A 144,179-nucleotide genomic window follows, 5' to 3' on the forward strand; every position below is an offset into this window, starting at 1 on the left:
ATGCATGTAAAGGTTCAATGTATCTGGTAACACGTTTCACTCGGTGTATATCAACTCGGTGTGTCATCTTTGCTGCTTGGTAGTCATAAAAGGATACTCGGTAGACAACTCGGTGTATACTGCATTCTATGACTGCTTTCCTCTGTAACCGACTGCATGATTCGATAGTGTTAACTAACTAGAGTATATAGTATGACTTTGACTATAAAAACTAATGGAAATTTGATAGGTACTAACAATCTCCCCTTTTGACATTAGTTGAGATGTTTGACAAAAACAACTTTTAAAGTCATAACTCAAAAATCTATATACTTTGCAAAATGACTATACTTGACAGTATATACAATAGTCAATGAAATAGTATATTCAGATATACTCCCCTTATCATTATATTGTACATAACTCTGATTTTGCATGCTCAGTTCTGTGCTTGTGTGCTCTGCTTACTATCCTTGGATACTTTGCATGCTCTACTAGGTATACTCCCCCTGTATACAATACTTCGAATACTGTATCAAAACTGTATCACCAAAACTGTATCACTCCCCAAATATATAGTATCAATCAATATACTATATTACTCCCCCTTTTTGATAAACATCAAAAACTTAATTCCCATCCGGGGGTGGTAACAGATCAAAAATAGATTTATACTTCTTCCGGGCGTCGGTGAGTGCGACAGAGAGTGCATCTTTAACACTTCCCATTAAAGAAGTTTGTGCTTGAATATCAGCCAATAGTGATATTAAGCCATCAAGAGTGCTTCCCTCTTGTGTAGTAGATAGGCGTGTAGCTCGGTTAATCTATTCTTGAACTGATGAAAGATGAGGAAGGAATAATGTCTGGAGTGTCATTATATCCATCCTGATCTTATGTTCTTCATTTCTAAGTTCCAATTGTTGAGCCATTAGCTTTTGAAGCTTGGTATAAAATTTTTGAACTGAATTGGGCTCAAGGGTCTACTTATTTGAGAGATCGGTGATCTCTTTCTCAATTGCATCAGTTCTATTCTTGATATCTTTAATGAATATAGAAAATGTACAAATTTTCTGAAATAAATAAAGAATATGCTTGAGCTGAGGGGACAACTCAGCAATGAATTTGACAAGTTTGACTTTGCCAATAGCTAGAGCTTTTTGTACCTCTTCTATCTTTTTTGCAGTAAGCTCCTTGTCTTTGAGCTTGCTCAAGTACTCAGATGCATCAACTCCAGATGTTTCTATTTGATAAAGGATTTCATCCAGTTCAATATGGATGGTTGCATCGGTTGACACTGTAGTTGTAGGTAGCATATTAGATAGTAGTGTCTTCACCTTCTAAAGTACTTTATTCTTCTTTTGTATGGCCATCTGTTTTTCAAGTTCGGCCTTTTCTTTGCATAGTTCACCAAAATCAATGAGTGCTTGCCTAAATCAACTTTGAAACTATGCTTTTTCACCTTCTTCTCTTTACCTTTGGTTGGTTGGACCAAGACAATAGCTTGATAGATTTGCTGACCCTCGGTAGGTTACTCAGTATAGGGAACACTTTGGTCGGTTCCTGTAGCTGATGTGGTGTCTTTTGGTGTCTCGGTACTCGGTGTCTCAGCTGCTACATTTTCAGTGCTCGAGGGTGCTTGAGAGGTCTGGTCTTGAGTAGTCTCTTCTCCTATTGCAGACTTGTGACCTTCGGTGCCTTGTGTTGTATCCTGAGGAGCTTCGCTAGAGACAGGTTGATTGATCAGTGGATAAGGCTGAACTTGTTCTAAAATGGATTCACTAGATACAAGTTTTCCATATGTACTGCCTTCTATCATCTCCTGCTCCTGTTCCTCTGTATCCATGACATCTTCATCAATTTGAATAGTGTCAGCCGGGTCTTGCTCGGTAGCATCAGGACCATGCTCGGTGACATCAGGATCATGCTCGGTGACATCAATGATTTCAACTTTGGATTGTTCACCGACATCTTTGATTTTGAAGATTTCCTACCATTTTGCTTTTGTCTCATTCTCTACATCAATATATAGCCCATTCATTAGTTTTAAAGCTCTTTGTTTGACAAGAAATTTTGAATTTTAGGTTGTGAAATATTCCTTTATTTCTGCTACAGACATATCAAGAAATAGATGGACTAGACTTCTTTCTCTGATTTGTTTCTCTGAGTCCATTGCATATTTCCACCTATTATCAATATGCAAGTAAAGTTCATTTGGAAGTGACTTTACTAGTTCCAATGGAGCTAGCCGAAACTTTAGAAGTGTGCAAATAATAGCTTCTTCAATTTGTCTCTTCTCATCATTATTTCTTGTTTCATACTTGACATATCTAAAAGAACCAAATCTACCATATTCTTTTAGATTGGCACAAAAGTTTTCAACACTATGTATATTTACCTTCTTGCTCTTGACAATCTGGAATTTGTTTGCATCTTCAGATTCTGTATCACTAGACTCTTTTGCCAAAATGATTCTTCGAGTAGATTTCTTGTAGGTCTTGGTTACCTTGGGAGTAGTAAAACTCTTTTGTTTCTTACTCGGTGATGCAGCTGATGCTCTTGTATTAGGTCTCTTTGTTGGAGGAGTTGGTAGGGCCTTTGAAATATCCTGTTTCTTTCTTTTCAACACTTTACCCTTAGGCAGTTCAGTGCTCAATGTTATTGCTACCTCTTGAGCTTCTGATTCCTCTTCGGTGATGGCAAGAGTGCCTTTGACAGGTGTGGAGGAAGATTCTTCTCTGAATTTCTCTGTTAAAACCTTTATCATCTTTGTTGCTTTTCTTGTAACTTTGGGTATTACAATGCTCATTTTTACTTTTCCCTTCACCTCTTCATAGGTTCTATACCTCAGTTCGGTGGCATGCCTTGATAATGAAAGATACGCATCAATTTGCTATTGTGTGATATCAAAGTCAATCTCGTAACCCATAGGTGGCAAAGATTGAGTTCTTGGTTCCACAACATTCACATAACAATAATCAGTATCTACCTCAAAGCATATATCATCTTTATATTTCTCCACTAGCTGGGGTGGAAGCCGGTACCTATTGTGCATCTTCTATTGAAATTTGCTGAAATAATCATCCATTATATCATTGAAATTATCACCTAGCATCTTGATAAAGTCATTAATCTTATGGGTTATTGGTCGGTGTAGCTCCCAAACTACTTCACCGACTGATGGAAAGAATTTTTCAAAGTAGACCGAGAAGTGAACCAAAATCTAGTGTATTTGCCGAGATGTTCTTCTTCGGCTTCCTTATTGTGTTCAGGTTCTCAAATAGGTTCTTTAGTAACACTTCACATAAATCAATTTTCATTCCCTTTTTCACAATTTTATAAGCTATGTCAACTGCGGCATAGGGTACACTATTTTCCCTTGCAGATTGGGAGAAACAGTAACCGATTACTCTAATGGCAAACTTAAGTTCTACATCAGTGACATTGTTTAGTTTTAATCCTCTGTAATCAGATTCAACTCCAGTTAAACTGATTAATTCCTTTTGTGATATCATCTTTTGAGCTCGTGCATGATCATAGATAGGATAACCGGTGATCACATGAAGGATTTCCTTGGTGATTTTGAATGGTTGCTCTTCTAGCCATATGAAATCATCATGAACTCTGCTCAAAACAAACTTGAGCCATTGGGGCTTGAACACACGAGGGTAGGTTAGGGCTTCAGTCAATCCTTTGATTTTGATGTGTTCATACTTGCTATTCAATTTACCATCTGTGCACAATTCATCATAGGTGTATCTTATCTCAACATAACCGAGTTCTTCAACACGACATTTGGTGAAGAATCTAACATCTTCGACTAACAAGACTCGATCCGGGATGAGTGAAAAGGCGGTTTTGTCATCCGATTTAGAGGCAACTTTAGGAGTCAAAGTGTATTTCAGTGAGGGCTTCTCTACATTCTTGACAACTATGGGATCTTGGATCTTGGGTGCCATTGTAGATTTCAGGTAAAGACTTAGCAAACTATCCTTAGGGTTTGATGGTTTACAAACAACAAACACTTCACACTCAACAGATAATAACAATTTGATAAGATCGGTAAACCAGCTTAACAATGCGATGAGATTTGATGTAAATACCTTGGATTCGTTCTGAATGAGGTTTGATCACCTTGATTCACTCTGCTCTGCTCTTTCAAAAACTTCGTGAATGTAAATGACCACGAAAATGCTTTTAAGTACACAAAATACCTTATCGGGCTCCGTGCAGGTTAGGTCAAAACATTAAATGCACTCGGTTCACCTTTAACCGATTTACTCTCTTTTTTTTCGTTTTAACCGAGTAACCAAATTTCCTTCATTTATTGACTTGACAGGCTTCTTGTATTCACCGACCTGACAGGTTTCTTGTAAAGTACTTTTAATAGAATTTCAAACTTACTGAAGCATCTTAACTATGCAGATTTTGATTTTAGTACATAATAGAATAGGAACTGTTATGATTTTAACCTTTAGAGAATGTAGTCCCTTCATACCTTTACTGATTAATTTGGAATAGGTGCACCTAACTTGGTAGGTAAGGTGCTTTCTTCATTTGACACAATTTAGCTTCTTTTTCCAAATCATCTTTAATTTTTCTTTTATTTCTTTATTGTCTCCTCTAGGTTGATCTCTGCAATCTCCAACCAAGTGTCCAACTTTGTGACAATGAAAACATGCCATACCATGATTTCTCCATGATCTTCGGTTGTTCATTCCAAACCTTACAAAACAATTGTCACTAATATGTCCATATCTTCCACAACATTCACACCATACCCTTGTATTGTAATCCCATGGTACTGCATAATATTGTCGGTAAGGATCTGTGTGAGTTTAGTAACCTCTAGTGTTTGCTCGGTGTGCAAACCACATGTAGTTCTTTTGCTTAAGCCAACACTTCTCAGTACTATGTCCATATCTATTGTAGTTTCTACAAAACCCTTTGAATTTTGCCTTCTGATAGTTGTTAATAGACTTTGTCCTACATTGATTAGATATGTGATCATATTTATTGCAATTGTAACAATAATCATTGGACTTAGTGATATTCAGTTGCTTACCTTTTTTGATTTGGCATATGTTGGTAGTGTGACCTTGATTTCCATAGTAGTAGCAAATAGGCTTCTTTCTTTCGATGTTATTCCTTTTTCCAGCTTGCTTTGATGATTCTCCTCTCTTGGTAGTATGAATTCCTTTCTCGGTAGAGTCTTTTCCTTTGTAACCAAGTCCTGCATCTTTGTTGGGTCTTCTTGTATTCAGTTGCTCATCCACATCTTTGATGCTTCATAACTCTTTTTCAGTGTTTCTTTGGATTTCTTCTCTATTTCAAGTTCATTGGTCAATCTTGATACTTCAAGTTTCAATGCTTGATTTTCATCATTCTTCAGAATTGCTTCATGATGTGCATAACCTAGTTGATCTGTCATATTTTGTTGAATCCCGGTCAACCTTATGATTTTGTCATTTTTATCAGATACTAAGACTTCAAGTTGTTGTTTCTCTCTTTCTAGATCTCTTGCTTTATCCTTAGCTGTCCTTAATGCATCTAGATTTTCAGTCATTTGTGTGCTGAAATGTTCATGTTCTCTTTTCATTGCTTTTTGTTGATCAACCAGTGCTTTGTTCTTTTCTTTCAATACTCCAATCATTTCTTCAGTCTCTTCAAATATACTGTTCTCAGATGATGTCTCAATTTGTTCCACTAACTCTTGAGAATCCTGCAAGTCATTAGATAATCTTCTTCTTACTTTCAGAGATTTTTGCATTTGCCTTTGCATGTTTGCAATCACTTGATTAGCATGATCCAGCTCTTCTTGCAAATATACAATTCTCCAAGATTGTTTGTAGCCTTCCATTGATAAGATCTTTCTCTTAAGGTAGTTAAAACCTTTTCCAAGATTCAAACTCTAATACCAATTGTTAGGCCCAATATGGAAAGCTAATGTACTGAGAGGGGAGGGGTGAATTAGTACTTCAAAACTTTTCTTGAATAATAACTTTACCGTTATGCATAAACAAAATAGTGCAGTAACATAAAATAAAGTTAAAATAAATAGATAACAATCATACATGATTCACTCCATAACACATATATTTTGGTTACGCAGAAACTCTTGGTTAGAGAGAAAAATTGCGGTGGGGATGGCACCCACAACTTCACTACTACAATAATAAAGAGTGCTCGGTTAGAGCTACATTTTAGCTATTTCTAATAGCTTACCCTATTAGGAGTAACAAGATCTGTTAGATCTACCTTGCTAAAGGATTTCACAACATTTAATCTGAATACTGCACCTGGTTAGAGGCTTTACAATTTATAGACTTGATTAGAGTCTTTTACCCTATTAAAGGTTTCTCTTTCAACCTCACAATATTACAATAAAATCATTACAAATATCTACAACTTTACATCTGAAATGTTATAGCAGATTCTATGTGCTCAGAATAGATTACCTTTCTTATAGCATACCTCGGTAACCCATATAGTAACTCGGTAAACCCTTCTGTTTACTCTGTTCTTTGACTGTTGTCTGAAAACCTTCTCGGTGACCTTTGTGTCTCTGTAACAGTCTTCTTACACACATGTACACACCCTTAACTCATGATGTATAAATAGATCTCTTAAGATGGTGATCCAATTCATTGCTTCGATCTTACAAACAAGATTCCTCGAATGAATAACTATACAAAATATTTCATTGGTTAAATTTATCTCAAAATCATACACAATCTTCTCGTGCAATTTCCAATGTAATAATGGTTAGATGTGACTCGATCTTGTAACATGTTTTCATATGCATGTCCAGGTTCAATGTATCTGGTAACACTTTTCACTTGGTGTATATCAACTTGGTGTGTCATCTTTGCTGCTTAGTAGTCATAAAAGGATACTCGGTAGACAACTCGATGTATACTACATTCTGTGACTGCTTTCTTCTGTAACCGACTAGACTATGCATACCGACTGCATGATTCGATAGTGTTAATCGACTAGAGTATATAGTATGAGTTTGAATATAAAAACTAATGGTAATTCGATAAGTAGTAACAATCTCCCCTTTTGACATTAGTTGAGATGTTTGACAAAAACTACTTTTAAAGTCATAACTCAAAAATCTATATACTTTGCAAAATGACTATACTTGACAGTATATAAAATAGTCAATGAAATTGTATATTCATATATACTCCCCTTATCATTACATAACTCTGATTTTGCATGTTGGGTTTTGTGCTTGTGTGCTCTGCTTACTGTCCTTGGATACTCTGCATACTCTACTCGGTATACTCCCCCTGTATACAATACTCTGAATATTGTATCAAAACTGTATCACCAAAACTGTATCACTCCCCGAATATATAGTATTAATCAATATATTGTATTACTCCACCTTTTTGACAAACATCAAAAACTTAATTCCCATCCGGGGGTGGTAATAGATCAAAAATAGATTTATACTTCTTCCGAGCATCGGTGAGTGCGATAGAGAGTGCATCTTTGACACTTTCCATTAAAGAAGTTTATGCTTGAATATCAACCAATAGTGATATTAAGCCATCAAGAGTGCTTCCCTCTTGTGTAGTAGATAGGTGTGTAGCTCGGTTAATCTGTTCTTGAACTAATGAAAGATGAGGAAGGAATAATGTCTGGAGTGTCATTATATCCATCCTAATCTTATGTTCTTCATTTCTGAGTTCCAATTGTTGAGCCATGAGTTGTTGAAGCTTGGTATAAAAATTTTGAACTGAATTGGGCTTAGGAGTCAACTTATTTGAGAGATCGGTGATCTCTTTCTCAATTGCATCAGTTTTATTCTTGATATCTTTAATGAATATAGAAAATGTACAAAGTTTTTGAAATAAATAAAGAATATGCTTGAGTTGAGGGGACAACTTAGCAATGAATTTGACAAGTTTTACTTTTCCAATAGCTAGAGCTTTTTGTACCTCTTCTATCATTTTTGCAGTAAGCTCCTTATCTTTGAGCTTGCTCAAATACTCAGATGCATCAACTCTGGATGTTTCTATTTAATTAAGGAGTTCATCCAGTTGAATATGGATGGCTGCATCGGTTGACACTGTAGTTGTAGGTAGCATATCAGATAGCAGTGTCTTCACCTTCTGAAGTACTTTATTCTTCTTTTGTATGGCCATCTGTTTTTCTTGTTCGGCCTTTGCTTTGCATAGTTCACCAAAATAAATGAGTGCTTGCCCCTTTAATTTTGATATATCCACATTGGGCAACACTATTGGTTTAGATAAATCAACTTTGAAACTATGCTTTTTTGCCTTCTTCTCTTTACCTTTGGTTGGTTTGACCAAGACAATAGATTGAGAGGTTTGCTGACCCTCGGTAGGTTGCTCGGTAGAGGCAACACTTTGGTTGGTTCTTGTAGCTGCTATGGTGTCTTTTGGTGTCTTGGTATTGGGTGTCTCAGCTGCTACATTTTTGGTGCTCGAGCATGCTTGAGAGGTCTGGTCTTGAGTAGTCTCTTCTCCTATTGCAGACTTGTGACCTTCCGTGCCTTATGCTGTATCCTGAGGAGCTTCGGTAGAGACAAGTTGATTGATCGGTGGATAAGGATGAACTTGTTCTAAAATGGATTCACTAGATACAAGTTCTGCATATGTAGTGCTTTCTATCGTCTCCTGCTCCTGTTCCTCTGTATCCATGACATCTTCATCAATTTGAATAGTGTTAGCTGGATCTTGCTTGGTAGCATCAGGACCGTGCTCAGTGACATCAGGATCATGCTTGGTGATATCAATGATTTCAACTTTTGATTGTTCACCGGCATCTTTGATTTTGAAGATTTCCTATCATTTTGCTTTTGTCTCATTCTCTACATCAATATAAAGCCCATTCATGAGTTTTAAAGCTCTTTGTTTGACAAGAAATTTTGAATTGTAGGTTGTCAAATGTTCCTTTATTTCTGCTATAGACATATTAGGAAATAGATGGACTAGACTTCTTTCTCTAATTTGTTTCTCTGAGTCCATTGCATATTTCTACCTGTTATTAATATGCAAGTAAAGTTCATTTGGATGTGACTTTACTAGTTCCAATGGAGCTAGCCGAAACTTTAGAAGTGTGCAATTGATAGCTTCTTCAATTTGTCTCTTTTCATTAATATTTCTTATTTCATACTTGACATATCTAAAAGAACCAAATCCGCCATATTCTTTTAGATTGGCATAGAAGTTTTCAACACTATGTATATTTACCTTCTTTCTCTTGACAATCTGGAATTTGTTTACATCTTCAGATTCTATATCACTAGACTCTTTTGCCAAAATGAATCTGTGAGTAGATTTCTTGTAGGTCTTGGTTACCTTGGGAGTAGTAAAACTCTTTTGTTTCTTACTTGGTGATGCAACTGATGCTCTTGTATTAGGTCTCTTTGTTGGAGGAGTCGGTAGGGCCTTTGAAATGTCTTGTTTCTTTCTTTTAAACACTTTACCCTTAGGCAGTTCGGTGCTCAATGTTATTGCTGCCTCTTCAGCTTTTGATTCCTCTTCGGTGATGACAAGAGTGCCTTTGATAGGTGTGGAGGAAGATTCTTCTCCGAATTTCTCTGTGACCTCCATGTCTTTGTAACAGTATTCTTACACACATGTACACACCCTTAACTCATGCTATATAAATAGATCTCTTAAGATGGTGATCCAATTCATTGCTTCGATCTTACAAACAAGATTCCTCGAATAAATAACTATACAAAATATTTCATTGGTTAGATTGATCTCAAAATCATACACAATCTTCTGGTGCAATTTCCAATGTAATAATGGTTAAATGTGCCTCGATCTTGTAACACGTTTTCATATGCATGTCCAGGTTCAATGTATCTGGTAACACATTTCACTAAGTGTATATCAATTCGGTGTGTCATCTTTGTTGCTCAGTAGTCATAAAAGGATACTCAGTAGACAACTCAGTGTATACTGCATTCTATGACTGCTTTCCTTTGTAACCGACTAGACTGTGCATACCAACTGCATGACTCGGTAGTGTTAACCGACTAGAGTATATAGTATGACTTTGAATATAAAAACTAATGGCAATTTGATAAGTAGTAACTGATGCCCTCCTAAATGGCACAAGATTAGTCCAAGATCAATCAACACAAAACACACAAGATGTTAGAGTTAATCAATCAAAAACCAAAGCATGAAGGCATTCCAAAAGAGACACTAAAAGAGACATGCTAAATATATCTAATAAATAGAACAAATGATCATGAGACATCTCCAACTGCCTCTTAGCATGGCCTTAGCTTCTTCTCCCTTGTTCCTCTCCTCTCCAAGTTCCAAAATAGTGTAGCTCTCAGCAGCTTTTTGCACTATGGATGCTTATGGAGGATTGAGATTGTAGTATAGCTCCTAAACATGAAATGAAAAGCTAATAGTAATGCTAAAATGATGTATTTTAACCAAAAGACAAAAGATTAGATTGTTTATGCTAAAATGCTCTCTAAAATGTCTATAGTCTAAATGCATACAAGTTTTCAGGATCTGGATTATGAAGGAATGGGCTCTATTTATAGGAAAAATGGAGCAATGGATGGCCAGGATTGAATGGTTTAATCAAGGGTCAAGCTTGAAAGTTGGGGATCCATGTGCACAATTGGCACCAATAAAATAATGACAAGTGTCAACACAGGATTGGGTTGAGAGAAGAGGTTGGAGGCATTAAAGGCCTGAGAAGACCTCATGGTTATCTAAAGGCTAAGGGTCAAGCCTAAATTAGGATTACCCACTGGATTAGGAGTTAATCCAAGGATAAACCTTTGTGCAAATGATTAAGAGATAATCATGGTCAAAGTATTAAATGCTTGATGAGACCTTTGTGGTTGGATAGAGGTTGAGTCAAACAAATGTTTTAACCATGTGGGAGGGTTGAATTAACCATTAATGGTTATTGGAGACTTTGGGGAATTAAGTGGTTGAAAGTTGGAAGCCTTTAATGGTTTTCAAAGACTTTGGGGTTTTTGGTGGTTGAAGGTTGAAAACCTTCAATGGTTATCCAAGACTTTGGGCCATTTGAGAAGTGACTCCATTTTGCTTAGGAATGTGACAATATTTAGGAAATGGTTTAGGCTAATTAGGAAGGGTTTAGAAGAATCTAGAAGGTGATTAGATTTTGCAAGTGGATTTGGTGGGTGAGGGAAAATAGGATTTTATTGAAATAAAAATTCATTTATTTCAATAATGTGTGCAAGTTGCATTTGTAGGAAAATGCAAGTGGGGTGGGGATAATGATTTAAATAAATGTTTTATTTAATTTATTTAAAAGAGGAAAAGGGGGATTTAATTAAATAAATTGATTTATTTATTTAATTGATTGGAATTGGATTTAATGAATTAATTAAAATAAATTGAATAATTTATTTAATTAATAGAAGAATGTTTGGAGATGAATTAATTAAATATTTATTTAATTAACTGATGGCTAGTGGATTTTTAATCAAATAAATACGGAATATTCATTTAATTAAAATGGACAGATTTATGTGACTACATTTGCCCCTCTTTGAGACGGTGCAGTTTATCGCATCGTTTCAAAGAAAGAAAAAACTGGTGTGAAGAAATGCCCCATTAAAATGTTAATTTAATGGGTGGTATGCCCCCTCGAGAGATGGGCCGAAATTTTTCGAAAAACCGGGCGATCTCTCGAAAAAGAATGAAAATTGGCGAGGTGATAGAAAAGAATAAGTTAGCAATGTGGGTGAAAAATAGAAGAAAACGAGGATAAAATGGAGAAACATCAAGCCCATGAGTACCCTTAGGTCATGCAGGAGATACAGTGAAAATGTGGTGGTTGTTCTTTCGAGTGATGCTATACAAGTGATCAAAATTGGTTGAACAATCTGGTGCAATCGGTTTAATTGCCCCGGTCAAGTCAAAGCATGACAGTTGATGCCAGTTGTTTGCTTGGACAAGATAAAGTCTGAGTAAGTGAAGCAAAGTGACCTGATGAGACTTAGGCAATTGATGCAATTGCCCGATGAAGTCAAGGTATATGAAACAAAAATACTCGTTGAGACTTAGACAATTGATGTAATTGTCCGATGTGATTGTGTTTGATTGGTTGATCAATTGATGGTGTGTGCATGTGATGGATGGTTGTGGGGAATCATGGCAACCCCGTTGAGACTAGGTCATTATGATAAATGCCTGATGTAGTCTAGGATTACCATAATCGATTACCTGTTGAGACCCGAAGATACTTGATCAGAGTATCTGTTGATAGTCTAGGTGTGTGTGAGTCAATGTACCTGTGCAGACAGAGTAACTTGCTTGGCTTATTGGATGACTTAGGATAGGAAACACAATCCCTCCTATTTAGAGATGGATGGTGATGAACGTGGCTTGATTGGGTTGATTGAGAAACGATGTAGGGTATGTGATGCTGATTATCGAGATGGGGAGGGTGAGGGGGGGGTGGGTTCAATTTTAGATAGAAGAAATGGAGAACCTATGACTCATTCCTATGGAAGAAGAGGAAAATAGAGTATGCATTATTATGACTATGTATGCATGATATGTAGCTATTATGAGTGTATGGATGGGTGGAATGCAACGAAATGCAATATATACAGATGAGATGAGATGACGATCCATAGTGCTCTATTTTCATCATTGAGCTTTAAAATGTTGGAAGAGAATACAAGCATCTTGACATAATGATTCAAGATGACCTGAGTATTCCTTTCATGGATTTTAATATAGCAAGTTAATACAAACGACTTGATATAAGGGTCAAGTCGACCAGAGTATTGCTTGCGGAACAGACAAGGATTATCTCCTTTCGTGCATGACTTGGATCGTCCTCCTTGATCTTAAGCTGATCATATCCTGAGACAAGTGCATACCGTACTAAGAAATAAAACCTTTATCCAATTTGGAGGAAGAGGAACCAAAGGATGAGCATTGTACCTGCAACCAAACAGCATATTTACATAAAGAATAAAGAATAAGGATCCTTGGTAATGGCTCATGCCCATATGGTCGAGGTATACGCTGTAGTCAGCAAGCCGTAGTGATCTATGACTGCATTTTGCCTATGATCACATAGCTTAGTGAACTTCCCACGTAGACACCATTAGTACATGCCCCAGAACTTCATCGGAAGTAATGCGCAAATGATACAAAACAATGCTGAAAGATCCCGATATAGATAAACGAACGATTGTACTCACAAATCAACCAAGTATTTGATAGCCTAACAGAATTTTCTTGTCAAAGAAAATGTCATCTTGTCTTTGTTTTGGTAAGGAAGGATGCATCCTTGTTTAAAGACAAGTTTGGTTTGTTGAAGTCGATTGTGTTGGTTTGATTGGTAAATGGTCAGTGTGTGAGTAGTTGTCAATGTTTATTGTGTATCTGATCGAATGAATATGTACAAAGTGTTGTCATGTTTTTGTGTGATTTTTGATGGGTTTTGTCGATGTTTTTGGATTTTGTGAATCATTTTTGAATGTTTTTGGTGTTTTGAGAGTCATTTTTTTGAATGTTTTTGGATTTTGCGAGACATTTTTGAATGTTTTTGATATTCTTCTGATGATTGTCTGAAGGAAGAGCGTAGTGATATATAAGACAATGTAGAATCCACTTCCATCACGAGGGTAAGGGTATTGCCCCCAGTTTGTAGACCTGACTATGAAAAGGTGGGATGCTAGACGCATGGAGTACTTTCTTAATTGCAGATCAAATAACAAGCCATGGTTTGGATGGATGGATGTGTGTATGCATGAATGTGATCGCAACAAGTCTGAAAGATACTGGAGCCATTGCCTATACGAGTGGCGCCTGTTTGCCAGGTTTTCGCCATCGCACTTACCCAAGGTGCCACCGGAGTGGTTGTTCACCGTTTGGATGCATGATTTTTTTTTTTGTTACTTTTGTGAATGTTTTTGTATTTTCTTCAGGACATTTTCTGAATGTTTTTGGTATTTTCTGATGTGCAGTGGAGCCTGATGCTCTGTACAGCTTAGGTATAAAACCGTTTGAGGTGCATGCTATTGATTGGATCTGCAAGTGGTTCTCCTTCTGGTGTAGCCAACTGATATGCCTCGGACCCGAACACAGCAGTGACAACATATGGGCCCAGCCAGTTTGATTCAAACTTGCCTTGATGTTCTCTGTTTGGTTGGTTGCGAGGATTCTCTCGTAGAACAAGATCACCTACCTCAAATGTACGAGGTCTAACTCGGTGATTGTAGCTTCTGCTCATGCGTTGCTGATAGGCTTTGAGGTGATTGTATGCAGCTTGTCGCTTCTCATCTAGTAACTCTAAGTCCTGAAGACGAGATACTCTGTATGCTTCATCATCGATGAGATTGTGCAATGAAACTCGTAAGGATGGTATCTCAACCTCAATAGGTAAGATAGCTTCTGCACCATAGACTAATGAATAAGGAGTTGCACCTGTAGGGGTTCGAATGCTAGTTCGATATGCCCATAATGCTGGATTCAATTAAACATGCCAATCACGACCGGCATCATTGACTGTCTTCTTTAGGATTCTCAATATGTTTTTATTGGATGCTTCGGCCTGACCATTGCCTTGTGGGTAATAGGGAGTGGAAAAGCGGTGTTGGATATGAAATTTCTCACAAAGCTCACGGACATCCTGATTTTTGAAAGGAAGACCGTTATCTGTGATGATGGACATGGGCACACCATACCGGCAGATGATGTAATTGAGGATGAATGAGGCGATCTGCTTGCCGGTGACTTGGGTAAGTGGAACAGCTTCGATCCACTTGGTGAAATATTCGGTGGCGGTAATAATGAATTTATGGCCATTGGATGAAGATGGATGGATTTTACCCACAAGGTCAAGGCTCCATTGACAAAAAGGCCATGGTGTTGTGATTGGTTGCAGTTCTTGAGCTGGTGCATGTATTAGGTCGCCATGAACTTGACATTTTTTGCACTTCCTGACAAAGTAGTAGGAATCCTTTTCCATAGATGGCCAATAGTATCCAGCTCGCATGATCTTCTTGGCTAGTGATGGACCACTTGAGTGAGTCCCACAAATTCCTTCATGTACCTCTTCCAAAGCCTTTGTTATCTCATCTTGTTCCAGACATCGAAGGAGAGTACCATCAAGACTACGTCGGTATAGGGTTTCGGCAATAATGGTATATCGAGCAGTTTGGCGAATGAAGGTTTTTCGTTGGTTATTCGATTGGTTGGGAGGAAGGGTGTGATCGCGAAGATAGGTGTAGAACTCACCGTACCATGGGGATTCGGAACCGACAAGGCGACATATTATTTCGGATTCGGGGATATCATAAGCGGGAATCCAAAGCTGTTCTACCAAGAACTCGTAGCGTGTTGAATTCTGTGGAAGATCTAGGAGAGATGCGATAGTAGCCATAGCGTCAGCAGCTCGATTCTGATCTCTTGGTATCTGCTCAAAAGTGATAGTAGTAAATGATGTCTTTAGAGTGTCCACCATTTGCTTGTATGGCATGAGTTTATCATCTTTGGTCTGATATTCATCAGTTGCTTGTCGAATGACCAGTTGTGAATCGCCATATACTTGTAGTTCTTTTAGTTTCCATTGTATGGCTAGCCTGAGTCCCGTGATCAAGGCCTCATACTCTGCTATGTTGTTTGTGCATGGAAATGTGAGCCTGTAAGACTTCGGGATGCTATCACCTTGAGGTGTGATAAATAGAATACCTGCCCCCGAGCCGTGCCTAGTGTATGAACCATCAAAATATAGTTTCCATGACTGTGCTTCTGTAATCACGAATATCTCTTCATCTGGAAAATTGGAAATGAGAGGATGATCGCCTATGAGGGGCGCATCGGCCAACTGATCTGCAATAACTTGTCCTTTGATAGCCTTACGGTCCACATACTCAATGTCAAATTCACTTAGAATCATTACCCATTTGGCCAAACGACCTGTCAATGCTGCTTTGCTAAGTAAGTACTTGAGTGGATCAATCTTTGCAATGAGTTGTACCTTGTGTGTCAATAGATAGTGCCTCAGTTTAGTGGCTGCTAAGATTACTGCTAGGCAAGCTCGCTCAATAGGTGTGTAATTGAGTTCATAGCCAACCAGTGTGCGAGAGATGTAGTAAATAGCACACTCTTTTCCTTCTGCATTATGTTGTGCCAGTAGTACACCCAATGCTGTACTTGTTGCTGAGATATAGAGCAATAATGGTCTACTTGGATCTGGTGGTATCAGCAATGGTGGATTCATGAGATAGTCTTTAAGTGCCTGAAATGCTTGCTGGCATCTGTCATCCCATTGAAAGCGGATGTTCTTGTGTAGCAGGTGTGTGAATGGGTGACACTTATCGGCTAATTGTGCAATGAATCTGCGGATGGATTGAAGCCGTCCTTGTAGTGTCCTTAGCTGACTAATATTCTTTGGAGGTGGCATGTCTATGATTGCCTTAACCTTTGCTGGATCGACCTCAATACCTTTGCTTGAGACAATGTATCCTAGAAGCTTCCCGGAGGTCACTCCGAAGACACATTTCTTTGGGTTGAGTCGAACATGGTATTGTTCCAGTCTATCGAAGATTTTATCTAAGATGTGAAGATGTCCTTCTCTAGTAAGTGATTTTGCTAGTAAATCATCCACATAATCTTCCATCATAGTATGCATCATGTCATGGAAGATGGTGGTCATTGCTCTTTGATAGGTTGCTCCTGCATTCTTTAGACCAAAAGGCATTACATTCCAGCAGTATGTGCCCCATGGACATGTGAAGGCTGTCTTATGTTGATCCTCTGGTGCGATCTTTATTTGATTATATCCTGAAAAGCCATCCATGAGTGAAAGCATGGCATGTCCTGCTGTCAAATCTACTATGATGTCAATATTTGGTAGAGGGAAGTCATCCTTAGGACATGCTTTATTTAGATCTCTAAAGTCTGTACAAATGCGGATGCCCCCTTTTGGTTTGCCAACTGGCACAATATTGGAGATCCATTCTGCATAATCAATTGGTCTAATGAAACCAACATCCAGGAGTTTCTTGAGTTCTGTTTTGATTAGCACGGCAATCTGAGGATGCATCTTACGAAGCTTCTGCTTGACAGGTTTGGCTCCTTTTGCTACTGTGAGATGATGCATGACTAAATCAGGATCAAGCCCAGGCATGTCTGCATATGACCATGCGAAGTTGATCTGACGCTTCTGGAAGAACTCTATAAACTTAGGCTGTTCCTCTGGAGTGAGAAGAGATGCCAGATGTATGATATGAGGGTTTTCAGGAGTCCCCACATTGTATTCTTTAGTCTCCTCAATGAGAATTGTCGATCGTTCCTGTTGTGTACTAGCAGGGAGAATGTCAAACCCTTCATCCTCAGGCGCCTCAGAGAGGTTTTCACCGTTGGATACGCTCTTTCTTTTTACTTTTGTTGGATCAAACAGTGCCACAGTGTGGTTTTCACTGGAAGATCCATGTTTTATTGTTATATTTTTGCAGCTGAAGGGTTTGGCATCCGCCCCGAAGTATGCTGCGCTATTAAGTTGAATGGCGAATCCAGCTTTGTGATCCCCTCTTGGTAGATTATCCCGTAATTCTAAAAAGTCAATGATAGCCTCATCGTTCTGGAAGAGGTCAAGACATGGGGGATTTGGTTGGTTCCATTCGATGAGTTCAGGGTGTATAATAGGCATTACTTCATCGATTAGATTAAGTTCGTTAGAGGTATCAGTGAGGGTTAAGACAGTGTGGTGAAGGTCGTTGATGGTACTCTCCCTGTCAGAATCAGGCGTAGGATGAGATGTAGGGTCTGTGGAAGATGTTTCCAGCTCAGGTACCCAAGTGGTCTTTATCTGTGCTTCTCCGTAAACAGGGATGTCTTTGCGTGACGGAGGTGGTGATGTGTCTTCCTCATCTGAAGTGTTAAGCTGTACAGAATCAAATTCCCACTCATGTGAGTCGGTCTCTGAATCACTTTCCAGCATCCGATTGCTATACCATACTGGGATGTCTTTGGAGTTGAACACGGCAGGTGTGATTGGTTTATGTATCTTTGTGGTGATCGGTGCTGCAGGAACCATGATGGGGTTTAAAGGAGTTGTTACTGGAAGTATCGGTAATGGTGACTCAGTGGCTGCTGATGGAACGGCTGGTGCCATAGATGCTGCTGCGGGTTCTGATACAGTTGTTGCTACAAATGGTGTTGCTGATGGGATTACTGGTGCGATTGGTGGTATGTTTGGCACTGATGATGGTTGCGGTGGGTTTGTGAGCCTCGATGGGGCAGTGGGGATAGTGTTTGATGGTGCTTTGATTATGAAAGGTGTCCTCTTTGCAGTAGGTGGGCAAAATGGTTTGCTGGGTTTTCCTTTGAATTTGAGTTTAGGAAGGACTTCTTTTTCAAAGCCTAGGCCTGTATTACCTTTGGGCTTGAATTCTGGTAGCAGAGGTTCATGTCGTCCTTGTTTGCAGTATCCTAAAGCACTCTGACCATCATATCCCATTCTTTGCATAATGAGGAGGCCTTTGCCATATTGTTCCGTAGGAAGTGTAACTCGCGGTATGTCAGTGGTGATGGGATCTTTATAGATCCAGTCCGCTAGGTCCTCATCTTGTGTCTCTTCCTCTTGACTCTTTCCAAGGACGAAAGGCATTAAAGCACATGCGGGCGTGACTATGGATTGTTGGAGCAACTGCTGGGGTTTACCATGCGTTCTAGGAGAAGTGGGCATTTGTCCCACACAAAAGAGCTGACTCAAGTTATATTCCCCGGGACCTTCCTCTGCGACTTTCATCTTAAGCTTTTCTTGCTTGGGTATAGGGGTGTTCGAACTGGCAAGAGAGGCGGGATTTACATATGATGTGGAGGAAATGGCTTCTCTATTATTAGGAACAGTAATTTCTGGTTGATGGCTAATATTATGGCAAAATGCAAAGGGATTTGCATCGCCCAGGATTGTGATCTCTACACCGTTATGTGGGAACTTGATACATTGATGGTAGGTAGATGGAACGGCTTGCATGGCATGTATCCAAGGTCTCCCTAATAATAGATTATATGGCAAAGGAAGGTCCAGAACCTGACAAATGATGTGCTTTACCACAGGGCCTACTCGGATTGGTAGTACCACAGCTCCTTTGGATGAACGCTCTGCATCATCATAGGCCTTGATGGTGATCTTCTTGCGAGGATCCACTGATTCTATTGCATATCCCAATGCTGTGACCAACTGTAGTGTACAAATGTTTAGGCCTGCTCCATTATCAATCAAGACTCGCTTGATCCTGTGTTGGTTGACAAAGCCTTCAATGTGTAGCGAAGCATTATGAGGTTGTTGGAAAGAAGAGTTGTCACTTTCAGAAAAAGTGAGACAAGGTGATGACTTTAGATTTCCAACCATGGCTTGAAATTGGTCCGTGTTCAGGTTTGCAGGGACTGACGCTTCTTGGAGTGCTTGATCCAAGATTGTTTTATGAGAGGGTGACAGACGCAAAAGCTCCAAGATGGATATAAGCGCAGGCGTTTTATCTAATTGTTCCACAAGATTGTACTGCTTTGGGATGGAGGTAGTGCCTTGTGGAGCTGCCTTGATGGTGACCTTTCCACGACGTGTAACAACATTGCAATTTGAGGTGGGATTTTTGAAGGTGATAGTTGCAATTTGTTCACTGGCATCATACAGGTGATTGACAGTGTAGTTATACGCAGCTTGCGTATAATCAGTGGTATCAGGACCTCGTCTGGACGTGGAAGGACCCCTTTGATCTTGCGATGGAAGCGGATTCTTGAACATCTGATGATCATTATTGGTTGTTTTTGGGTCATGCCCTTCAATTCCACTTTCTCGTTGCCTTGACCGTGATCGAGTTTGAGCCATTTTGTTTGCAAGTTTTGTGTTGAAGTTGATTGAAGATGATGATGAGTTGTTTGATGAAGGATTGATGATTTTAGTGGATTGGTGGTATGTAGATCTCTAGCACTTTAAGGTAGATGCAACCGAAATTCCTTCTTTGAATTGCTTGTTTGTTTTGATAAGATTTGATGTGATAAGGTGTAGAGAAATCTGAGATGTGTTACAGATTTTGACTACCTAGTAATGAGAGGATTCACTCATGAACTAGTTTTAACCTGCGTAGATGTGTCTCTTAGGATGAGTTTATCCTAGATGTAGAAACAATCTAAAAAAGTGAGGTGATGCGTTTGATTCAAGCAATATCTAAAAAGGAATCTTGGGACAAGAACCTCTGAATGTTTTGAGAGTTTTGGGATGAATTGATGATGAAGTGATGATGTATGAGTGGGATGATGGATGAAAATGTTGTCAACTTTCAATAAAAACTTTGTGTCACAAATGGGACAAACTCTGTTTCTTCCCTTTCAGGCGTTGGTGGCACTTCTTGAGCTGTGTTGTAGGTGATACAGATGTTTGGGAAGAAATTGGGATTAATCTTTCCTCCTTGATTCTTGTGATAACTCAGAGCTCTATATTGCATAAAAGCTCTGCGGTTTAATGATTCAGAATCAAATTCGTTTGTTTTACCTTGAAGGTATAGACGCATGCGATGTAGAAAGACTCTATGTGAGACAAAGATTTGTCTATTGAGATAGAAGAATTTCCTCCTTTTGATTAAAGCCTTTGAGCTTAGTGGTCTCCTTTTCAAGGTGATACTCTGATGACACTTCTTCTTTCGCAAGATGTGAAGAATGGTCATAAAAGTTGTGACTCTGTGTTGTTTGCACTTTGTTTTTGGTATTTTTGGTTGTGTTGACAGATGTTGGATGAATACTTTGTTTTTGGGATTGATTTTCTGATTTTTCTTTGACAAGAAAACAAAGCAAGCACACAAACACAAAATTGTAGCCTCAAAGGCACAAATGAGTATGGGTCTAGATCAACCCAATCCTTGGACTTTGTTTTTGACCCTTCCTTCTGATTTATTTTAAGGTGTAATTCCAAAGCCTGAAGTCGGCTCAATTTGCTCTAGGTCTGTAAAACGAACACACTTCAAACACTCTTTATCCCTATGGTCAAATGGCCAGTTGTGATAAATTTAGCCCACATCTTGATATTTCTTCGACTTTGGTACTACATACCTTATGAATCCCGCCGTAGCAGGTAAGGATGTGATATACTAAGTCTTGCACGAGCATAACAAATAGATGATCCCTATGATGGGGGAGTCACCACTTTTATCAAGCCATAAGTGACTTTTCAAAAAGCTATGTTTCTACTCAAGGAAATATGTATGGTGAGTATCTTGGGAGCAAAACCATCTATGCTCTTGCACTAAATTATATCTCAAATATCCTCAATCAATAGAACAGGTGGGCTACTACTCAAAGGTGTTTAGTCATGTTCGATGGCTTTGGACATAAGTTCATTCTGCAGTGACTCACTTAAGAGCCTTGTAACTGGTGGTGGGGCCCATTTGTCCTTTCAGCCAGTTACACTGTAGGAACAGCTATACCCAAGGCTACAGCTTTCGCTCTCACCTGATTTCTATAGCGGCTCGAAGGATTTACCGCTCGAGGTCGTTCCCAAGAGTATCAATCCCTTGGCAGGCCTCTCTTAAAAAGATAAAATGTGAGTGTTACTAACACTTTTCTCTTGCACCTAGGACCACGAGAGCCAAGGGAGAGGATAGTGTGTGTTAGAGGTAGGACCACTCGACTGACTTTTTGTGCACAAGCGTGCCAAACACGTAAAACACTTGTTCCTTTTAATCCAGCATTTGCAAATGTGTTCTAACTATTTGGAGATGTTGCTCCAACAGCCATGGTGTTCATTTTAACTTCAAAGCAATATGTTTTTGTAATCTAGAAGTTGAAAGTCCTGGTCAACTTAAAAAACACGATTGCATGAAGGAAAATTTGTTTTTGCCAAAAATGAAGACAAGTGGATTGTTCTTTTTACTGCACCAAAATTTTGAAGTGTGGATTGTGATTTTTAAGTCCCAATTGATGCAAGAAAGAAAGTTTGTTTTGTTGATTTTAAGCACCAAATAAAAATGAGGCCTAACTAGAAAACAATGAAAAACTCTTTTTTGTGTTTTTAAGTTCTTTTTAAGCACTAAATGAAAATTTTTTTGTGATTTTTGTTGTGTTGTTTTAACCTGCACAAAGAAAAGAAACAAGTTAATAAAATCGATGCTCAAAGGGGGGCTTCCACAAGCCTAATTTTTGATTTTTTTCGGTTACAAGTCCCTTTGGTCGACACTCTGTCGCAATAGCGCTATTCTGTGTTTTTTACAGAAGCGCTAATTAATACGAAAGCGCTAGTCTGCGTGAGCAGAAGCGCTAATTTACACAGTAGCGCTTAAATAAAAGAAAATCCCGAGAATACAAAAGGACTAGAATGGAGTCAATAGCGTTGAAACGGTGACAATAGCGCTGGAATGTTGTTAATAGCGCTGAAACATTTTCAATAGCGCTACTTTAGGGTCAATAGCGCTAAAAGAAACTTTTCAATAGCGCTAAAACGCGTTCAATAGCGCCGAAGCGCGACCTGTGTGGCAATTTCAACAAGAAAAATGTTAATTTCAAAAAAATCAATCAGAAGGTTGCGTGTTCGATTCACGTCGGGTTCACCAAATGATGCCCTCCTAAATGGCACAAGATTAGTCCAAGATCAATCAACACAAAACACACAAGATGTTAGAGTTAATCAATCAAAAACCAAAGCATGAAGGCATTCCAAAAGAGACACTAAAAGAGACATGCTAAATATATCTAATAAATAGAACAAATGATCATGAGACATCTCCAACTGCCTCTTAGCATGGCCTTAGCTTCTTCTCCCTTGTTCCTCTCCTCTCCAAGTTCCAAAATAGTGTAGCTCTCAGCAGCTTTTTGCACTATGGATGCTTATGGAGGATTGAGATTGTAGTATAGCTCCTAAACATGAAATGAAAAGCTAATAGTAATGCTAAAATGATGTATTTTAACCAAAAGACAAAAGATTAGATTGTTTATGCTAAAATGCTCTCTAAAATGTCTATAGTCTAAATGCATACAAGTTTTCAGGATCTGGATTATGAAGGAATGGGCTCTATTTATAGGAAAAATGGAGCAATGGATGGCCAGGATTGAATGGTTTAATCAAGGGTCAAGCTTGAAAGTTGGGGATCCATGTGAACAATTGGCACCAATAAAATAATGACAAGTGTCAACACAGGATTGGGTTGAGAGAAGAGGTTGGAGGCATTAAAGGCCTGAGAAGACCTCATGGTTATCTAAAGGCTAAGGGTCAAGCCTAAATTAGGATTACCCACTGGATTAGGAGTTAATCCAAGGATAAACCTTTGTGCAAATGATTAAGAGATAATCATGGTCAAAGTATTAAATGCTTGATGAGACCTTTGTGGTTGGATAGAGGTTGAGTCAAACAAATGTTTTAACCATGTGGGAGGGTTGAATTAACCATTAATGGTTATTGGAGACTTTGGGGAATTAAGTGGTTGAAAGTTGGAAGCCTTTAATGGTTTTCAAAGACTTTGGGGTTTTTGGTGGTTGAAGGTTGAAAACCTTCAATGGTTATCCAAGACTTTGGGCCATTTGAGAAGTGACTCCATTTTGCTTAGGAATGTGACAATATTTAGGAAATGGTTTAGGCTAATTAGGAAGGGTTTAGAAGAATCTAGAAGGTGATTAGATTTTGCAAGTGGATTTGGTGGGTGAGGGAAAATAGGATTTTATTGAAATAAAAATTCATTTATTTCAATAATGTGTGCAAGTTGCATTTGTAGGAAAATGCAAGTGGGGTGGGGATAATGATTTAAATAAATGTTTTATTTAATTTATTTAAAAGAGGAAAAGGGGGATTTAATTAAATAAATTGATTTATTTATTTAATTGATTGGAATTGGATTTAATGAATTAATTAAAATAAATTGAATAATTTATTTAATTAATAGAAGAATGTTTGGAGATGAATTAATTAAATATTTATTTAATTAACTGATGGCTAGTGGATTTTTAATCAAATAAATACGAAATATTCATTTAATTAAAATGGACAGATTTATGTGACTACAGTAACAAACCAGCCTTATGTTGACAATTGTCACCATTTCATTGGTGAAAATTGAAAACATGGATTGACAACTTTCAAACTTGACCCTTGATTAACTCTTTCAATCTTGACCATCCATTGCCCTATTTTCACTATAAATAGAGCTCTCATTCCTCCATTTTAAACATCCATGCAAGCTTTAGTATCTCATTTACGCTCAATTTTATTAACACATCTAGCTTCTCTTTGTTATAGGAATAAATCTAATAAGCATTTTAGACTATTTCCTTTATCATTAGCTTAATTCATAAACTAGTATATTAGGTTAGGATAGTATTGCTACTAGTCTTGTCATCTTATAATCTAGTTTATTGCATTTGTAGAATCTTGCATAGATAGGATGCATTTTCATAACTAAATCAATCATAAAGCATCCCTCGTTCTTGCATTTGTCATCCCTAAGCCACTTTGCTCAGTGATCTAAGAGCAAAGGCATTGGATTGAGGGACCTTGTGAGACAAAGAACCATGGAACAATCCTTGGGAAGCTAAGTCATTCTTCATGACTCCATAACTTGCACCAAAAAGTCCTGTGGGTGTGTGGACAAGCCTCTTGGAGCTTCATTTTTCATATTTTAAGCTTTATAGCCCTGCTTTTTCCACATACATTTCTGGCACCCACCGTGGGGCCCTACCCCATTAATCAAATTGGTTTTAAAAAATAAACACTTTTGCAGGTACGTGGGAAACATAAATAAGCACTTAGGGAACATCCCTTAAAGCATTTGGTGGATCTTTTAGCACATCTAGCCCACTGTTAGCGCGTGGGGTCTATTCTCTAGCATGTGAAGTTTGTACTTTAGCGCATCCTCCCCACTAATACTTTCCTATAGGTCTCAGTGCGGGAGAAAAATAGAGTAGCGCATCTGAAACACAGTTTAACGGATCAGACCTTTTTGACAGCGCATCCAGATTATCTTGTAGCGTGTAAAGTTTGTTCTGTAGCGCATCACAGACTGAAGCAAAAACCTGAAACTATAATTGAATGTGAAAAATTTAGACTTGTTGAAGTCCACCATTTTTCTAACAATTTCACTTGTTATTTTGCAGGTTTTTAACAAATTTCTTGCAGATAGGAGCTCAATTCAGGACCATTAAGATAGTTTAAAGTTTTACTAACATAGTTAAGTTAGTTAAAATTTGAACTTCTTTTAATTCTTCTTAAGACTAAACTCACTTTTATTTTGGGCTTTAAAAAGAACCACAAAACAAATTTTTCCTTGCTCTTCTAGGAGAGAAATTTTTTACATTGGGTTGTAAAAGGAACAAGTAAATTTTGTTTTTCAAAGTTTTCCAAACAAATGGATTAAAAAGAACTTCACCATCGTTTGGTGTATAAAAGGATCCATCTTAGGTTTTAACAAAGTAAAGAATCACAAAGTCCCAAAAGTCTTTGGTTTTGCAACTAAAGAGGGAAGATCTTCCCCTTTCGCTTGATTCATCAACAATGTGTTCATTTTGTTGACCAAGTTCTTTTTTTCAGAATAGAAAATCATTGCCTTGAAAAGTTAAAAAGAACACCATGTTTTCATGGAGCAACATCTCCATCTAGGATTAACAAATGATTGCTTTGAAGGGATAAAAAGAACTTGTGTGCTTTGTCTCGAAAGTGGAAGGTATATGCTCTCCCCTTAATTGGGTGATCAAAAAGCCAAACCACTCGTAAATCTTCCTTTAATTCAAGCAATAAGTCCTTTAGTAGGTCTGCCTTCCCGAGGGGTTGAAAAACTCTTAAAGCCATTTTTGGCTAGTGTGAAGGGAACGACCTAAGTGGGAAACAACTTTGAAGTCAAGTGTTCCAACCCACTGTAATAAAAAGTGGAAAGTGACGAAAGTCCTTTTCAACAGTTGCGTGCAGTGATTAGCCTTCCCCCAGTATCCTTGAGATATGTAAAGCCTTTGTTCTAAAGGTTGGGAAGCCTCCCGAGGGAGTTTATCACTGACGACCAAACAAGGAGCTTGATTACAAACCTTAGCATAGAAAATTTGAGCCGAGTCAGTAACCAGACATTTGCAATATCATAGTGCAAGGGTGGGGAAGAATCCACCCCCAAGATCGCTCACCATATATCTTCCAAGATAACTACTCAATTGTGAAGCAATTCACTTTGGGTTAATTTCTGGCAAAAGGCAAAAAAATGGGCGCCCCCTAGGGGGTGACACGACTGTTTGAGCTGACGGAGTATCGAGACTAGTGGGCTATGATATTGCTTATGACCCTTGAATAAAGAGTCTGATTGAAGTGAATGTTGTATCTAAACCTGTTGAAACATTGGGGATTTGAGCACATCCTCATAGAACATACACTTATTGTTTAGATTAAGAAAAATTGTTGTCTTTTTGGTGCCCTACTTTCATTCATTATTTCAGAAAATCATCTATCAGTACTAAAAACTCAAGGCAAAACTCCAAAATTGCAGAAAAACAACCAAGTCAAAATATTTCAGGGCAGTTTAGCGCATAAGAGCAACTTCTTAGTGGATAGGAACCATCATTTAGCACATTAAACCTTCTCTTTATTGTGTCAATTCTTAACAGTAGCGCTTCACCGAGATCTAAAAACAAGCAGTAACAGTTAGCGCATCTCGAAAGCAGTTTAGCACGTTCAAGCATCACCTTAGCGCATAGAAGTCAAACTTTAGCGCATAGGGTTTAACTGTTAGTGCATAGGAGGCCCATATTAGTGCATGGCCTTTTAAACCAAAGCTGAACCAAAGTTGAACAAAATTAGCCAATTAGCGCATATCATGGGGCAGTGTAGCGTGTAGAGTCTTTTCTCTAGCGCATTGCGTCTTTGTTTCAGTGCGTAGTCAAAACTAGAAAAACATGGGGCAAAACAGAGGTCAATTTGGAAAATTTTGAGAGCAATTTCAAAAGCTTCCATTCGTCAGCCTAAACTTCATCAATTAGAAAACCAAAAACAGAGTATCAAAAGCTATTTCTAAAAGCAAGTTTTCATCAAGCAAAGTTGCCTAAAATATGAAACTAGTCACAAGATAAAAATATCTATCCTATCAAAATCGATAAACATCATCACAAGTAGCAAACAAGTCCTTTAAATCAAACGGATTTTTATCTCAAAAACACACTTGTTTAAAAACTCTAAGTTGTCAAATTGAGTTTCCATATTGGGAAAGCTCGTATTCTGTATCATTTGATGCACTTTGTCATGAGGGGGCATCTAAACCTTCACTTTGATAAAGTAAAACTTGAGTTTCCAAAACAACCTAAACTAAATCCAGAACAAATCAAAGGAAACCATTGATCACTTGTGCGTGACTAATCCTCATATTCTAAGAAGAAAGAATATTTATCATAACACTAAGTTCAAAAAACAGCAACCAAGTCCTTCGAAACTTGCCAAAAGAAATAAATTTTTATACATCAATCATCAACTCTTCAAATCTCATCGCACATTCCTTCATCATATACGATTGTATCTTCAAAACAAAACAAACGAATTTAACAAGGAACCCTTGAGGAGTAGGGCATTCTGTCAAAAATCAGCATTCAATCAATGCATAAATCAAGGAGGGAAGATCAATCCGGCCTTCTTTCCTGAAGAGTGCATCACTTATAACATACCCCGATTTGAACCACCAACCCATGAACAAAATATTGAAGAAGAATTCATTCCCTTTGTCACATAGAGCTTCTACTAGATTCCCATCGTTACTCGCTCTCAATGAAACAAACAAAGTGAAATGCAATAAAAAACTAGCATGAATCGGAGATTATCAAATCCTTTTGAGCGTCCAAATCTAGAGGACACTGAAATTTATGAAGAACTTCTTCAAGAATGTCAAGAGAGCGCTTCATTTAAAAAACTTGTTGAACGACTCATGGAAAATGACAAGGAAAAATACCTACTCATGCTCACAAGCAAAGGGGTTAAAATTCCTGAAAACTTTGACACAGACATTTTTAAAACAAGATCTCAACATTATGAATATCAAGAACGACAATGAGAGGAAGAGGCATGTGACCCTGAGCAGGATATTCCTGAACAAAATCAACAAGAACAAAATATACCTGAGCAAAACATCCCTGAGCAAAACATACTGTTCCATACCCCATTTTAGCCTAGAATTACTACAAGATAAGAATTCATCCCTCGGCAAAATAATGCACCTTTGATTGCTCTTACTCAACAAATGCAAATGTTGCAAAGACAAATGCAAGACATGCAACAAGGTACAACAGTACGTTACTCCTTAACTGAAATTTGTCCTTATCCGTTTGATAGAAGATTGAACATGGTACCTTTTCCTCCAAACTCAGATGTTCCCAAGTTTGACAAATATGATGGGAAAAGTGATCCCCATGATCATGTTCGAGAATTTTGCACAATGAGTCTTGAATTCACTCATGATGATACCTATTTGATGAGGTTATTCCCAAGGAGCTTGGGAGGACAAACAGTGGAATGGTTATCCAAAATTACACCTCCCGTCAGATCATTCGATGAACTAGTCAAAAAATTCATAACTCAATATTCCTATAGCATTCAACATGCTATCACCATGTTAGACGTCTGTAATACCAAACAGAAAAAAAATGAAACATTCATGGTCTTCCTTCAACGATGGTGTCGTATGATTTCAAAATATCCTCGTGATGTACCCGAAAAGGAAAAGATGGAAATTTTTATCGACAACTTGAATAGTGAGATGAGTTACAGATGCAAACTCCAATGCATACCATCTTTTTCTAAATTGATTGAGAATGGCATCCAAGTAGAGGAGGCATGTGTTAAGAAAGGAACATTGAAATTATTCAAAGAGGGAACAAGTTCATCCAATTACAACAACCAAAACAACAACAACTTAGACAAATCCAGATTCTGGACTAGAAACAAAAACAATGGAAATGAAGGAGGAACTGAATCAAATTATGCAAAATCAAAGCAACCCGTGCTCGCATTATCAGGTAACCCTCAACCTACAAAGAATACCAAAGGTGCTAACCCAAGCACTAACGCTTATGCACCAAATACCAATCAAGATCAACTCAACACAAACAACACCAACAATACCCAAAACAATAACACCAATAGAGGACTTAATCCAAACTCACGGGGTAACACAAACAACTTTCGAAAACGCTTTTACATACCACTAGGGAAATCACTAGAGTCAACATTTAGAGAACTCCTGGCAAACAAAATTATCTCTTTACCCGCAATCAGTAACTTTGAACCACAAATCAAACCACCCTGGTGGAATGACTCACACTTTTGTGACTTTCATCGCAACAAAGGTCATCAAACAAATGATTGCATGAGGCTGAAAAACATTGTTCAAGACATGATCGATAGAGGTGATTTGACAATCGATGGTCTCAAAATAAATTGTGACCACGGAGCTTTCAAAAATCCTCTTCCAAACTATAACAAGGATGGAGCTTCAACCTTAAACGATACACGTAGAGCTATCAATCACATATACAATAACACCATCAATCACATATCAGCTAAAGATAATCAAGTCAATGTTAGGACAATCAAAGACAAATGTGAACATGAATCCATCAATGTAACAACCACAGCTCAAAAATATGTCTTGAAGGGACATATGTCAACAACAAACACCGTACCCAAAATTCAATATGATCTAGTAAGTCAACTATGCAAAACTCCTACACAAATATCTATACTTGAGTTGTTGAAACTTTCGCCAAAACACAAAGACATATTGGAACAAGCCTTATTGGAAACAAATGCACCGCAAGATCTAGATACTGACAAATTCCAAACCATGGTGGCTTATATGACAGGACCTCATAACCTCACTTTTTATGAGCATGATAATATCTCGTTGAGCCATCCACATAATACTCCACTCCATATTGAAGTCATGGTCTATAAACACTAAGTTAAACAAGTATTAATAGATGGAGGAGCTAGACTTAATATTTGTACCTTAAAACTTATCCGTGCATTAGGCTTCTCGGAGGAGTCTATTGATCCACGCAAAAAGATCACTATAAAGGCATATGATGATGAAGAAAGATCATCTAAAGGAACAATGGTGTTTCCAATTCAGGTAGGACCGATACAAAAGGATACTATGTGCTAGGTCTTAGACATAGACCTCACATACAATATCTTATTGGGTCAACCCTGGATACATGAAATGCAAGCAGTACCCTCCATATATCACTAGTGTGTCAAATTTCCCTAGAATGGGCAAGAGGTTTCTATATTAGTTGATCATAATCCATTTTAGCATTGAAATGCTATGTGGGCAGCCCAAGACAGCTTGGTTCCACATAACAGAGAGAAACAAAACTCATCAACATAAGATCTTCAACAAGACAAGTCTAAATCATTACCTAGAGATTTCAAGCAAAAAATGAAGATCAAAGAACAAGGCATGGGAGAATACTCTTTGGAACCCATGTGTTTGGCCAACTTACCAACATCACCTAGATCTCATGGATTACCTGCAGCATCAACACATCAAGCAACTCAGCCCATCACCAAGTTTGATGGCACATTCATTCAACTCGGCACTCTAGCACATGAATATGAGGAAAAGGATATCCTTAGTTGGCTATACACAGATGAGGAAGAAGACTGAGCAGCTACTGTGGAAGTAGCCATACCAACACACCTATATGGAAAAGGTTACTTAATCATGCAACAAATGGGATACAATGGCAAATGACCTATTGGTAAGCGAAAGGAAGGCGTCACAGAACCATTGGATCCTCCTTCACAATTCAGTAAAGACAAAAAGGGATTGAGCTTTGAACTCACTCTACTACCAAAGAGGGCACCATGCAAATATCAAAATCCTCAGTGGAAAGCAAAGAAGAAATACAAAGAAGACTCCTGGAAGGAGGCACTATTTGAGTCAGCAGAGACACTACGTAAAGAACGTGGACATCAAGAACAAGAGCAATGTCAAAAGCAGCCTATCAATCAAAAGAAGGCAACATCTACTGCAGAAGCACATCATATTTAAGAACCAATATCCAACAAAGAAGAATCACCTTCAGATTACATCATTCCTCCCTGAGGAGAGACAATATATGAACAAATGCAAAGAGTGGAAGCAGGATCTGACATGGAATTAGAGAGAACTATCAAACTTGTCTCAATTATCAAAGACCTATTCTCACCATACAACATACCAGTTCACTACACTACTAGAATCTGGGATAATACCTCTGAGACTTATTCCAATGAATATGAATGGGGCAGCTATTCTAATATTACTGAAGATATTTGTGCAAATGATAGTAATACACCCATCTCTTAAGAAGAATGCAACACAAAATCTAGACCACTTGAATTTGGTCCACAAAATATCGATGATGCCAAGGAAAAAGAGCAGCAACATTATGCACAAGTCTATACGGAAGATGATACCATCAAAGACCTTGACAAAATCCTTAACTTCTTTAACACCCTGGCCAATCACGATGATACTTCCATCCTGACACTTACAGCAGTCAAACTTGATCCACCTAACGATCCCTTACCACTTGTCTTTCTTGACCTCATAGACTGGGATGAACCTGAAAATCATGATATACCAATTTTCCCAAATGATGAATCCATTATCCATTACTTATGTACCTTTAACCCAGAAACAGACTCTACTAGTGAAAAAAGTAACGATGTCTACAACCAGGGGAGTGTCAAGTCTCTCAGTTGCAAAAATGAGAAAACTAAAAGATCTACTGCTGAAAACTAGTCAATGGCAGCAATAGATCACACAAAAGTAAAAATAAAGGATGCATCTGAGGGTGAAAACCTTTTTAAGGAACCTAAGGATGGGAGACTTGACACTCTTCCTGAGCACTATCATGAGTGATCACCCATATTGATTGAGCCCACTCAATCAATCAATATTAGTACTACAGAAGCAACCAAAACTAAACACCTTGCAGAATCTCTGACGAAAGCAGAAAGATCAGAAATTATCAAAGTTTTTAAAGAAAAGAAAATCAACTTTGCTTGGTCATATGCGAATATGCTTGGGATTGATCCACAATTAATCATGCATCACTTGTCCATTTCTCCAGGAGCTAAGCCAGTCAAACAAAAACTAAGAAAGATGAATCCACATGTAGCACTCATGGTTAAAGTTGAATTATAGAAACTCTTAGACGTCAAATTTATTCAACCTATCGATTATGTAGAATGGATTTCCAACATTGTACAAGTATCAAAACTAGATGGCAGTCTCAGGATTTTCACTGATTTCAAAGATGTTAACAAAGCCTATCCAAAGGATGACTTTCCTTTACCCAGTATCGACATAATTGTAGACCTCACAGCAGGCCATGCAATGCTATCACTAATGGATGGTTTTTTAGGCTATAATCAAATCAAGATAGCCCCAGAGGATCAAGATAGAAAATCGTTTACCTATCCATGGGGAATGTACTATTGGAATGTCATGCCTTTTGGCTTAAAAAATGTAGGAGCAACTTATTAACGAGCAATGACAACAATCTTTCATGACATGATGCATACCTTCATGGAAGACTATGTAGATGATTTACTAGCTAAATCATTCACCAGAGCAGAACATCTAAGCATCTTAGAAAAGATTTTGGATAGATTGAAAAAATTCCAAGTTAGGCTCAACCCTAAGAAATGTGTCTTCGGGGTTACATCAAGCAAATTACTAGGCTACATAGTTTCAGCTAAAGGTGTTGAAGTGGATCCAACAAAGGTACAAGTCATTATGGAGATGCCACCACCAAAGAACATCATCCATCTTAAATCTCTACAAGGATGACTCCAATCAATCAGGCGATTCATCTCTCAACTAGCAGATGAGAAGCCAAATGTGCAGAATCCTTCTATCAAATCAAGCAGTATCTAATAAACCCACCAGTTTTAGTACCACCAATAGCAAGGAAGCCACTCATTCTCTACATTTCAACAACAAACATCTCACTAGGGGCATTGTTAGCACAAGAAGATCAATAGGGCAAAGAGCGAGCTATCTATTATATCAGCAGGACATTGAATGGATATGAACTCAACTATACATTCATTGAGAAAGCTTGTCTAATGGTGGTATTTGCCTCTCAAAAATTCTAACACTACATACTAGCTCACACAATTAAGCTGGTTGCAAAAATTAATCCTCTCAAATATTTACTCAATAAAGCAGCTCTTACAAGCAGATTGGCTAAGTGGGTCATGATCCTCAGTGAATTTTATATACACTACATAGAATGATGAGCTATAAAAGGACAAGCAATTGCAGATCAATTGGCAGAAGCACCACTACCTAGAAAACAAACTATGGAGATCGAATTTCCAAATAGAGATGTTCTTGCTATCTCCACCAAACAATGGACCTTATATTTTGATGGATCCTACATGCAACATGGCTCAGGTGCTGGCATTTTGTTCATCACTCCTGAACGACACACTATACCAAAATCATATAGGCTTATGTTTCCATGCACCAATAACATTGCTGAACATGAGGCATTGGTTATAGGCATCAAAATGGCTGTAGAATGGTGGATCACTGAATTAAAAGTCTATAGAGATTCACAACTAGTCATCAATCAAATCAATAATGACTATCAGACAAAGGACGACACGCTGCTACCCTATAAGCTAATGGTGGATGATTTCAAGCAATATTTTGTACACATCACCTTCAAGCAAATACCAAGGTTGGATAACAGAGCAGCTGATGCCATGGCTACTATCGCTTCACTATTGCAAATTCCAGAGCAACAGAATCATTACGAGTTTCTGGTAGAGTAAATGTTCTCCCCTGCCTATGACCATTCAGAATCCCATGTTATCAATGCCTTGACTGGTTCTGACTCTCCATTATATGGACCCATCTATGATTATCTTAAGAACAATATCCTACCCATTGACATGTCCCAAAACCAGAAACGTAACTTTATCCAGCAAGCTGCCTGTTATACTCTTGCTGTTGATACTTTGTACCATCGAGGTCTAGATGGTATTCTTCTTCGTTGTCTTGATCGTAATGAATCTGACTCCGCTTTACACGAGATTCACGAAGGTATCTATGGCACACATTCAAGTGGTACTACTCTTGCTAAAAAGCTTCTAAGAATGGGATATTACTGGCCAACAATAGAAAAAGACTCTTATGACTTTGCAAAGAAGTGTCCTAAATGCCAAATCCATGGCAATCTTATACATGCACTAGCACAGGAACTGCAACCATTCACAAAATCCTGGCCCTTCTGTCAGTGGGGACTAGACTTGGTTGGAAAAATTCATCCTTCATCTTCAAATGGACACAAGTTCATTATAACTGCAACAGAATACTTTACTAAATGGATAAAAGCAATCCCTATGACCACAGTGACTGGGAAACAAATTGCTTCTTTTACCCTTACTTATCTGATCTGCAGATATGGCATTCCAAGCTCCATCATCATAGATAATGGATGACCTTTCAAAAACCAATATGTATGAGAATTATGTGAAAAATTCAAAATCCAACATCGTTTTTCTACACCTTACTACCCATAGGGGAATGGTCAAGCAGAAGCATCCAACAAAATAATATTGAAAATCCTAAAGAAAACAGTGAATGATGCAGGCAAATATTGGCATACACAACTCAATCCGGCACTTTGGGCCTACAGAACTAGCATCCACACACCTACAGGAGCTACACCCTATTCATTGGTATATGGATCAGAAGCAATTTTACCCTTGGAGGTAGAAATTCCATCTCTCAGAGTCTCTTTGAAAGGCTTAATCCCAGATGAAGAGTATTGAATTAACCGACTACAAGAGTTCGAGCTTCTAGATGAAAGATGTCAACGTGCCTACACTCATCTCAAAGCATATCAGAAATGTATATGTAGGAGCTAAAACCACAACGTCATTCCCAGAATTTTTAAAATTGGTGACCTAGTACTCAAAGAAAATCCTAGGAATCAGCAGGATCGGGAAACGAAAGCGAAATTTGAACCTAATTGGTTAGGTCCCTATGTCATCATCTCAGCCTATGGATCAGGAACCTATCAACTAACAACATCAGAAGGAGATGTGCTCGATGAACCAACTAACAACATTCATCTAGAGAAATACTACACTTGCGTAATCTAATGCACGGAAAAATCAAAAAAATTTAAAAAATCAAGAAAACTGTAAATAAAAAGGTACAATAAAAGCAATTGGTGAAAACCTAGCAATAGGCGCTATTGTGAGAGGACATCTCCTCTATCAATATCCATACCATTATCTCCATAGTAAAGCACTATCGGCCATCACCCGACATTTTTATCACAATATCCATCCAGGCCATACTTAGCATAGTCACTATCCTGGTTTATCCGCATATCTTTTCATCGCATCTCACCATGGTTTGGTAACTACTGTACATATCCACATTGAGAAGTACACTTGACTAGGGGCAGTAATCAAAACTTGCAACACGTTCGAAACGTCAAAACTTGTCGCAAACCCAGAACTTCATATCCAGCAAACAACACTTGCACAATCGCAAAGCAAAACATTGTTCGCTTAACCAAAGTCACAATATGATGGATGATTTTCTAAAATATCAAATATTGCATCTTGCATAAAGTTTTGACTATTTTTGCACTTTAACTTTTTGAATTATTAGATCCTCTAAATTTTCTCAACAATGCTTCAAAGCTAGAGAACATTGTGGGGACTCCAATATTTTCTTAGTTTTATGTCTGTGAGGCGATCATCTCTACTATGTCGATACTTGTCTCGAGACATGATTCACTACATATCATGAAGACATGATTCCACATCACGCATACAAATGATTTAATCTTGTCTGTTTTTATGCAATCCGCACTTAGGTCGTCCTGGTTCAATTATACCTTGACGCTTGTGCTATCTTGCAAAATAAAAAATCATGTAAATTTTTCTCAGGTCATTATGGTTCAATTATACCATTATGCTTGTATAAATTTTCAACATATCCCAAAGTTAATCAATGCTCAATGATGATACATACAAAGAAAGCAAACATCATGTGGCTATACAGGGATGACGAATGCAAAATGAGGATGCTCAAAATCAATTAGTTGCATATCATTTTACAATTAGTTACATATCATTATCATACATCTCATTTTCAATATACATCTCACAGTATATTATTATCATACATCTCATTTTCAAGATAGTTGCATATCATTTTACAATTAGTTGCATATCATTATCATACATCTCATTTTCAAGATATGTCTCACAGTATATCATTATCATACATCTCATTTTCAAGATACATCTCACAACATAACATATCACATCACATACATCTATCTAAGCATTGCATCATCATAGACTAAAGCATATAGAAAGCATAATCCATAACACATCACATGAGGATCAAAGAAAATGATGTCATATATATCTCAAAGAATGATCAATGTACAAACTATGTCATGTTTGTGCCAATGCAACAAAATGATCAAAATAGAATAGAGACAACATCTCTCAGGTATGACTATCTCCTAAGGGAGATGATCTTGCTGCAGATGTCCTAACACCTGGATCTCCAGGTGGATCCTATCTAGGAGGCCCTGTCATGCCTCTGCTCTCCATCCTCAACCCAGTCTCTCGAGATCGACTAGATCTCGACTATGTAAAACTCTGCACTCGATGCTCCCTGGGCACCACATCCTAATAATGTCTAATATAGTACTCCGCCTCCTTGGCTCTCAAAGTCAGCTCTCTCAAGGTATCTCTCATCAGACCACCTGTTGCAGCTCTCTGCAAACTCGCTGTGAGCTCCTCTTCTCGACCCTGCTGCTCTATCTCAGTATCATGCTCTATGGTCAGCTAAGTAATCTGACGCTGATGCACCAACAACTGTGTCTGCAAGTGCTACACTGACAACTGTAATGATCTAATCTGTGCATCCTCCACATGTGTCATAATCCACATCTGCAAGGGTACCTATGAAGGAGTACCCCTTGTCCCTCTAACTGTCCTCGGTGCAGGTGGAGGTAAAACATCTGACCTCCTCCTCTAGGCCGATCATCGCACGTCATCATACCCCCCACTGCCGCTAGCACCTCCCCAACCCTCTCCTCACCCCTAGCTCTGATAGCCAAACCTCCTCTCCCTCTATCCATCATAGCTCACCGCGCATCTCTCTCTGCCCATATCCCCTATCACTGCCATCTCCTCCCCTGTCTCCTCTCCTCCCCCGATCCAATCTCCCTCTATCTCCTCGCTGACCTCAGCCATCTCCTCTGTCATCTCCACCATCATCTCCTCCTCCATCACCACCCCCCTCATCTACCTCCTCATCATCATCAAAAGCTGGAATCATCTCAGCTGGATCTAATATCCTGGCCACCGCATGCGCTGAAAATAGTGTTGCAAACTCGTCAATCATCCCTGCATCTATTATCTCAGGGGCATAATCCCAAATCTAGCTGGCTACATGAAAGAACTCCTCCACTACCCCCCCGCTATCAATCGTCGGTCCCCAATCCAGAATATCCTGTCTCTGTCGAGCATAAAAACATGCCCCTGTGGAATCCCCTGCTATCGATCATACTGTCGTAGCACTCGGCTATGCAGAAACCTCTCAATAACAAAGGGTGTCTGCCCTATCAAATATCTGGTCATGAAGACATAGGGCATCTCCATCCCATCCTCGTCCCATACCTCGCAACTTGTATATGGTCGCCACATGACCGTATCAATATCATCCAGCACTCTCCTCCAGTGCTTTAGTTTTCCTAGCTTATGCTAGACAACTATCCCTCTGTATCCATAGGCATTCACACACCCAACAGGCCTATCTCTGTCGGCCAATGGCCTAGCTGCGGGAATATACTCCCATGCCCATACCTATAGCAATGTCACTCCAGCTGATAAACTGCCATAACCTAGGTATACCACCTAGTGTAAATCCTTGTATAAGTGGGCCAGCATAGCCGACCCCCATGCAAATCGGTGACCCTGCATCACCATATCCTCCAGAACCAATCTCCACCCCACTACTAGTCCCTTCGACCTATGATTGAGACATAAGAAACCACCTATGAAGCCTGCCAGAACTGATGGTAGAGGCACGTAATCCAAATCCAAAAACTCTTGCCAGGGGATCTCATACCCGCAAATAGTATCATCCTAAAAGATCCGACGAAGTGCCTCAGTCCCACCCTCTTCGATCTGCTCATAAGGAAGCAATGCACCTACCACAAGAATCCGTAGAATCCGGTAGTTTTCCTTAAGCATCACTGTAATCTCACCTGTCACTAAATGGAAGGTGTTCATGTCACTATGCCACCTCTCCGCCAATGTAGTCAATAAACACCAGTTCACGATAAATCGAGGCATATCTAACAATGAGGTCAGGCCACACCTCTCTATAATATCTCTATCTGCCTATGTCAATCGTGGTATCAAGGACCATGGTGTCGGAAATATCTCACGCGACTGCACCACTCCAAGACGCTCCTGTCAAAAGCGAAACAAGTCCAATATCAATTTCCTCCTCACAACATAGATACCAAAATCTAATCAAGTTCCGCATCATATCAATCCATTTTCATATCTAATCATATCAGCTTGTAACACAACTCAAGTTCCACAAACAAATCAACTTGTAACACAACTCAAGTTTCACATCCATATCAACATGTAAAACAACTCAAGTTTCACAATCAATACAGCTTGTAAAACAACTCAAGCTCCACATTCATATCAAAAACCACATCATATCAAAATTTGCATCAAATCTATATCAATTTGAAAAATTGCAAATCAAATCAAGTTATATCAGAACTTATACTAGACAAACTTATCAAAACAATGACAGCAGATACGCAGACTAACAATTGGCACCTATCCCTGACAAAGCTGGCAAAAACTTACCTATCTTTCTTCATCCAAAATCCTACTTTACCCAAAAAATTTTGCTTATGCACTAAACTGTTTTATCTATGCGCTAAACTGTTTATCATGCGCTACCCTGTCCTTTCCAAGCACTGCCCAATCTACCCTATGTGCTAGCCGAGACCTATGCGATACCTTTTCTTCCAACGCGCCACCTAACCTACCCCGAGCGCTAAAACTACCCTATGCACTATTCTATCCTGCTTTTGCACTATGTATTTATCCCTATGCGCTAGGTCATACTTACACGCTATCTAGACCTATCCATGCGAACCCCTAGGAACCCTATGCGCTAGGTATCTCCTATGCACTACCCATTTTACCCTCTGCACTACCCTGTGACCCCGGTGCGCTAAGCTAATCCTACGCGCTATCCTAACCTAGCGATGCGCTACCCAAAACCTTTCGGATGCTACCCTAATTCTTTAAAACCTACGCGCTACAAAATTTATCATATGCACTAAGTTTTGACCCCGACATGCTAAAACATAAAATCCGCATGTCAAAATAAAAAACATGATTAAAAATGACAAAATAAAAAATCCAAAAGGGGTCAAAAAGGTTGACTTACTAGTGCTTCATATGCGGTAGGCCTCTGATACCTCCGAACACACTCGAATCGATGAGAAGAATACATAATCGGCATATTGACTTCTCTCCTAGTGTCACTTTCTCCAAAGTCAACAAGCACAAATGAGACAAAAGAAATCACTTTTTCCCTTTATATATGGTAAATCAAAATTAGGGTTATATGGAGGACGCGTAAAATTGCTTGCGGTATCTCCTACAACCCTACCAAATGGCAATATCGGGAGATGAGTCAAATTACCACATTCAACATAGAAGGAATTGTACAAAACAATGAAATTTATCAAATTTATCTAAATCAAATCAAATTTTCAAAAATTTTGATTCATCTCCCGAGGGGGCATTATCAACATCATTATCAACATCGTCATCAAATCTGGGGCACAACTTGAAAATCTCAAAAACAAAATAAAAAATTGATCATAACTATATCATGACGACACATCATTTTCTTTGAATCAACATGTGCACACACGTCACTTCAAAGAGGGGAAAAATGTAGACGTATAAAAATGACCATATTTCTAAATGAATATTTAATGTTTATTTTATTCTCATTCTTCTATTTAATTAAGTAAATTATTCAATTTATTTAGTTAAATTCACTTAAGCCCTTTATGTCATTTAATTGAATAAATCATTTTATTTAATTAAAATCCTTCTCTCTACTTTTAATTAAATTCACATTTAATTAAATAGTTTACCCCAATTAAATAAATCTAATTTATTTAAATCCTCAACTTGCAACCAAATTGAAATAAAGCAATTTATTTTAATTAATTCTATATTCCCTCACCCACTTGCAGTTCCCTACATCTTCCACTTGCCTCCTAACTCTATTCCTAATTTCTTCTAGAATCCATCTAATCCTAATTAATTAACGTAAAACCATCCATTATCCCCTTTCCCTAAATTTGAGGAGGTCACTTCTCAAATTTGGAGTAAAGTCTTCAAAAGGCATTAAAACCTTTATCTAACTTGTTGAATGCCCCCAAACTTGGAAGGACTCTTACAAATTTGTCCCCAATGTCTTCAAACCATTAATGGTTAACTAACCCTTAGTGGCATGGCTAGAGACTTTTTGCCTAACTTAACCTCCATCTAACCCAAGGGTCTCATCAAGCATTTATTGCTTTGACCATGGTTATTCCTTTAACCTTTGCACAAGAGTTTACCCCTTGGGTAAAAGCTTTATCCAATGGATAACCCTAACCTAACCTTAACCCTTACCTCCTATGGTAACCATGAGGTCTTCTCAAGCATTTAATGCTTCTTACATCTCCTCTCAACCAGCCTTATGTTGACAATTGTCGCCATTTCATTGGTGAAAATTGAAAACATGGATTGACAACTTTCAAACTTGACCCTTGATTAACTCTTTCAATCCTGACCATCCATTGCCCTGTTTTCACTATAAATAGAGCTCTCATTTCTCCATTTTAAACATCTATGCAAGCTTTAGTATCTCATTTATGCTCAATTTTATTAACACATCTAGCTTCTCTTTGTTATAGGAACAAATCTAATAAGCATTTTAGACTATTTCCTTTATCATTAGCTTAATTCATAAACTAGTATATCATGTTAGGATAGTATTACTACTAATCATGTCATCTTATAATCTAGTTTATTGTATTTGTAGAATCATGCATAGATAGGATGCATTATCATAACTAAATCAATCATAAAGCATCCATCGTTCTTGCATTTGTCATCCCTAAGCCACTTTGCTCAGTGATCTGAGACCAAAGGAATTGGCTTGAGGGACCTTGTGAGATAGAGAACCATGGAACCATCCTTGGGAAGTTGAGTCATTCTTCATGACTCCATAACTTGCACCAAGAAGTCCTATGGGTGTGTGGACAAGCCTCTTGGAGCTTCATTTTTCACATTTTAAGCTTTATAGCCCCACTTTTCTCGCATACAGTATATTATTATAATGATAAAGTTAACAAAGAAGAGGAATCAAAAGAGCTATTACACCAACAAAGAAGAGGAATCAAAAGAGCTATTACGCCACAAGAAAGTTGCATCCAAAAGAAGAGAAAATAATTTTTTTTACACAATATTATATGTTATATAAAAAGAAGCATCATATTTCTTAAAAAAATTTAAAATGGTAATCAAATATGAAATATAGACAATAAGAAAAACGATCACTAACAATGAATTTGATCTTCCATCAACTGTTTTCATATAATTCAAAGTATTATTTGGCTTAGACAAAAAGAAAACTACAAATAATGTTTTATAGTAAATTGAAGATTTTAAAGTATCATCACAAACCAGCATCAGGATATAATTCCAAAGTAGTTTTGGTATATCCATAAACAAAGTAGTCATACGATATAAAGGTGTTAAATAAAAAACGGAGGAATGCAGGGAAGTAACGCTTCATTTGACTTAACTTGTGGAACACGCTAGAAGATGTTCAGTTGACCATACTAGACAACGTTCAGACTACGTAGTTTTCCAGTTATTTGCATGTCGCTTCTCACTTGCAAAGGAAGGTTCAATTTGAATTTGACCCAAGAAAAGCCAAGGACAAAAATACTTTATTCCGTTGAATTTGACCCTTCAAAGGTAATAGACATATATTTTTTTATAGCAAATGGTGAGTTTTTTTTGGGTTATAACACAAATTTAATATACCCGTTTGTCTTTTCCTCCCAAAATCGATTGAATGTGGGAAACCGAATTTATGAGCGTATTTATTTAACGCAAAAAGGAAAGGAGAAAGTAGGTAGATACGATGATGGCCTTAATCAACCATATTATGTGGAGTAAGTAGTTAGATATAATAAAATAATAAAATATATTTTTTCTACTTTTATGTGGAAGCTATAAATATTAGTATATCTATATTTAAAAAATATAGGTAAATTATGTCGAGAGATATCTTAAAATAATAAAATATATTTTTTCTACTTTTATTGATTGTTCCTTTTTAAATATTATGGTACTTTTCTACTATTTTATTTGGAGTAATAAAATAACACTTCCACAAAAATCAAAAGATGGCATATGTGAAATTGTTTCAAAATTAAATTTTTGTTTACATACATTTTGATGTCATTGTAGATGCCTCTCGACATAATTATTATTTAGTTTTTAATGTTGGTATGATTTATTTATTTATTTATTTTTATTTTTTAAAATATTCTATTTTTTTATGTAGTGTGAAACTAATAAAAATCATTCATATGTTTGTACATCTAATTTTTTCAATTTTCAATTTTAAATTCAAATTCAAATTCAAATCATTTCTAACCCCTTTTACTTGATCAATATGAGGTGACTAAAGTGTGAATTTATTATATTATTCACCAAAATGATGTATTTAAAGACTAACACCAATTGAAAAATAGATTATCTACTGAAATATCATAATTAGAAAAACAATCTATAAATTTTATTGCGCATAGATATACTCCTTCATTAATTCATAAGTTTGATTGAAGAGAACTTGACGCTCGCATTAGAATAGATTATTATAGATATATGTAAACACCACCATCGTTGGGTACAATCTAAAGAAACAAATTATTACTTTGATAACCAATGAACTTGTTCCTATGAGTGCAAAATATTTCCTAAATATTAGGAAGTCTATATGAGGGTACATATAATAAGGGTGGTGATTACACATGGGTTCAGACTAATGTAATCTCGAACGAAACATCATTTGAGAGATCTTATAATATGTTGAGCTTCATAAATCATGTTTAGGCTTTTACCCATTGTATTTGATTTACTTGGCTAATTAAATAGTGAAGATAGGGTATGATTTTTACTTAGATAAGATATTTTTCCTTCTTAAGGTACTTGGCTTAGTTATTATCATGCGTTTGTCATTATTATCTCCATCTTTCTATTACTACTTGATGATGTTTTGATGTATGTGTATCATTATCATATAGATTAAGGATTGTTAAATCTGACTTGCATCATGTTGTATGAATTTATAAATTGATAAATTTATTTGAAATATTTAAATTAATCTATGGATTATTATTGATGAGATATATAACTTTAAAATATTAATAAATATATTTTTAACATTTAAATTAAAGTGTTCTCATCAAAATTGCAACTAATTGTCTATAAATTTAAATTATTTGATTTACATATTTATATAAATATTAATTACAAAAGTTATTTTAATTATTAATCTCAAATGCTAAATTCTATTTTCTTAATTATGAAATGAGTTATCACACATAAATAATATTGAAAAATACTTGTACCATTCACTTTTTGAAATAAAATTGTCAAATGTAATAACTGATACATCATCATTTTAATCAATTCTATATATGACTCTGTCAAATCACATCGTCATTTTAAAAATACAACACCAGCTCTGTCAATCTTTTTTTTATATTTTTTTAGTTGTCATAGATTTTTATGATTTCCCTAGCCATTTCCTTTCTATCATCTTCTAGGATCACCTTGGTATTCAAGGCTTTCATTTCCTCAAGTCAAAATTGTCCTCAAGTAAAAATTGTCCCACTTTGTGAGCCTCTCTACCAAGTCATTAGTAAACATCTAGAATCGTGATTTTAAAAATACAACTCCAGCTCTGTCAAATTTTTTTTTATATATTTTTTTAGTTGTCATAGATTTTGGTGATTTCCCTAGCCATTTCCTTTCTATCATCTTCTAGGGTCACCTTGGTATTCAAGGCTTTCATTTCCTCAAGTCAAAATTGTCCCACTTCATGAGCCTCTCTACCAAGTCATTAGTAAACATCTAGAATCTCTCATCTTTTTCCTCTTCTACAAAATAAAAAGCCCTAGCTTTTGCCCTAGCCACAACCACTACTCTATTAATATTCATTTTAGTAGTGCTGAGTACGGAAAGGACCTAGTGGATGATAACGTTTTACCTATTATAAGCACCATAGAGTTCATTGACTTTTTCAACAACCTCTAGTAACTCCCAAACATGATGAGATGAAACAAGGGAGGGAGAGAGCCCAAGGAAGGCATGAGAAATTAATTTTTGTTCACCCCAACAAACTAGTTAGTTATAATCACAAACACATGAAAAAGCCTAATGGTAAAAAAATGATAACCCTAACAAACTCATTTGAAGTGATAAGTTATTACTGTCATAAGCAGTGAACTTGTTTGGATATGTTCAAGAACATAGAATTTGAAGTCTATACCAGGGTACATATAATAGTGTTAGTGATTGGACATGGGTTCATGCTCATTTTTTACCTTTGGAGCAAGAGTATGGATATACTAGGAAGCGATTATAGCTATTTATTTGACAAAGACATCATATTAGAGCAATTATCATATGTTCAACTTAATCAAACATGTTTAGATCTTTACATATTGTACTTGGTTTACTTGATTGATTACATAGTGAAGATAGGGAGTTATTTTCTCTTAGCTAGGCTCTTTCCTTTCTTAGGCGTTTCGCAAGTCAAAATACTTGTCTTTGTTATTGTCATGCTTTTCTCATTATTGTCTCTATCTTTATATTACTTCTTGATGAATTTTTGATGTATATGTATGATTATCCTCTAGACTAAACAGTGTTATTCAAATAATCATGTTGTATGAATTTACAATTGTTTAATTTATTTATAGTATCTTGTTTGATAATTTATGGACAATAAATGATTAAACACATCTTCAAAATTTTAATAAATATTTTTAAATTAAATAGAAGTATTTCCATCAAAATGACAATGAATTTACTATAAATTTAATTAAATGTTACTGTTTGCAAACCTCTAGTTTTCAAGGTGTCTGCTGATACTTATATGGAGATCATCCACACTTCCTCTGTGTTTGAAGCTCATGGTTTGATTTGTAGGTTTCGGGGTTTTTGGCCAAGCCTTCCTCAGCTGCACACTTGGATTTCTCAAAGCTGGGAACCGATCATAAAAGGTTCAGTTAACATTTTTCCTTCTGCTAAGGGTTTTTTCATTGCCAAATTTGAATATGCAAAGGATAGATCAAAAATCTTAGGTACTAATCCTTTCAGCTAGGAAGACAAATTTATTTTGATGGTAAAACCCTAGTTCCCAGGTTTTAACCCATCTACTGATTCATTTAATGAGATTCCTATTTGGGTTAGGCTCCCTAACCTTCCGCTTCATCTATGGATGGATTCTCTGCTAGAGGAATTGGGGGAGGCTTTAGGCGAATTCCTAATGATTGATAAGGATTCTTTCCAAATTTATCACTCTACTTATGCTCAGATTTTGGTTAACATTGATGTCTCTAAAGGGCTTCCAGCTGAGTTAGAAATTGAATCTTCCTTGGGATCTTGGGTCCAACCGCTTGACTTTGAAGGTATCCCCTTTAGATGTTGAAAGTGCTTTCAAATTGGACATGTTGCTGCACAGTGTGAAAAAGATAAAAAGAAAAAAAGATCTGCTACTTGGTGGAAGGGTGCATCCTCTGAACACTATTTTGTTAAAAAGAAAAGCTTCTCCCAGGTGGTGGCACAGGTTCCTTAGCCCGATGAGCCTCCTATTGTTGCCTCTGTTCCTTAGGAATGTGTGGATGCTTGCGGTGGTACCCCGACTGATCATTTGAAAAATGCTGGATCTTCTTCTCTCCCGCGTCCCAGATTGCTACTAGATCTTCTGCTATCCCTGCCTCTCTGGATGTTGGCTCTGTTCCTCCAGATGTTGGGAGGCCCTCTATTCTGGATCCTTCCTCTTGGCAAAAGGCTGCTGCTAGGGTCGAGGAGGGATGGATCATTGTTAAAAGTAAAAAATCTAAATTGTCCCAGTCCTCTTTTGATATGACCCTTCGATCCCACAAGGGTAGGACAAATTCTTGATCCTTCCTGGTTGGGTTAGGGCTGCTGGTTTTTTGCAGCCTGTTGGTTTTTAGTGGGGGTATTTGTAGTTCCCCTTCTTTTGGTTGGCTGTGCCGAGTCTCTTTTGTGTTCTGTTTCTTTGAGTGGACTTTCAAGCTTATCTTTCAGTTTGGGTTGCAGGTCCTTCTAAAACCTGTCTTGTAAAGGGTTTTTGGTCCCTTAAAAACTTGTTTTTCCTTAATCAAAAACATTAATTATAACATTATTTTAATTATTAATCACAAATTCTAGACTCTATACTTTTATTATTATTAAATTAATTATCATACTTGAATAATATTGAAAAAACACACACCACCTTTTTTTATTTAAAATTATAATATAAAATAATTATTTCATCCGTATTATAATGAAATCTACGTATGAATCTAGCATGATGGAGCTATGAGATAGTGGTCTAGAAAAAATCTAACTAGCAGGTAACATTATTATGAGGATGTTAACATTAAACGTTAGTGTTTATCAGACATTTAAGCTAAACATCTACTCTCAACTACAAATTATTATTTTATTAGATATTTCATATTATTTCTTATAAAAACATATTGAGATCAAATCATGATAGATAAGATGTGTAGAGGGAAAGAATTAGCCTTGTCAAGGAGTGATAGTAAAATACTTAAAGATAACAAGGAGTTGAGAGTAATCAACATAATTTATGTGCCCCAGGCCTAACATAGAAGTAGTTAGGGCATTTCTAAAAAGGAAATGGAGAACAACTGGCTAGGTTCTTGTCTCGGCTCTTCCTGAGGGCTATTTTACCTTCGAGTTTTCTTGTAAGGAAGATATTAAACCTCTTAGAAGTGGAGATCCATGGGTTATTGGAAAATCCTCCTGGCTCTTAAGAAATGGACTACTAACCTAGATCTTTTGGACTCCATCTTTGAAAATGTCCCAATTTGGGTTACATTTCCTAGCTTTCCAATGGAATATTGGAATGAAGATGTCTTTAGTGTCCTGGCTAACTCTTTTGGAGAACTTCTTTCCATAGACCCCATGATGGCAGCTAGATGGAGGTGGGTATTTGCTAGAATCTATGTGGGTGTGTCTCAGAATGTAGATTTATCATCTTCTATTGAAATTCAATAAAAGTTAGGTGTTTGGATTCAAGCTATAGAGTTTGAATCAATCTCTTTTGCATGCTTTAAATGCAGGAAAATAGGGCATTCGGCTAAGAGAAGCCCATTGAATGCCAGGAAGGAGAAAGAGATTCCTCAGCCTAAGCCCAAGAGAATTTGGAAAATAAAGAATAAAGGGGAAGGGACTGGAAATGAATTCCATCTGATTGGGGAAAAAGACAACAACAATATTATTAAGCCCATGGAGGCCCTAGAGAAGGAGAATGTTTTAAAGATCCAACAGGTCATGTAAAATGAAGAGCCAGTCTCCAATATTCTTATCCATATCTCAGGTGACAAGGAGTAGGGAGTGATGGATTTGGAAGAAATCCATAGCCAGGAATCTTCTAACCCATTCCAAGAAATCAACCTAAATGTGGATATTAGGGTTTCCTTTATTTCTACGGTCTTTGATACCAAGGATACTCCAAGCAAGGGCCCTTCTTGGAGCTTGAACTCCCATGAATTTTTTAAGGATACATATGGTGACTTGAGAAAAAATCAAGGGACCTCCACTGAGAACTCTAGTCATAATCATCTTGGAATGATGGACACCCTACCTCCATCCTAGAGAGGTCTCTCGAATGAAGAATGGGAACCAGGTAAAGAGAAACTCTACCCTGAACATTCAGAAAGGTAGGAGGATCATTCTCAGACCAGTAAGGAGAAAACAAGGAACAAGCAATAGGAAACTTTGAGAGGAGTTTCAACTAGGTTAAGACCCAAGGAAGACTATGGAGCCTCAAAGGGTAGTCAAGCAAGAAAATCCACAAAATGCCATAAGGAGCAAGATAACTTTCAAGATATAGTAGATGGTTTGCAAAAACTATACCATAGATTTGCAAGCTCCACTCCCCAGGTAAATCATGAAAATTGTGTCTTGGAATATAAGGGGCTTGAATAGCCTCCATAAGCAAGATATTTTTCACAATTTATCTAGGGATCATAAACTGGATATTTTATTGGTAGAAGGGTCTAAAATGTCAAAAGAGAAAGTGGAAAATATCAAAATGTTTAAGTTTTGCAGGGTGCATGGAAATAGCTTTGAGGGAGGATCAAGGGGTATTGTCACTTTTTGAAACCTAGACCTCATTAGAGGAGAACCGATTTTTGAAAGTGCTCATCATGCAGCTACTAAATTTTTCCATATAAGAGATATTTTTTGCTGGATCCATTCCAATATCTATGCTCCTAATGGTAGAGGTGCAAGAAAGATTTTTTGGCAAGATCCGATGGATTTTCGTAGAAAGTTCAATAATGAAAACTAGATTGTAATGGGTGACTATAATACTCCGCTCAAGGACAATGAAAAATTTGGAGGCTCTTAGGTGAATCTAGAAAGTGTAATGGACCTTCAGGACATCATTAATTCTCAAGAAATCATGAATATTGACCTTCAAGGAGTTTCCTACACCTAATCAAATAGGAGAATACGTAATTAATTGATTCAAGGTAGGCTAGACAGAGCCTTAATTTCTGACCAATGGTTCTTATCTTATTTTTGTTCCTTAAAAGCTCTCTCAAGGATTGTCTTTGATCACTTCCCTATAAGCTTTATGGTGGACCCCATCCAGGCCAAAAGGAACTTTCCATTTAGATTTGAACGAATGTGGCTAGCTCACCCTAAGATCTTTGAGGAAGTGAGAAAATGGTGGAATATTACAGTTTCTAGAACTACTATGTTTAGGGTGGCCAAAAGATAGAGGGAGGTAAAAAAATAAAGGCAGAAAATGGAACAAGGAAACCTTTGGGAACATTTTTGGTATGAAGTTTGATTTACAGATGGAAATAAAGGACATCTAGGAGAAAATCTAGTAGAAAGGATATATAGTTAACTATAAATCAAAGGAAAATGAGGTACTTGGTAAGATGCATGATTTAATCTCAAAGGAAGAAGATTGTTGGAAATAAAGATCAAGAGCCCTTTGGCTCTCGGCTGGAGATAAAAATACCAAGTATTTTCACATGATAGCTCTTAAGCACAAGGCGACTAATAGAATCTCATATATTGACTACAATGGCAGTAGGTTTGATAAGGAGGAAGACATTAGAAAGAATGTTGTCCTTCTTCTTTACCAACCTCCTTAAGGTTAATGGTTGCATTAATAGTGAAATTCAAGATAACTTAACAAAGGCTATTCCCAGTCTTGTCAAGGAAGAAGATAACATTATGCTCTCCTCCATTCCATCAAGAGATGAAATCAAAAGAGTTGTTTTCTCCTTTGAAGGTAACAAGGCTCCATGACTTGATGGCTTCCCCATGTTCTTTTTTCAATATTTATAGGAAATTGTTGTTGGTGAAGTTGGGAATGTTGTCAAAGAAATTTTTGGGTCCAGCTACCTTCTTAACGATCTTAATGCCACTTTCCTAGTCCTTATCCCTAACGCCCTAAAGTGGTAGATTTTGAATCTTTTAGGCCCATCAGTCTATGCAACTCCTTTTATAAAATTATTTGTAAGGTCTTGACTTCCAGGTTGCTGAGATTATTGCCTTCCCTCATCTCCCATCAACAAAATAGTTTCATTCCAGGAAGGAAGATCTTTGACTCTATTGTTACTATCCATAATCATGTCCATTCCCTTATGGTTTCAAAGACCGAGGGGTTTCTTTTCAAACTGGATATTTCAAAATCTTATGATAGAGTTGATTGGGTTTTTTGCTCAAAATTATGAAGTCTTTTAGCTTTGGCAATCAGGTCCTATAGTTGATTAGCCAACTTATATCAGTGGCTACCATTTCCATCATGGTGAATGGATCCCCCTCACAGTTTTTAAGAATTCCAGAGGGATAAGGCAAGGGGACCCCATTTCCCCAATTCTTTTTATTCTAATGGAAGAATGTCTTGGAAGAAACTTGCAGAAAATGGTAGATCGGGGAGCCTTAATGGGACTTAAACCATCCTCAAACTGTATGGTGTGCACTCATCAACAGTTTGTGGATGATACCATTCTAAATGGAAGATATACTATTGTTGAAGCTAGGAACTTGAGAAAGGCACTGGATGATTAGGAGTCGGCATTTGGTCAAATGGTGAATAGGCATTAAAGCTCATTATTCTTCTTTAATACCTCTGAGCCGAGGTAAAGGAAAATGGATGGAATTCTTGAGTGTATAATTGAAGCATTACCTTCTATTTATCTGGGTCTTGCTCAGGGTCTCAAGCACCCTGATTCTTTTTGGAGTGCTTTGATTGACAGATTTAGTAAGAAGCTTATGGGATGGAAGGGTTCTCTATTCAATCAAGTGGGTAAGATCCAACTTCTTAAATCTACTCTCTAGAATCTTCCTACATACACTTTGATTTTGTTTAAAATATCTTCTAAATATGTAGATTCCATTGAAAAAATTCAAAATAATTTCTTATGGTCCAGAGTGGAGGAGAGGAAAATAATGTCACTTATAGGTTGGGATTTGATCTGCAGACCTAAACATTTGGGAGGTTTGGGTCTAAGGAGAATTAGAACCATAAACAAGGCCCTCCTTTCCAAAAAAAATTGAAGAAACCTTTCTTCTAATAGTGAATGGAACAATATTGTGAAAAGTAAATATCTATCCAATCATGACTCTCTCGTCTCCTTCCCTGACTCTAATAATCCTCCATATGGGTCAGCTCTCTAGAATGATATGATCAGGGGAAGAAACATTATTGAAATGGGTGCAAGCTAGTGTATCACATATGGGAATCAAGTTAGATTTTGGGAAGATAGATGGATTATGAAGGATCCCTTACAATCCTATGAGAGCTTCTCTATGTGGAGTGATACTTATAAAACTTTATTTGGAAGTCACGTCAAGGATTATTAGCGGAATGGTAAGTGGGTAAATCTCTACCAGGTCAACCTGGATCTAGCCATTATTCAAAATGCTTTATTTGCAATTAAAATTGGGATGTCAACAATGGGACTATCTTGTTTGGAGACCTTCCCCCTCAGGATGCTTTTTGGTCTCCTCGGTTGTTTCTATGCTATCCATTTCTTCCGCCCCTCCCCTTGTTTGGGCCAAAGCTTGGTTTAAACACCTTACTCCTAAGATTAATATCTTCTTTTGGATTTTTCTTCAGAATAAAGTGCTCACTCTGGAAATCTTTGTAAACATGGATTTGAAATTCCTACAAAATTTTACTTATGCAAGGAAGCAAAGGAAATGATCAATCACCTTTTTATCCATTGTTTGTTTGTGGATACAATTTGGGGATGATTTTTCTCTCTTTGGGATATTTCTTGGGTTTTCCTTAGTTTGTTGCAGGAACTTTTTGCTCAATGGTATGTGCCTTCTCTTAACCCTACTACTCATAGACTATGGTCTCTTTCTCTCCCCCATATTGCATGGGGAGCATGGAAAGATTGAAATAAGAGGGTATTCATGAAAAAGGAGGATACAGAGAATGTGGTGTTTGAAAGAATTTTTCAGATTAATTAAGGAGAATATGAACAACATGTTTGCTAATGAGAGTAAAACAAAGATAGTTTTTTGTTCCCAATATGATCTTAAGATGGCAAGAGACTGGCATATAAAAGGGATATTACAAAAGTCGTTAGACAAGTGAAAAAGGATCATGAAGGAGTTACTTGGGCCCATACTCCTAGGGGATGGATAAAAGCTAATTTTGATGGGGTGGCCAAGGGCAACCCAGGGCCAGTTGGGAGTGGGAGTTTGTTAAGAGATCACCATGGCAACTTTTTTTTGCTGGTGGCACTCCCCTTTGGGCTCTCAATCCAATCACTTAGCCAAAGCCATAGGAGCTTTCCAGGTCATTAACCTTTCTAGCCAATTGAATATTAAAAATCTACGGAATGAGGGGGACTCGAACAATATTATTGAATACCTTTTAGGTAAATCCTCCCCTTCCTAGACCATCAAAAATTGGATTGACGAAGCAAAATCCCTCATTGGCAACTTTGAGAATGTAAGAATCTCACATGTGTTTAGGGAAGCTAACGTGGTCGCTGGCTATTTTGCCAACAAAGGAGTTAAGCTCTCTGGAAGGTGGATGTGGCAATCCTACAATGATCTAGAAGTGGGGGTAAAATCCTTAATTAGATATGATGGTATTCATGGAAATGTTGTCATTTCAAAAAATGATTACGAGGATCAGTGGAAGGTATTGTTTCATTCCATACTTCATCGGTGCCATTATTATCCACTCTATCCATGTGAAATGGCATGTTTGTGGGTTCCCAAGTTTTGTTGTTAATATGTTGCCAAGATTATCTTCTTTGCAAGTGAGAAGAAAGAAAACTATGAAAAAATGTGGGGAAATAAGAAAAGGGTGGAGCCGAAAAGCTATGAAAAGCACCAGAAGAATCAAAATTTTTGGAATCAGATTATCAAACGGGAGCTAAAACCTTTCCTAGATAAGCTTCATGGTGCTAACCTCAATATTGTGAGGTATTTTGTCAAAAATTGGAAGGAGGAAGGCATCACACTATCTGGAAGAAATGTGATTATCAATGAGGGTCTAATTGGAGAAGTTACGGGCATCTCTACTAAAGGTATGAAATTCTTCCATGACAAGAAGATTTCTGATGAAGTGGTCATGAATTTCCCTAAATCAAAGGAGCAGAGGAAAACAGTGGTAAAGGTTTCAAACACTTACTTCGAGGCCAAAACCATTAAATAGCTCTGGAGGGAGGTTCTAAGGGTGGTGATGGATATATAATTGTCGACGAGAGATTTATAATGGTGTATGGTGATCACTTCGTCCTTCTCAACCACTTTAGGTAGAAGTTCAAGGTTTCTTTCCCCTATTATCTATTGTGTTCTCTTAAACACTGTATTCTAGAACATCGTAAAAGTCCTAAGAGTGCCCCTATTTTGCATGTCGATCTTATATAGCTCATTCATGAGCACTTTGCTAGTCTACCTGCTCTGTCCAATCCCATTTTTCCCCTGGACTATAATGGGTATGACACTAAAACCATTGTGTCTAAGGGAAACTTTACTAGGGATTTGGACTGCAAAGAGGAAATTTCTCCTCCCCCTAAAAAGACTCCTAAAAAATCCCCTTTGATTAGACCTTCGAGTAAACCAGAAACCTCTGTGAAAACCCTCTCCAAGGCTAAAAGGAAAATGAAAGCCTCTTTGAAGAAAAAAATGGTGTCTTACTCTGAGGATTCATTTCGTGACCCTTTTGATACTTCTTGTTCCCCTAAAGATTCCCTTTCCTTCCACCTTGCTACTAACAGAGAGAACAAGCCAATATTTCCAAAAGACCTCAAACCGGATGATCATTACATTAAATTGGACAAGGAATCTCCTAATGATGTGTTGGCTATTACAAGGAATAGTGCAGTGGACCTTTTTAGGGTTTTTAAATGGGATTTTCATGAAATCAAAGACCTTAACCTAAAGAATAGGGCAATTTCTAGTAAATTGGAGGAGTTGGTTGATAAAGAGTATCCCTAGAAGACTGTAGGGGAAATCTGGACAGAGGAGAAAAATCTATCCATGGCGTAGTGTCTACAAACAACAATGAAACTTATTGATAAAATGAAAAATGAAAATGAGAAAAAAATATTGCAGATTGAGGGGGAAGTTAGCAAAATCAGGGAGTCCTTGAATGCAATAATGAAAAAAAGTCACAAGATCATCAAGTATTTTGTGGTCGCGATGAAGATGATGGTGGAGAAACTGGAAAAATCCCATCACGACACCTGGATTGTAGACCTTGATGTTGACAGAGAAAAAGACCAGAAAGAGGATTCTTCCCCATCCAAGAGAACCAGAGCCAATCTAAAAAGTAAGGCAGAGTCCTCGAATAAGGAACTTTAGGACCTAGAATGATCGACCCAAGAGTTGAATAATCTGGAGATTGAGATAGCTGAGACTATTAAGTGTTTAGGTTAATGCTTTTCCGATTTAAGTTCTTGTTGTCTTTTTGTCTGGTCTGTTGTCTTTTTGTATGTTTGACATATTTTCTGTGTTGGTGAACTTAGACTGCTTATTTTAAATTTTCATTTGTGACTTGTTGGTTTCAGGTTCCTGTAAAAAACACTTTTTCCCTAATCAAAAACATAATTTGATCATAGTAAAAAGGACCAACCATATTTTAAGAACACAAGTTGGAGCCTCTTCTTTCTCATTGGTTGTGAGAGTTAACACCTTCTATAGGAAGCCTACTTGAATTGTGTAAACTCTTGAAATTAAAAATATTTTATGTTTATATAACAACTTGTTTAAGCATGTTAAAATTATCTACTATATAAGAAACTCATTTAATTATTAAGGGTTTTTTACTAATTTAGTTTTAAAATTTAAGTTTAGGTTCCAAAAATGGTTTTAGACTTTCAACACATAGGATCATGTAGATCATTAATTGAACTACATTATGTCCCGTAGCAATTCGTCCATGGTAAATCATTAGAGAAAATTCGTTTGTGGAAACATTATCATTCTATTTCACTAAATCTTCTCATTTGTATTTTATAGCATAAAATGACATAGACAATGGAACTAATGTACCTCAACCATGTATTTGGAGTACACTTACAAATTTAATAGTTCACTGATTCTTAGGATGGTTAGTGGGTATTTGCATACAAATTGATGTAGTCAAGTCAGGGAGATCTAGTGAAGGATAGCCCAACCTTGCAGCTAAACTGATAAATAATATGAATGAATCTTATTACAATCTAAAGATTGATACATCCTACATGTTGGATCATAGTCTAGGATGCAATTAATGCTTACAATGCAATTACAAGATCCATAGATCATACAATCCACAAATCAAGGAGAACAACCGCAACCCAAAATCATCTTCGCCCAACATATAGCCAAGCTAACCGGTAAGAACACACCAACCAGGACAATACCAAAATCCACATCTTGCCAAAAAAAAAGCCAAAAGCTATGAAATTCAAACACAACAACAACCAAGAATGCAAGGGCATAAACCCAAAACCACAATGCTAAACACTCAAACATGAAGAAATGTCATGCTCTCAAGCAATTCCACTGAAAACTTCCCAACCAGTAAGAACTAGACTGGTGCTCATGTATCAAAAATATGCCCCTTTTGAAAGATAAAACAAAACCCTCTATGCCCTATTGATAAAGACAAATATGTAACAAATGGTTGGAGAAATTTCTAATTGAACTAGCAACTTTGCTTTGAATTTTAGAGGTACAACTTCCTCTTATGATATAATTGGGATTTTTATAGGGCATGCTTTTAAATAGAAAGTAGGAAAGGGAAACATGAGAGCAAAACAAATGGAAAGAACAAGGCTGATAAAAACACAAACATGTGACTCAAAGTCCACCCATTTATCACATATGATAAACGGACACAAAAAATCGGCAGATATACTTCCTAGATGATGTAGATGCCTCAAGGCCTAAAGTTTTGTAAACAGATACATCCATAATACAATGCGCATAATGATTCAAAAAACTGATTACAAATTTCAAAGTAAATGCTAAACAAAAGAACATGTTGAAAGTATCTATTTATGTTCTATTGTGGTTGACATTGACGTCAAACTTGTTATTTCGGATTGGTCCGAAATGTCTATTGGGTCCAAAAAATTTTGGTGCAGCGTTATCTTGTTGTGTTGTTGATGTTGTAGTTGTTTTATTGGTTGTTCCAGAAGTGCTTGGGTCCAAAATCTATTGTTGGTGTTGAGTGTTATTGTTATCTTCATTGGATATAGTTTCAGTATCATGAATATGATGGGTCTGTGGTCCGAAAACCTCTTTGTGTTCTTCTAGTGTTGTGGCATTGATTGTTGCTAGTTGTGAGATTCTATGTTTGCCCTATCCTTAGGTCCGGATATGATTTGTGGAAGTGTGTTTGATATGTTCTGGGACTCATCGTAGGATGTAGAGATTAGGAATTGAGTTATTTGCGTTGGAGAGTATGTCCTTGATCGTTAATTGCTTATATGGATGTGTAGTATGTAGATATGATGTTGGTTATGTTCCAGTGATTGTGGACTGGTGAATTGAACTTTGGAAGATGTGCTTTGGTCCCCTCTTTCTCCTAGAGTGGATCAATGTTTGTATTTTTGGTTCGGAAAGTGTATCTTGATTTAGCCCGACTTGGGTTAAGCTTTGATGACCTATCGTGTATATAAGGATTTGTATGATTGAGTTGTGGAGTAATGAGTAGAAGAGGGAGGAGAGGAAAGGAAGGAAAGTGTGATGAATATAGATGCAAGGATAATCAGTGAGGTTCATTAAAGAGAAGAAGAAGAGTTGTGTTTAAATGATATGCAAGCTATGTTGAGACTATGACAAAGATTTGAGATAGAGTGTTGGTATTTGAGATCAGAGTTGTGTGTGTTTATGTTGGTCATTTGATGCAGAGTTCAAGGACAACTTCATTGTAAGGAGATCGTTCTTTTCATATCATTTTTGTATCTTTCCCTAAGTGTAGTTAGCTTCAAGTTTTGCAATTCCTTTTTTGTATCTTGCCCCATGAGTAGTTAACCTAGGTGTGCAAGTCTGAAACTCTTGGAATAGAGTATGTATCTCCATCAAAGCCAAATGGGCTCTTTGAAAGTGCATTGGGAGGTAGATGTTGGCAAAATATGGAAGCATATAAGTGTCTAATCTATGGTTTCATCACAACAAATATGAATTTGTTGAAAAGGCTTTAGTTACTTTCAAGGAAATGCAATTAGCTGGTGCAGGTCAAATACAACAGCCTTTGCCAACAATCTTCTAATGTGGGAGCACTGAGCAAGGCCTTCAAAAAATTTGAGCAAATAATAGGTGGTGTAAATGATTTTAGGTTATGTACAAAAAAATTCTTTTTTGAAGAGATTTTAGAAACTCTCGAACATAAAGCTAGTTTTATGTTTAAAACGTCAATGTCTATCACTGATCGTTCTAGTGGAAGGTGAATCGAATGGGAGGAAGAAATTCCAAATGCATCAAGAGTTGAAAAGATAGACACATCATTTGATTGAATATCAGCCAGTAAAAATTAAAATGGTAAGGTAATGTATTGGGCAAGGGGAAGAAAAAAAGTCTACAAAAGACTTTTAGAGGGAATGGCTTAAATCACACACAGTAAGCTTTGATTTTTAGACTTAAAAATGTTAAACACTCAGAATTGACTGACATTCTCAAGACTTAATATCTTGCTTAGTGTGTGGGGTTTAAGACTGACCTTCGAAGAAAAAGAAACAGTAAGAGAATAGATGAAGAGGTACAACATCAGCTAGAGTGCGGACAAATTAATGAGAAATTACGCTAGAAGATGTTCAGTTGACAATACTAGACAGCGTTCAGACTAAGTATTTTTCCGGTTATTTTCAAGTCGCTTCTCCATTCCAAACGAAGGTTCCGTGCTAAAGAAAAGCTAAGGACAAAAAAACTTTAGTCACAGACCTATACTTTTAAATAGCAGATGTGAGTTTTTTTCTTTACTTTAAAACACAAATTTAATATACGTGTTTGTCTTTTCCTACCAAAATCGATTGACTGTGGGAACCCAAATTTGACTCGATTAATTTATTTATTTAACCCAAAAAACCGAGGAGAAAGTGGGTAGATACGATGATGGTCGTAATAAACCAATTGAAGTATATTTTTCCAATTTTTTATGCGGAAGTAATAAATATTATTATTTTGTTTTTAATGTTACTATCATTTATTTTTATATTTGTATTTCTATTTTTTAAATTGTTTTGGTTTTGGTTTTGGTTAAGTATGTGAGTGTGAAACTAATAAAAATCATTCATATGTTTGTACATCTAACTTTTGCAATTTTAAATTTTAAATTTGAATTCACATTTTTTCTACCCCTTTCACTTGATCAATATGAAGTTGCTAAAGTGTGAATTTATTAAATTATTCACTTATATGGTGTATTAAAAGGCTAACACCAATTGAAAAGTTTATTATCTGCCAACTAGGTTTGAAATATCATAATTAGGGAGCACATTTATGAATTTTTTTGCACATGGATAAATAAAATAAATCACATCAACGCTACATTATTATTATTATTCTAGGAGTATACTACATACTTTTCTATTATTCTTCTCCTCGGTTCATCTTCATTGAATTGATTCATCTGGAGATTTGATTGAAGAGAACATGATCCTCATAACAAAATAGATTTTCATATGTATATGCAAACACAACCCATCCTTACATAGAATTTAAAACAAAAAATTGACACAAATGTATTCCAATTTGCAAAAATTAGTAGAATTAGGTTCATGAATTATGGGTTTAGTTTCATGCGTCATGATAAATTTCACATTAGTAAAAATCACTTTTTCACTCATGAAATTAACATTAAACCATACATAGATTTATAGTTCAATTAATTTAGAATTTGGAGCCTGAAGAGGCAGCATAGTTGGTTAAAGGCTTTCGGTTCTTCCCATATAGACTATCCTAAGATCAATTCTTGCTGCCTTGGGTAATTGGCATGTGGTCAGTTCATTCCCAATTGTTGTTTCTGGTGGACTGGCCTCATCTCAACTTGCTTCTTTGGTACCCCAAAACATAGCAAAATGTAAGACCAAGGAAAGGGTTATTGTGTCACTGGGTTAAGTCACGTGGGGCCAATGCTTGCCATAGCCTCTAGGGATACCATACGGTTATACAAAAAAAAAAAAGAATTTGGATCTTAATCATAATAGTAGGGCTTTCTTTCCTCCATTTCATTCAATGAGTCTACTATAATAAATAATTTGTGTTATTTTTGGAGCATTGAGAGCTTATACAACTTGGATTGTTAAAGACTTGTGATGATCTAGAGTATCTTGAAAAAATAAAAGGACTTGTCCATTAGTTTGAGAAAAATTGGTGTTTTTCCCTTTTAGGAAATTCATTTATTACATAAGAAAGAGTGTATGTTTTGATTCGAAAAAGTGGGAGAGGGTTTGGACCCTTACATAATAGCCACACAACAGAAGATAGGGGTCTCATGAGGAGTGAGAGAACCCAACATTATAATCAGTAGATATACTAAGAAACTAGAACTAGTCGAAGACCAAAAAACAACAAGAATACAAAAACAAAAAGTGACCAACACCAAAACACACTAGCCATACAAGACACAAACCAATGTTGTATAGTGTGGGAGTTTTCACATCTTTCCAATCTCGCCTTTTCTCTTTGACCTTCTCATGGAAAGAGAATCTTTTAATCAAACCCTTGCTAGACAAAATAGTAAGGGACTCAATTTTCACCTTAACAATGGTCCTAGTCAACTCTAGAGTAGCACTAATCACAATCTACATATATCTTTTCCTCCTTGCATGTCTTCTCTCAATCTCTTCCTAGATAGCCTACATGGAAGCTAAATTTTTGTGCACCATTTCACTATTGTACACCACCACCTCCTCTAATTTTATTTTCAGATTTTCTTGGTTTTCATTAATTTTCATGATTTATCTAGCCATTTCCTTTCTATCCTCTTTTAGGATCACCTTGCCATTTAGGGCTTTGATTTCCACTTCCAAATTATCCCACTTCATAGGCCTCTCTACTAGGTCATTAGTAGACATCCAAACTCTCTCATCTTTGTCTATTGTTGCATAGTCAAAATCCCTAGCCTTTGTCCCATCACAACCCCTAATCTATTAATATTCCTTTTCGTAGTGTTGAGTTGGAAAAGGAGCCAATGTATGATAGCATTTTTCTTACTATTAGCTCTGCAGAGTTCATTGACTTTTCCAGCAACCTCTAGTACCTCCCAAACATGAGGTGACGAAATAGGGTTGGGGGGAGGGGAACCCAGGGAAGGCATGGGAAATGAATGTTTATTCACCCCAACCAAATAACTAGCTATAATCACAAACGATGAAAAAACCTAGTGGTAAAAAAATGACAACCCTAATGAATTCATTTGAAGTAATAAATTATTACTCTAATAAGCAATGAACTTGTTTATAATGTGTCGAAAACATAGAATTTGAAGTCTATATGAGAGTAAATATAATAGTGTTAGTGATTACACATAGGTTCACACTCATTACAAACCTTTAAAGAAAGATAATTGATATACTAAGAAGACATTGCAGGCTAGATTTTAGAACAATACATCATATTTAAGCACTTATAATATGTTGAGTTTAATAGACCATGTTTACATCTTTACACATGGTACTTGATTTACTTGGTTGATTACATAGTGAGGATAGGGAGTTATTTTCTCTTAGCTAGACTCTTTTACTTTCTTAGGGTTTTTTCAAGTCAAAATACTTGTCTTTTTTATTGTCATGCTTTTCTCATTATTGTCTATATCTTTATATTACTTATTGATGAGATTTTGATGCATTTTTATCATTGTCCTCTAGACTAAACATTGTTATTCAAATAATTATGTTGTATAAATTTATAATTGATGAATTTATTAGAAGTGTCTTATTTAATTTATGAAAAACAAATGATAAAATACATAACTTCAAAATTTAAATAGATATTTTTAAATTAAATAGAACTATTTATATCAAAATTAAAACTAATTAAATCTATAAATTTAATTTATTTGATTTACTTATTTATATAAAAATAAAAATTATTTATAGCATTATTTTAATTATTAATCTCAAATTATAAATTATATACTTTTATTATTATTAAAATAATAATTTAAAAAAAACACACTCACACCACCTTTTTTTCAAATAAAATTGTTACATAAAATAATTATTGCATCCACATTATAGTGAAATTTATATATGAATCTAGCATTCTAGAACTATGAGATAGTGCTCCAAAAAAATCTAACTAGAAAGTGACATTGTTATGAGGATGTTAACATTAAAAGTTAGTGTTTATCGGATATTTAAGCTAAACATCTACTATCAACTATAAATTATTTACTTTATTAGATATTTTTTATTATTTTTCAAAAAACTGATCAAGATCAAATTATGATAGATAAGATGCATAGAGGAAAAATATTAACGTCATTAAGGAGTGATACAAAACTACTTAAAGTGAACAAGGAGTTGAGAGTACTCAAAATAATTTGATCATAGTTAAAAATACGAACTATATTTTTAGAACACAAGTTGAAGCCTCTTTTTTCTCAATTGTTGTGATAGTTGGTACCTTCTAGAGGAATCATACTAGAATTATATGAAATCTTAAAATACAAAATATTTTTTATTTATATCACAACTTGTTTAACTAGGTTAGAATTAAATGAAAAACTAATTTCTTTATTACTTAAGAATTTTTTACTAATTTAGTTTTAAATTTAAGTTTAGGTTCATAAAATGGTTTTAGAGTTTCAACACATAAGATCGTGTTGATCAATAGTTGAACAACATTACATTTGGTAACTTTAGCATGGTAAATCATGAGAGAAAATTCATTTGTTGAACCATTATCATTAAATTTCACTAAATCTTCTAATTTGTATTCTCTAGCATAACATGACATAGCTAATAGAACTATTGTACCTCAACCATGTATTTGGGGTACACTTATGAATTTTATAGTTCACAGGTTCTTAGGATGGTTTGGTGGATCTAAATATTCTTTCAAGTGAGCCCTTTCCTTGGGATAATCTTAATCTATGAAGTAATTTTCCACATGTTTTGATGTAATGTAAATTTCTTCTAGACTTTAGCGTAAGATCTTGAACTCCGCATAATAACCAGTGCAATTTTAAACTTGCTTTCTTAAGATTTTTTATTAATGCAATTCAATGAAATATTTATAATAAGAAAACACTATGTCAATTAGGCTTTTGCACAATGAGAATAATTATTTTATTCTAATGGAAAGCCAAAAATATTTATATTGCTATCAAAATAATATTATCTTATAAAGCTATATAGGTAATATAAAGACAAAAGAATTCAAATATACTATTGTCACACAATGTTGAACTTTACTATAATTTCCTATCCTATTTGCTCAAGTGTGTTTGTTTAGATACCTTATATTATGAATGCTACTTTAGATGTGTTATCAAATTATAAGATATTAAATTCATAGGATCTATATAGGTCTTCCATCTTGTGCCATTATCATTGATGATAAACTAAGTATGGTTTTACTTAGAAAAACTCTTAAGTTTAACAATGGAGGAACGTGGGAAAGTAATGTTTAAGTGGAGTTAGCATTGAGTACAGTCCGTCAAGATCACGTTTTTCTGATTTATTTCCATGAAACTTCTCATTTACTTTTCGTACCCAACAATGGGCCCAATGGAACAACCTGAGTGTTCTGAATAGTAAGAGACTGGCATTTCTTCTTATGATGAACAACAGTCCACAGGATAAACATTTTGGTCTAATGACACATCAAATTGTCATGAAAATGATATTTTTTAATAAATTTATCTAGATAATATAAAGAAAAAATCTCTAAATCTACTATTGGTGCACAATATTGAACCTTATTAAAATTTTCAATCATATTTGATTGTCTGTGTCTATTTAAATATCTTATATTAGTAATCTTGCTTTATATGTATTATCCATATATATGAGATTAAAGTTATAGACTCTACATTGTACTCTTTTAATGCAGGCACATCTTAAGGGTTATGCAATTTTTTATTTTTTGAAAAATATGTTGCACATGTACATCTTTCTCTTACATTTTTCATTTAATTATATTTTTTTGGTCTTGTATTTTTTGTACAAGTTTTTTTCTTATACATGTGTAATTTGATTGTATAAAAGGGTATTTTAATAATATCTAACTATGTGTAATGATATTTTGATTGTGTATTGACCATATAGATTATACATAGTAATTGAGCTCCATGTTTCATCCATGCACACCATTGGTTTAAGGAATAATTGATTTTAAAGTCTACATGGAAGGTTTAGGATTCCCATAAATGATGTTCACAATTATAGACTTGATATTTTAACCTAAAAAATATTGATAAATGATAAACAACATCCATCCTTACAAAAATATGAGCACTAAACATCAAAGACAAGTAGATATTAATTTGTAGAAAATAGCTAATTAAGATTTGCGAGTTATAGACTCAACTTCACAAATCAATTTCAGTTTAACATTAGTAGATATAATATTTTCGCTCATGAAATAAACCCCAAACGTACAAAGTTAGATTTATAGGTTTGTTCATTTGAAAATTGGATCTTAATCACAATAGTAAGCTCTATCTCTCTCCATTTCAATCAAGGAATTTGTTCATTACAATGTCCTTTTTTGTTAATTTTGGAACATTAAGAACTTATATGAAGGGTCAAGAAGATAAGATGTAAAGTGTGTATGTTATTCTAGTTTTAATAACTACATTTAACTTGAACTAACTACTAAAATTTGAAGTAAGAGGATTTGCATGCTAATGTGGATAGCATAGGTATTTAAGTAGGGGGAATGTTAGTTTTCAATTTTTACATAGAATAGATCATTTTATACACTAATTTGATACATAAAAACAACCTAATCATTACAAGATCATATGTAAATCTATCAAAATACTGCATGTATCCTTCTATCACTTGACTCAAGTTAGAAAGAGCTTGGATCATTGATTGGATGGATACTATTCAATCTCAACCATACTTTCCCTAACATTCTCTAGGTTAGCTCAACAATGTCATTTAGTCCTAGCCATATATTTGTTGAACACAATGAAATAAAATGTGATTCATCAATTAAAAATGAGTCTCATGTAAATAGCTAACACATTGGATTTTGATTGTTGAAAATTACAAATATGAATTTTGTATGATCAACAATTACATTAGAAACCAACAAACATACATACATACATACATACAAACATAACATTATTGAATATTTTATCAAATTTATACATACATACATACATGCTTGAATATCATTAATCATTTCTATCAAAGACAAAATGAAAATAATAATTCTAAAGATTTACAAACAGAATGCATTTTCCCCAACCATTATAGCTTCATCCCTTCACTAGTATTTCTAGTGAAGGCAAGGTCTTATTATCCATATAAGGTCATAGTTTTTAGGAAAGGCCGACTACCCAATCAAATGAGCCCATCATTTGGCAGCATTTGACCATTCAGCCAATCTACTAGGAATGATGATAGAAACTTCTCTCTCAATGTCATGTGTTATACGCAAATACATCATACATTGCTAAAATCCAAAATCTAATTAAATATAGACAATGAACCACAGTAGGAGGGATCGCTAACAATGAATTTGGTCTTCCATCCTGTGACATTGTCATTGATGATAAACTGATTTAATATAATTCAAGGTATGGTTCTACTTAGTGAATCTCTAATTTTTTAGAATACAAATAATGTTGACAGTAAATCCAACATTTGAAAGCACCATCAAGAGATAATTCCAAAGCAATTCTGGTATATTAATAATAATCAGAACAGTCACCCCCAAAGAATTTCTACATTATCTCATGGAAAAGTAGCTTGCCTGCATTCTGAAACATTCACCCCCAAAGTATTTCTACATTATCTCTTGGAGAAGTAGTTTCCCTACATTGAGAAACATTGCAATCAACAACGAATTTCATCAAGAAGCTTATATCTCTTCTTAGTTTTTTTTTCCATATTGTTTCTTAATTCAGACCTTTTCTTCTTCTTCATCAATTTGGATATATGTCCATCAATTTCAACACTAGATTTTCTCAAATCTCTTTCAGCTTCGCTATTGTAGGTCACGTTTGTGCACTCTCCAAACTCAGCAGAACTTCTCATTCTTTTAACAGAGTTTCTCATCATAAGCTTAACATTAGAGCCTGCATCCTCCTCTTGTATACCGAAGCACCAGTCACATATTTCACTCATACTCTTAGCTGATACTGATCTGATGTTAGGATCTATGACTGTTGCATGTGAGATGTTAACTCTTACAACGATTAAATGAAGGACTTGAAATTACAATCAAAATCCTTAAATAAACATAATAATCAAATACTGGTAAATTGAACAGAAGAGAGAAAGAAGAGAGAAGACAAAACACAAGTTGATAACGGAGTTTGTCAATTGACTATGTCTCGGGGTGCCTCTCCAACAGAGTGACCAATCCTTGATTATGCTCCAGAAAAAGGTTACAAGGTCTTCAACTAGTTACAAGTTTCACATCTCCTCAGATGATAATGAATTACAAAATTCTTTCTCCAACAAGTACAACAAGCTTAATTTCAAGCTCCCAATGCACAAAGATGAACAATTCACTATCAAACTCACCAAAAGAAATTCTCTCACAATTCTCTCACAATTCTCAAATCTTCGTTGTCTATCATTCCAAAAATCACCCCCTTTAAATACTATTTTACATTCTAAAATGGGGTTAACAATAATATATTCATATGCCCCAATTTTAAACTATATCTCAAAAAAATCCCTTAAAATGCCATATAATCTTTCAAAAATTTCAACCCATTTAAATACATGGCTCATATAATTCAAGCCTTAACAATATATTTATCGGGATGGTTTAAATTTATTAATAATCGGGTTTGTTTAATGTAGTTTAATGTATATATTGGGGGGCTCGGCCCCTGAATCTCAAATCACCGCTCATATGTTGATAAAATAACAAACTGTCACTATAAATGCCGAAGTATCTGCCTGGTATAGCGGCAGGTAATGGTGATCCGTAACTATGGGGTCAACAGCTCAAACTGTCGCCCCTCCATTTTACTAATTTCATGAGCTGGTCTTCTTTACATAAAATACATGCCTCATTTAGCTTAGCGGGAATTGCGTGGAGCAATGGTAGAAAGTGAAATGTGGAAAGGAGAGGTTGCGGGTTTGATCCACCAGCAAACACGCCAAAATAACATTTGGCCAATACCGAATCTGTTGCAACATCATCAATTTTTGGTGGAAAACTTATCCAAGTTCTCCACCCGGATCAGATACATTCTCATAATATGCTTTGCTCAAATGCTCTGAATGAAATCTTATTTTTAAATTAGCATATACTGAATGATTAAACTATCTAAAAATAAATAAACTCGAAGGAATAAGGAGAGTGATTATTCTATTACTGATGCTGGAAACGGAATAAACATTTTCTGCATTGGAATAGGTAGATTTGGAAGCTTACATCACCACACATGCTGCACTCCATTTTCTATAAATGAGAAAACATACTGCATCTAAAATAGCAGATTGCTTGTTTGGCGTATAGACTCTAGAAGGAGCGGAAAGTGGTAAGAAATTTCATTAAAAAACGGAGGAGCGCGGGGAAGTAACGTTTCGGTGGAATTGCATCGTACAGTCCGTCTTGAACACGCAAGAAGATGTCGAGTTGAGTAGACTAGACTAGACAACGTTCAGACTGTGTATATTCGGATTTATATGGATTTTACTTCTCGTTTCCCACTTAATCTATAATCATCTTATATTAAAAAAATATATTATATTTAAAAAAATTAAACAATAAAGTTGGCTCGATAACATTTTTTATATTTTATACACACTAATAATCACATTTACATGTAATGAAAATATTCTGTTCAAACTGTATTTTTCAATTTATATGCCTTTCACTTCTCATTTAGTCTTTTTGTTTCGAGTGTCGGTGGTTTGATATAATTTGAAAGCAAACATCAATTTTCCTTGATGAATTCATCTAAAAGGAAAAATATATCTTTGAGAACCAATAAACTCATGCATGTGTTCAAATCATGGAATTTGAAGGGTTGTAATGATTATTTGATTCCATTTCTAGGCATTGGGATCTATATTTGGAATTTTTGGAAGTGTGTGAGAGGGGTATATTATTAATTTTGGTGATTACACATGGGTTGGAATTCATATTTGGCATAAAGCAAAAGGATTTTCTTATTAATATAGATAATATAAAGATTAGTGATAAGTGATGGTGATAAAAGATTCAAATTTGAATTTGACATATTCTTTTTCAAAGTTTCAATTTTTTTTTTGGGTGTGGAAAAAAGGAGTTATCTTTTGTGATCATTCACAAATTAATTTCTAGAAGATAATTTTTGTAATGAGTGCTTAAGAATGAGTTATTGGGAAGTTTCTATTTCGATGTCTTGTTGAGTGGAGTTGATAAAGTATTTAGAAGATTTGAAGGAAATTTCTTAGTTTGGAAGATGCCTTTCCCTTGTTTAGGCGTGAATATTGGGAATGTTATTAATTGGAAGAAGAATTGGAGGAGGGGGAGGAAGAGGAAGAGGAAGAGGAAAAGAATAAGAAGAAGAAATTATTGAAGGTTGAAGGTTTGGAAGTTAGTTTGTTGGTAGAATTTAGTGTTCAAGGGTGACAAAATGTTTTGTTGAAGGAATTATTTTCCCAATAGTGGTTTCTTCTTATTATTGAAATTTTTTTATGTTATTTTTTAGTAGATTTTAGATTGTTTGTAATGTCTATAAGGGTGTCTTGCAATATAATTTCAAATTTGTTAAGTAATTCTCATAATTTCTAAGCATTTGAATAAATTTTAAGAGAGGTTGTTTGCTAATTTTATGAAATTTCCTAGTATTTATGAGCTACATTTGTATCTAGTGTTGAGATAGAGTTGTACCCTACATCAAATTTTGAGTAAACTAAATAACTCATTTGCATGTGTGGTTCAAGAGCATCATTCAACCTTTCATCACTATGAAACCTACAATTGTAATTTCGGTTTGAATCTTGCTTCAAAGACATTGGACACTCCTTGATAACTTTTCTACTAGTAGATTGATGGTATGATGAAATAATCACCTGGTTAAGGGATTTACAAATATGCCTTGATTAAAAGCACAATACCCCGATAGGAGTAACCTCGTCGGAGGATTTAAGAATCCAAGCTAATGGACCACCTTGTTAGAGGATTTAATGAGTAACCAAGCTTGTTAAAGCTTACGCGGTTAAGGGATTTTACTTTTGTTGTAATTGTTAGAAAACAACAGGTTTTCTTGATCTATCTGAGTAGCATTACATTTGCTTGATCAAATCCTTCTAAGCTTCAATTTGCCTTCACTCAAAGTGCAGATCCATTCACTGGTTAGGCAGCTACACACTCAACAAGTTTTCAACTAATCTTGCCAACAAACTTTACAACAACTTCATCGACCTTAAATAGAAATCAATTAGGTCGGTAACAAAGCAAAAACCTAATTCTCATCATCAAGATTACAAATAAGTCGGTATAATCTTGACCATTATAAATCATGACAATCTCTTCACATTCTTCAAGAAAATTCCAACCGCTCCATGATCACCTCTTCATAGGACTTTGTAGCTCATCACGTGATGTGCATTAAATGCAATCCACTTTGCTCCTTCCCTAGATAAAAACAAATGCGCTAAAACAATTTGAACATATCCTCATTCAAATGATCACACATGTCTCCATCATTACTGCTTATCAAATAATAAACCATCAAACTTGGTCGGTTAGGGTTTAACAACTGATAGGGTTTAATGGTTACATTGCATAGAAAGGTTTAACCCTTTACATCGGTTCACCGTTTCATCTCACGAACTTAACATACCAGTTACTAGCCAATATCAAAAACAACAATATTGACAATAACATCAATACCATTACCAGTTCAATTGACATCAATCACAACATATCATCAATGCAATCTCTATGCAAAATACCAACAAACTCAAAATACCAACAATCTCCCCCTTTGGCATTGATGACAATACAAATATCAACGCCTCTGATTTCTGTTGAGATTGGTGAATAGAAATCTTGGTTTACATCACCAAGTATTCACCTTGCTCTGTTTGTCTTCAGCCTGTCGCTGGTTCACTTAATTAGACACATAATTCTTCTCCTCAATCACATAATTCTTCTCCCCCTTTGACATCAATGCCAAAGTGAAAGTAAAACATGTAATACTGCTCTCACTGTGATTTTGATGCTCCCCCTCTAGAATACATCCACTTCTTCATCAATCCATGTAAAACTCTGCAAGTAATTTAGGGACTGATGCAATCAGCATCATGCTCAACTAACTTCATGAAGATGGATAACCCCTAATTGACTTCTAAGATACTCAAAAGTGGTCTTAGGCAGAGGTTTGGTAAAAATATCTACAAGCTTCTCCTTGGTAGAAACATGCTCCAAGATAACATCTTTACTTTGAACTTTTTCCCTCAGGAAGTGATATTTCAATTCAATGTGCTTAGTCCTTGCATGCAAAACAAGATTTTTTGAAATGTTTATTGCACTTGTATTATCACACAAAATATTTATTGGTTCTGAGATTTCCATCTTCAAACCTTCCAAAATGTGCCTCATCCACATAGCTTGTGTGTAATTCATATAAGTTGCTACATACTCAACTCGAACAATAGATTGTGAAGTGCAACTCTGCTTTTTACTACTCCAAGAGACTAGCCTTCCTCCTAGAAAGAATGCTCCACCAGTAGTACTCTTCTGATCATCAATATTTCCAGCCCAACCAACATCTGTGTATGCTTTCAAATTAAAATTTCCATCATATGGATACCATATCCCATAGTCAATAGTACCTTTCAGATATCTAAAAATTCTCTTGGTTGCCATCAAATGTGCCTCCTTTGGATTCTTCTGAAATCTAGCAACAATACCAACTGCATGGGCAATATCGGGTCAACTATGAACAACATAGTGCAATTTGCCAATCATTGACCTCTATTCCTTTTCATCTATAGACTTAGATGCATCTTCCTTGGATAATTTACAACCTGTAACCATTGGGGTTCCAACTAGTTTATAGTCACTCATACCAAAAGTCTTCAAAACCTCTTTCACATGCTTGGATTAAGTAATGAAAATACCATTCTTCATCTGTTGTATCTGTAAGCCTATGAATTTTTTTATTTCCCCTACTAATGACATCTCAAATTCATTCTTCCTTTCATCTGCAAAATAATTACTCATGTCATCATTACCTCCAAATATAATGTCATCTACAAATACTTCACTGACTAGTGTATCATCTCCTTTAGACTTGAGATAAATATTGTTGTCATCACTAGTTCTAGTAAAGCCTATCTTCATCAGATGAGTATGAAGTCTTTCATACCATGTTCTAGGTGCCTGCTTTAATCCATACAAGGCTTTATGCAATTTGTATACCATGTCTTCCTTATCTGTCAATGCATAACCATCAAGCTGCTCTATATAAACCTCTTCTTCTAGTATCCCATTCAAGAATGTAGACTTGACATCCATCTGGTATACCTTGAACTTCTTATGAGCTGCAAATGCAAGCAATGTTCTGACACCTTCTAGTCTTGCTACTGTTGCAAAATTTTCTCCATAATCCTCCCCTTCTTCTCGCGCATAACCTTTGCATACTAATCTTTCCTTATTGCGAACTACAACACCATCTTCATTTAATTTATTTCTGAACACCCATTTAGTACCTATAACATTCTTATTTACTAGTCGAGGTACCAAGGTCCAAGTGTTGTTCTTCTCAATTTGATCCAACTCCTCCTCCATAGCTTTCACCGAATGATCATCACCAAATGCCTCCTTAGCACTTTTAGGTTCAAAGGTGGAGATCATGCAAGAGTTCTCTCTTATTATCCTTCTAGTTAGTACTCCAGCATCCTTATCATCAATTATCTATTCAGGACTGTGATTCAGTCTCACATACCTAGGAATAACATGATCATTCTCTTCAGGTTCAGCTTCTTCATTATCATCTTCCTCTGAATTTATTTATTTCGGTTGAACAACTTCATCAGGATTTGCTTTACCAGTTTCTTATTTTAAATGTTTTAGGTTCCAAAAGAAAAATGTAAGGATCTTCATCCTTCTTCTTAGAACTAGTTCCATCTGAAATTTCAGGACATTCATCTACACGAACATCAACACTCTCAACAATTTTCTGTGTCCGGTTGTTGAAGCATTTATAGGCCTTACTCTTGGTGGAATAGCCAAGAAATTTTCCCTCATCACTCTTAGCTTCAAACTTGCTTATGTAATCACCTCTTTAAATAAAACATTTGCTTCCAAATATCTTAAACTAGCTAACATCAAGTGATCTCCCATACCAGTACTCATATGGGGTCTTGTCCTTACCTCTTTTTACTAGAACTTGGTTCATTGTGTACATAGTTGTACTTACAACTTCTTTCCAAAATATGTTTGATAGACCTCCTTGTAACAACATAGTTATAGCTGGTTCAACCATTGATTAGTTGTTTCTCTTTGCTATACCATTTTGTTGTGGTGTCCTAGGTGCAGATAGTTGTCACTTGATACCATTATCATCACAATATTTAGTGAACTTTGTAGAAGTGAATTCACCACCTTGATCCTTTCAAAAACATTTTATCTTTTTGCCACTCTCTTTCTCAGCTAAGGCTCTGAATGCCTTGAATTTACCAAAAGCTTCACTCTTATCCTTCAAGAATGTGACCCACGTCATCCTTGAACAATCATCAGTGAAGATCATAAAGTATCTATCACCTTGAATGCTTCTTGTTCTAATTGGTCCACATAGATTAGTATGAACCAAATCATACAAGTTCTCTGCTGAGAAGGACTTGCTCTTAAAAGTTGAATAAGTCATTTTTCCTAGTTGACATTCTTTACAAAGAGCATTAACTAGTTTGTCTAGTTGAGGCAAACCTCTTACTATCTTAGACTTGCTTACTTTAACAATATTGTCAAAATTTATATGACAAAATCTCCTATGCCAAAGCCAGCTATCATCTATTTTTGCAGTCAAATAGTTGCTAACTTTAGGATTGAGATAAAATAGATTACCTTTGGTCTGTTTCCCGGTTGCAGGGTGGATGCAAGAAGTTGGGTCCCAATTCCGTGGAAGTCTGGGAGCAAAAGAGTTTTCCGCTAGAAACGAGTGCCCATTTTTTAAGAAACGAGCACCCGTTTAGCTTCAGAGCCCCGACCCATAACAATAAAATGGGTGCACGATTTGAAAAGCGGGTGCCCATTTAGGATCAGACCACTGTAGAGAAATGGATGCACATTTTTTAGAAACGGGCACACATTTCTAAAAACGGGCACTCCTTTCTAAAAACGTGTACCCGTTTCTAAAAATGAGCACACGTTTCTTAAAGTACTATAAATTTCAAAACGGGTGCCCATTTCATAAATGATGGAGCGGGAAACACACCCATGCCTCAGTTTTGGCTTTGGGTTAGGCTTGGTGGGACCAAGCCTATGCTTGGACCTCCAAAAAAATGGCTAAGGCACTAGAATACTAGATTTCTGCCTTGCCATAATTTTTTGAAGGTCTTCTTGATTGTATTTTTTTATGAAACAAAAACCCATTAGAGTTCTCACTGTCCTAATTTCAAAAATATAAATTTCATAGTGATATGATTATTTTTACTATTTTTGCATTATTTATTAGTCAAAAGTGGTACCTAAATGTAAAACAGTAAGGTTTAGTAAAACTTTAATAACTTTTTTGTTTTTAGGTTTTTTTGAAAATAAGTTATATGACATCAATCTAAATACAATTCTTTTGAATATTTAAAAAAAAAATTAAAAAATATAAAAATTTTATCAAATTAAGGTGGTCGTACACCAGATGTTTTGAAAATGTACTTTATAGTCAATTAAAAATTAATTAAAAAAATATATTAAATAAAAAATAAGAAAAAATATTCTGATCAATATTTGGTGTATTAGGTATCTTTTTCCAGAAGGATTTTCAAACATTCTTTTATTTACGTCAAAATATGGTGGTCGTACACATGTGTGGTATGGTCCTGAAACAGGCATTTTGAAAAAGTGGTTTTTAAATATGCCTACTAAAAAGAAATTTCTACCATGTGGGTATTGAAATAAATTACATATTTGAAAATTAGACTCTAGCACTACATTTTCTATTACTAAAGTTTTTTTAGATTCAAACTCTAAGTACCTCAAATTTTGACATCAATCGACAAAAAAATTGAAAAATAGGGAAAACACTTCCACTTTTTGCCCAAAAGTGGGACTCAACTTCTTGCACCCACCCTGCAATCCTCTAGTGGGTATCCTCTGTCATTAAGCTGTACCACACTAAGAAGATTGTTCTTTAGGCCTTCAACCCAATAGACATCATCAACACTGTTGTTCCCATTAAGAGAAATAACTCCCTTACCTTTAACCATACAGGGTGAGTCATTGCCAAATCTGACAACACCGCCATCAAATTCCTTCAGGGAAATAAATTTGCTCGGATCACCGGTCATGTGATGTGAATAATCACTATCAATGATCCAATCATCAAAGTTATCCATTCAAGATATTAGTGCCTTCTGATCTGATATTTCTTCCTTAATAGCTACAAACACAATATCTTCACTAGCATCATCATCAAATTCTTCATCAGTAATACAACTGTCAATAGCTACAAGACAATCTCTCTTGCCTTTACCCTTGTATTTCTTAAATTTGTCTCTGTTGTATTAATTTTCACCATTAGGGCAATTTGCTGCTATATGACCAATCTTGTTGCATGCAAAACATTTTAAAGGTAGCTTACCTTTATATTTACTAGTTCCTCTAAGTAGTCGTTTTTCCAACAATGCTTCAAGCTCCACTAAGTTGTCTTCATCTTTAGCATCTTAGCTCGATCTAGATTCATAGTTATGGCCAGTATCTCGACTTCTTCTCATAGATTGGTTAGAGATAGAAGCTCTAAATGCAGATTCTGATTGTTATACACTACCATCATAGCCATTTAGTTCAAAAGCAATAAGCTTGCCAATAACAGAGTCAAGCGTTACCTTTGTCTTGTCAATGGATTTCAGCTCCTAAATAGCTATAACTCAGATAGCATAGACCAGTAGCAGGGTTCTCAGTACCTTACTGATTACTGTGGCATCTTCTACTTTCCCTCCTGCACTCTTTATCTCACCAACTATCTCTTTAATCCTTTGACCGTACTGCTGGATATTCTCACCTTCAGACATTCTCATGTTGTCAAACTTTCCTCTTAAACTCCCCTCTTTGGTAATATTAACATGTTCATCACCGCTATAAATCTCTTCTAATTTCTTCCATACTTTGTATGCAGTTTCAAGACCATGAACATCTACATATTCAGCATCAAATAGGGAATTGATAATAGCTTCTAATGCCTGGTGATTTTCTTGTTGTTCTTTCTTCCGATCATCAGTCAGGAGTCAAGTAGGTGTAGTATACTTATTTTCTATATGATCCCAATACTGACTACCAAGACTCTTAATGTAAATCTTCATTCTGTCACTCCATATTCTATAGTTGTCTTTGTTGAATTTCGGACCTTCTTTCTTCATCATGATCTACAAGATATTTTCCTCAAGTTGTTAAGCTTTTAGATTAAGAGGACCTGAGATGCTCTGATACCAATTGATGGTATGATGAAAGAATAAGTATTTGGTAGAATACTGAGAGGGGGGGGGGGTGAATTAGGATATTGAAAAACTCATACAAATTTCCCAAACTCAAACTCATTCAAACAAAGTAAACATATCTCAGTCAAGATCATAAGAATACTTGACATCAACTGGTTTAACTGTTATGACAACTTTAACAGTAAACAACTTCAATCTTGTGAATATCAATAGTGCTTAATCATAACTGAACATATTCATCTCTCAATGCTTCTACTTAACATGCCTTATCAAAGATTAATCAAATCAACAAATAAGGTCACATCCACAAAAGCATTCACCACTTGACACAAATGTTTATATGTGGAAAACCCAAATAGGTAAAAACCACGGTGAGATGAGACTCACAAGGATAGCTATCTGAACTCTTTCGAAGTTCACCCTATTAGGAGCCAAGTCTGTTAAAGCTTTACAATAAGTCTTGTTAAGAAGTAATTCACATTAGGAGTCACCTGGTTAAGGGATTTACAAATATGCCTTGATTAAAAGCACAATACCCCGTTAGGAGTAACCTCATTGGAGGATTTAAGAATCCAAGCTAATGGACCACCTTGTTAAAGGATTTAATGAGTAACCAAGCTTGTTAGAGCTTACCCGGTTAAGGGATTTTACTTCTACTGTAATTGTTAGAAAACAACATGTTTTCTTGATCTATCTGAGTAGCACTACATTTGCTTGATCAGATCCTTCTAATCTTCAATCTCCCTTCACTCAAAGTGCATATCCATTCACTGGTTAGGCAGCTACACACTCAACACATTTTCAACCAATCTTGCCAACTAACTTTACAACAACTTCATCGACCTTAAATAGAAATCAATTAGGTCGGTAACATAACAAAAACCTAATTCTGATCATCGAGATTACAAACAAGTCAGTACAATCTTGACCGTTAGAAATCATGAAAATCTCTTCACATTCTTCAAGAAAATTCCAACTGCTCCATGATCACCGCTTCATAGGAATTTGTAACTCATCACACGTTGTGTATTAAATGCAATACACTTTGCTCCTTCCCTAGACAAAAACAAACATACCAAAATAATTTGGACATATCCTCATTCAAATGATCACACGTGTCTCCATCATTACTGCTTATTAGATAATAAACCATCAAACTTGGTCGGTTAGGGTTTAACAACTGATAGGGTTTACCAGTTACATTACATAGAAAGTTTTAACCCTTTACACCAGTTCACCAATTCATTTCACAAACTTAACATACTGGTTACTAGCTAATATCAAAAATAACAATATCAACAAGAACATCAATACCATTACTAGTTCAATTGACATCAATGAGAACATATCATTAATGCAATCTCTATGCAAAATACCAACAACCTGAAAAATACCAACAATATAGACATCACATATTTATACTCACACTACCTTCATTCACATCCTTGTTGATATAGATATGTTGAGAGATCTAGTAGCTAACATCACCTTTAAATTGGCTAGTATCTATTGGTCACAATCCATAGATTATGAAGGCTTTCCCTTCTACTATCAAAAATATTTTGAAATAGGTCACACTACCAATGATTGTTCTCAATAGGAGATCAAAATAGAATGACAAGGTTCTTAGTGGATTGATGTGTTTCCACATCATTATATCATGGATGCCTCTAATAAATAATTTATGAGTGAAAATTATTGTCCAATTCTCCTCTAATTAATCATATGCCTTCTCAGGAGATGGCCAATATGGGAGTTACTAATCCAATGTGTGGTAATGAACTATAAGGACACAACATCATAGGAGATGATACTGCAAAGGCTAGAATGTGCAAAATAAATTTTGAGATCCTCTAAAATTTCATGCTAATCTTTTGATGCATTTGTATGATTATCATATAGATTAAGGATTGCTAAATCTTATTTATGCTTGTTTCAAAAAATCATGTTTTATAAATTTATAATTGATGAATTTATTAAAAATACCCTGATTAATTTATGAATCATTGATGATAAGATATATACATTCAACATATTAATAGAAGTTTTTTAACAGTTAAATAATTTTTTTTGCATAAAAATTGCAACTAATTACCTATATATTTAATTTCCACATTTATGTAAACATTAATTATAATTAATTTAGTTAGTTATCTCAAATCCTAAATTCTAAATTTCCAATTACGAAATTAACTATCACATAAATAATATTGAAAAATACACTCAGACCATTATTTTTTAAATAAAATTGTCAAACGAAATAATTATTGTATTGATATTATAACAAATCTATATATGACTCTTGATTGCTAGAGAGATGAGATAATGCTCACCCAAAAATTACAATTAGTAAGTGTCATTATTATGAGGTTGTTAAAATTAAAAACGTGATGAATACCATATATGTAAGATTAATGTCTACTCTCAAATGCAAATTGTTATTTTTATCTTCTTTTATATTAGTTTTTAAGAAGTGGATCAAGATCAAATCAAATCAAAATAGGTAAGATGCATAGAGGAAAAATATTAACCTTATCAAGAAGTGATAGTCAAGTAGTTAAAGAGATCAAGAAATTAAGGAGAATAAGAAACATAAAGTGTTCATAGTTAAAAATACCAACTACATATTGAGAACATAAGTTGGAGCCTCTTTTGTCTCAAAAGTTGTGAAAGATGATACTTTGTAGAAGAACCGTATCTAAATTGAATAAACTTTTCTATTTATATCATAACTTATTTTTATTAATTTTTAAGAAAAAGGCATTAACCCTGAAATATATTAATATAATATATAAACATATACATAAAGGAATACGAACCAGTTCTGAATGCAAAAGAAGGGCACCAAGCCCAAAAATTCTGAGAAGAAACAATGGACAGAGGAGGAGTAACATACCTAAAACTAAATCATCGCCCAGATATAGAGGCTAGGATAAGCAAATAGCCTAAACAAAAGGCAAAAGCAAAATAAAGAAACACTAAATAAAGAAACACTATTCGGGTGAATTTTCACCCATACCTTCATTTTCTGAACCCTGCATCGAAGAGACATTTTCCATGAACTGGAAACCAACAAAAGCATTCTTCTTCCCAGAGTGAACCACTGTTTTAGAGAACAAAGGGTTGGGTTGACCAGAAACATCCTAAAGAGGCGAATTATCTCCATGAACATGATGAGAAGGGGCCTCCCCTTAGAAAGCTTTAACTTGAAACCATATGCACCTGATAGGATTTGAACCTAAATTTATTAAATCATGTTAGAATTAACCTATATGAAAAACAAACAAATATTGGATTTGAAAAATATTTTACTAATTTAGTTTTAAATTTAATCTTATATTTCAAAAATGGTTTAATAGTTTCAAAATATATGATCATATTGTTTCTCGATGGACAAACATTATGTCTAGTAACTTGCCCATAGTACATCATAAAGGAAATTTATACATAAAAATATTCTAGTCCCAGGGAGAATCGTAGAATTCGGGTGGTCCACTCGTTAGAAGAGGGGTTGGAATCAATCATATCATTAAAAAAAAAATTATATTCTCAAATGTGTATTCTCTAACATAAGGTGACATTAGTAGTGAGCTATTGAACTTCAACCATGTATTTGGCATACACTACCTATGAGTTTTATAGTTTCATGATGCTTGGGATGGTTAGGTGGATTTGATCCCTCCTTCAAATAATCTCTTTCCTTGGAATAATATCTATCAAGAATAATGTTTCCTCTTCTTGCTATGGGGTGACTTGCACTCAGCAATTCTACAAGTTTTCATTAATTTTTATTTATAATTTAGTGTAGGGTCTTTGACTCTAAATACCAATTAGTGAAACTTTAAACTTACTTTCATAATATTTGTTATTAATACATGACTCATTGAAATACTTCAAAAAATAAAAGGTTATATTAAATAGACATTACACATTGAGGTTAAACATTTTATTTTATGACTCATCCAAAATATTTATCACCATCAAAATAATATTTTCTTATAAATTTATCTAGATAATGTAAAGACAAAAGAGTTTGAATCTCTATTGGTGCACAATATTGCACCTTAATATAATTTTCTATTATATTTGATTGTGTGTGCTGATTTAAATTCCTTATATTGCTCTTCCTACTTTAGAAGTATTATCCATCTATATGATATTAAAGTTATAGGTTCTACATTATAGTCTTATAATGTAGGGTCATCTTAGGGGTTGTGCAATCTTTCAATATTTTTTAAACATATTGTAATTGTATTTTTTTTTTCTTACTGTATTCTTAATTACAATTCATTATTCTTGTAGTTTATAAACAAATTTTCACATGATGCATGTTTTCTTTCACTTTATAGAATGATACTTTAAAGATATCTGATTGTAAACAGTTATATTTTGTTGGTGTAGTTATGTTACAACTTATAAATAGTAATTGAGCTCCATCTAGATATTTTGTCAACCATGCAGACCATTGCTTTGAGGCATACTTAATTTGAAAGCCTACATGCAATGTTAATTTTATCTTTATTTTAATTATTTTAATGGTTATTTTCTATATATTGTAAGGACAAAAAAATTCATTTAAGAACAATTTTATATCTACTTATATACATTTAGTAAATATAATATAATAAATAATATAAACAAAAATAAAATTTAAAATTAATAGTTATATTTTTTATATGTTGTAAGGACAAAAATATAACTTAAAAATAATTTTATATCTACTTATATACATTTTATAAATATAATAAATAATATAAATAAAAATTTATTTTCAAATAAACAAAAATAAAACTATTGTAAAAAAATATTGAAAAAAAATTAAATAAACAAATAAAACAACTTTTAACTAGTGTAACTCAACATATAACTAGACTTAAAATAAATAATCATTTCAAATTAATTTTCATAGATATAATAAAATTCTGATTTTGATAAATTGGTATAATGAAAAGTTTCAAATTTTAAGATGATATCTACTCAAATTTATAGTTTACAATGGTTATCTTTTAGTAAAAGATGGGAATATGGTATCAAGCATATATTTATAGTCACTTCGACTTTTCTTTTTCGACTGCTAAAAATGTAGGACAAAATAAATAGGTAGTTTCTCTTTCATGCCGCGAACCAACCTTACACACGGAAAAGGGATAACGGAGACGTGAATGGAACGGAAACGATGAAAAAAATAATGAGCAAAAACGGGAAAGGTACAGGTGCTGCAGGCCCGGCCACCTGAGCATGTCAGCTTAGTGTGTCGTTTAAGCCAGGGCCTAGCGTTCCTAATTTTCAAATAGATAATTAAAGGAATCTGAAGAAAGCTTACGGATTAAATAATTAGACTTGTTTACCACGTTAGAGCATAGTATTCTTCATTTGCAAATAGATAATTAAAGAAATCTGAAGAAAACTTACGGATTAAGTAATTACACTTGTCTTCTACATTATCAACTGTTACGGCTAATCACGTAAGGCTTTATTATACGCAAGTTCACAGTTTTTACGGAGAAATGGAATTTGACCAAAAGATCTGTAATCAATAGAACAATAGCTACCACAAGCCAAAACTGTTAGCGCACTTAACGTTTAGTCCTGCACAGTATTTTACGGACAAGAGACGGTGCGTTGTGCATGTAAGGCTCATTAAGGAGCTCATTCTTGTTTTTAACTCCCTCTTCATCTTCCACTTTTATTTCATGCAAACAATTGTTGATCTCCAGAAATTCCATGCATCTAATGCATAATTTTTGTTCCTCTGATCTAATTACATTCATTCTGATTTTTCAGATTTCAATATGCAAGTTTTGCTTTTATTTTCCAGCTAGAGATTCTGATACCATGTAAAATTTTCTGCACAACAGAAGAATCTAGCTAGAAAAGAAAATAAACAAAACTTGCATATTGAAATCTAAAGAATCAGAGTGAATGTAATTAGATCTGAGGAGAAAAAATTCCAAATTATGCATTAGATGAGATCAACAATTGTTTGCATGAAACAAAAGTGGAAGATGAAGAGGGAGTTAAAAACAAGAACTCCTTGGTTAGCTTAAACATAAACAACAATGCAAATCACAATCACCATAAATCATGGGGAAGATTGCATGTTAAGTTGTGCTAACACCCCCCCTTAAGCCTAACTAAGGAGAGATATGGGTCTTGGCAACAAAGCTTGATTAAGAACCCAATTACAAAGAAGAAAGGAGAAAAATCAACTGAGAGAAACTCCTAACCATTATTCAAACTATAAAAGAAAGCTGCAATTGTCGATGAAGAAGAACTGCAAATGAATCCACACTACAACAGGATTGTATAGAATCATATAAACCACTGCATGAGTACCTCTGAGATACTTTGAAAATGCAGTTGTACATATTCTGCATTGCTCAAATGGATGAACAGACAGGTACAAGGTCTCTGAATACAAAAACTGATCATCTGAAGACAGGAAGATATGAATTTGCAGAAACGTGCTCCAAGTTGAAGAACTGCAAAAAGTCCTCTGATTAGGATGATGCCATTGTTTATTAATTGCTCAATAATGTCCCACTAGAAAGAAACTCTGGAAGCACTGGAGGATGTGACTCTGGAATCTCAAGTTAGGAACCCTGCTAGAAAGAATCTCTAGGAGCAAACAAAGTTGCAACATTGGAATCTCATGTAGACAAGAATTTAGAACAAAAGAACATTTTTGACTCTCAATTGGAGGAAGAGTTCATTGCAACTTTAATCTTCTATTTATTCAGGAAACTTATTCAAAGAAACCTAGACTAAATGCACTAAACAAAACCCCATATAAACTTTCTAAAAGTTTAATTTTTATAAAGCCCCAAATTTTCTAGATCTTCATCATGCGGTGCTTGCAAATCACGTACAATTTTAAAGAATCAAAATAGGAAAAAAAAAGCAAGGAGCATGCAAAAATTAAGGGAAGAATATGCATACATTTAAAAATAGAGATTTACATCAGCTTCCATGGTAATGCTAATCTTCAGAAATTTGTCTACAAATAATCGTTAATGCTTCTTCTTCCTAGCAATCTAGCTCTGATACCATGTAAAAATTGAGTTTGAATCTCTAGCTGGAAAATAAAAGCAAAACTTGCATTTTGAAATCTGAAGAATCAAAATGAATGTAATTAGATCATTTACATTACCATATTTAAAACTTGAATGAATTACAATTGATTTATAGATCACATGCATGGAATTTCTAGAGATCAACAACTGTTTGCATGAAACAGAACTAGAAGATGAAGAGGGAGTTAAAAACAAGAACTCCTTGGTTAGCTTAAACATAAGCAACAATGCAAATCACAATCACCGTAAATCACGGGGAAGACTGCATGTTAAGTTGCGCTAACAAAAACTCATAGGTAAAACAACTATAATCTGTAGAAAGAAAGAATGGGGCCAAAAGCAAGGGAAAGCCTTCACCCCTTCAGTATAAACACCATCAACTGTCCCTTCAAAGCTAACATCCAATGAACTTCGGAAACCTAAATGATGAAAGAGAGAGGAAAACCCCATAAGCCTGACATAAGTAGGGGAAACCCCAACTAATCCAAAGAAAAAATAACAATCATAACAAAATTCCTTACGCAAAAAGATGAGACCTCAAAACTAGTAAGCCTATGCTTAGCCATCTCAACACTGCCAAGCACAAGTACACATGAGGGGTCAATGAAAAGTTGTCCTCATAGCTATCATTAAGTAGCTCAAAAACAACAAGAAGTTTCCCATATGGGGCATGATCTAAAAGGGGACCAATTAAGAGTCTACCTTGTTCACACCAACAAGAAAATTTCTAAATTATTCATAATTATGGAGCTTCAATTAAGACAGTTCTTTACATTACTAGGAGATGTTCATATTAAGAGATTATTATTAATATATAGAATTGTTCTTAAACACAAATCCTTAAATACTTAATTGGAGATGGTTTGGTTTCCAACCTTATAAGTAATGACAAAATTGCTAAAGCATTGTGCTTGAGAGCAAGAATTTATTGTTTGAAATATTAGGACAAGAGTGGAATGTAAATTGATAATTATGTACCAAAATTAGAGAATAGTTTGAAGAATTATGGGAGATATTTTTACTAAAAATAATTATAGAAAGGACATTAGAGAATAGAATGTGTCACATATTATTAGAATTTTTAATAATAAAGAGTAAAAGAAATTTTATCAATTTAAATGTTTCACATAACATATTCAAACTTGTGGCTAAATATTAGGATGGTGAGAATCAATAACATACATTGCTTTTCTAGATGGATATAGTAATAGACCATTTTTTCATCTCACTTATTGTTATAGTTATGTCGCAACTTCCATATGATTAACTATTAAGAACATGAATTTTTAGTTTCATTTTGTTATTCTAACATCTAAAAAATAGACTGTTTTTATATATAATTGTTATTTTAAAAGAAACATATAGATTAATAATTTATAAAAATAGATAAATTCTAGGGGTGAAAATAGAGAGTCAATATCTAACAAATACATTCATAGCTATATTATTTTGAAAATAAATTATTCCACTGTTTGACTCCACTTCAACTAATTTGATTTGATGCTCTATCAAATCGTGGCAAGCTTAAACATTTTAAAACTTACCATAGTGGGAAACCTAGTGAAAAAACCCAAGTCTAATGATGGGTAAAGTAAAACAAAATCACTTCGGTCTCTATGCCACTAACCTCTCAAGCCACAATCTATTCAAATCAAAATTTCTTAGGACATGACAACCAAGAAAACAGGAGAATTAGAGTCAAATCACACATATAGGAAAATATATCTTCAACTTCTTAGTGGAAAACTCCACGTCGACCCCATACACCACCAAAACTACAAAACAAACTAAAGATGTGAGATCAAACCTCTCTAGTCACCTCTCAATAAATTACTGTAACTCCATTATGTTGTACCATAATAGATCAACTTTCCATCCATACGAAAAGTCAGTAAGGGAACAGGAGTTACTTCAGCCTGAATCTTCTTCTTGCCATCAATATTTTCCATTCATCTATGATAAATCCTTCCTTACCATGTTGCTAATAGAATTTCCTATTTCTATTGAAAGCTTTTGTTACCCAAGTGATAAAATTTGAGGTTGTCTTGAAAGAGAAGAAGAGTTCGGTTGTTCACCATGTTCAAGGAGAATTGGCGAGAGAAAGGGCTATCCTTAAACCACACACACTAAGTAACATATTAAGTCTAGAGGGAGTTCGTAAGAGTATTTATTATCATATTTTTGCTTGTTTATATCCTAGGTATGTAACGTGACTAGTAAATTACCTTGCTTGAATCTTGTCTTGTAGGAATTTTGTATGTGTTACAAAATGCCTATTTTTTATTTTGAAATTACATTACCAACATATTATTATGATAGATATATATGAAACAAACAAGGAGTTCCCCTTCTTCTATGATTTATAGGCCCTCTAAAAGTTTGGGCACACTAGGAAACTAAAAAGAAATAATATTTTGATTAAAACCTTAGAAATAATACTTTAAATATGAAAAAACTATTGTTAGTCCATCGTACAGTCTTAGTCTAGCTTCCTGAAGTAGGTTAGAATGATAATGTATGAATGAGTAGATTTCCAATTATATTACTTCCTTTGTCTATTTAGGTCTTGGATTATAGTTACCAACATAATCATTAATAGATGAGTACAAAAGATTATTTGACAATCTCATCTTAATGTGTGTAATATTTTTTGTGTTTTTCTTTAGTTTCTGCTGCATATTCAACATAGCCTACATATTAGCTATGAATAGAAATTTTTCCTAAAGTGATTCAATTTTGTACTCTATGCGAATGCTATGCTCGACATAGATATAAAGTGAAATCAAACCCATGTTAATAAATGAGATTCCCTTGAAAGTTGAAACAAAATATGTGACCTTTACAACACATATCTCATAGTTGTGAACATAAATGCATTATCTTAGTTGTACTCGTGTTTGGAATGTGTTTTATCATATTTGTGTATATCTTAATTGCTTCTAGATCCATGTCAAGTAAATGTTTTTGTTCTTGTGCAAAGAAAAGACCTGTAATATTAGTTTTTAGAAAGTGAATCAAGATTAAATCACAATAGGTAAGATAGAAGTTAAATACTTAGGGATGTCAAGGAATTAAGGAGAATAATCAACATAATGTGTTCATAGTTAAAAAATACCAACTACATTTTGAGAACACAAGTTGGAGTATCTTTTGTTTCAATAGTTGTGAGAGTTGATCCCTTCTAGAAGAACCCTACTTAAACTGTGTAAACTCTATAAATGCAAAATATTTTGTATTTATATCACAATTTGTCAAAGCACATGAATTAACCTATATGAAAAAAATTATTATTTTTTACTTTAAGAACATTTTACTTATCTGGTTTTGAATTTAACCTTATATTTTAAAAATGGTTTTACAATTTCAATAAATAGTATCATGTTGGTCCTCAACAAACCAACTTTATGTTTGCTAACTTGCCCATGGTACATCATGAAATAAAATTCATTCATAGAAATATTGTCTTTCCATTCTACTCTTTCTTAGCAAAGGTGTTGGAATTGATCATCTCATGAAAATAATTTCATTATATCTTCAAATTTGTATTATTTGGCATAACTTGACATGGATAGTGAGATATTGTATCTCAACCATGTATTTGGAGTACACTTATGAATTTTATAGTTTTATGAAGCTTAGGATGGCTAGGTGGATTTGAATCCTCCATCAAGTGAGCTCTTTCCTTGCAATAGTTTTTATTCAAATTAATTTTCTCTCTCCTTTCTATGTGATGACTAGTACTTAACAATTCTAAATTAAAAAAAAAAAAAATTATAATTTAGTGCTAGAAGATCTCTAATTCTAAATAACAACAAGTGAAACTTTAAACTTAATTTATTAATATTTTTTTTTTGATTAAGGGAAAAGCAGGTTTTGAGGAGACGTGAAACCCTAAAAAATAGGTTTTAAGGGGACCCAAAACCCCCTGGATGATCCAACATCAAGATTCAAGCAAGAGACAACTAATCAAAAGATCTACAATGAATCCATACAACCAACCACAATTGAAACTCCAGCCACAACACAACAGAGAACATTACAAATCAGGCTGGTCCAAAACAAGAGACTGAGGGTTTGGACTGGCACCCACAACCATAGAAGAAGGTTTTAGATAGGCTCCCTCAACCTGAAAGACATCGAGGATTTTGACTGGAACCCACAACCATACAAAGGGGTTTTACCCAAGATCGCACAACCTAAAAATGGGCTCCCAAGCCCAACACCCCTTAACCAAAAACAAATACCATAAGGAACCAAGGTGTGCCCTTTAAAACTAGTAGTTAGCACCCAATTAGTAGAAATAACAACCAGAGGAGGGTTTTTACTAGCTCCCTCAACCAAGAGGAACAAGAGTATGACTGCCAAATGAAAGTTCTCCACAAGTACCACCTCAATAGGGATCAAAGGAGGAAGAACAAAAAAAAGAAATACTCAGCCATCAAAAAATAGAGATTCTAAAAAATGGGATTAGCTTGGCTCCCATAGCCTGAAGAGCCAGGAGAAAGATCATCTCTAGGATCAAAGTAGTCTAGAAGATGAACATCACCATCCAACCGCCAACACCACCCAAACTCCATAGCAACACACAAATCCACCTAAATAGGAAATAATTTATCTCCAACACCATCCTTATCTAGCTCCGAAGAAGGAAGGGCCACCTCTATAAGGCAAGTTGGAGAGAACCTGGGCTGTATAGAGAGGGAAAACCAAAATATTCAACAAGAAAAGGCTTGCATCCACCCTTTAGGAGAACCCCCATCATATCTGTAAGCCATAAACAACAAAACCCCCATATTTGGGAGTCTTCCCAAAGACAGGATTGTCATCTTGGACTGAAGATAGGCAAGAAAGGCACAACCAACATAGAAAAGGCCTACTCCACAGATCCAAGGAGCCAAGGTAGAAGCAATGAGGTGGGAAGGAAGAGCCCTGAAAAAGAACAAGTAGAGCACACAATCTAGGCAAAAAAATATTTCAAACCCAGAAAACCCCAAGCCCACAAGAGCACAACATGACACCAGAAGAAGAGATCTACTTGGATCCCAAATCCTCTCCTTGCTCCAAGCCAAAACTCCAGTACCAACAAAGATCATAGTCCAAAAATTCGAAATGGCCTTGGAAGCAATGGACAAGGAAGCAGGGGACAGATGCCCCCTACACTAATACACACCATCCAACAAAAAAAAAAACCTAGTTCAAGGTAGTGCCCATCCACACGAGCAACAGATCCAAACCAGACACAACCTCCATCATCCCAAGTACACTCAGAAATGGGCTACAAAAGAAAGTCATGCCCAAAGAAAAACCTATCCACTTCGGCAAAAGGATTGAGCCAAAAATAGGCCGCCAACGTGCCACCACACAAAGGAGTGAGAAGCAGGGCTAGCACCAGCCACGCCAAACCCCAAACCACTGCTTCAATGCCATCATCGTCATCTTCTGCATCTTCCTCTCTGCCTCCATCCTCCCCTAAAACCCTAACTCCCGCCTTCATCATCAATTAGACTTTACACAATGATCCATTAAAATATTTTGAAAAATAAAAGAAATTATGTTAATTAGACTTTACACAATGAGGATAAAAAAATTATTCTAATGACTCATCAAAAAAAATTATCGTGATCAAAATAAGTTTTTCTTCTAAAACTATCTAGATAATATAAAGATAAAAGAGTTTGAATCTAGTGTTGGTGAACAACATTATCCTTCTATATGATATTAATTTTATATGTTGTACATTATAGTCTTATAATGTCAGATCATCTTAGGGGTTGCACAATCTTTCATTTTATAAAACATATGTTGTAAATGTAGATTTTTTTTCTTACATGTATAGTTTAATTATTTTTTATTATTCTTGTATTTTTTATACAAGTTTCCTTATGGTGCATGATTTGTTTGATTCTATAGAATGATATTTTGAAGACATCTAACTATACAAAGAAGGATATTTTGATTGTATAGCTATATTAGAACTTATACATAATAATTGATCTCCATCTAGATGTTTTTCCACCCATACACACCATTGGTTTGGGGCATCATTAATTTTAATGCCAACATGCAAGGTTAAGGATTCTCGTAAATGATATTGAGACCTATAGATTGGTTATGTTAACCTAAAAATGGTTTATAAATGCAGGAATACAAACAGTGGAAATCAAGACAAATAGGTTCTAATTTGTAGAAAATAGCTAGTTAAGGTTTGTGAGTTATAGGTTTAGTTTCACACATCAAGTTTATTTTCACATTACTAGATATAATTTTTGCACTCATGAAATTAACCCCAAACCATGCAAGTTAGATTTATTAGTTATTTTATATGAATATGGGATCTTAATCATAATAGTAAGGACTATTTCTTCTTATTCCATTCAAAGAATTTGTTCATTACAATGTTGTCTTTCTTTTGAAGTATTAAGTACTTACATAGAAGATCATTGAAAATGAGATCAAAAGTGTGAGAGGGTACATATACTAGATTTAATGATTATGTATGAATTGAATTGGTATTTAGAATTTGACCTAAGAAGATTTACATACTAATTTGGATAACATAAGTATGAATGAAGAGTGATGGTGCTATTCAAAAATGACTAATATTATTTTCCAATTTCTACAATAAATAGATCATTTTACACACTACATAAAAATCACCTTATCTTATAAGACCATATGTAAATTGATTAAAATTATTAATAAACCGTAAAAAAATCATAATAGGTAATATATATTATATAGTATTGTAATTTATAATATTTATATATATTATTTTTTAAGGTTAATTATATAAATATAAATTTATTTAGAATATTTTGAAATGGTGGGATCGAGATATAATTGTTACTAATTTTATAGTTTTTTAATATGAATTTTTAGTTTGTTTTTTCTTATATAAATTTAGAAACTTTTCATAATTGAAATGATAAGATATAATCATTTCTAAAAATATTGTAATAAAAAAAATTAGAATAGTTTCCATTTTATTTTAAACAAGATTTTCTGGTGTGAATTTAGAAACTTACTTAGTAAATTTAAGATTTTTGAGTAAATTACTAATTTATCATTGTTTTTTAAATTTTGACTTTCTTTTTTTCTATATAAATATTACAAATAATGAAAGTACATGGTTTTTTATTTTGTGGGAGCAATTGAATTTTATGTAGCTTTAATCAGTGAAGCAACGTCAATTTGTAGACTTAAAAGTATTTATTATATTGTAGCTTTTGTCAAGCTTAAAGTATTTTTTTACTTAGCTTCAATCTATGAAACTTGAGGTATTTATTCTTGTAAGTACATTTTTATGCATTAGGCAGCTCTATTTAATTATCATATTTCCTTGAATTATTTTATTCCAGCACAAAGTTCTTACTTTTTGGTTCTCTATCTTGCATTTGCAATTTTTGTAAGTCTTGTCCTTGCAATAAAATAAAAGAGTTTCTCTCTTTGCATTTACATTTTTATATGTTTACTTGTTATTGACATTTTTAAAATTATAATCTATGTTAAAAATAATTTGCTAAATTTAATAATATATAATAATATATTTTAAAATTAACAACTAAATTATTTACACATTGATTTATTAATTTTTTTTTTTTGCATATTTGATACGTAGTATTGAGTAAACAAATTGGACATGGTACCAATAACACGGCTGAGTTTCAGGCTTTATCCTTTGGGCTTGATATCGCTCTTTCATTAAACATTAAAGACATTGTTATTGAAGGTGATTCCATGGTCGTGTTTCAAGCGGTTGTAGCCAAGAAATGTCTATCTTGGCATCTTCAATATTTCTTAGATCACATTCTTCAGTACTTAAAATGCTTTCCACTTTTTCTATTTCGCATTATTTTAGGGAGATCAACGTCATTGCAGATTTTTTAGCAAATAAGGCTATTGTTGAGGATGTCAATTTCCTGGAGGTCTCTCCCTCGGACATTCCTACATCTTGCATGAAGATGCTTTTTTTATAGGGGGTCCTCCTCCTTGAAATCCTACTTCACTATCTATGCTTCGTTAGTATATGTAGTAAAGGTGTTGGCCTTCATGACAATTTTGTGCTATTGATATCTTATGTTAGTTTTCATTCATGGGGTAGGAAATTGGTTGGGTTTTCTTCTACTGGTCTGAGATGTACCTTCTCATGTCTCCTTGCTTTATGTGATGGTTACTTCCCTATATGGCTATAGGGGGGATGTTGTCCTGCCTTATGGCAGCATCCCTATTGTAGTCATATTTGGTAGTTTCTTCACACAAAGTCCAGAGGTAGGAGGTGTATCTTTGGTTTGGATGGTGGATTTTTCTTTCTTGGTTGAGTGGTTGTCTTTGGTTATCTTGGTTGGCGAGCTGTTTTGAATTTCTTTTGTAAGTTTGGGATCTCTTTGGCTTATGGCAATCATTACATATTAATCAGTACTTGTATGGCAGGGGTACTTACATAATATCTGTTTGATCCTTTGTTTTTGGTAATCTTTTTTTGTTGCGATTGGTTGTTGGTTGCCTTCCCGTTAGGCTTTTGTACCTTAATCACTTGTTTTTTCCTCTTCGCTTCATTTGGCATCATGATCTATCGGTGATCAAGGTAGTTTTTCTAATGATTGGGGATATTATGCTATTTGTTGGCTTTATCATTGTGTGATCATCTTCATATTAGTAGGTTTCTTTCTTGATGCGATAAATATTACATTGTGTTCATATTCTCAGTTATATTGATTGTTGGTGGGCACTTATGGCTATCATTCAATCTTTGTCTTTCTTTTCACTCTAACATAATGTTCTGTTTTCCATGGAGAATTCTTGCCAAATTCGGTGGATGGTGGCTTTTTCTGAGGAATTGAAAAGAGTAGTTAATGTGGATCTCTTATTCTTGGTTCTCTCATGGCTCTGAGTTTTGTGTTCTTTAGAGCTTTGGTTTCTTGTGGTGTTTAGACAGGCTAGATTTTGGGGTGATGGCTCTTATTTTTGGTGGACATTCTTGATTTCATCTTCAGATGCTCCCTGTTAGACTGCTTCTTACAACTTCCTTTGTATCTAATGCAGATGGCAATGCATTGCAATGTATCTGGGGGGTTTTGGTATGCCTATGGGCTTTTTGTAATGGGTAGTTAGGCTTATGTTTTCTTGAGCAATACTGAAGGGTTTTCTTACTGGTTCTTTCCCTTCAGTGCTCTTTGAACTAGACACATGTAAAAATATATATAATCAATATAAGTTTAGTGGTCTCATCTACTTTTATCAAAAAAAAATAAAAATAAAATTGTATTAAATTATTCACAAATTAAAAATAAAATTGACACTTAATACTTTTCTTAAAACATAAAATAAAAAGCATTAAAATGGCTAAACCCTCATAAGAATCATATGCTAGGCAGGGGTGGCTGTCAAATTCCAGCCTGTCCATGCGTAAGAAAAAACTAGGAGAAAAGAAAGATAGGCCGGCTACCCAATCAAATGAACCATCATTTCTTTCTACTCAAAAAATAGGGGCAGTATTTGAGCATTCAGCCAAACTGCCATATTCGTTTTCAGAAGAAAACTGCCACTTACCAGGAATGGTTATAGAAGTTTCTGTCACAATGTTGTGTGTTATGCGTAAAGACATCATAACTTGCTAAAAGCTAATCAAATATGGAATATGAACTTGAATTGGAGGGATTGCCAACAGTGAATTTGGTCTTCCTTTCTTTGCCATTCATGATAAACCGATTTCTAGAAGCCCACATCCCCACACATACTGCACTCCATTGTTCTTCTTCTCTAATTAACAATAATACTGCATCTAAAGTAGCAGAACGCTTGTTTGATGTATAGGCTCTAGAAGACGTGGAAAGTAGTGACAAATTGCCAGAGAAAGACATTTCACTAAGAAACAATATTAAAACAATATTAAAACAATCAACCCGGTAATCAGCCTTAAGGGCTCAATTTTTTTTTCCTTCATTGCTTTTGTGGTCATATGTTGGAATTGACTTCTTTATTTGGTCTCTGAAGTGCGTATTATAGGCCTTTCTTCATTTTTTCATAATTTTTACAAATGAAGGTGGTTTTTGACAAGCAAGATATCTTCGAAAAACCACTTCTATAATCTTTGTTGTGGACCAAGTATTTTATGATTATTTTTCCCCTTTTTATAGATTTACTATCTTGAAGTTGTACATTGATTTTGTTGTTGTTATCTAGTGTGATATAGAATTATTTTTTATTAGAGTAAAACAGGTTTTCCAAGGACTTGAAACACAAAGAAAAATAATAGGTCACGGCGATGAACCAAATGCTAATCCATAGCAGGCTGGTAACAAAAAAAAATACAAAATAGGGTCCACCGACCCATGAACTACATAAGATTGTTCAACATTTGGATAGAATTAAAAATTTTATCTATAAAAATCCTATTAATCTTAGTTAAGTCCTCAATGATATTGGCATTCAGCAGCTTACCTTTGTCCCTATTGCAGGTGCATACTAACAATCCCAAAATGGCCTCAATATAGTTCTCCAAATTAAGCACCTTTTCCTTCCTTCCTTTACCACAAATCGATATGGAGGGGGAGGCAAGAGTATCTGAGGGGGATAGATTGAGGGATTGAGATTTCTCATTTAATCTCCTAAGTGTCTCCTTGTTGTTTGTCATGGTCATCTTGTAGATTGCAATAGATGCTCTTAGGTTTCATTGGTATTTTTTGTTACACTCTACGGGTTTTTTATTTTCCCATCATGGTCAATTTTGATGGCCTTCACATCTATAGGTAGCTTCTTATTAAGGTCCAAAAGCTTATCAACATTATTCAAGGAAGGGGTACTCATAGTACTTTGTCTAGGTGCCAAATCATTGATTCTATATTTTAGCACTGAAAATATTTGACAGAACCCATTTGAAAAATCTATTTTGTCCATCCATCATTTCCTTCACCACTTTTTCCATATCCCTTGCACTCGCAATCGAGGATCCCATGTCCTTATCCATCAAGGATCCCTTTTCAATATCAATTAGGATTTGAATTTAGATGTCCATGTCCTACTATTCACCATCAACCATTAGTGGGCCACTATTATCTTCTTTTCCCTCCCATTTCTTCTTTTTGACAACCTTTTTGTCTTGTTTGAGTGTGAGAGGGGGAAATTTCCTTTGCTTTTAACTCCTGAAATAAGCCTCTTCTCTTTTTTCTTTATCTAACATAAGGAGCTCAGGGAAACACGTTCTTACCTTTCTTAATAGAAATGGGGATTAGGAGTTAGGGATGAACTTCACAAATGGAATATAGTCATTTAGCAAATTTATTGTTGGGGATCACAAATTCTAATTTATCCATTCTATGGTGGGTAAGCAACATATTGGTGCTTTTGTTTCATGGGTAAGGATTGAATTTTTCACTGTACACATTTATCGCACATGGAAACTCAAAATGTCATAATTGTTGCAATTTTGGGGTGTTTGGCAAAAGTTGGATGAAGACCAACCCGAGTTTACAAAGGTATTTGAACAATTTGTTCATCAAAACAAAATGAATGGGGCAAAGAGGACTCATTGGTCTTCATATTTTTTATAATTTGATGTTTCATATTGTGGAGTGTAAGACACCTAAAGAGGTGCGAGAAAAAGATGTTGAGTTGTATGGTTAGGTCACTTTGTTTAGGATCTTGTAGCTTGAAGCAGATCTCATTTCTCTTTCTATAGATATATTTCTCACTATTCAAGATTTCCTTGTACATTTAAAGTTGGTTTTGTCACAATTGAAAGGATATGGTCATGCCAAAGATGATAAGAAGTGTATCATCTTGATCATATCTAAGCTAAGAGGTGGGTTTCAAGTATTTGCATTTACTTTGTGTTCTACTATAAATACTATGGGACAAGATCATAAGATGCCTTCTTTTGAGGTGTTTTATGATCTTCTAAATAGGAGAAATCCAAGTTGATTTAGATGGATTCTCTTCCTAAGAGTCATGCTTAGATGTCTCAATCTTCCAAGGGAAAATAAAATAATAAGATGTAGCCTAAGATAGTCAATCCTTCAAGTGTTGAACCTCCCCCCAATCATAAGATATGGAATGATGAGAAGTCTATTCCTCCACCTACTCCTCCTTCTAACTCAAGGAATTCATCCTCCAAGTCTAAGAAGAAGGAGATGTTTTTTATGGAAAATGAGGGAATAATGATGCACATTTTTTTTCCAGGCTAGTAGCTTTGGAAGAAGCTTTGAGAAAGAATAATATTTCCATGCGTAAGACTAATTCATTGGGAAAAGGGTAATCTCTTTCAACTCAATATTTTTCCTCTACCAATGATAGTTGGATTCTTGATTCAGGTGCTTCACATCACATGATTCATGTTGTGGATCTCCTTGACTCTCTTTCTAATAGTAGTACTTATTATATTGTTATTGGGAACTCTTCATAGATTCCAGTTCTAGAGATAGGATTAGTTTAGATTCAGGATGGTTGTATTGATGATGTCCTCCTTGTTCCTGATATTTCATATAATCCTCTTTCCATTTATCAGATTTGAAATCATGATGATGGTAGGTTTGTTGAGTTCTCTCCCAATTATGTTACTATTTGAGAGATATAGTATCTTGAGAAGGTTGTTTCTATAGGAACTGTTGATCATGCATGACCTATTGTATAGGTTCTCTATATTTAAGTCTTCATTAGGATCATCCCTAATTTTCCATCTAGATTTAGTTGACACAAGTGGTTTGGGCACCTGAATTATAGATCTCTTTAGCAAATGAGTACACAAAACTTGGTGATTGGTCTTCCTCAAATCTCTTGTTCAAAGGGAGTTTGTCAAGGTTATACATACTTTGAAAACATCATAGCGATCCCTTTCGTAAGGGTACGACCACATGTGCTTTGAAACCCCTTAATTTGGTACATAGTGACCTCATGTCATTTCTAACTCCTTTATTTTTAGGGGCTAAGTATGTGCTCATCTTTATTAATTACTTTTCCTACTACATATGGGTGGACTTTTTTAACTACACGGATGAGGTTATTTTATTTTTCATGGCCTTTCTAGCATATGTGGAGAACTAGTTAGGTCTTTTCTCTAGAACATCCATATAGATAATGTGGGAAAAATGTCAATCAAACATTTTAGGACCTTTTAAATAATCAACGCATTCTTCATTTGCATATTTCCCATACACTCTTTAGTAGAATGATGTGATCAAGTGATACAATAGAGCTTTACAGGGGATGGCCAATTGTATGGTATAATCTAGGTCCATGGTTCCAACATTTTGGGTAGTGGTTGTCAATTGTGCCGACTTCATCCAGAGCTGTAAGCCTCACAAGGAAATGTATAATATGACTCCAGAGGAGGCTTGGTATCATGTCCAACCTTAGGCATCCTTTTAAGATTAAGAGTATTTGGTAGTGATGAATGGACATTCATTCCACATGGTATCTACAAAGAAATGGAAAAGAAGAGTCAGAAAATGATTTTTGTTGGCTATTGTGTGAATGTGAAGGGTTATCATTTGTTTGACCCTATCACTAGTCTGGTTCATTTTCATCTTGATATTTGCCTTGGCGAGTCCTTTACTCTGATGGATTCTCCATCATAAGCCTCTTCCTCCCTTCTTCCCATTTCTTCTTCAATGTCATATGATGGTGATGTTGCTTTTATTGATGGTCCTAATCTTGTTGATGAGGTTTCTCCACCTAATCCTCCAACACCCACACTGACTCTTTAGGCTTGTATACTTCTTGACGAGGCTGGTTCTCTTGTAGGTGATACTATAGCTACTCACCACACTCATTCAAAACTTTAGGTATTAGTCTTTTGATTAATGTAGTTTCTATTGATCCTCAAAAGTTTATAGATGCTTTAGGTGTTCAAGAGTAAGATAGTTCTATGGCTAACGAATATTCTTCTTTTATGAATAATCATACTTAGGATGTTGTTCCTCTTCCTAAGGGAATAAATTTTTTTTGGTGCAAGTGGGTGTATCGTACTAAGTTTACGGCTGATGGAACTATTGACAAGTATAAGGATCATCTTGTTACTAAGTGGTTTTATCAAGCTAAGGGAATTGACAATTTCGAGGTCTTTTCTCCTATAGCCAAGATGGATTACGTTCATCTTGTACTTTCTATTGTTTCATCTCAAGGTCTATTAGTGCATCAAATGGATGTTAAGAGTTCTTTTCTTATTTGGTGATATGTATGGGATCTATATGGAGCAACTACCAAGATTTTTGCAAGAATCTTCACTTGTTTGCAAGATTCAAAGTTCATTGTATGGTATCAAACAAGACCCTTGGGCTTGGCATGAGAAGATGGATAGTTTTTTCCTCACTTCTAGATTCACTAGATGTCACTATAATCATATAATTTATATTTAGAGAAATTGGGGGGATCTTATCATCCTTGATCTTTATGTGGATAATATGATTCTCAGTGGAATTTATTTTATCATGATTTAGGATACTCAAAGATTTTTGATGGACTATATTGATATGAATGATCTTACTCTATTGCATTACTTCCTTGCTCTTCATGTTCATCAGTCTTATGTAGGTATTTCTATCCTTTAATACAAGTATGATCTTGATTCAGTACAAGTAGGATGGTTGATTGCAAGCCAACCCCCACTCCTTTTGAGTTAGGTGTTGTGTTGTGTACTAGTTGCAACACTCTATTAGTTGATGCTACTTTATATTGACAATTTGTTTTTAGCATTTTGTACTTGACACAAAGTCATCCTAATATTTCCTTTGGAATTGGTCTTATCTCTTGTTGCTCTCAAGATCCTCATGCGAGTCATTGGAAGGCAGCCAAACATATCTTTTACTATGAACTAGGAGCTTCTAATATTGTGGACTTCAATGAGTTTGATTGCATCGGTGATGTTGATGATCAAAGGTCTACTTTTGGCTTTGTCTTTTGTATTAGTTATTGGTCTGGTTGCATGGTCCCACAAGAATCAAAATTCGATTGCATTACCATTGACTAAGGCTGAGTATCAAGATGCATATTTAGCTAGTCAAGAGGTTCTATGTCTTTGATAGGTGATGGTTGAGTTTGGCTAAATCCTTCTAATAATCTCATTACTGTTTGGTGTGATAATTAGAGTGTTATTCATATTTTGGACAACTTAGTGGAGCATTAGAATACTAAGCATATTGAGATCTACATACACATCATTTGGCAGCTCATTCAGGATGGTGTTCTTAGTTTGGAGAATTTGTCTATAGAGTGACAGGTTGTAGACATCTCTACTAAACCTTTGGAATCTCCTCACAATATTTTGTTGTGATTGGTGTTAGGGGTGAATGAAGTTTTCCCTAGGGGATATAAAAGGTTCCTCCTTCCTTTCACTTTTTTTTCTTTTTAGCTTTTTGTATTTTCTCTCTTTAGGAGAGGATTTTTTTCCCACATGTGTTTTCTCATTTTCTTTATTTTTGAAGGATTGCATTGCATTGTATTTGTGCATGAGCACCTAACATGGCTTTGATTGTCATGATCCATATTGCATCTCATATAACATAATAATCTCCCTTAGTTTCACTTAAGTAGGAGTGTTAGTGTAGGCTTAAGTTTATTTAGGTTACTAGTATCTTACATTATTAGATATTAGTTAGTCATTATTTAATAATGTTTAGTGTATTTGATTTTTTGGTTAAGGTATTTGTCGGCGGTTGTCCCATAACTCATCACACCTCCATTATATATTTTGGGTACTTGTAAATTATGTATTATATTAATGTACTGTTCACTTTTGGTGAAATGGCTTGTCTTTCATGTTGCTTTTCTTTGTATTGTGAAGTTTAAATTTGGTTTGTGGATTGTTCTCCAAGGTGCTCTAAAAAATATTATATTCAAATTTCACAGAAAATAGACTATATTACACACTAATACATACATAAAAATAATGTGATAACCTTAGAGAAATATAAAAAAATTTAAAATCCCTTTATTAGATTAATTTATTTGGACAAATGATCAAGTAATAAAAGAAATCATTGCTTAGATCTCAAATGAATGGTTAGCTATAAACCACCTCTAAATATATTAATATATTAAACTAAATGAATAGATTAATTTTCATATTCATTAGAATCCTAAAGAGAATATGATTTAAAAAATAAATTAGATGTTGAATGCAACCTTTTCTATTTGAAAATTTCACATATTGTTCATATGTTATGTGTTTGAAAGCTATCAGATGATAAACATTAAATGATGATGTCAAATATTATTGAATTTAAATTTACAACTGCCATTTGCACTTACTAAAATATATTGTAGGCTTTATGAACAAGCCCATTACATGCATAACTTGACAATCATATAATTGCATGAGATTACAAATTATATTGGGTATATTAGTACTAGTGCTATGCAATATAATATGAATTTATACAATGATGCAATTATATCCATACTAGATAATTTCACCTAGATAAGTCAATCAACCATCATTTTATAGGTGAAAAGTAAAACTTAAATTAAATTGATTTGTTTGGAATTATTGGTATTTAGTTAAGTGATATAGGAACTCTCTCCTTGAATCTTAATTGAATTAACAATTAGAAACCACTTATAATTATAAGAATGTAACAATATTAAATATAACAAATTAAATTTCATTATATTATTTAAAATCATTTAGGAGGTTGTAATTTCCAGATTGACTTGGATATTGTGTAAATGTTTTTTCATTTATAAATTTTACATATTGCTCTTGTGTTAAATAATTCAATATGAGCATTTAACACATTATAAGACATTGATGCTAAAGAAAATTAAAATGTATTTAAAATTACTTCTATTTTATTTTGTAGAACATCCTTTCTTTATCAATAAAACCATTTCATACATAATTAATAATCATCTTATCTAATCAAACAATATTATATTAGAAATGTAAAAAATCCAGTTGACTCATAACAACTCTTATATTTTTTTTACATGTGTAATGATATGTATTTGTTGATTGAAATAAAAAAAATTATGAAACATTGATATGGAGTGATAGATTGTCTAGAAGGCTTTTTCATAGCTCTTGTGTATTGCTGGCATCCCTTCACACCATAGTATTTGTAATTTTCAAATGGATAATTAAAGAAATCAGAAGAAAACTTACTGATTAAGAAATTAGACTTGTCTACCACCGTAGAGCATAGTATTCCTAATTTTCAAATAGATAACTAAAGAAATCTAACGAAAACTTACGGATTACGTAATTAGTCTTGCTTACCACGTTATCAAGCATTTCTAGTGAAAGAAAGGAATCACGTAAAGTTTTATTATTCGGAGGTTCACATTTTATACGGGAAACGGAATAGAACATCTGCCAAGTCAAATGAGCCATTATTTCTCACTAATTCAAACATGGGGGCAGCATTTGATCATTCAGCAAGCGTAATCAATAATAGGAGGTATTGCTAACACTGAATTTCGTCTTAAGCTACAGATAATGCCGAGAGTAAATTGAATCCTTTTACAACATCTTGATCACAAACCAGCGTGGAGAGATAATCCAAAAGTAGGTTTGACATATTCATAAACAAAATAGTCACTCCCAGAGGATTACTACATTATCCCACGGAGATTTAGTTTCCCTACATTGAGAAACATTGTAATCAACAGAGAATTTCATCAAGAAGCTTATATCTCTTCTTATTTTTCCTTTCTATACTGTCTATTAATTCAGAGTTTTTCTTTTTCTTCAGCTCTTTGGGTATCTGTCCATCAATTTCAACACAAGATTTTGTCATATTTCTCTTGCGTTTGCTATCGTGGGTCATGTTTGTGCACTCTCCAAACCCAGGAGAACTTCTCATTCTTTTAACAGAATCCCTGATCATAAGCTTAACATCAGAGCCTGCATCCTCCTCTGGAATACTGAAACACCAATCACATACTTCACTGATACTTTCAACTGATTCATTCTCAAAATATGCTCTGCTGCAATATCTGCCCAAGAAAGCAAAAACCAATCTTTCAATATTTACGGCCTCTACATAAATGCAGTGAATGAATTCTTATTTCCCAATTAGCATATACTGCATGAAACTTTGCTGTCTAAAATTGAATAAACTGAAAGCAATAAGGAGTGAGATTGATATCTTACTGATGCTGGAAACGAATTGAACATTTTGTGCATTGGAATAGATAGATCTGAAAGCCCACATCCCCACACATACTGCACTCCATTGTTGTTTCTTCTTATTCTGTAATTGAGATTGTATAGTGCACCTAAAATAGCAGAAAGCTTGTTTGATGTATAAAGTCTAGAAGACAGGGAAAGTAGTGAGAAATTGCTAAATAAAGGAAATCCATTAAAACACGGAGGAACGCGGGGAAGTAACGTTTGGGTGGACTTGCATCGTATAGTCCGTCTTGAACACGGTACACGATATTTGAGTTGAGTGTGGGTCCTTTGATATAATTTGGAATGAAGCATCAATTCGGCTAGCTCAGCTTTCTATGTCGACTTCTATATCTGAAAGAATAAACTAAAATAAATATTGTCTTAAATTTAAATTGGTTTTCATGACTAAAGTTATCCTAAATATGGAGATGATAAAATATGTAGTATTATTTTATAAATAAAGAGAATATATTTTTTTTAATATTAAATATCGAGAGACCAAAATAAGGAGAGTTTATACAAAAACGAGGATGTGAGGCAAAGCCTCAGCCATTTTAGTTTTTTAAATATCAATGATAATTACAATCATTTTTTATGCATGTTGTTTAAATTTTGGCTTTCCAGTTGAGAACTAGTTGTAAGATCTATTAGACTTGCCTTTTCTTCATTTTGTTGTTTCTTGGGATTAGGGTCCTTACCTGATTTAATAATAAAAAATCTATATGACATTTTTAAAAGCAACAAATTTTTATTTTGCTAGGGCTCTTATGCATTGTACCTCATCCTTAGATGGTGTCTCTTCTTACTCTGACAAAAAAAATGATGTTAGGAAGCCTCAAACCTCTAGTTTATTCTACAAACAATAGTGAAGTTTTTTAGGGGCTTCAACAACAATGGTGATAAAAAAGGTTGAATTTTTAGAGGGTGTCTCCTTTTGATCTTGTGTAATCCACAATGCCCTCAATAGGGGCTGAAATCCTTTGCTTGGCATTCATGTCATACAAAGGCAATGAAACCTTTGGGTGATGGAGAAAATTCTACCATAAACAAGAGCATCCCCCTAAGGCCAACCAAGTTATTGACAATTATCAAGTTCTTTGGCAAGGTCAGAAAGGAAGTAATTGAAAGGTAACCTTTGATGAAAGGTAACCTAGAAATTTATCCCTAGAGTTGTGGTTTCTTATTATGTGAAGGACTAGGATGATGTCCTCTATGAGTGTTTGATCAAGAGGCAACACATGCTCCTACACAAATATTAGTACCCTAGGTTCAACCCTTCCACCAAATCATTCAATGTGAAGCTTATTTGGGTCTAGATACCAAACCTACCATTATGATTTGGGTTTGAACCTTTCTTCAAACCCATTGGAAACTCTTTAAGCACTTTATAGTAATAGATATAAACATCACATATTTTTCTCACACTACCTTCATTCACATCCTTTTTCATATGAATATGTTGAGAGATCTCCTCGCTAGAATCATTTTTAAAGTGGTTAATCAATATTGGTCACAAATCCAAGATTATGAAGGCTTGCCCTTCCGCTATCATAAATATTTTGAAATAGGATACATTGCCAATGATTCTTAGTGGATCGATGTGATCCTCATCATTATATCATGGATGCCTCCCATGAATAATCTATGAAGGATCCTATAGTGTCATAAAATTGTGACCCTAGCAATTTTTGACCGCATTAGCATCCTCACTCATGCAAGATTGAATCCCCTAGCCTGATCGGAGGCTAGAGACTGCTCAACCCTCAGAAATTGCTTCTCCCTTGGCCTCTGCACCACCCAGTTTGCACTTTGCCATGGAGAAAGGGGTAGGACAGGGGCGTGGTGCCCCTGTCCCTGCCCGATTTTGGGGCAGGACACAGGGATAACTTTAAGAAACCACCCCTCGGGAAAAAGTGTAAAATCCTGGCGAATCAAACATTATTTTTTGGGGAAAATTTTCATATTGATGGTGAATTTTTTTTCAAAGTAGGAAAAAAATTATTGTGTATTGGTGATTTTTTCCTAGGGTACGAAAAATTACATAAAATTGTGGTGAATAATACCTTGTTCTGTGGGTAAAATATATATTGTAGGAGGCAAATATTTTTTGTTTAAAGGAACAAATATATAATTGTATGGGCAAAAAATTTTAGTCCGAAGGAAAAATTATTTAAGCATGTTGGCAGTTATTATCCACCGCTTGAAAATTATTTAATTTGTTTGGCTAATATTTTGTTATTTATGGAAAAATATATATTTTATTGGCGATTTCATGAATTCATTGCCATTAATAGACAAGGCGCATGATACATCACATTGAGTCTAGACTCTGCATGATGTATCGATAAGAACGACCTCTTTGACACGTGAAGGGTTCAACACGTACCTAAAATCCATCATTGATTTCAAACCGTTTGATGATCGTAGATCAATGGCTGAAGTTTTATTTCGGCCCAAATTTCTGAAGAGAAAGTAGTTCAGGAGAAAGTGTCCAGAATGGAATTGGATTCAATAGACACATATCAAATGTCTCGGTCGATAATGCCTACCATTTAATATATGTCTAGTCACTAACTACAATCCACTCTATCCCCACGACTTCCAATGTGGTACTTGGTACTAGTTTATAAATTATAGTTGTTTCCAATTTGGTACTGGTTTATAGCTATTTCCAATTTGGTACTCATGCATTTATTTGGTACTCGTACATTTATTGGAAAGATTTACAGAGATATACGAAAGATTTAAAAAAATTTAAAGCAATTAATACGGTTAGAGAAGGTATTATTACAATCAAGAACTTCGGCTATTTATATACGATCTCTTCTTCTTTCATCTTTAATTAGCCTTTGGTGGATAAATCATTGGAGCTCATGGTATTTAAATTCTGCCTCTAGTTTAGGTGTATAGGCTCAGGCTGTTTAATTTGGTAACTTGATTTCTCAAGATGGACACTCCTATCTGCTTGAGAAGCATTTCTGTGGAGGACCAGAGGGCCTTTTTGGGCTCCGTTAGAGACCCAACTCTTCAATTAGTCTGCAAGGAGGTTGGGATGTTTACTAATGAGGCTATGAGGATGGTGTTGGGCAGAGACTTTCTGCATGATGAAAATAGATATTATGTTAACACAGATGCTACGTCCGGATTCTTGGTGTCTCTTCTGAACCTCAGAGGAGACAAGGTAAATATGTTGATGTTGTTAAGGAAGGTGTGTAAAGAAGACTTCCTTGGAGATGACATTAGTGTTGTCGTCCTTGTAGAAGTAGGGGTGGGAATCCCTTGGGTGAGTGAATTAACCAAGCTTATCCTCCCTAACCAAACAGTGCCAGTGGCCAGGCAACCATTTCTTTCGAACTAGAATGCGGAGCAGTTGACACATCATAGGAAATAGGTGTAGATTGGTAGGGACATTCTCTGGAAATGGTTCCTCCTAGACGACTTTCCAAACTATAGTTGGGTTGAAGAATTCTCTCATCTTATAATGTCTGAAGAATTCTACATGGAGGGAGGGCGAGATTTTTAGGGTAAACCATGAATGTGTCCACTACCTATGCCCTAGCCTCGACCCCCTAGTAGTTTTGTTTTTTGGCTATGTCCTTGTAACCTCACAGGCTCAGTGGCTCACTCATTTTGGCTTTAAATGTTATGAGGGACTCAAGTCTCAAACATGTAAAAATTGTAAATTTCTGAAACATAAATATTAATGATAATTTTGCCTCTTATGGATATAAAAATGCTTTCTATTTCATTTTATTAATGATAATTTTGCAAATGCTTTTTGTCTATGAGCTACGTTATTTTAATATTTCGTTAAACAATGGAAATAAATTCAATAATGTGATCCATTTTATGTAATGCTTCTTCCTCTATATTTAATATATATATATATAATCTAGTTCGTTCCATTAATTATTTGTACATTGATTATCGTTGATTATAATTTTATAAATATATAAAAAAAAGATGTTTATCTCGCGAAAACAAGTGAATTAAAATTCCAACTTACTTGTTGTTTAAGTTTTAAACTAGTGCATGTGTGGATTGGTACATGCTATGATTTATAGTTACAATTTTAGCATTATGAAGAAATTTGAGACATTTATGAATGGTAGATGGGATCACTTTCATGTGAGAGAACCAAGGATGTTCCAACTTCACACAAAATTGATCTGATGTAGGAATGATAGCAAAAATGACATCTAAGCACTTAGTACCAACCTTAATGGGAAGAGTAATAGAACCTATAGTAGGACAAGAGAAATCATCAAAGATTTTAACCACTGAACCAAATGTATCATATGTTACTTCATGCAATTGTAAAGTATAAAGATATTCTTAAGTTATTACATTCACCATACATGTTGGATCAACAAGACCCCCTCGTGAGAGTATGTCTTTGATCTTTGCAGTGATATATAGTGGGCCATTAGGTGTTTCAATAGTCTCACTAGGATCAAAGGTAATGCATATTGCATAGGTCCTTAGGAGGTGTAGATTTATCAATAAGATTCACCACATTATTCGACTTAAGGCCAAGGTCATTAGAAGAAAATTCAAGATTCTCAGACTCAATTAGAGAACATGACTAGACTCAATTAGATCAATGGCTTAGAGTGGATTTTGGTCCAAATATGGGAAGTATACACATTTGTAAGAACTTCGCCCGAAATTGAACATTTTACATTTAATTAACTATAATTGTCTATAAAGCTCTATTTCGGGTGGAAGTTGAAAAAGATTAAAAAGACTTCAAAAACAGTCTGAAAAAGTGACCCGAGTTTGGCGATGTGTCCAAAAAATCGTAAAAGTCATGGGACCCACGACAACTAACAATAGATACCAAGGTATGTGCAGGGTCATGGTGTGCCAAAACAAGCCCATAAGTGGCAATGAAATTTAAAAAAATCAGAGTTATGCAACTTGACATGAAAATTTGAATAAGTTGTGAACATTATTTTTAAAATATATAAGAAGAGAATCTATAGAAAATTGAATGTAGTTTCTAAGATACTAGTTGTTTTTTGAAAAAAAAAATCCTATTTGATGAAAATTTCAAATTTCAATGCAGTGGTACTAAAATTTCAGGAAAAAGATAAGAAGTAGACGTATGTCTAACCACCCTAATCACAATCAAATCATAATGTTTTTTAATAGTAATTATAATATAAATATTAGACTCATGTCTGGATGTGACATGCATTTTTTTATAATTTTTTATAAAGTAAATAATTATTTATGAATATTTTACTATAGCTTTTTAGAAATTCAGAAACTCCTATGTCTGACCACCTTAACTTGGCCAACACCTTATGAAATTTAATTTTTAAAAATTTTTCCCTATAGTAGACGAAGCATAGGATGTGATACATGTTTCAGATTCAAAAAATGTTATACCGTTTGAAAGTTATGAGTGTTTTCAATTAGTCTATCAATGAGGACTATTGTCAGAATTCAATTCAAAAATAAATAATAATTATTTATTAAATTCAAAATTAAGACAAGCCTTATATTGTTGGAAATGTAAGAAAATCCATAAAAAACCCTTTTCTTTTTATCAATTTTGGCTTCAAAAAAAATCGTCAGCCACCAATGTAAAGTCTAGAAAATCAAGGAATGATGAAAAACACATTTTTTCAGTCAACTTTCCAGGCTTGTCATTTCCAAGCCAAATCCCAAAGCATTCCCGAGCCAAAATTTGAAATTTGAAAACTATACAACAAAAATCGGATATCTGATTTTAATGAGTAAATTCACTAACTAAATTTGCACATAATTAATCTATTGTTCATTAATATATTATTATATAATATCTTAATATATTAATTAATAAATAAATTAGTATATGATATTAGGGAGAGAGAGAGAGAGAGAGAGAGAGAGAGAGAGAGAGAGAGAGAGAGATGGGGAGTGGGAAGGGAGAGAGAGATATAGAGATTAGGAGAGAGAGAGAGAGAGAGAGAGAGAGAGAGAGATGGGGAGGGGGAAGGGAGAGAGAGATAGAGAGATTAGGGGAGAGTGAGAGAGATATTATGGGTCCTGTGGTGTCCTAAGGGGTCATATTGTGTCCTACAACCCCTTAGGACACCATATAACCCCTTAAGACACCAAATTGTGTCGTTATGGGTCATTGTATTCTAAGGGGTCATATTGTGTCATATGACCCCTTTAAGACACCATATGACCCCTTAGGACATAATATGACCCTTTATGACTCTATAGGGTGTCGTTATGGGTCATATGACCCCTTATGACACCATATGGTGTCGTTAGAGGTCATATGGTGTCCTGAGGGGTCATATTGTGTCCTACGACCCCTTAGGACACAATATGACCCCTTAAGACACAATATTGGGTCATTATAGGTCCTATGGTGTCCTATGGGATCATATTTTGTCCTAAAATCCTTTAGGACACCATATGACACCTTAACACACCAAATTGTGTTGTTATTGGTCATATGGTGTCCTAAGTAGTCATGGGACAACATATGACCCCTAAGGACAACATACGACCCCTTATGACACTGTATTAGTTCGTTATGAGTGATATAGTGTCCATAAGGGTCATACTATGTCCTACGATCCCTTAGGACACAATATGACCCCTTAAGATAGCTAATTGTGTCATTGGGGTCATGTTGTGTCCTAATGGGGCATGTGACACCATATGACCCATAAGGACAACATATGACCCCTTATGACACCATATTGGTTTGTTATGACTCATATGGTGTCCATAGGGGTCATATTGTGTCCTACAACCCCTTAGGACACCATATGACCCCTTAAGACACCAAATTGTATTGTTAGGGGTCATATGGTGTCTTAATGGATCATGGGAAACCATATGACCCCTAAGGACAACATACGACCCTTATAACATCATATTGGGTCGTTATGGGTCCTATGGTGTCCTAAGGGGTCATATTATGTCCTACGACCCCTTAGGATACCATATGACCCCTTATGACACCATATTGGTTTGTTATGAATTATATGGTGTCCATAGGGGTCATAGGACACCATATGACCCCTAAGGACAACATACAACTCCTTATGACAACATATTGGCTTATTATAAGTCATATGGTGTCCATAGGGGCCATATTGTGTCCTACAACTTGTTAGGACACCTTATGACCCCTTAAGACACCAAATTGTGTTGTTAGGGGTCATATGGTGCCCTAATGGGACATGGGACACCATATGACCCCTAAGGACAACATACAACCTCTTATGAAACCATATTGGGTCGTTATGAGTCATAAGGGGTAATATTGTGTCCTACGACCCCTTAGGACACCATATGACTCCTAATGACATAATTTGGTGTCTTAAGGGGTCATATGGTGTTCTAAGGGGATATATTGTGTCCTACAACCCCTTAGGATACCATATGGTCCCTTAAGACACAACATTGTGTCGTTATGGGTCATATGGTGTCCTAAGGGGTCATGCGACACCATATGACCCCTAAGGACAACATACGACCCCTTATGACACAAAATGGTGTCGTTAGGTGTCATATGGTGTCATAAGGGGTCATATTTTGTCCTACAACCCCTTAGGACACCATATGACCCCTTAAGACACCAAATTGTGTCATCATGGGTTATATTGTGTTCTAAGGGGTCATGGGACACCATATGACCCCTAAGGACAACATATGACCCCTAATGAAACCATAGTGGGTCGTTATGGGTCGGATGGTGTCCTAAGGGGTCATATTGTGTCCTACGACTGCTTAGGACACCATATAACCCCTTAAGACACAAAATTGTGATGTTAGGGGTCTATGGTATCCTAGTGGATCACGAGACACCATATGACCCCTAAGGACAACATATGACCCCTTATGGCACCATATTGGCTTGTTATGAGTCATATGGTGTCCATAGGGGTCATATTATGTCCTACGACCCCTTAGGACACCATATGACCCCTTAAGACACCAAATTGTGTCCTTAGGGGTCATATGGTGTCCTAATGGGTCAGGGGACACCATATGACCCCTATGGACAACATACAACCCCTTATGACACCAGATTAGTTTGTTATGGGTCCTATGGGGTCTTAAGGGATCATATTATGTCCTACAACCCCTTATGACACCATATGACCCTTTAAGACACTAAATTGTGTTGTTATGGATCATATGGTGTCCTAATGGGTCATGGGACACCATATGACCCCTAAGGACAACATACAATCCTATATGACACCATATTGGGTCATTATGAGTCATCTGGTGTCCATAGGGATCATATTATGTCCTATGACCCCTTAGGACACCATATGACCCCTTAAGACACCAAATTGTGCCGTTAGGGGTCATATGGTGTCTTAATGGGTCATGGGACACCATATGACCCCACTCACCACTCTCCCCCTCTCCATCTCTCCCCTAATCTCTCTCTCTCTCTGTGTCTCTCTCTCTTCTCTCTCTCTCTCTCTCCCTCTCTCTCCCCTATCTCCCCTAATCTCTCTCTGCCCCTCCCTCCCTGTCTGTCTATTTCTTTCTCTCTCTCTCTCTCTCTCTCTCTCTCTCTCTCTCTCTCTCTCTCTCTCTCTCTCTTCCCCCTCTCTCCCTCTCCCCCCTCTCTTTCTCTCTCTTCACCCCTCTCTCTCTCTCTCTCTAAAATATGAGTAATAAAATTGGATATCGGATTTTAATGGATATCCAATTTCAGTCATTGTCATTAATGTGGAAATAGTAAAAAAATAAGGCAGCAATGGCAAAAAATTTTGGGACCACAAATTTATACCTTAAAATCGGATATCGGATATCTGATTTTTGTAAATAAAATAGAGCCTTGTGGGCCATTTTGTGGATTCCAATGGACCACAGTCTGCATATTCTATTTTTTGTCGACGATCATAGGTTTTCAGACAGGCTAAGACAAATTTGTGCTTTTGAGAGATTCTTAAAGTTAAATCTTACATTGTCAATCATTTAGGAGCATCTTTGTGAAGGTAAATGGGGAGTAGTAGTCGTCGGAAGTCTAAATGCAAAAGAAAACTTTCAAATGACCAAATTGAAGTGTATAGAGAAAGAGATAGAGAAGGTCATAGGAGGAGAAGACAAGGTATGTTAAACATTGCTACTGTTACTTCAAGTGAAGAGGAAATTGAATTTGAAAATGTGTCACAAGTTATTGAAAATGAAAATGTAGATTTTGAAAGTTAAAATTTTGAATATGTTGAAAATTTTGAAAGTGATAATGAAAATGATCAACATGTGGAAATTTTTTACATAAGAGGTGAACATGTGGAAAATTTTGACACTGCAGGTGAACATGTGGAAAATTTTGACATTGGAGGTGAAAATGTGGAAAAATTTGACATTGAAGGTGGAATTGCTCAACCAAGTAAAGGATATGTAACACCTAATTACTTTAGAAATAAAGACCCTCTCATGGATGAAAGGAAAATTCCAAATCCAAGACCTTCAAGAACCCCAAAATGGTTACTTGATATTGATGAGAACATTATTGTGAATCTTGAAGGCAAGAGGTCAACAAGAACCGTTCGGTTGTGGGCTACACAACTTTTCAACAAAAATTTTAGCAATAAGACATTGACTGAGCAATGCCAACTCTTTGTTCAATTTCTAAATATGATAAAGATGAGCCCATTGCTAAACAAATTGAAGATTCGTATGAACAAGAAGATGGAGATAAATTCTATTATTGCAAAAAATCTATTTGACGCTCTCAATTCTATTGGAAAGAATACCAAAGAAAGAGATAAGAGAGCCGCTTGAAGAGTGATTACAACCTCCTTAGTAAGCCATTAATTGAGGAAGGCTCATCAAATGAGACAAACTTGTGTTTATTTTAACATAAATCGTAAAAATTTGGATAGAGCACTTACATGAAGACAAAGACTTGACGATCCACTTCAACAAGATACATGGGCTTTTGGTGGGAGGCTTCCATGTGTTGATAGAAATCTGACTAACAATGTGAAGGAGGAGATTCAAAAATTTTGGCATTCTAATTCTAGAGTGTCACCCAATGTAAAGGATGTTTTGAAATTAAGAATCGGCATTCGAGACGCACATCGCATCCCAAACATTTCTTGGAAACAAGGCAAACAATGTTGCACAAAATATTTTGTGAAGTACATCCAACTTTGCAAATATCACAAAGGGCCTTTGAATCTTTGAAGCCATTTTATTTTGTTCCTCTTAAGATTCGTAATACTTGTTGTTGCAAGTACCATGTGAAGTTTTCAATGTACCATGAACTTTTATGTCATATTCATTCTACGATGCATACTATTATAGCTATAAATATAATAGTATTATAATGTATTCACAACTTATCATAGCTAAAAATGTCAAGTTGTTGAAGCATCAAGCAAAACCGAAGACCAAAGAGCTATGGACAGTGACTACTGTTGATCATGAAGCAATACTGGATACTCTTAAGCAAAGAGATGACCCTTCAGGCATACTTGAGTAGTAGGTTTTTAATGGTGCCTTATTTTTTTTTATCATGCATTTCATTTCAAACAGTGATCATTAAACCTTAATGTTCAAGTTTGTTACGTTTATATTAAGGATGTGTTCAAAATGCAGGTCTATTGATGAATGTTTTTTTTTGGCAACACAGTTTTTGCATGCACATAGCGGGTACACTCAATATAATTGGAAGGGACGTATTTTTGCAACACAACTTATTATCATGAATTTGATGAGCTTTACAATTTTTGTTATTAGACAACACTATTTGACATTTTTTGATGATATAATTGTCGCAAAACCTTGATGCTCATGCAGGTCTTTTTTGATGATATACAATAGTATCACATTATGATTTTTGCGTCAACATAGTAGGTTCTCTTGATATAATTTAAGGGGACTTATTTTTATGGTATATAATCCCACCTTTTCATTTATTATCATGTATTTCAGTTGAAGTGATTATCTTAAAGCCTTTATGTTCATCCATGCATTTTATGTGTAGACTAACAATTCTTAAAAATACAGGTTCATGCTAGATCATTCGCCGTTGACAAGACCCTCTCTTGGTGATGGTACATATTCCTTTGTGAATTAATGAGATTAAATTTTGTGCACATACACTAAGTCAAGTGGATGTATTGCTATTTAGAAATGACCATATCTACCATCGTCTTCAACCATGCAAAGAAATGTTGTGAGAAGGGCTTTAATCAACATGCGTCTTTCTTCAAAGTTATGCTTGTATACTTTGCAGAGAAACTGGTAAGTTTCATAATTATACAATCTCATACATCTTAAAAATGTTTCAAATGATCTATTTATAATTTGACAAAATAATTTGTATTAAGTATTATAATTTGTTTCTTCATTCTGCATAAAATGGTTACTTATTTTGGTCTTCATTTAAATGCAGGCATTGTTGTACGTAAGCTTTTCTCTTAGGACATGAGGATGTTTGATGCAGATGAAGTGGGATGTTGTATTTGTATATGGATGTGAACTGATGTAACTTTGTTATGATGATATACAACATGCATGAGCAAATTGGTTTAGTTATATTGATGATATACAATGTATCTGTACATGAGTACATTGGTGTAGTTGTATTAATAATGAAAAAAAATCATGTTTGCATATACCTTCATGGATATCACATGCAAGTGTAATGGTAATTATGTGTATACAATACATGGAAATATTGATGATCCTTATGCATCTACAGTGTAATGCTTGTTTATCTATATTTTTCATTGAATGAGACTGACGAGTTTTTTGCCAATCGAAAAAATGCTGCCCTAATAAAACCTAAGGGAAACTTGAAAAATGAGATAGGATTTTGTAGGGACCCCTCTCATGCCCCCATAGGTTCAAACAAATTGTTCGCAGGTTCCACGGAATCTGAGTTAGGGCCCATCAAAGTTTGACAATTTTTAGCACTTAGAGTGCTCAAGGGACAATGCTGGTAGGGTATGACCTCGAGTGTTCGACCAAGTGGGCAGCCAAAATAGAAGCATGCATAGGGTAATAATGTCTAACTGGACATATCGGAGTTGACGGTTCATTATCATGACGAGCAGAACGAGAAATTGGCCATGCGACAACATTCGATTGAAAGAGAGTGATGATTTTTTCGCCAACCAAAAAAATGTTGCCCTAATAAAAAAGTAGGGAAAATTGAAAAAAAAAGATAGGATTTTGTAGGAACCCCTCTTGTGGCCCTATAGGTTTAAAGAGATCATTCGTAGGTGGCACGAATTTCGCATTAGGGCCCGTCAAAGTTTGAAAATTTTTAGGACTTAGGGTGCTCAGGAACAACGTCGGTAGGGTATGACCCCGAGCATTCGATCAAGTGGGGGGCCAAAATAGGAGTATGCAAAGGGTAGTAATACCTAACTGGACATGTCAAAGCTAAGGGTTTGTTATCATGATGAGAAAAATGAGAAATTGGCCACGCGACAACATTCGATTAAATGAGATTGTCAATTTTTTTGCCAACCAAAAAAATGATTCCCTAATAAACCCATAGGGAAACTTGAAAAACTGAGATATGATTTTGTAGGGATCCCTCTCGTGGCCTTGTAGGTTCAAATGGACCATTCGTAGGTGCCACAAATTCTGAGTTAGGGCCCATCAAAGTTTGACAATGTTTAGCACTTAGGGTGCTCAAGGGACGAAGTCGGTAGGGTATGACCCTGAGCGTTTGACTGAGTGGGGGAGAAAAATAGGAGCATTCATAGGGTAATAATTCTTAAATGGACATGTTAGAGCCAACGGTTCATTATCACAACGAGCAAAACGAGAAATTGGCCACGCGACAACATTCGATTGAATGAGACTAACGATTTTTTTGCCAACCGAAAAAATGCTACCCTAATAAAACCTAAGGGAAAATTGAAAAACCAAGATAAAATTTTGTAGGGATACCTCTTGTGCCCCATAGGTTCAAACAGATTGTTTGCAGGTGCTACAGAATCTGAGTTAAGCCCGTCAAAGTTTGACATTTTTTAGCACTTAGGATGCTCAAGGGACGACTCTAGTAGGGTATGACCTCGAGCGTTTGACTGAGTGAGGGGCCAAAAGAGGAGCATGCATAGGGTAATAATTCCTAATTAGACATGTCAGAGCCAACGGTTTGTTATCACAATGAGCGAAACGAGAAATTGGCCATGCAACAACATTTGATTGAATGAGACTGATGATTTTTTTACAAACCAAAAAAATGCTGCCCTAAACAAACTGTAGAGAAAATTGAAAAAATGAGATAAGATTTTGTAGGAATCCCTCTCATGGCCTCGTAGGTTCCAACAGATTGTTTGCAAGTGCCACGAATTCTGAGTTAGGGCCCATCAAAGTTTGACAATTTTTAGCACTTAGGGTGCTCAAGGGACAACACCAGTAGGGTATGACCCCGAGTGGGGGCCCAAAATAGGAGCATGCATAGGGTAATAATGCCTAACTAGACATGTTGAAGCTGACGATTCATTATCACGATGAGCAGAGTGAGAAATTGGCCATGCGACAACATTCGATTAAATGAGACTGATGATTTTTTTGCCAACCGAAAAAATGTTGCCCTAATAAAACTGTAGGGAAACTTGAAAAACCGAGATAGGATTTTGTAGGAACCCCTCTCATGGCCTTGTAGGTTCAAACAGATCATTCACAGGTGCCACGGATTCCGAGTTAGGGCCTATCATAGTTTGACAATTTTTAGGACTTAGGGTGCTTAAGGGACGATGCCAGTAGGGTATGACACCAAGCTTTCGACCAACTGGGGGGCCAAAAAAGGAGCATGCATAGAGTAATAATGTGTAACTGGACATGTTGGAGGTGATGGTTTGTCATCACGACCAACAAGAACAAGAAATTGGTAATGCGACAACATTCGATTGAATGAGACTAACGATTTTTTTGCCAACTGAAAAAATGCTACCCCTATAAAACCATAGAAAAAAACTTGAAAAACTGAGATAGACTTTTGTAGGGACCCCTCTCATGGGCCTGTAGGTTCAAAGGGATTGTTTGCAGATGCCACAGATTCCGAGTTAGGGGCCATCAAAGTTTGACAATTTTTAGCACTTAGGGTGCTCAAGGGACAACACCAGTAGGGTATGACCCCAAGTGTTCAGCCGAGTGGGGGGGGGGGGAATAGGAGCATGCCTAGGGTAATAATGCCTAAATGGACATGTCGGAGCTGATGGTTCATTATCATGATGAGCCAAATGAGAAATTGGCCACGCAACAACATTTGATTGAATGAGACTGGCGATTGTTTTGCCAACCAAAAAAATGCTTCCCTAATAAAATGGTAAGGAAAATTGAAAAATCGAGATAAGATTTTGTAGGGACCCCTCTCATGGCCTCGTAGATTCAAACGGATCATTCACAGGTGCCACGGATTCTGAGTTAGGGCCCGTGAAAGTTTGACAATTCTTAGCAGTTAGGATGCTCAAGGGATGACATTGGTAAGGTATGACCTTGAGCATTTGACCGAGTTGGAGGGAAAAATAGGAGCATTCATAGGGTAATAATGAATTGTATCAAGTATTGTTCATTAAATGAATTGTATTGTATTCTTCATTAAATGAATTGTATTGTATTGTTCATTAAATGAATTGTATTGTATTGTTCATTATACAAACAACACTTACGATGAAATGAAATGAATTGTATTGTTCATTAAATAACCATTATTAACCATTGTTAATTATTGGAATGAAGATCAAAGATTTCCATGATAACACCATCCATAGATGAGCAACAATTTATATGATCAAATATCAACTTCTGTATATATGAAAATGTCAAATGATTACAAGTGTATGTCCATACACAAATATGGTATAAACACCAACTCAAACAAAATGTATGTCTATATAAATGAATGTATGTCCATATACAAAATATACATGCCAACTAGACATGTAAGCATCCCAAAACTATCTATAACATCCTAAGTTGTTGATGGATCATCAAAATCGATCCTGTTTGCCGCATTGCTCGGCTCTGAAGGATCCTACACAAGAAAAAATAAACCACGATTAAGATTAGTTATATTATATAACTCACATTTGAAAATTTAAAATAAAAATGAACTATAATTGAACTATTCTTGTTTACCTCATCTCCATTTTTTCTCTTCGGCTTTGCACAACTCTTGATGTATGTCTTCGGTAGAGGAGGCATGTTTTCAATATTTTCATACACAACCTACATATGTTCACAAACATGAAATTGATACAAGTTAGCATATAATTGTCACTGATAATAATAAATTATATCTATTAAACACAAAATAAAATAAAAACACATGTACTCGAGGCATCTCTTCCTCTTATTCATCTTTAGGTATACTAGGTGTAGTCAACAAGGATGTGAAGCCAAGAATTCTCTGTACATATACACAACAAGTATATGAACCTATCAATCTATGTCTAAATGTGTATAATCCCTATAAGTTATTTAAATTATTCATTCAATCATATTTGCATTCAATTACCTCTCCCTTGTCTCCAACTGTAGTACCAGATCCTAAATCACACAACCTCGCACTCATGCTGCTTGTGCCCTACAAGAGTAAAATAAGATATACATGCAAGTTACTACATAATCTAATTAATACCAATATAAATGATGATCTTGTATGTACAATAAAATACAAATGACTAGGCGCAATAATATATGTACCATCAAGCTATCAAGGCCAAATGAAATGGCTGTCAAGGTGCCCTCCTGAATCTGTGTCAACTCCTCCTCGGTCATCAACTATTAAATAGACCATGTAAATAACAATTAGTACTTAATATTATCTATATTATAAATATTCATTTAAAATATAGCATGAACTATGAAAATACAAATCTTACCACTACATCATCAATGTATGATGACGATGCCTCCTCACCTCTAGCATGCGAGGACTCCCCAGGGTATCCTCTAGTCTGTGTCATAAAATATGGTGCATCATGCATCTCATGCACCTCATAATTTGCACTGTCTGTAGGAGGATCAATAGGCTGTCCAACTGGACCCAAGCATACGTGCCCACACATGACACAACTATGGGGCACACAAATGCGTGGAGCCGATGATGATGTGTCAGTACCATCGGATGCACCACTACCATCAAAAGTAGGCTGAGCTACTAACCCAACCTGAGAAACTAAAAGGCCACTCAAAGATTGAATAGCCGATACGGTTTGTGATGACGCCTCACAAATGATATATGGATGTTGCACTAGAGGTGGGGGATCAATAGGAGGAGGGGGGACATATGGGCTTTGGACTACTCTGACTGTGCCAGGTATATTTTGGGTTATACCTAAACCCACACCTTGGAAAGGTTGGATGTCAAAGTAGTTCACGTGTTTTCCTAAAACAAACTCAACATACAATTTTTTTTATGAAGTAGAAGGGCATATCAAGATTGTTGCTGGTTGGTTTGTCGAAAACCATCCACGAGCGATCCCAAAATTTTTTCACAATACCATCATTTGTGCACCATTTCATAGAATGTTTTTTTTTTGGGTCTACGGGTTGACCAGTGCAGGGATTCACAAACAATACGGTGATAGAGGCTTTAGATATCTCAAGATCCTTGATCTCCTTATAGGACAAGCCATCCGCATATTGTTCCCTCATAGAATCTCGCCACAAAAGAGAGAAATTGTGCTCCTTAGTCATGGTTTCCATACTCTTTATGATCGACGTGAGGGGATCAAACATTGGGTTTAGGCGAGGGATCCTATGATATACATCTACAATCCCCCCTCAATTGGTTCAATTTTTTGTGCAATTAAATCTCGAATTGAGGGGGTTTTTGGCAAACAAGGGTTTGGTTGTTGCGGTTGTGGTTGATCAATGTTTTCACTGTTATCCCCCATTTTTAACCTAATTGAATGTAAACAATTGAATTTAGTTAACAAATTTAAACAATTTTGTATTTGATTTAAAAAAACCTAGTTTTCATGAAAAAAACCATATTTTCAAATGAAAAAACAAATAAACATTAAAAAAAAGAAAAAAATTGAATGAAAATTATTGAAACAATAAAAATATTACCTTTTAATGTATTTTTTAGCAAATTTTGGGCAAAAAATGGGATATCGGATCCAACCGGATATCGGATTCCCAAAAATTGCGTAGCTTGTGGATTAAAAATAACTCACAGGCTATCACAGTCCAATTATATTGTCTCAAAAAATCGAATATCCAATTTTTATACTTCAATTATTTTAAAATAACATTATATTATATAATATATTATTATATTCTATAATACGTATTAAATAACAATATAATAATATATTATATATAATATAATATATAATATATAATATATAATATATAATATATGATTATATTACATTATATATTATATAATTTATTTGTTAATTTAAAATTACAAATAAAAATCGGATATCTGATTTTATCCAATATCTGATTTGCTTAGGTGTTTACCATGCCAAGGTGTACTGACACCCAAGCCAAGCAAAAAGTCAACATGGATTTTTCATGTTTTTAGGCGAGTGGAGAAGGCTATTTTTTTCACATCGCCTCTTTTTGGCCCCCCATGATCCTGCACTAACCCACCATCATTCGTTGGATGAGAACAGATCAACGACTTAGGGCAGATTTTGGCCCGAAAGTGGGAAGTAAACACATTTGTGAGAACTTCACCTAGAATTGAATGTTTTCTCTCTAATTAACTATAATTAAGTCTATAAAGATCTATTTCAGGTGGAAGTTGAAAAGGATTAAAAAGACTCAAAAACAGTCTGGAAAAGTGACATGAGTGTGGTGATATGCCCAAAAAAGGGTAAAAGTTGTGGGACCCACGACAACTGACAAAAAATACCATCGTCCATTGGATGAGCACATATCAATGACTTAGGGTGGATTTTAGCCCGAATGTGGGAAGTAAACACATTTGTGAGAACTTCACTCGAAATTGAATGTTTTACATTTAATTAAATATAATTAAGTCTATAAAGCTCTATTTCGGGTGGAAGTTGAAGGATTAAAAAGACTTAAAGAATAATTTAGAAAACTGACTCGAGTGTGGTGATGTGCCCAAAAAATGGCAAAAGTCATGGGACCCATGACAACTGATAGCATATACCATCATCTGTTTTATTAGCACAAATCAATGACTTAGGGTGGATTTCGGTTTGAATGTGGGAAGTAAACACATTTGTGAGATCTTCACCCAGAATTGACTATTTTACATTTAATTAAATATAATTAAGTCTATAAAGGTCTATTTCGAGTTGAAGTTGAAGGATTAAAAAGACTTCAAAAAAAGTCTAGAAAAGTGACTTGTATGGTGACGTGCCAGAAAAATGGAAAAAGTCATGGTTCCCATGACAACTGACAATAGATACTATCGTCCGTTGCATGAGCATAGATCAACGACTTAGGGTGGATTTTGGCCCAAATGTGGGAAGTAAACACATTTTTTAGAACTTGACCTAGAATTGTATGTTTTATATTTAATTATCTATAATTAAGCTCTATTTCAGGCAGAAGTTGAAATGGATTAAAAAGACTTCAAAAACAGTCTAGAAAAGTCACTTGTCACTCGAGTCTGGTGACGTGTTCACTGTCCTCAGAATTTAGACTGAAGCAATGAATGCTTTTTCCTTCAACGGCGAATAGATATTAATAATAATTAATAAAATTACAACAGGATTTTAGATATTTTGCCCTTTAGGTATTACTTTTGTACTTTTCAATGTTTTAAAAATAAATGACTCTTAAATCATAATCATATTTCATTTCACGGAAAAACCAGTAAATCAAGGGAGATTCAAAAATGACTACTAGATTGAGGAATGCAAGTTGCAAGAGAGCCTGTCTGCACCAATCTAGGGAAATAGAAATTTCAGGTAAAATCTAGAACACCTACATCCCGCATTTTTTACATCTTTTTAATCTCATGGTTCAATTTGAGGGTTAGCATTTTCAGGCTTGTATCTAGCATTATTTTAAATTATTAACAATAACAGTGATGGGGAAAACGAGAAGCAGTAGTTCAATAGGAAGCCAAGTGAAAAAAAAATGTACCTAACCAAACATGTTAAAACACCAGGTTTCACTAATGAATACCATGATATTTATGACCCTGCTATCCATGGTGGAAATCTTATCATAGATATTAGATATGCATTGTCTAATAAGGTGGCAGATCCAAGCAAGGCAAAATTTACTATTTTCAACACAATATTAAAACAAAGAACAAATAAAATTGCATCATGGGATGCTGGATTGGGAAGCATGGTGTTACCTAAAGTATTCCCTTGCCCTAATTTTGTCATGGTTTGCACCAAATATTGCGATGAAGATAAAAAATAAATTGTCAATAAGAAAGCAAAAGAGGAAATTCTATCCATAAACGTGGGAGAATTTGCTCATTTGTTGAACCTAGGGTTTGAAGCACAAAACTCAAACATCCACATTGACCTAGGAAAGCTAGCAGACAATTATGAGAGTCTCGATCCAAGTCATAGAGATTCATTTATCAGAGCTCTAATAATGTGTGGTACTTTGTTGGATCTGAATCATAAGCCTCCTTATGATTCTAACATTTTTGTTCTATGGGTTTGGGTTACTATTTCATTGCTAACATTTTGCGTGGGATTGAAAAATGATAGGGAAGTGGGTGCTAGCCTTCTTGAAATGATTTTTAATATCCATTGTGTAACTCAACCAGTAAGATATAATATTATTGAGCATGTTGTTCAATCCATGTAAAAACAATTACGAATGATCAAAAAAGGTTCCTGTAAGATATTGAGGTTCTCATCCTACTTGTGCTATCTCCTTCTATCCAAATATCGTGCAATATTTGAGACCAACAATCTTCACATTGTGAACTATAAGATTGGTGAGAAGACTTGGAACATAACAGAGTGTCCAATATATGAATGGACACCAAAGATATGGATGCATGATAATAGAAGAACTACAACCATTTTGTAGACTTCTTTTCGGTACCAATGCCTAGATTGCCTATGTCTTGTAGAGATTTCATTCAACTCAGAAGTCAAATACAATTGGCTGACTGATTCTTCATGAAAGAATATACTATGTTAAGGTTTTACGGATTAGCAGTAAAACCCTACAGACTTCCAATACATGTGACAAAGAGGGTATTTGCATTGGAATATGTACAACAGTTGGAGATCACAGATAGGAACTTCCATGGTGAGCAAAAGAAGAACATATTTCCTTCCTTGCCTTTCTCATGTGGAGGGTTCACATTTGAGAGAAAAGCATTCAATGTGAGACATTATTTTTTGACAGTTTTTAGCTTTGGTGATAAGGGTCTCTGGTAGTATGATCCAATCGATGTAGTTCAAGAAAGGCTTAAGAAAAATGGGAACTCTTCAGTGTTATGTCAACATGAAAGTAAACCATTGCTAGAAAATCTTACAAACATGGACTCCTGGGATGTGGTAAAAAAAGAGATGGAGAAAATTTCTACTGACAATAACATTTCAATAGAAGAAATGTCATCACAAATTATGGCATTGCACACACAGAGGACAATAGAGGAAGGCATCTAAAATAGGAGGTCCTACAATTTCTACCAAAAATATGCTAATCCATCTAACAAATCTATTCCCAAAACAATTCTGAAAGAATGTAAAGATAGTTATTGGAATCAAACCAAAATAAATGATTTTTAGACTATGAGGAAGAATCTCAGTGAACAAAAGACCAGTGTCGAATTTGAGTCCATCGATGAGGATGAAGAGCTTAGCAAATTGTGTAATATGGAGCATCCCACAATAACATATAACATAAGTGAAGATGAAAATGAGTATGAGGTTGAGCCCACTCCAACAACTACTACAATCCCTAAAATATTAGGTGGAGTTAATGATTCCATGAAAGAAAAATAGAGAAAAGGGGCAAACATTGTGGAAAAAATGGGTTTTGAAGGTGGTGGTCTAGGTCCCAAAGGAGACGGAATTTGGTATCCACTTGAGGTACAACTTCCATCAAATTCAAAATCAAAAGCTCTTGCTAAACTATTCATTGGACTTGATTCTTTAGATTCATTATGGAAAGGTACTACTCATTACTCTCAGGGTCCACCTACATTTTTTTCAGGTTCAAATCCACAACCACCACCACATCATGGTATTCCCATTGGTGGTGAATCAAGTGCTACTACCACTAGTGGAATCTGGGGATAGTATTCCTATTAGTGCTCAGTCAAGTGCCATTGCGATTGGTGGGGTTGGCATGGGTAGATCTATCGATACTAGTTGTCTTGGTGTTGGATAAGGGCAACAACAAAATATCTCTCACAAGAGGCCACTAGTGGTAGATACTCATACTATTCAAAATCCTATAGCAAGTGCCACTGACACTACAAATCTATCATTTTCAGCTTCATATTAGACCCCTCAAGACACTATAAAAACTACACATGAAAGTGACAATGGGACAGGATCAGGAATGGTTGTTGGTAATCTTCGTAATGCATTAGTTGAAACCACATGCATAGGTGGACCTGGAGCCTCTGCTATTCCTATTTCACCTTTCAAACATTCAATTGCTTTAGCAAGCCCAAATTTTCAATTTCGTGATTACTATGAAAAATTTGAACACACAACAAATGCAAATAAAGAAAAAAAGAGAGTATTTCATAGGGTTGCCCTCACTAAAGTTTTAGATGAACAACCTACAAGGAACATGGTATTTCTAACATATGACCCACACAAAGATATGATGGAGTTTATGGTTGTTATGTCTCCAACTAAAGATAAAAATCCACCACATAGTCAGATAGATCCCTCTAAATTTCAAGTTAGCACCCTCCAACTGGATTTTTCCAAAGTACATAATGTGGAAAAAATTAGTGTGTCAAAAAGGACTAACAAAGTGATCTACACTTCACTGCTAAAGGTGGAGAGAGAAAAAAATAAACTGGAGAAACAAATAGAAAAGTTACAGGCAGACCTAGCAAACAAAAAATCAAAGAGGAAAGTAGTAGATAACAAGTACAATGATTTATAAAAAAGGATAAAAAATTTGCGCTCTGTAGTAGAAATTGTAGAGCAAGAAAAGATGGATGAAAAATTGAAGGACCTGAGAGAAAAACTAGCTAAAAGCAATAAAACATTTGATGAGGAAAGAGCCAGTTTTCAGAAATTATACAAAAAGTTATGAGTTTGCTGCTACCGAAAAAAGAAAAATACAAGACCTATTGGATCATGAGAAGGAAAAAGGAAAACATTTGGAAGAGGAAGTAGAGGAAGGAAGAAAAAAATGTGCACAAATGAAAGAAGACCTGCACAATGCAAATGATAAAATTTAAACTTCGGAGGATAGATAGAAAGATAATATGAAAAATACAATGAAGTATGTACAAGAAAATATCTAGGGGAAAATAATGCAAAGGAGTGACAAGTTGTGTGAATGGTTTGAATTGAATGAAAGTCTGAGATTAATTTATGTAAAAATCAAAGGGCACATTAAGAAGAGGATACATGTTTATTCAAAAGAGGATATGGCAAAACAAATTTTGTAAGTAGTCTATAGTACTAGTGATAGCTATTTGGCATCCAAGTGAATTAAGCACCACATTGATGCCATAGTTAAGACATCATCTATCCTTAAAAAATGACAGAAACTAAGGGAAACATCAGAAGTTATGGATAAATGTGTAAAAAATTTATTGAAGCTATAAGAAAAGACAACTACTTTGATTAAACTTAGTTTGGCTAAGACTGTTGACCCATCAAATAAGTTCATTAGAAAAGAAGCTTACAAAAAAAAAGTGGAGATAGAAATGAAGTCTGATTTAGACATGCTTCCTAAGAACACAACTCCCCAAAGCTTTCTGGAATTCATCCAACTATTTACAACTCTAAATATGGTATTCGATGAAACAGTGATGTCAAGTCACTCTTCTAAATATGGATTGTTGACGAAGTTGCAGTTTACTTTCAATAGTTTAAAGAATATTGACCTTCCATCAGACGAAGAGTGGAGCACCCTTCAAAAACTAGCACATAAATCTTAAGAATCATAGTATGTATTGCATAGTTTTCTGCTTTAACTTTTAATTTCAAGGTTTTATGTTTTTTCTATTTGGAATTTGGCATCGCTTGAAATAAAAAAAAATTATGAATAGGAAAAAACCAACACTCTCTATTGCTAATCCAACCTATGAATCTATGATGCACAGTGCAAACCTTCAGCCTGTAAATTTATATTCTCAAATTCTCCCAAGTTTTAACATTTCTGCATTTCTCTATTTCTGATTACTAGGTTTTGGGCACTACTATTATCTATATTTTATTTGTCATGGCTTGAATTAATATTTAATTTTGAACAGTGTTTTTGAACAAGAGACATCATACATGTAGAAATTGTTAAATTGCTAATCCGGCCTATGATAGCCATGTAAATTTGTGTTGAGTTCTTAATTTTGATGTTGAGTCTTCACATGTTGCAAATCGACCTAAAGTTGTTGTTGCTCCCTTGTTTCTATAAAAGGGAATTCAAGGTCATTTGAAAAGGGTTCAGAAACTTTGTATTGACTTTTGCATGGAGAATCACATAGAGTGGTGTATTGAACTAATTATATCATATGGCTATATTTTAAAATAATTAATGAAAATCTAAGTTCTCAACATGTCTAAATAAACATCTCTATATAAATAAACACATTATGGTCTTTTATTATGCTATTTTAAATCTGGAAATAGAAAGTTGAAAAATACAATTACAATATAATATTTTTTTGTAATATGAGTGATGAGATATAGTAATAAGATTAATAAATACCAATCTCTTATAGTTGCCACTCATCCTCATCAAATTCAGAGCTTTCTTGACTCTTGTATGTGTTTTCTTCACCCTGAGTTTGCATACCTTCATTGAACTGCATCTCAATTCTACTAGTAGGTCTAGTACATGAGTCAATAGTCCCACTAGCACTTTGGTTTGAAGTGTTTCCCAAACCTCTTCTTTCACATTTGGACCTCCATATTTGCAGTGCCCTATCATAAGGAAAAGTGTGGACATCATACCTAGATGTATAGAGCCTCAAGCAATTTTTCAGATTTTTTTCTATTTTATTTAGTAGCTTTGATTTTAGGAGCCCCAAAGCACTGAAAACTCTCTCATCTTCCACCAAACCCAATATCATGGTAAGACATAAATCAACAAGCTTCAAATATTCTGGCATTGAATCAAGCAACACTACGTTATTAGTTATATATTTCCAAAGCCTTGTTACTAATCCCTCTTCATGGGGGTTCTCCATTATGCCATATTGTTCCCTCATAGTGTATGCAAAATGATATGATTTCTCTCTAAGATGAGTTTTGTCTAATATTTCATTCAATTCTCTAGATATGAAAAATTATTTTATCAAAGTCAGTAGCTTACTTCGAAAATTAGCTGCACTGTTGAGGCTCCAATATTGAGGAAACATAATAGACATGGCTTGAAGTAGGTTGTCAAGAGGGAATCTGCTTCTAATTTGTGAGGAAATATCATAGGCAATTTTCTTCGCAGAAGTAGTTACAGACTCAACAATCTTGTCAAAATATTCACTTATAACTCTTGCTAGTTGCTTCCTGGGGCACTTTCTCGGTTCCTCGGGGTTGACCATGGCATAGAAGTGCATTGGTATCTCAACTTCATGGTAAGACATAAATTAGCAAGCTTCAAATATTCTGGCATTGAATCACGCAACGCTGCATTCTCAACTCTATATTTCTAAAACCTTGCTATTGATCCCTCTTCACGGGGGTTTTCCATTTTGCCATATTTTTCTCTCATAGTGTATGCAAAACAAGATGATTTCTCTCGAAGATGAGTTTTGTCTAATATTCCATTTATAGTTACTCCATTCAATTCTCTGAATATGCAAAATTATTTTATCAAAGTTAGTAGTTTACTTTGAAAATTAGTTGCACTGTTGAGGCTCCAATAATGAGGAAACACAATAGACATGGCTTCGTGTAGGTTATCTAGAGGGAATATGCTTCTAATTTGTGAGGAAAGATCATACACAATTTTATTCACAGAAGTAGTTACAGTCTCAACAATCTTGTCAAAATCTTCCCTTGTAACTCTTACTAGTTGCTTCCTGGGGCACTTTCTCGGTTCCTCGGGGTCGACTGTGGCATAGAAGTGCATTGCTATCTCAACTCCCCATACATTGGCACATACCTCCCCATTTGCACCGATTTGTAAAAATTTATCAGGATTATTCAAATCTATGAGTGTCTGCCACTTAACAAATTTTCCATCAGATAGTGTTGGTTGATTTTGATACAAATTATCGAGGGTCATGCATGTCATCTTACGCAGCATAGCATATTCTCCAATATACATAGCTCTTTTTTGGGCGGGCTTCATAATATTTCTCATTTCCTCTAGCATGGGCAGAAGAGCTTCTAAAGTTAAGAGTGTCTCTGGATTACTTAACCTCCAAAGAAGGTTAGGATATTTTCATTGCTCTGATTCATCTCGAGTTGTGTGAAATAGTCCAATCAAGGATGGATATTCTGAAAAAACTCAATGTGTTGGATCATCCAAAGAGATCCATCTAGTATTATTATCCTTGAGAAGCTTGTTCCCATCAGTTATTCCATCAACAAAGTGTTGAAATTCCATAAATTGCTTGGGACTTCGACAAAAGTGTGAGTAGACCTCTCTAATTAAAATTTCAATTTTTTTTACCGAAGCATACTTGCTCACAATTCCAAAAGCTAGATTCATTTTTTGAGCCATATAGTGAATTGCAGTAATGGATGGTGCAAATCAAGTTTAAATCTTTGTATAAATACCGCTCCTGTGACCTTGCATTACTGAAGCTCCATCTGCTCCAACACACACCAATTTTTGGGCAACCATCATGTCATCCATACCTCCATATTCAATTAAACTTCTCTTTAGTAGTTGAAATAAATTTTTCGTTGTCGCACTCTCCTTCATTTTAGCAACATATAGTAGATGAGGTTGGCAGTCATGATTTTGTATAGTATAAACATACATGCATACCCATGAAGTATTGTCTACTATTGTAACTTTATCTAAAGAAAATGCAATTAAGTTTGACTTTCTTATTTTTTCCTTTACATCTTCTTTTTTAACCTTCGCAAGACAACTTGCCCATTCCCATCCACTTTTTACTAACCAGTGTCTATTAGGATAGTTAGCAACTTTCAAAAAGTGTAATAAATCACTAATTGATGAGAAATTTGTCATAACATGCCCTCTTCTCAAAATATAAAAAATAATGCTTAACTGAACAACTTTTCCCAGTTGTTCTATTTGCATTTGTTTTCCAAAACTAGCTTCAATAGAACCTTTAACTTCAGTAGGATTCGTCTGTATTCTCTCATGAAAATAATACTCTTCGGCATTCCTCACATTCTTGCATTCCTCCTTTTTTTTCCATCTTATCACCAATTTTTCAACTCCGTCTATCATTTGTTATTCATAAAATTTACCCATATGCTTTTCTATGGTGTCAAATTTTAGTTGCAACCTAATTTCATTGTTATGTTTCCAAGAGAAAATCTTACACCTACATTATATTGGAGGCTTGCCTTCAATTGGATTCTCCACTAGTTCAATGAATGGATACTTTGATGCCCAATTAATTTGAAAGTTCCTCATTGACATATCCCACTCCCAATCATTTTTTGATTGATAATCTTCTTACAGATCATCCTGATCTAAGATATCAGGTTTGCCACTATCTTCAACATGCGGTGTAGGTTGCAAATTTTGTACTTGTACTTGTGATGATGTACCTTCCTCATTTTCACCACAATTTTTTCCAAAGCCAAAGTACGAAGATAACATTTTGCTTTGTGTTGGCTTCTCATGGCCTTCCCCACATTCAGGTTTCCTACCCTTCTTCTTGTTCGACATCTCCAACGAAATAAAGGCTACCAAAAAAATATCAATGTGTTGAAGAAGCAATAATAGTTTATAAAGTATAATATATGTTTCATTCACCCTATGACCTACAATCTAGATGTGTGAGGTCTAAATCTCCTGGTTGACCACTTGGCACTGACATGTCCCCACTAAATAAGAATGAACTCAATAGTGCAAACATATATAGATAAATTCAGAATAATATTATAACACTTCAAAAATATGATCGCTCACCTTTAGGTCACTAACAGTTGTGAATGTAGTCAACAACAATGATTTTTCTTGGCCTGAAACTTTTCTATTGATTGTCCTAAGGGGTCATATGGTGTCCTAAGCGGTCATAGGACACCAAATGACCCCCAAGGACACCATATGGTATGCTAAGGGGTCATAGGACACCATATGATCTCTTAGGTTACCATACAACCCATAACAACACTATATGGTGTCCTAAGTGGTCATAGGACACCATACAACCCATAACGACACCATATGGTGTTCTAATGGGTCATAGGACAACATATGACCCCTTAGGTGTCATTAGGGGTCATATTGTGTCCTAAGGGGTCATATGGTGTCCTATGACCCCTTAGGACACCATATGATCCCCTAGTACACCATATGATGTTAGTATGGTCCTATGATGTCTGATGATCCCTTAAGACACCATATGACCCCTTAGGACACCATCCGACCCATAATGACAACATAAGGTGTCCTAAGGGGTCATATTGTATCTTAAGGGGTCATAACACACCATATGACCCGTTAAGACACAATATGATCCTTAACAATACCTATGGGGTCATATGGTGTCCTAAGGGGTCATAGGTCACCATATGGCCCCTTAGGATACCATATGACCCATAACAACACCATATTATGTCCCAAGGGGTCATATAGTGTCCTAAGGGGTCATAAGACACCATATGACCCCTTAGGACACCATACGACCCATAACGATAGCATATTGTATCCTAAGGGGTCATATGGTGTCCCAAGGGGTCATATGGTGTCCTATGACCCCTTAGGACACTATATGACCCCTTACGACACAATATGGTGTTGTTATGGGTTGCATGATGTCCTAAGGGGTCATATGGTGTCCTATGACCCCTTAGGACACAATATGGTGTCATTATGGGTCGTATGGTGTCCTAAGGTGTAATATGACCCCTTAGGTGTTGTTAGGGATAATATTGTGTCTTAACAGGTCATATGGTATGTTATGACCCCTTAAAACACAATATGACCCCTTAGGACCCCTAATGTTATCATTATGGGTCGTATGGTATCCTGAGGGGTCATATGGTGTCCTAAGGGATCATTGGACACCATAGGACCATATTGACACCATATGGTGTACTAGGGGGTCATATGGTGTCCTAAGGGATCATAGGAGACCATACGAACCATACCAACACCGTTTTTGGTCGGCATCACTTCTTGACCAGTAAATTTATAATTAACCAAAAAACCAAAATACCCTTTTTGATAAGATTCTCTCATCTTGTGAAAAAATATTTTTAAAATTTTATTTAATATTTATTTTTCAATTTCTAATCAACCTCTTTTTTTACTTTAAATAGCTACTCGCAATGTTTAATTAATAAAAAATATTCAAAATTATCAAAATAATAAAAACATTATATGACTGGAATCGTGACTTCGAGATCTATAAAAGGGCATTTTTTTGTTGTTTAAAAAACATTCAAATTAATGAAAAATTAGCTAGAAGTTGAATCTAGCAAAAATGCATAAAAAGTGGCCTTTTTGGTGCCACATGGCAGGCCACCTTGACCTGTTCGGCTGAACTCAGTTCAGTCGAACTCAATTCGGCCGAACACTTGGGCACCAAACCTTGGCCCCCACCTGACCAGGGGACAAAATGATTTTTTTGTCTTTTCTTTTAAGTTTTATTTGCAAAGTCAACTGCCGATTTATTAGGCTGAATTTGATGACCATTTGGATGTATTGTTGATGATTTTTACAAGGTATTTTTTTTCAATTCAAAAAAATTTGATGTTAAATTTAATTTATTAATATTTAAATTACATGTATAATTTGAGTTTTTACGCATTTTTCATTTAAATACTATTTAAAATTTTGTCTACATGACTATTTGTTTTTCCTTTATAGTTTAATTAGGCTCACATATTTATTCCATTTTGGGGTTAATTAGCTTGTTTGAAGTGTTTTATGCATTTGGCATGCTCTGTATTTAGATGGAACCCTAAAGATGATAACAAAAGTATTTGAACTTCCCTCGTCTTCCATTGTTCATTGGGTGTAAAAGAAATTATTATCATCTTCTTTTTAGGTAGAAAGTCCTGCCCTCTCGAGAAGCCCATAAGGTCGGTGAGAGGAGAATGACCCAAGCAGTACTTTCTTCTACCTACTATATAAATTAATACGTTAGGTGAAAGTCGCGATGCCTTGGTGACATGTATCTACACTAACAGTATTCGCTAGTATATGCACTATGTGTATGAAATTGTGTGGAGAACGAGGAGTGGGTTCTTGAATGAGTCACCACCACATGGGTAGACACCAAGTTTTGTAGAAGCTCCCCGACTAAATACCTTAAAGTAGTGGCCCACCCTTTTATTGTCTGAACATAATGATAGCTTCAACACAAGGAGATAGATGGTTTCCACCCCAAGACACTCACCATAAGGCTCCCATGGGATGAGACAAAAATTATTGGCTTAGCATAATCTACTTGTAGCTTTCCAAGGAGAGGGTGATAGGGTCGTCATTCCAGTCCTAGACACCCCTAGTTGTCCACTCACAAAAAAGGGAAATTAGTGAATACACCCCTCAAGGTGTCCCTACACTTGAGCTGATGGAGATTCCAGGTTGTGGGCTGAAGTTACCACCACGAGAACATTGACCTTAGGATAAGAAATTTTTTGATGTGTTTTCAATTGTGTTTAAAGACTTGTAGAAATTGGGTTGAATTTGTCCTATGAACATACACATTGGTCATGTTAGTTTTTATATTATCACTACTTGTAATGATCATTGTGACTTCTTGTTTGCAGTGTTTGAAATGGCTTAGTATGTGTGTGTATATGTATGTGTTCATGTATGGGTATGTGTATGGATGTGTATGTGTATGTGCATGTATGGGTATGTGTATGGATGTTTATGTATGTATATGTGCATGTATGTCTATGGGTGTGTGTATGTGATTGTATGTGTATGTGTATGTGTATGTGTATGTGTATGTGTATGTGTATGTGTATGTGTATGTGTATGTGTGTATGTGTATGTGTATGTGTATGTGTATGTGTATGTGTATGTGTATGTGTATGTGTGTGCATGTGTGCATGTGTGTATGTGTATGTATATGTGTATATGTATATTATATGTGTGTATGTATGTGTGTATATGTATGTATGTGTCTGTATGTATGTGTATGTGTGTATGTATGTGTGTGTATATATGTATATGTATTTATGTGTGTGTATGCGTATGTGTATGTGTATGTGTATGTGTATGTGTATGTGTATGTTTGTGTATGTGTTTGCATGTGTGTATGTGTGTATGTGTATGCATGTGTGTATGTATATATTATGTGTGTGTGTGTGTGTTTATGTGTGTGTGTATGTATGTGTGCATGTATGGGTGTGTATGTGTGTGTGTGCATGTGTATCTATGTATGTGTATGTGTATATGTCTATGTATGTGTGTGTGCATATATGTGTATGTATATGCGTGTATGTATGTGTGTGTGCATGTGTGCATGTATGTGTGTATGTGTGTGTGTGTGTGTGTGTGCATGTATATGTTGTTTGCATGTGCATCTATGTGAATGTGTGTGTATGTATCTATGTGTATGTCTACGTATGTGTGTGTATTTATGTATGTGTATGTGTGTGTATGTGTGTGTATCTGTGTGTATGTATGTATGTGTATGTATCTATATGTATGTGTGTGTATGTGCATCTATGTGTACATGTGTACATATGTATGTATATATGTGTATGTATGTGTGTGTATCTATGTGTATATGTATGTGTGTGTATGTATGTGTCCATGCATGTGTGCATGTATGTGTGTATGTATGTTTGTGTGTGTGTGTGCATGTATACATGTGTATGTGTGTGTGTATGTATATGTGAGTGTGCATGTATATCTATGTATGTGCATGTGTATATGTTAATGTGTGTGTGTGTGTATGTATGCGTGTATGAGTGTATGTGTGTATATGTTTGTGTGCATATATGTGTATGTATGTGCATGTATGTATGTGTGTATGTATGTGTGTATGTTGTGTGTGTGTGCATGCATGTGTGTGCATGTATGTGTTGTTTGTATGTGCATCTATGTGTATGTGTGTGTGTATGTATGTGTATGCATATATATGTATGTGTGTGTGTATGTTCATCTATGTGTACATGTGTACATATGTATGTATGTATGTGTATGTATGTGTGTGTGTATCTATGTGTAAATGTGTGTGTGTATGTGTCCGTGCATGTATACATGTGTATGTATGTGTGTGTATGCATGTGTGTATGTATGTGTGTGCATGTATACATGTGTCTGTGTGTGCGTGTATGTATGTATGTGTGCGTATGTGTGTGTGTGTGTATGTGTGTGTGCATGTATGTGTCGTTTGCATGTGTGTGTATGTATATGTGTGTGTTTGTGTGTATGTATGTATGTATGTATGTATGTATGTATGTATGTATGTGTATGTATGTATCTATGTGTATGTGTGTTTATGTGCATCTATGCATATGTGTATATGTATGTATGTGTGTGTATTTGTGTATATGTATGTGTATGTATGTATGTGTGTGTATATATGTGTATGTGTGTATGTATGTATGTATGTATGTATGTATCTATGTGTATGTGTGTGTGTATGTGTATCTATGCATATGTGTACATGTTGTAGCGTCGTAAATTGTACGCACTTGCTAGGGTGGTACAATTTCACACCTAGTTTAGCACCCACCTTGGTCATTTTGCATTTTGCATTGCATTTCCCCTTTAGTACTTAATTAATCAAATTAATTAGGTCTACGGTTCTATTTTATCATCTCCCACATCATAAAGTTGGGCCCTTTCATTAAAGTGTGCCCTTTTCATTTTATTCCTCCTATACGTCATTTAATCAAAAACCCTAATTAGGTCCTATTTTGAACTTGGGGGCTTGGTTTTGGGGGTCAAAACATCTCTAAATCACCTGTAACTTCGGGATTCTCTCTAAAATCATCATATCCGACGGCCCTGAAAATTTGGTGAAAAGTTGTCAGGACCATGGCGCCCAGAGTGCACATGGTCCCGGACATTTTTCTCGAAATTTTAGGAGCGTGATCCAATCATAAAATAAAGCTTAACCCCAAGAAATTGGCGGGATATTCAATCTCTAGGTTGGCGAAAAGTTGAAATTAAGACCTAGGGTTTCATATATAAGAGCTCTCTTTCTTCATTTGAAAGGATCCGGATTTTTGGTTTTCAGGAACCTCATATGCAGCGAAAGAGTAGATCTTTGAAGACTTCAACAACATTCAACATTCCTCTATCAAGCACTTATCAAATTCATTCATCCATTTAGGGCTTGGAAGACATTGAAGAACAATAGGAGATTACCGACTGAAGATTGGCTTGTACTCCTCCCTTGAGGGTTGGGTATGATTTCATGTTGTTTTCATGTCTTTGCATAAGCTTCAATATATCCTTTATTCATGCTTTAGATCACTTTTCATCTTGATTTAGAGCATTTACATTAGCATTTACATGCAATTAGGGTTTACTTTCTAGGTTTCTCTAGTTTGCTTTCTTGCATTTAAGGACCTTGCACACACACTAGGTCTGCACACACAATACATTTTACAATACAAATTGGTTATTCGTGGAGGTGGAAATCATCGAAGCGGGGGTTTGACTAAGGCAAAACCCTATATAGCCGCCCACAACACCTTTTCAGATATAAGTGCAGGTTTCGAGACTCGGACAACGCCGCAGGTTGCAGATCCGGGAGAAGCAGACTGAGACCGACCTTCCCACCAAATCTCAGAGCAAAAGACCAGGACAGGGGCGTGGGGCGCCCTGGTCCTGCCAGGACAGGGGCGCTAGGCACCCTGGTCCTTGGGACAGGGGCGCTGGGCGCCCTGGTCCTTCTGATAGCAGTTTTCAGCATTTTTGACAGCTTTGCAAAACAACAGTTTCCGGAGCAGTTTCAGGGGCAGAATCAGGACTGTGGCGCCCGCGCCCCCGTCCCGAACATTTTCAGTCATATTTTAACTCTGGGTACGCATTTGCATTCTTGTCTTGTCCTTGTGTTTACAGCTTTCCATGGTTTAAGTTCAATTCTGCAATCTTGTTATTAGTTCATACTTGCACTTTGGGGTTAAGGATTGAACTTGCATCATTTCATTTTTCAATTGCAACAAAGGAATAGAAATCCTAATAGGTAGCCCGTGGCTCTCTCTTCCACAACAAGAAGTAGCCAATTGTGTGATACCTCTAGGCTCTTTCGTATTCCACAAGTGTGTGGTTGAAAGTGAGATTAGGGCATGTTTTCTTAGTGTCACTTTTTCCCCCACACATTTTGGTGAACCCGACGTGAACTCCAATCTTCTCTAATTCTGATTTATGTTTTCAAATTCAAATTTGTATTTAAAATTTTTAATTTCTTGCAAGATTCAAAAAATTTAGAGGAAATTTTTGCTAAAACCCTAATTTTTCAAAGTTGAACTTGTGGATAGCTTAATTGGGATCAATAATTTCAAATTTGATTTAGGAACTCATTTGAATCATAAATTTCATTTTCTAAATTTACATTCTAAGTGCTTGCATTGGTTAAAATTGAACATTTTCTTCTATTTTGCATGTGTTATCATTTGAAAGAGGAAAATTGTTGTCATGATGCATTCATTCCATAGATGTGATAATGGGTTAGCTTCCCTTGTTTCAATTTTTCCTTCTTCTAAAGAACCTCCCCCCATCTATAACAAAATTTTAGTGCCTAAAATAGTTTCTACCAATCCCTTTGAGACTCTCCCATGCTCTAAGGATGAAGTCTTTAAGAGTGATCTTGATAATCCTCCTAAAATGTGCCCTTCCTATTTAGCTATCCTAGAGGAAGAGAATGATATCGTAAACACCTTTCTTAATGTTACTTCACCTTCCCTCCATGATGCCTCTCTAAGTGAAAAGGTATTGATGGACATTGAATTATTTTCTCCTAAAGTTGGTCCTTCCAATGGGGGCATGTTAGTGCAACAAGAGGTTATGAACACTTCTTTCAAAGATCTCCTTCCTAAGCATGAATCTTTGGAGAAATATGTTCATGTTCCTCCTAAAAAACACTCCCTTCATGAGGATCCTTTTGTGCAAGAAGATGACATTATCCCTACATTTCCTAGTGATGGCATTTCCTTTTCCAACAAAATTCCCACTAGAGATGATGAATTAATGATAAATGCTTACCCTTCTCCTAAAGTTTGTCTTACCCATAAGCATCCCTTAGAGAAAGAAGATGAAATAATAAGCAATTTCCTTAATTCTCTCTCCCCTAAAGATCATATTGAACATATTTTGAAGAAAGAGGATGATTTTAACACATCTATTGATGCTCTCCCTCCTAAGGATGAGGAATTAATAAACAATGTTATCTCCTCTCCCGAAATTGACAATACTTCAAACATTCCTTTCAACAACCTCACTATTTGGGATGAACCATTAGAAGAAGGTGTAGATTATTCTCTACCCCGTGAGAGAACCCTAGCCAAAGGGGATGAAATCAAGATTGAAAACTCCCTTGATAGTTTCTCACCTTCCTTGAATCTCAATTATTCTCCCTCTAAAAATAAAGCATCTCCCTCTGCTCAACTTGGTTCTACTCATAAGGAAACCCTAGTTCAAAGCAAGATGGTTAACATTTCTTTCAAAGATCTCCCTCTCAAAAGTGAGACTTTAGAGAGTAGTGTTGATCCTTCTCCTAGAGAGTTTATTCCCCATGTAGATCCTGTGATGATAAAGGATGATATGACCTTTCCAAGTATTACTCTTCCTACTAGAACATCAATGCCTATCCCTTGTCTCTCTCCTAAAATTGATTTGATCCATGATAAGATTTTAGTGCAAGAGAAGACTATCAATAATTCTTCCAACACGTTTTTTCATTCCTCTAAACCATCCTCAATCAATTTGATACATGTGAATGAAACACCTAACAAACCTCTCTTCACTGTGCAAGGTGCTTGTCCTTCTCAAAATTCTCAACCTTTAAATAAGCCTATCTTAGTGGTTCAAGGTGGTTATGCTAATGATTCTTTTTGCACTCCTAAGAAATCGGTTATTACTGTGCAAAGAGGTTATTCCTCTAAGAGCCCTTATGAGTATGCTAAGCAATTGACTAGAGAGAGTTATCATGCAGTTGCTCATACCTATAACACAAGAAACAATAGGCAACCTAATCCTCCTCCAGTTATCCCAACTTCACTTCCTCCTTCCCAACCTATTCTTCCACAAGCTCCTCGTATTTCACAAATGCTTAGTAAGGACTATGATCTTATAGAACAACTTAAAACTACTCCTGCTAAGATATCCCTTTGGGATTTGATCCAAACTTCTTCTGCTCATCATGGAATGTTACAAGATGCCTTGAAAGATTTGAATGTTCCTCCACCTAATACATCTAGTAATATAGTGTCTTTGGTTAACTCTGTGATGAATCCTAAAACTCAAATTGTGTTTACTCAAGATGAGTTGCCTACTAGTGAAATTCAACATCAATATGATCCCTTGATGATTGTGGTTATCATAAATGACACTGCTATAAGATGAACACTGGTAGATAATGGTTCTGGCCTTAATGTGTGTAGCATTAATCTATTGCATAAGATGAATGTGGATACATCCCTTATTGAGCCTGACTCTCGTCCCATTCGAGGCTTTGATAATGTGGCTAAGTCTTCATTAGGTATTATCACCTTACCCATCACAGTGGGACCTCTTACTTTGCCTACTCCTATCCATGTTATGTTGGGGAATCTAACATACAACTTATTATTAGGGAGACCTTGGATTCACAATATGCAAGCTGTCCCCTCTACATTGCATAGACAAGTTAAATTTATTTATAACAATAAGACATATACCTTGATAGGTGATACTAATCTTCAGGCTTGTTTGCAAACATCTACTTCCAAAGGGAGTTCTTCTAAATCTTCCTCTTCTAATGATGACTCTTTACACAAGATACCTATGAACAAATCATTACCCTATGATAATCAAAAATTTTTGGATGAGTCTGGAGCTCCTGAAGAAGATTCTTCTCGACTTGAATCTACACATGAAAAGGCTTTTGATCTTGAGAAGGTTCTCACAGAAGATGATTGGGGATCTCTTGACTTTAATCCCACCTTTGTAGGTGAGTATAGGGTTCCTCCTAGAGTGCTTAAAGTTAAAGAGAAGGAAGAAACTAGAGATCAATCAGTCTTACCTGAACCTATGAGCAATAATTTTGTGGCCACCTCTCAAACTTCTTCTCCTCACACCTCTAATTATGAAGAGTTTGATTCTTTGTCTTATGAAAAACCACCCTCTCTTCCTGAAATGGCTGATCGTTATGGTCGTGGTTTTCGCATTTTTGCTAAGCATGGGTATCATGGAAATGGTTGTGGTGCTCATGAACAAGGGATAAAAGTTCCTCTAGAGACTAATTTTCACAATTATGCCTTTGGACTTGGCTATAATCCCTGCAAACACACTAAAGCATCTAAAAGACCATCTCTCAATGTAAATGCTATATTTAGTAGTGATGATGATCTCACTTCAACTAAATCATCTTCTACTTCTATCAACTCTCATTCCCCTCATAAGGAAATCTTGGCAATGAACAAATCTCTTTATGAACTCCCTCAAATTTCTAAATCCACTTATGAATCTTTATCTCCTATTCATCATAAAGTCCTTTCCTCTAGGGATAAGGCTCTAATAAATTACACCCATCCCTCTTCTAAGATTTCTTGTGACTTTTCTTAATTAATTTTTATCACTTTATACATGTTTTTGATCTCACTTCTAGTTGAGCATTTAGCATGTCATATTCAAATACCTCATTCAATCTATCATGTCTTTAAATAACATTAATGGCTGTTATGTTGCTCATCATTATGTGACATTGGTAGCTCATTTACTGGGGGCTCATTGTCATTCATGATGGTACAATTTCAAGTGCAATCATATTTTTTGAAGCAACATAATAGCCTAATTTTCTTGTTCCTATGGGGACAAGAATGATTTCATACATCTCTTCTTTTGCTTATTGTGTATGGTGAAAATGGATAACAATAATAACAATATTGAAAGGCTAAATGAATTCAACCACCAAACCCTAGCCTAACAATGAACAAGGATCCACCATAACATATGAAGATAACCTAAGACAATGCAAAATAACTCAAAATCACAAAGATTATACCATCACATGTCCAATAGGGTTTTGATCTCCATTCTTCCTATCTCCATTGATCTTGCTTGATATATTTGCCCTCAGATTTTTATATGCACAAGAGCTCAACAAAGAACGGAATGTGGTTGCAAGTAGGATCGTAGTGTAGCCAAGTACTCCAAAATCAGTCATTAGTCATTAGGGTTTGACAATGAAGAAAGCATCTTCTTAAATAGAAGACACAATATGAAATGGAGGGATAAGATTGAGAGGTGTAAAAAGAGAGGTCGGCTAGGATTAGAGGGTAGGTAAAAGAAATACCAAAATAATGAAAGAGGTAGGTAATGTGTGAATTAAGAGATGAATGACATGTGTCATGGGTAGAAAAAGATAATGAATTAATTAAATAAATAAAGATTTATTTAATTAATAGAGGAATTAGTCTTAGATAATTAAATAAATAAAATATTTATTTAATTAGACATGACAATTTTGGGTGTCTACATTTTGCCCCTCTTTGAGACAATGCGGCTTGTCGCGTTGTTTCAAAGAAGATAAGATGAACTGATACAGAGTTGCCCCAGGATGGGAATTATATGCCCCCTCGAGAGATTGGATGAAAATGTCTGAAAAGATTGCAGACAATCTCTCGATAAGAAAGAAAGGCTAGAATGGACTGACTAGATAGAGTGACAAAGTCACAGGATGAAGCATACTGACTCGAAAAATGAGGGCGAGGGCTAGGGTAGGCTATAAGATAGACCACGGGCAAAAGACATCCTCATTGTCATCCACACCCTTAGAAGATCACAGTGCAGAGCGAGAAAAGAGCAGCAGCAGTCAGCAGCGATGGCTTCCATTCATAGATTCGACCGTGTTCGTCGATTCCAGCGACCAGCAGATGCAGGAGAGCCGGTAAGTACCCGAAAACCTCCTCGTACTTTCACGCATTTCAAGTTTTGTCATAAATGCATGTTTAGTAGCAATAAATGCGCTAGGAATAGGGTAGATAAAATATGCAAAAATGCGCAACCGCGTCTGTGTCAGTTCCAGGCCCGTCTGTGTCCAACAGGCACGTCTGTGTCGGGTCTAGGCGCGTCTGTGCCTGGAACCATGTTTGTGCTGAATACGGACACGTTTGTGAAATGTAGAAGCGTCTGTGCTTTGTAGGAGCGTTTATGTCATGTAGGGATGTCTGTGTTTCCTGGTCGCGTTTGTGCATGGTATAGGCATGTTTGTGTTCAGAAAACGCGTCTGTGTTGCAGAAGCGCGTTTGTGCAGTCTATAAGCGCGTTTAGGAGTTTAAAGCGTGTTTATGTGTCAAAATGCATGGTTTTAGTCTTTTAGGTCAAATCGACAGTTCTGTGATGAACATACGCTGTCGATTGGATAAGCTGCTGAGAGGAGACACTCAAGCAGGTCCTCTAGGAAGACTAGGATAGATCAAGGCACTTTGTGATGAACAGGGAGCACCAAGATAGGTAGCACTTTGTGATGAACAGGGAGTGCGAATGTGAGTGACACTTTGTGATAAACAGGGAATGTCACACACATAGTACTTTGTGATGAACAGGGAGCACTACTAGGGTAGATAGCAACACTTTGTGATGAACAGTGAGTGTCACTAGGATAGGTAAGCGTATGCATTTAGGTAGAAAGTAGCATTTTGTGATAAACAGTAAATTCCACGATAACTGACATGATTGATTGGTTGACTGCAGGAGTATCTGCCTATGCTGGAGTCACGGGAGAGATTCCCATCGACTCAGAGGTTGCGACCAGAGTTGTCGATCCAGGATAGGATTTCCATTGAGGAGATGGGTCTTACACATGTGCTATATGTGCCTGAGTTTCGGGCAAACATGGGTTTGCTGACTGCGTTGGCTGAGAGATGGCACTCTGAGACGTGCACGTTTCATCTGCCGATGGGTGAGATGACAGTGACACTGGAGGATGTTTACAGGATTCTGCATATTCTGATTGATGGAGAGTTGATTCCATATGATCGAGATGGTGATAGGGAGGCATTGAGACGGGTGTTTCAGGATCCCGGTTTGGAGATGCGAGCAGGTCACGTGGCCTGGGATACCATGACCGCCACAGGTTTAGCATTGCCGACTGTTATTGGGGGAGCTATCAGTGGGTATTTATGTCCGGACAGAGCCACACGAGGATTGGCAGTTGGCTGGGGAGGGGCATTAGAGACACTGATGATAGAGCACACCAGGTATGCATGGGGGCCATGTGTCCTGGCCCATTTGTACTATGAGCTACATCAGTTTGTTTACCACGGATCAGTGGGCTTGGGCTGCGAAGTGACTCTCCTTCAGGTGTGGGCATATGAGCACCTTCCCATCACACGGCCGATCCACTTCAGAGGCAGAGGGCAGGGACGGAGCTTCGTGCATTTGTACGACATGATCACATCCCAACCTCGGATTGGTAGATTGGAGCATTGGAGGTGCGTCATAGATGACATAGACATGGTTATCTGGAGGCCGTACCTAGGGTGCGAGGAGTGGGATGATGACGCATTGGAGCTACCCTATGCATTCAGGAGCAGGTATCTGATTGGGCGGACGCCCTATATTCTGGAGAGGCAGCTTGTTGATAGGGTATGCAGGCAGTTTGGCAGGATTCAGCGGATGCCACGAGGCTCGGGCATGTATGCCCGTACAGTTAGAGATCAGGTATAGTTCGGGCCACTGCTATCATATGATCAGGCCATGACACAGCTGGCGGAGATGATGCCATTACCATGGGACATGTGGCCGGAGGTAGAGGATGTCGGGATGGACGCAGAGTACTCTGCGTATTAGGCAGAGCATCCCTTTCCGAGATTGACAGATCCGGGAGAGCTGCTGGAGGGAGAGGTGGGGGGGGATGATGATGATGATGGTGGAGGAGATGGAGGCAGGGGCAGACGGAGGTGGAGAGGAGATCACCTATTGGAGGGATCTGTACTATGCTGCCGTGCCAGCAGATCAGCGGGCGAGGAGCTTCCATAGATCGTCGCGCACAACGATGGCTACGGGAGGGAGTCGCAGGAGGCAGGCATCCAGCGGTGGGGTTATGGGTCCTCCACCACCACTAGAGAGATAGGGGGATCCTGGAGTGGGTCCATCTACAGCTCAGACTCCGTCGAGGCCAGGCGGCTCCGAGGGAGGGAGTTCATCATAGCCATAGAGGGCTCCCCATTGTATCAGTATATGTATCATTTTTTTGTATTGTAGACACCTGCAGGTGATTCTTTTGTAGCCATATGATTCTTTTGACATCATTGTATCATGACACATTTTGATTATATATGAGAGATGATCCATTTCTACGGTAGCTATATGCATGTGTACCTTATGTGATGAGATGTTTCTTATTTGAATGGATGCTTATATGATGCAATGCAATATATTTTTGTTCTTTTATGTTGTATATGTGATGCATGATGCAAATGTGAATGTATGTAATGCAGATGAATATGATATTGCAAATGATTATTTACATAATGAAAATGTGAGATGTGCTAACATGTGTTGTATGCAGGATGTGATGCAATTGTGATATCTATATGTATGTATGAAATGCTTATATGTGGTGATGCAGGTGTAAACTATATGAAATACAAATGTTTTTGGTGTGTCATTATACTCAATCATATGACAGCGGGCTACGCGGACTCGAGAAGGATGATGAAAGTCAATCAAGAAAGGGGGATGGAAGACAGAAGATATGAAAGTGAAAGAGCTTCTTGTGCGTTATTATCACTGAGCTTTATTATGGCAGAATAGGTTATGACAATCGAAGCATTTGTTCGACCCAGAAAGTCATTGTACCTGTTTGCATGGAGATAAGACAGTCACAAACAAGGAATGCCCCAGTTCATACTAGACTCACAGTGTCCTCATATCCTTGGACAAGTCATAGCATTACTAAGAGACAATCCACAGACAGCAAATGTAGATAGGTGACGATACCCCATCCTCGCCTTTCTAGTCAAAGACATCCTGAAGATAGAATCTCTAGTCAAAGACATCCCGGAAAAGCTAAAAGACATGTCACCAAAAGATAAAATCAAAAGAAAACCAAGACTCGACACCAACATCCACTGTAGTCCTTAATTTTAGTGTCTCTTGTCACTTGTTTAAGTCTTATTTGATTGTGGTCACAATGTTCACTTTCACAAAAAGGGTAGATAGCACTGAACCATAATGTTGTCTAAGTTTGTTGAAAGATTTGATTTGTTGAAGCCCATTGTTGCTGCTGTGTCTCATCTGAAACTAACTGAATCCATGAAACTGATACTTTATTGCGGAGAAAATGAAACTTTATTGCGGATCTGTGATGCAAATGTTGCCTTATTGCGGACTGTGCGCAGATAGACTGAAGAAAGCTGGAAGAAACTGTACTCCTCGAAACATGTGATGTTCTCAGTTCCACACCCATTACTAGACGTAGGATTGGCCGTAGTCACAGATAGGATCTGATTTATTATGGATGGAAAGGGAGTGAAAAGGGAGGGTTTATTATGAATGGCTAACCAATCTTGGGTAGATCAATAACAAGCCATGATGGGATTGGGTAAGTTTATTATGGCTGAATTGGTTGTGAGTGTGTGCAAAGTGAAAGGATGAAAGAGAATCCTGAAGGATGGAGGAGCAAAGTCTCTACGCATGGCGCTGGTGACCCAGTTTTCACCATGGTACTTGCCCAGGGCGCCACCGAAGTGGTTTTCACCGTTGGACGAAATTATTTCTCTTTACTTTTTTGATTTTTCAATTTTTTTTTTTAATTTAGTTTTTTATTTTTTTTGTATTTTTGAAATTTTTGATTTTTTTGTATTTTTGAATTAGGATATTCCAAAGAGCTTATGTGTAGAACCTGCGAAGGTGCATGCTATTGATAGGATCCTCCAAGGGTTCACCTTCTGTAGTTGAGAGCTGATATGCCCCAGATCCATATACTGCTGTGATGATGTAAGGACCAAGCCAGTTTGGTTCGAACTTGCCCTTCTTATCTCTGTCTTGCTGATTCTTGGGGTTCTCTCTGAGGACTAAGTCACCTACCTCAAATGTGTGAGGCTTGACTTTGTGATTGTAACTGTGACTCATTCGTTGTTGGTAAGCCTTGAGATGATTAAAAGCAGTGTGCCTTCGTTCCTCCAGCAGTTCTAGTTCTTGTAAGCGAGAGACTCTGTAGTCTTCATCGTTGATTATGTTTCTCAAGGAGACCCGTAAAGAAGGTAGCTCGACCTCAATAGGCAAGATGGCTTCAGAGCCGTAGACAAGTCAGTAGGGTGTAGCTCCTGTAGGTGTGCGGACACTTGTGCGATAGGCCCAAAGTGCAGGATTGAGTTGAATATGCCAGTTACGGCCAGCGTCGTCGACTATCTTCTTAAGGATTTTGAGAATTGTTTTATTAGACGCCTCAGCTTGGCCATTACCTTGGGGATAATATGGTGTGGAGAAACGATGGGAGATATGGAAGCGCTCAAGGATTTCACGAACATCCTGATTTTTGAAAGGACGCCCATTATCAGTAATAAGGGAAGTAGGAATCCCGTATCGGCAAATGATGTAGTTCAGGATGAAAGTAGCGATTTGTTTCCCAGTAACTTGTGTGAGAGGCACGGCTTCAATCCACTTTGTGAAATAGTCTGTGGCTATGATAATGAATTTATGTCCATTGGAAGGAGGGTGAATCTTGCCTATGAGATCAAGTCCCCACTGACAAAAGGGCCAAGGAGACGCAGGTGGTTGTAGTTCCTGTGCTGGTGCATGTATAAGGTCTCCATGAATTTGACACTGCTTACACTTCTTGACAAACTGATATGCATCTTTTTCCATAGTAGGCCAGTAGTATCCAGTCCTGATGAGTTTCTTGGCCAAGGTAGGACCACTAGTATGCGGACCACATATCCCTTCGTGCACTTCTTGTAACGCAATCTGAGCTTCGTCACTCTCTAAACATCTAAGAAGGGTGCCATCTAGACCTTGTCGGTATAGGATATCGGCTAGGATAACGTTTCGGGAGGATTGGCGAATGAAAGTGCGGCGTTGGTTGTTCGATAGATCGAGAGGTAAGATATTGTCGCGAAGGTATGTGAATATGGAACCATATAACTGGGATTCAGGACCAACAACACATATCATTTCCATAGGAGTGATCTCATATGACGGAATCAGCAGGCTGTCTACCAGGAACTCATAGCAGGTCTCATTTTGCGATAGATCAATGAGCGAAGCAATTGTAGCCATGGCATCAGCAGCACGATTCTGTTCTCTTGGTATCTGCTCAAACTCTATCTTTGCAAAGTGTTGTTTCAGCTCATCTACCAGTTGTTTGTAAGGCATTAGATTTTCATCTTTTGTTTGATAATCATCAGTTGCTTGACGGATGACCAGTTGAGAATCCCCAAAAACATGAAGCTCTTGGATCTTCCACTGAACTGCAATTTTGAGCCCAGTTGTTAATGCCTCGTATTTCGCTATATTGTTAGTGCAAGGAAATGATAAGCGGTATGACTTTGGTATAGAATCACCTTGGGGAGTTATAAAGAGTATACCTGCTCCTGCCCCATGCTGTGTGTATGAGCCATCAAAATATAATTGCCATGGCTTTGCAGGTGATATTGTTAGAATGGACTCATCTGGAAATTCTGACTGTAGAGGAACATCATCTATCATGGGAGCATCGGCCAGTTGATCTACGATGGCTTGTCCTTTTATAGCTTTTCTGTCCACGTATTCAATGTCGAATTCACTCAAAATCATTACCCACTTGGCCAGCCGCCCAGTAAGTGTAGCTTTGTTGAGAAGATATTTTAGTGGATCAATTTTGGCAATCAACTTAGTCTTGTGAGTGAGCATATAATGTCGTAATTTTTGTGAAGCAAAGACCACAACGAGACATGCATGCTCAATTGGTGTGTAGTTCAACTCATATCCCACCAATGTGTGACTGATATAGTAGACTGCTTTTTCCTTACCGTCAGGTATTTGCTGTGCCAGGAGTGCCCCTAGTGCTGTCGGAGTAGCTGATATGTAAAGTAGCAATGGTTGATTTAG

The 144,179-nt window shown here is 35.8% G+C and overlaps 1 protein-coding gene across 1 annotated transcript; it reads right to left on the reverse strand.

The window, feature by feature from the left end:
- Positions 1-99,210: 99,210 nt before the first annotated feature.
- Positions 99,211-99,976, reverse strand: LOC131859745 (uncharacterized). Its single transcript, XM_059213768.1, has 2 exons — positions 99,792-99,976; positions 99,211-99,634 (listed from the first exon to the last, which is right to left on the reverse strand). Exons 1-2 carry the CDS (start codon positions 99,872-99,874, stop codon positions 99,301-99,303), a joined length of 417 nt encoding a protein of 138 aa, XP_059069751.1. The 5' UTR covers positions 99,875-99,976; the 3' UTR covers positions 99,211-99,300.
- Positions 99,977-144,179: the final 44,203 nt, after the last annotated feature.

The sequence above is a fragment of the Cryptomeria japonica genome, chromosome 11, assembly GCF_030272615.1.
Source record: "Cryptomeria japonica chromosome 11, Sugi_1.0, whole genome shotgun sequence".
NCBI classification, from domain to species: domain Eukaryota; kingdom Viridiplantae; phylum Streptophyta; class Pinopsida; order Cupressales; family Cupressaceae; genus Cryptomeria; species Cryptomeria japonica.

Coding starts and splice junctions, on each gene's coding strand:
- LOC131859745 (XM_059213768.1), bottom strand. CDS start 99,874: ATGGAGTGCAGTATGTGTGGGGATGTGGGCTTTCAGATCTATCTATTC. Junction 99,635..99,791: donor TCAATTCGTTTCCAGCATCA/GTAAGATATCAA, acceptor TTTCTTGGGCAG/ATATTGCAGCAGAGCATATT.